This window comes from Myxocyprinus asiaticus, chromosome 13 (assembly GCF_019703515.2).
Source record: "Myxocyprinus asiaticus isolate MX2 ecotype Aquarium Trade chromosome 13, UBuf_Myxa_2, whole genome shotgun sequence".
Taxonomy (NCBI): domain Eukaryota; kingdom Metazoa; phylum Chordata; class Actinopteri; order Cypriniformes; family Catostomidae; genus Myxocyprinus; species Myxocyprinus asiaticus.
Window position 1 is genome coordinate 37,114,829 of NC_059356.1, and position 144,179 is coordinate 37,259,007.

Genomic DNA, 144,179 nt, shown 5'->3' on the forward strand with positions numbered 1-144,179 from the left:
CTTCAGTAAGGGGCGGGACATTTCCAGTATCTGATGCACAAGTATATCTGGAGTAACCATAATTTGCACTGTAAATGTATTTTCCTGCTAAATGTGTATATATATATATATATATATATATATATATATATATATATATATATATATATATATATATATATATATATACATTTAAATTTAACTTATGCAATTAAACTTTGTGAAAATACTGTATGTTATTGCAGCTGTGCTAGTTTTTGATGCTATTCGCATATGCTAACTGAGTTATCCCGTAATTATATAAAATGTTATTTTTTCCTGACTTTTACTGCTGTCGGTGGTGCCTTTTTCTTGTGGTATCAAATCATTTTAATTTATACTTCTAAGTTGGAAAACAATTTCACTATACACAGAAAAGCACATTATAGTATACAAACAAAACAAATAACCATTTATTTTTATGTAGGCTATATATGGTAATACAAGATAATGTGTTAATGTGAACATTACTACACTCATATTAGCTATACAATGCTTAAAAGTTTATTGCGTATTATGTATGTATTAGTTTATTAATTAGAGTAATTATAAAGTATTAACATTTTCCATAGTAGCCTTATGAATGCAACATTAATGACATCTCTAACCAATGTAACTCGATGGAACATCAATTTATCCAGACAGATTTAATTTTGTCCTGACTGGATTAATTATCCAGGCTGAATTAATTTAATTGGTAGAAAAAAAAGAGGCTGATCTTTCCTGACTACTCGCCTGTTATCCATCTATCATGAAGCTCTTTCTGGTATGCCTTAATTTCAGGGAGTGAGTTAATTCAAGACTGTGTATGCAAGTTGAGGGGGAGTGTCACCTTTGAGAATGTAGGATATGGGCTTATTGATAGACGAATGGATCAATGAAGATCAGCTTCCGACTGGCTATATGATCCCAGACCTAATGTAACACACACCTTAAGATTTCAGTACACTCACTATCTACAGCCTGACAGATGCTAAAATACAGCAGAGCTGCTGATTGGCACTATAAGGAAGAAGTCTTAATGCATTCCAATTGGATTGGAATAAAAACCACTTGGCTATAGAGTGCAACAATGCAGCCCATTTGTTACAGTCCATTTGTTCATAGGGATTTAAAAAGATTCTTCAATAAAAAGCTGGTTAGTAATCAGAACCAACCAGCTCCGAGATGGCTTACAAGACTAAGAAAATTAATTTGAAGCAAAAGTGCATGCATATCAGATAAAAGACCAAGGTACAAGACAGTGTACTTTTTTTTATTTTTATAAAGGAATTAACTACTCTTCCCATGAATCAATGTGAATGCCACAATCAACTTCTGACTACTGACATATAGTCACTGATTTTAAGTGTAGCCAAGTGGAGAAATTTCATGTAATTTATCTCTAGTCATAAATTGGACGTGACCTCTTTAAGAGTTTTGCGATACCCACTTTCCGGCACTCTCTACACATGTGCTGGTTAGAACGTGAGAACATACATTGTGCAAGAGAGCTCCCGGTTTTGTTCATCGGTTGAGAATTATTTTGGTAAATATACAATTCTACACAAAATGCTGTTAAATTGCATTAAATATGTGTTCACAAGAGTCATATGTTAAAATTGAGTGTTTGTTATAGGTTATTTTTGAAAGATGCATATGGAGTTTGACCACAGTTTGGTGCAGATGCGAGAACTGGCCTCTACCGTATTTCGGTGTACCATATTTCATTTCCGTATTTCATTTTTTGTAATTATAATTTTTTTTAAATACAATATGGCCCCATCGACTGCTGTTTTTTAGTTGTTTTTTTTGTTTTTGTTTTTGTAAACAGCCATAAGAATAAAAACCCCAAAATATATTTTTGTATCCTGTGTTGTTTCTTTGCAACCACCGGCTACATAAGTATAAAACCAACACATTTTAAGTTTATTGGAAAATATTCAGATGAACTCTATCAGCAGTTCTTTTGCGTTTTGTGTTTTATTAAAAATGAAGCTGAAATCACACTTTTAGACTTGTGGTGTCTACAGAAGCATATATAATTTTTATTGCTGGAACCCTGCTTTCGCTCTTTAGACACTCGTCACATGCAACTTATCATATTTTGCATTGCCTCAGTAGTTGTCTCCATTACTAACAGGTGTTTAAGGGATTGTTCACCCAAAAAATGAAAATTCTGTCATAATTTACCCACCTGCATTTTGTTCCAAATCTGTGTGACTTTCTTTTTTTTCTTTCTGTGGAACACAAGATATGCTTCTTTCACACTTTCACTGAAAAAAAAAAAAAAAAAGATGCATGAAATTTGAATGCAGCCACGTCCCGTACATTTTAAGTCTAGGCCTTCAGTGCGATTCATGCCATTAAGAAAAAACAGTTTCACAATAAATAAGACACTGTATGCCTATCATACATTACGTGGCAGTCAACTAATAATACCAATTTACATTTTAAAAACACGTTCACGCACGAAAACCAGATTTTCTCGGTCTAATACCAAGAAAAAGCTCTCTAATAATAATTTGCAATTTAAATTTTGCTTGCAATAAATTTTGTTTCATCAGGGTACACAGTTACTTTTCAAAACTTGATCCGACACTGAATGCTCAAGCAGCCTAATTTACACTTAGAAAACTCATGATGTTGCTATAACAATGCAAAAAGCACTTACCAATTTGCTTGGTGAAAATCAGCCATCCTTTCCTGTTTAATTAATCAATCACACGATCATGCAGAACATCTCAGGTTTGTAAATCCATAAGGATCTCTTTCTCAACGGCAATAACAGCAGTGATGACAGCCATCTCGTCAGCAAGATCTCGCGCTCTTCGCTTTCAGATTACGTACATCACTTAAAGCGTGATTGCATCACTCAAGGCCAGCTAGAAGGCCTGGACTGGGACATATCATAAAGATCACATCCACCAAGAACAAATAAATCAATCTGATTGGCTGATGTATCTGACAGTCTGACTTTAGATGCTTATTCACTGCAGTGTTGAGGGATTCTGTGGAAATTCTGAAGGCCTGATGGGCTGGAGCTCAAACTCATGCGCTGCTTTGGCTAAGGAGCATGGCTTCGGTACGCGATTTGTGAAACAGTTGTCACACTTCGTTTGTAAGTATCGAGGAATAAATTCTGATTGGATAAACTTTTTGTTTTTTGCTGTTTGTTTGTAGATGAATTAGGAGTGGAAAACGATTGAAAATACATAGGCAAAAAGGTCAATGAGAATGAAAGGATGAAAAAATATTTATTTATTAGGCATGTTACACCAGCAGGGCTTTGCTGGCCCTGAGAAATCGCCACTGGTTGAATGGTGACCGACACTAACATTTTGCCTAACATCTCCTTTGTGATCCACAGCAGACAAAGTCATACAGGTTTGTAACAACATTAGGGTGTGCAAATGATGACAGAATTGTCATTCAACTCTCAACTATCCCTTTAATATTTGATTTAGAGATATTTGGAATCCTTAGAATTTTCTTAAATTCTCATCAGTGAAATAGATCATCAGTTCCAAAAGCCCTATTCCAGTGTCATTTGATCTTAAGATGTCAGTTGATACCAGTCAGCAGTCTTTGTGAGTCTTACTATTGGCAGACCACTTTAAGAAATGTCCTGCACTGCTTTAATGGATTGGTGAGCTGATGTTACCCTATAAGCTTATATCAGCACAAAAGATCATCGCTTCTCATCCTCAACACTTTGTCAGAAATGTAAAACTTCACAGACTAACATTATTTATGCATAAATACATGCACAGTTCTCAAGCTACAGTACGTTCACACGGTCGAAGAACACAGTTGTCCTGTTTAGATAGCTAAATACAGTGAAAACCAATTTTCAAGAGTCACAACCGAATTTTAAGAGAGAGTTGGGTTGATATGTGCTGAGTGAACAGAACTGAGCTGTACAGAACATAAAGAGAAGGGTCAGTGTTTATCCCTGGCCTGCACACACACCTACGTGCTTCTTTATAAACACTCATGTACACACATGGCATTTCAAATGCCAAATGCATTTTTCAGAAACACAGACCAGGTTGAAAGAATATGGGAAGAATGGAAGTGAAAAGGAAAAAATCGTAAAAACCCCTCATCCCTGGCACTTCACCGTCTATGGCATTATCACGCCTCATTTCTCACACGCGCGCAGCGGTGACTCACCAGCTGCAGTCGCCCTCCTGTGGAGTCTGTTTGATTACACCAGTCCCGTGACGTCATCACATTACACTCGTTCACTCAAATGATTTATTTCCTTATTTATATTTAAAATCATTTTAAAAGGGCTTTACGGTCAAATTTGCTTTACTATTTCATTTAATATTTAATCATGAAAATACAATGTGTTAGGGGTAGTGTGCCATTGCATATATGCTGCCATATTGCAGACAAAAAAAAAAAAAAAAAAATAAAAAATAAAAAATAAAAAAAAAAAAAGAAAAGGAAAGAAAAGAAAAAAGAAAGAAAAAAAAATTAAATCAAACCAGCCTGTTTAATCTACTGCCTGGATATCCTCTTGGAGATAAAGACAGAGAGAGAGAGAGAGAGAGAGAGAGAGAGAGAGAGAGAGTTGCTGATGGGGGGAGTTGGTAAGCATTCGTGCCCCCTCATCTCTGCGTGCACGACTCTCTCCTCCGCAGTGCATTACCGGACAGCGCTGAGTGCGGAGTGAAAGAAAGTAAACAGGACAGTCCAGGCGCGCATCAGCGAGCACCGGCCGAGTCCTAAGGTCCCAAACATCAGCTATGAACGAAAGGAGCACCCACATGGACTTACTATGAACTGTCGGGGGGCTGATCTTCACTTCATGACTTAAACTTACACATTTACACTTTAAGAGGGAAGGAAAATATCAGACATGGACACCTTGGTGTGGATCTTGATTTGTGGAGCGGTAAGTCTTGATGAGATCTTTGCATTCCAGTTCAGATTAGACCTCTTAAGTGATCAATCACTGTTCTCTCTGGATTTCTGTGAGTATGCAGGTGAATACACATCAGGTGAACCGGTTCAGTGTGCGTGATGCTTCGTTAATCGTAATGCGGATCTGTGGTGCGCCTGCGGATACAACTGAACTTGTTTTCAGTTTTCGGTCGGGTGGTAGTGATGACTAATCTCAGCTGCCCGGTTTGTGGAGAACAGGTGTCAGGCTCATTTTGCGTTACTCTTACTTTTTTGTCTATTGCAATTTTATTTACATTAATCTATTACTCTTATAAATCAATACACATACTTCGCATCAATGCACAGAATTGTGAGCACAATTATAATCAACTTTTGTGCCCCAGGTTATGCGAGTTGCCATAGCTGAACATACGATTTTCAAGCTTGTTGAATTCCAGTTAGACAGGCTTAATTCAAAGAATGTTTGGCACATTGCAGTTTAGTTATGGCATTTTGTGAGTGTAAACAGACTATATCATGTCATGGTCAATGTGCAAGATTCATCATTATTCCTTACCAAATTTTACCGTGCAATATAGTATATGAATTACTAAATTACTTTTTAGTATATATTTAGTATTTACTATATATGCCTATTATTAATAAGTCTACTAAAGTATTCACAGTAAGTTTAAGCAGTTCACAAAATAATTACATATTAGTTAGTTAATTAGAATAAGTAGCTAGTAATTTGTAATTTATACACAGTCACAGTCACATGAACACTACACTAAAATTACCATTTTTGGTCAAAATACCATTATTGTTAGGCTTCTAATGCAAAACCATAATACATCTGTTTCAAACTTTTTAAGAAGCTTTCAGAATCTTTCTGTAATTTTTTTTGTAGTCTATTTATTTGTTCATTTATTGATGACAGTGGTTGCCAATATTAAATTACTACATATTGTTGAAATTAACTATGGTATTTCGCTGGAAACTTGCCATGATGTGCCTCATGCTGAGGGAGAAGCACTGAAAGTGTGCGAGGATGTGACCCTCAGGGTCCCCTGCACCCTGAGCCCTTCGTGACCCGCCCCACCTCCAGTCTCGTGTAACATGGACCAAATCAATTTAAACATGCAGACGCTCTTGACTAAACACAATTACGCCGTGACCTCTTTTCAGTGATCTGATTTGCAAAATGGCAAACGGCATTGGCAATTGAATTTGATCCAGGTGCACAGAGTCTGTGAAGAATCTCCATCGACACATGAGCCAGCAGTGCTCCGTCTGGAGCCGTGAACTGACAGCTGCGTGATGGCACTGTGATACCCAGTGCTCACTGTGATCTGAAGGGGCCAGAAATGGCTTAATTGGTGGTTAAATAGGTGAAGGCTTGTAGAGGCTTCATCTTTCCTGGTATTCAAGCTCAGCAGTGTCTGTGTGTCCTGGTGAATTTGTGTGCTGTTAGAGTTTGTACTGCATTTGATAACTTCTCGACCGTTAATAAAGTACATTCACAGACATACATGTACTTCATAAGGGAACGTGGGCATCGTCCCCTGACCTGAATATATTATTATTAACAACAACAATAGCGGAAATGATTTACTTTGGTTTTGATAAACAAGTACAATTTAACCACAAGGAACAACTTTCTTGGTGTATTTTTAGCACTTACAGTTAAAAAGAGCCACCCAACTTACAGTTCTCCACCATTTTTTTTTAATTCAGCATTATGAATATGACATTTCATCCTGTGTCTCAGCTCCTGTGAGACCTTTTTCCTGAATGCAAAAGTTTTCCACAATTCACAACGGAAGGCTGTTTTCATTTTCCAGTCTGCAGTGTTTTCACTCACATTGGTGTATGTTTTTAGTGGATAATGTGATGTTTAGTGTACATTTGTAAAAACTGCCCAATAAAAAGTATAGTGCAATACTTTACACAGTCTTTTGATAGTGCCTCACACCTGTGTGTAGATGAAGCAAAGGATCGATATAAGTTACGTTGATACCATTAACAACCTTGATATGTCATGACAACCAACAACTGCACAAGTTGAGTCTAAACACATTTTTACTCCAAATAACACTTAATATGGTTGTTGTTCTCCATCTGGATTGCTCATTTCGGTAGTTTTTACATTACTTCTTATGGAGACCGGAACCAGAAAACAGTTCAGCAGCAATCAGAATCATCACTGCGCTGCCCAGTGGTTGGTCAGGAAAACTGTGGATTGTGGTTACGCACTTCAAATCTTGGCGGATGTACAGTAGAAGGTCATCTGAGTATTTCTTGCCTACTGTTTAATGAGTACTGAGGATTCAGAGACTTCTTAATTGACGTACTGCTTTTGCCACACTTTGTATTAGGGAAGTATGCATATTTGGATGTCTGGTGAGCTATAGAGAGGAGAGCTGTTAATTTGATTGTCAACTGGATAGGGTGCATAACAGTGTTTTACGGATAGGTGCACATCACTCAACAGCACACAGTAATAAGGCCTTGTTGCAAAGCTTACACTTAATTGAACACACACACACACACACACACACACACACACACTCAGATGTGTTAAGCATTGGGTATCTATACTAGCGAGTCCATTAAAGCCTGCCAAGTTAACTCAGCGGCACGCTTACTCAAGCGAATGCAAATTGAGAGAGGAAAAAAGAGAAAGGAAGACAGCCAGGGTTTGAAGAAGAAGAAGAAGAAGAGAGAGAGAGAGAGAGAGAGAGAGAGAGAGAGAGAGAGATAGAGAGAGTAAATGAGGGGGCGAGTTGGCCGCTGTACCAGTGCATCTGTTTCTGAATGAAAACGAGAGAGGATGTGGATGAGGGGAGGAGGAGGGTGGAAAGGGCACAGAGACAAGAGAGAGGAATGAGCGAGGAAGATGTATAAAATGTGGATTGTGAGGTGAAAATGTGGATGTGATCAGTGGGGTTTTCTCTCATTACTTTGTATATGGCAAGTTAAGATGGTGTCGACCTGCCTAAATTGTGTGTCATTGTTTCATATCTAAAAACAAAACCTTGTAACGTAAGCCTACTATGATTTCTATTAAAGGATGTGTGTGTGAAAGAGAGAGGGAGAGAGAGGGAGAGGGAAATAGAGAGAGAGAGAGAGAGAGAGATTGAGAGAGTATGTTAATTCATTAATGAATGCAATGAGAAAAATGTGCAGAGAGTTTAATTACCGTGTGTGTGTGCATGCTTGTTTGTGAATGTCTTTTGAAACACTCTGGAATCCACCTAGGTTAAATAATGAATCTGTGCTTCTATTCACAGCTATATTAAGCCCGCTATACACTGTAGGATTTTTACAGTCCTTTAAGATTGTTGCTTGTCAGACTGTACGATATGAACGCATTGATATCGCCATAGCACACTGTGCGACATTATGTCAGACTGTACGATACACATCGTAGCCGACTGTGGTCCCAATCGTCCCGATCAGTGAACATGACTCACGTTACGGGTGCTTTGCGGAATAGAAGTGAAACGGTGAGATTTGCCCTCCACGGAGGAGCATTTATTTTCTCTGAAAGTCAGGACATCAGCGTTTCCGTTGCTCCAATACCCCTTCATCGCGAGCATAGGCTAACATATAAAAGAAAGATGGATTTTGTCAAATAGGCCTATAATAAGACAGCCTGATCACAAATACAAAAAATAACAGATGTTGAGAATGAACGTGATTGTGGGAGGTAGCCTACGTAATAATTAGCTACCACAAGCAAATATTCATTGTGGAAATAAATAGAATTGTGGCCCGAAAAATAACAAACTTCTCCGTTCACATTGGGGAAAACAAAAAGGGTGGGATATAGTACGTCTTTCTCCTCTTAGTAACCTATCAGCCACACAAAATTGTGAAAATTCTTATAGGCTGATAATATATTGCGCTTGCAAATCCCCTATGGATAATGCACAAACGTGACATAGATTTCTATAATTGTATCCAACTGTATCTGCTGATTTGGATTAAGACGTCCCATAAATACTTACCAATATAAAAATATTGTTCAAACTTTTTATTTTTTTTATTTTTATAAAATTGGGGTGGTGTGAATCTTAACTAAAGAAGTAAATTTATTAAAAGTAAAATAGTAATTCAAATAAAGTTATAAAGAAAATGTTGTTAAACGTGTTATTTATTTTCGTTTTGTAAGCTCTGTATTTATTTAATTCAGGGAATAGTGCTTTTATATTGCTGAAGTTTTACACTTTTCTACAAGTATTTTCTGCTTATTTATTTATTAAAACTTTTTATATAAAATGACAAGAAGAAAAAACATTGAAAGAGCTTGAACGGAGTAATAACTGGGCACAAATGTTGCTATGGTGGTGCAGACGCAGCAGGTTTCTTTCCAAGTGAATTGGGGTGCGAGAGAGGAGTGGAATATCTCATCTGGCCATCGTAACAGCAGTCACAATATACGAATGCGATTCTAAATTTCTGACACTGTCAGAACTTCGTCGGATGCTAAAGCTCATTGCAAAGGCTATTAATCGGCCATCAGTGAACTTGTCTCACTGAACGTTGTAAGATTGCTGATTTTTCCCTACAACGACAGAAATCCTTTAGGATTCCTGAAATTTGTCTCAGACGGCAGAATCGTGGCCAAAATTACTTTTGGGTGGGCCTCAACAAAAAAGAACGGGCCAAGTTTTCACCCGGATTTTTATTTTATTTATTATCTTCCTCGAGACCTGGGAGGGAGACAAGGAGAGGGAAAAGGGGAGAGGGAAAGAGCAAGGCGGAGCGACAGTGAGAGAGAGAGAGAGAGAGATGCTCCTCCCCGGGCGGACAGCAGCAAGTCCTCCGACCCCTGGCGGAAGGAATGCCCCTCCGCGTTCTGGTGGCCGGTAGCGAGCTCCTACCCCCCTGGCAGCGGCTCCACCGCTCAAGGCGGCCGGCACCGAGCCCCTCCTCCCCTCGCGGAAGGTGGCCATTCCTCCATGTCCAGGTGTCCGGCAGCGACACCTCCGTCCCCCGGCGGACGGCCGCGGCTGCTCCATTGGGCGGACGGCAGTGGCGAGGACTCCACGACAGTGCATCCCTCCTCCTTCAGGGGTTTCAGCACCAATGTAACAGGGAGGTTAAAATGGGAAAGGAGGAGGTGGGAACCGGATGAACCATCTAAGTAATATTTCATTTAAACAAAAAGACACAAACATAAACACACACACGGCAGCTGTGTGTGGCTCTCTCTCTGCCGAACTGCCGCATCCAGCTCATCTTTATCCCTCTCCTCGGCTGATTAGCCTGATTGGGGGCCGGGAATGCGCACTCACGGCCCGGCCCCATCCTCCTCATTGTCACATATGCATTCTTAAATTTTTTTTTAATAAACATATATTTGAAGTCAAAGAATAATCTCTAATATTCTGTGTGGTGTGTGGGCCTGAGTCTAATTTGGGTAGGCCCAGGCTCACCCCGGCCCACCCTTGGCTACGCCACTGCCCAGACCTGAAAGCTAGACATTGCCCCCCCTCCACCAATATTCATATTAGTGTTTGATTAGTGTTTTTCTTTTTTTTTTTCAACATTTTCATTTGCTCTCCTACAATCTTGAACATTTGGTTGCATACTTGCAATCACCAAAAACCAAGTCTCCCACTCTGCCAGAGATGAAAGGAGAATGAGACACTCCACAGCAGTAAATTAACACAAAGTGAAGGCTGTGTCCTCACTAATGAGCCTCCAAGTCCTCTTAAACACACCGTGCACACACACTTGATGTTTGTGACAAATAAGCCTAGAAATTACCATTAACACATCTCTTACAGTGCCTGTGTGTGCACATGTATGTACTGTGTGCTCGGATGTTTATGATCCCTTGGGTTTTTGTAAAATCTCAACAAACAGAACAAGTCCTGTGTAAGAGGCAGCACATATGGTAAGTGGACGAGTTTGTATGTGTGTGTGTGTGTGTGTGTGTGTGTGTATATAGTCAGGGTAAGGCTAATAACTGTCTTGGGTAGAGAGGGTTTGTATGTAAGACCACGCTTTGTGAGACCTCAGTGTGAGAAGTATGTGTAATCGTACCATTGACAGTACGAGAGATGCAGCTGGACATACTATCGACATATGTAGAACTCCAACCACCCGTCTCATCTTGCTAAACACAGCCCAGCGTTTGGACACACCAGTGCAGTGCAATCAGCACAATATACAGATGCAGCTGTTACCAAACTGTGGTCACCATGTGCATCAAACATGGAAAGAATGAGCTCAAGGACTACGCAAAAGGAGGCTAAGCGGAGCAATTAAGATGTAACTTGTCTAACATGATTTATCTTTGTGCAATCTTTCCATATTTATGCAAAAGAAAGATTTTAGTTCCTGTTGCTCAAGCAGCAGAGCATGGCACTAGCACGGCAAGGTCATGGGATCGATTCCTAAGGAATACACATACTAATGAACGCACAAAATTATTTTTTGGATAAAAGCATCTGCCAAATGCACAGATGTAAATAACTGTACTTTGATTTGTTTAGGGTAAGCCAGACTGATCGCAGTGTTAATTTGTCAACAGTAGTTTCAAAGTTCTTTGGCTGAAATTGGTCTGTGCTTACCAAAATTCTAACCACTGCCCCCAGTGGCCAAAGCTGGAAGTGTTTTTGAACATATTGGCACTTGTCAGCTGCGGGATGAAATATCCATAGTGAGACAACAAAAGCAGGGCCATTTCCAGAAAAAGGTGAACTAGGCAGTCACCGAGGGTGCCACCAGCTGGGATGTAGTTATTAATAATAACAATAATAACAACAGCAATAAAAATAATAATAAATATTAGAATTTTATTATACATTAGTAATGTATTTCAGTCGTAATTTCTTAACTTTAAAACCCTGGGCTTTTATTTTGACAATCCAAGAAGATGGTGACCTAAGTGTGTCTGTGTGTGGGCTAGTTTACAGAAGTTTAATATGCTTTTGATTCAAGATCTGGTGAATCGCACCTCTGGCTCCATTCTCAATGCATGTTACAGCATAAGCGAACTGAACTATCGAGCATCTACATCAGATGTACACTACCGGTCAAAAGTTTTGAAACACTTGACTGAAATGTTTCTCATGAGCTTAAAAATCTTTTGATCTGAAGTCGTATGCTTAAATGTTCGAAATTAGTTTTGTAGACAGAAATATAATTGTGCCACCATATTAATTTATTTCATTATAAAGCTAAAATTTTATTTAAATAAAAAAAGTTTTTGAAATTGATAACTTGGACCAAATAATAAAGAAAAGCAGCCAATAAGTGCCCAACATAGATGGGAACTCCTTCAATACTGTTTAAAAATCATCCCAGGGTGATACCTCAAGAAGTTGGTTGAGAAAATGTCAAGAGTACATTTCTGCAAATTCTAGGCAAAGTGTGACTACTTTGAAGATGCTAAAATATAACACAGTTTTGATTTATTTAGGATTTTTTTAGTCACAACATAATTTCTATAGTTCCATATATGTTATTCCATAGTTTTGATGACTTTACTATTATTCTAAAATGTGAAAAAAAAAATTATAATAAAGAATGAGTGTGTTTCAAAACTTTTGACTGGTAGTGTAGTTCGTGTGGAACGCTCACATATTGTGAGCCACTCTGAGAGCATAAAACAGTAGCGTGTCACAACAGAGTGACACAACAGAGCACTGTTAATTTACTGCAGCACACTGTGCATGCAGACTATGTATCTATTAATTAAACGCAGCCTTTTGAGATTCACTAGGCTATCGTATGTCGTCAAGAGACTTTAAATAAAATGCACGAGTCATATGAACTATTTTAATGGTGCTTTTATGGTTCTTTTATGCCATTTTTAAGCTTGAATTGGATTTGGATCGGGCTCGTCGGACCGATACCCAGTTCAGTTAAAATGTTTAGTATCGGAGCCAATACCGATCCAGGTATAGATTGATGCATCCCTACCCTGTAACCCAACCCTAAACCTAACTGTCAGTGGAGTAAAAATATAATTTTAGAATGAAAATGCAACCTCTGAAACATGCTCACCATTGTTTAACTAAACGTGATTACTTCCTGGTTCAGTAATTCACCTGAATGAGGTTGATTTCAGGGTATATGAACTTTTGGAAACAACATGTCGATTTTCCTTGTGGTCATGTTGGGTAAGCTTAGGTTTTAGGCTTTGGTTCTATGCCAATAAAATGCCTCATCAGAGCTGCATTTCTGTTGTCATGACACTCAGCGCACGTCTTGTTTTCTGTAGGCTCTGCTTTTAACATGATTTTTAGAGATTTTTTTACTTTATTCTTACATTTCTTTAAAATAGTATAGATTTTATATTGACCTAAAATAGCACACCTTAGACATTCATCTAAGACACCTAAGAAATTATCAAAAAAATGTATACAAGAGCTTAAAATCTTTATAAATAGAATTCAAACTGAATATGTCATGCAGTTCAAGCTGAATTAACTGCAGCACACATTGTGGAGAAGTAAAAGAAGAATTAAGAGAAATTTCAATACAGTGTTGCCTTGCAAGTACTGTAATTAAAGTATTAACATCAAAATATCGCTTAAGGGTCATAGAAGACTCTCTGTGGGCCCCAAGAGAGATGCCATAAACAAATAATGATGTCTTGTAATATTCTTTCTTTCTTTCTTTCTTTCTATCTTAGCTGGGTCTGGTGTTTAGCTCTAAACTGGAGCGGGCCGTAGAGGAGGAGTGTGAATCGGGCCAGTACACGTACAGTGGGGAATGCTGTATGCAGTGTCCACCAGGAGAGGGAGTGGTCAAGGAGTGCGGGGCCACCCAGACCGAATGCAGTCAATGCTTAGACAGTAAGTTCAGCCTCTAAAAGACATGCACATAAGAACACACACGCACACATACACATGCAAACCTACAGACTCATAGCCTCCCACATGTATGAAGGTCCAGACATACAGTATACAGAATTGCACAAGCACACTCAAATCTTCACACCATCAAAAACACCAACTTTCACACATTTACTTATTAACACAATTATACTCTTTCCCTCTCTCTCTCTTTCTCTCAAACACAAACATAAACAAAGAGCAGCCTGAAACCTGTGAGTAATTTAGCAATTATCTGGTTATGGTATAGGAGCTCCTGTTTGTGTGTTTTATGCTTTAATTTGAGCCAAATGTTCTCATATCAGCTTCATAAGAAGTTATACTGAAAACCAGAAATAGCAAGAGAGAGAGAGAGAAATAAAAAGGATGAATGAAAAAAAAAAAAACATTGACAGACACACAAATACTTATTCACAAATGTCCTCTTTACCACAACCAGGTGTGCGGCAACTGGGGGGTGGGTTTAGGGTGGGGCATATCCCGCCACTTTTTTTTTACATTTGTTCCTTCTATTTTTTGGGCAATGATCAAGATATTTTACGAGCTTTGTTTTGCTTGGCCACTTTCAAAAATAAAAAGCTGAAGCTGGCCACGAAAAATGACAGCTTTAAGACCAAGCAAAAGTCTGAGCAAAATGTAAAATTGGCAAGTGAACATCCTAAAATGGCTAGTAGTGCCCACTTACTTGCCATTCAGCAAATCAGTTATGACTACTGGGTAAACATAAAGTCATCTAATTAATATTCAAGAGCCAGGCTGATAAGGTTTATAATGTGTCCTCTCCCACGCACTTTTCAAATCATTCTTATACCCCTGACCACAACCATTAAAAACAAAACATCAGAACTACAGTATAAAAAATAAAGAACACTTTCCATTTACCACAACACATTTAGAAACTGTGCACTGACCCATTAGAAAATGACAAGAGAGATTTTTCACTTGTTCTATAGCAGTTCTTGCTTTTTGTTGCGAGTGTTTCCGAAAGGGGCTCTCTATCCTACATTTGGCTTACAGTAAGTGAAATGACTGGTCCTTGTCAGCTCTCAGAAGCTCTTAGGATGACATGCCTGAAATAGAGGATGTCTTATATTTCAGGACAGGACACTTTACATCAATAACCCAACTGGGTGCGTTTTGTTTTTTCAATGGGTAAGGGATAAAAATAAAGAGGGTGAATCGTGTATTAGAAAAGTTGTCCGCATGAATTTTTTAGTGTCAAAAACAACAACAGAATCAACAAAAACTGAGCTTCCTGTTTACTCACAAAAACACATTTTGTGACCTTTGTGCTTGTCTTCTGTCCCCTTTTATCATGCGGCATAGACACACACGCCTCTTTCATGCATCATCGCCCCCTCATCCCTTACCCAGTCTAGACACAAGCATACATCAGCAACCAATGTAATATTTAGCTGTCTGTTTTTATCACTTCTCCCTGACTTTCATCCTCACACACACACTTTCATGGCAAACTGAGTCAAACCTCTCACCATCTCAGCTACTGTTCTACCCGCCATTTCATCACAAGTCAGGCCAACGTCTTTTTTTACAGACACACATACGCGTACAGAACACACATACACTGACTGACACTACTTTCCATTGGGTCACACTTAATATCAGGTGTCTTGAAATAATTTGTACTAACATTAAAATACATACAATGCAATGTATTTATTATGTAACTACATGTTGTTCTGCAAAATTCTCATAAGATTCACATTGGCTGGTACTGAGGTTGAGGTACAGGTAGGTTTAGGAGAAGGGGTTAGGGTAAGGGGTTAGAGTTAGGTTTTAGGGTAAGGGTTGGGTTAAGGGTAAGGTTAACATTGTAACTACAAATGTAATTAAATTCAGGTACTTTAAAAGTAAGTTAAATGCAACAACACATTGTATCACAGTGTTTTTAGTGTAATATAATAAAAACAATACTGTATTATTACTGTAATATGTATCTAATGTGAATCACCATTGAAAATAATGTGAAATACATAAAAAAGAATAAAACATTCTAATGGTTTCTTTATGTAAAATATAATTTCTTATTTTAATTCTTTTGATTTTGTGGTCAAATGTGCCCTGGATAGTTTATCATGAAATAAATAAATAATAAAATACAATAATAATAAATAAACAAATAATATATATAATATATATATATATATAATAAAAATAATAATATATAATTATATAATAATAATAATAATAATAATTATATATATATATATATATATATATATATATATATATATATATATATATATATATATATAATTATAATAAAAAACGTGTTTTTTTTTTTTTTGAGAAACAAGGTAAATCTGTGCAATGTACATATTGTGGTAGTAATATATATGTATTGTAGGAGCAGCGCTGAACTAGGAGTCAGAGTGCTGTTTTAGACAGAGCTGACAAATGACTGATGGGGATTTGGGAAATAACAGCGTTAGATAATGATGCATTTAAGCACAAGCAACATCAGATACTCTAACTTATCCAGACGGTCTAATACAGCTTTTAGTCACCCACGAGAGAATGGTTAATGCAACTGAACATTTAAGCAGAATTCAGAACTGGAGCCATCACTGTTTTTATTAGTCTTTGCAGCCGTTCTAACATTCCAAGCAGCTTTGATTTATTACTTTAACTGTATTAAAAAAAGAAGCAGCCGTTACTTATAAAGAACAACTGAATTGTGAAAACAGAACACTGATACACTGATATGGTTGTGATTATAGGTGAATACATGCATTACGCAATAAACATTTTCCTCCATCCATTCTGTATTAAGTTGCTTTACAAAATCTTTTAAAATGTGCCAGCAAAAAATAGGCAAACATAGTTACAATTCTCCTTCAGCAAGTGACAGCCAGGCAGAAAACCAGATTAGAAATAAAGTATAAAAGATTTTGTGCACCTGGTTGATTTGTTGGAAATTTCGAAGGGATAAAAAGGCACAGACTTTGGCTGATGACATCACAATAAGACACACTGCATGAGGCAGCTTGAGACTTTTTCCCATTTAACCTCCTGACTATGCCAACCATCGTGTGTTATCAAATTAAAATAAGCTATTTATTATACGTGTAAACAAACACACACTCAGCAGAGTATGTGTGTGTGTGGGTGGGCGCTTGCAGTTGTTTTTGTTGTGTTGTGTAATATATGTGTATATAATCAATCAGGTGTATCCATGTGATCACCCGCCTGGCATTCACTCCATCTCTTTTAAACACAGACAATGCACAAGCTAAGTACAAACGTCATAACAGTTTTTTGATCACTACAAAGAGGAAATGTTTGAAATAAACTCAAACAAGGGAAAAACAAAACAAAACCCTAAAGATCGCACTGTAAAGAAAGGGAGAGAAGGTTAAAACAGAGCTCAGATTGCAGGTGGCCCACTCAGGGATGAGGATATTACAGTAAACACAAAACAGAAACACTGTCAAACATTGTTCTTATCGTAATCAGCGAAGGGCAGCAACCTACCTCATGATCTTCAACATATTCATGAATCTGGCAAATCTCATGGAACCTGTCAAGATGTGTCCAGGTCATATTTCATCCCAAAATCAAAAGAAAGAAATAAGAAATTACATACATTATAAAATAAAATGGAACCTATTTTAGGACAAGTAAAGATTTTTTGCATTGTGAAAATATTTTCATTACAATTAGCCTCTTTCTCATAAAGTATGTATACACTATTGTAGTGTTTGTTTTAATGCCTTTAAATTTATGCTGATGTAGCTGAAGTTTTAAAATGTATTACAGTAAAAATGTTTTGTATTAGAGCAATTAGAATCTAATTAGAATCACCATTGAAAATATTTGGATTGCAAAAAACTTCATAAGTAAAATGTCCAGACCTATTGCGGTAATGTTAAATATGGTTAACTGTCATAAAAATAATGTCACACTAGAAAAAACTGAATGGTCCTAACACAGGCTTCATTTTCTTTATGCAAAATATAGTTTTTGATGATATTTCTGATTATCTAATTCTAATTAATTATAAGTGACCCACTCCATCATTTTGAGTCTCAGAGGAAAAAAAAATGTCTCCCCTTTTCTCCCCAATTTGGCATGCCCAATTCCCAATGCGCTCTTGGTCCTTGTGGTGGCGTGGTAACTCGGCTCAATCTGGGTGGTGGAGGACGAATCTCAGTTGCTTCCGCGTCTGAGACCGTCAGTCCACGCATCTTATCACGTGGCTTGTTGAGCGCGTTACCGCGGAGACCTAGCACGTGTGGAGGCACACGCTATTCTCCACGGCATCCACGCACAACTCACCATGCGCCCCACCGAGTGCGAGAACCACATTATAGCGACCATGAGGAGGTTAACCCAACGTGACTCTACCCACCCTAGCAATCCAATTGGTTGCTTAGGAAGCCTGACTAGATTCACTCAGCACGCCATGGATTCAAACTTGCGATTCCAGGTGTGGTAATTCAGAGGCACATTTTGAATTTTATGCACTAAAGTAAAAAGGAAACATTTTAATGATTATATCAGCCAGTATTTCTTTCCAGCTAATTGTAGTGCATACAATGTTTTTAATTTGGTTTGTTCTGTGCAGAAACAGCATTTTTTCATTCCTGTATTTCACGGCCTCCTTTCCAAATAGTAACTGGTGAGAGTGAAATTAAAGAAAGGTTAATAACGTTCTTTTTTAAATAAAAGTACTCTGTGCTAAGGGTGGGTGATACATCAGTTGCAATGTTGCCAGATTTTGCAAGAGAAACAAGTGACCTGGTCTGAAAAAACAAGCTCAAAATAAGCGACTTGCCTCACCAAAATAAGTGAAAATACAACGTGATCACAAGGATGGCTGACATGTTGTTTCCAAGAGTTGCAGTACCAACTTATGGCGACTCACTGACAAGTGGTATCTACTTTCAGACATTTTTTGCAATGGCTCCAGTATAATTACCTTCCTTTTGACTGGACCCACGTTGCGTCAGCAGCGTTATTGGCCCAGGTTTGGATCCCACAATAAAACCAGGAACCAGGAATCGCATTCACATAATCATTGATGAGTGCGATTCAGAGGTTGCATTTTCTCCTCTAACATTACATTTTACTCCACAGATGGTTAGGTTTAGGTTTGGGGTTTGGTATAGGGGGTTAAGTTTATAAAATATGCATTCCTCTTCACTGTATAACACCCTGTAAAGCTGGAAACAACTCGCTTTTGGTGCCCCTTCGTGGACAATGCACCCAGAAAATGGAGCTCACACTTACTGCTTTGGCCACTGGGGGCAGTGTTTAAAATTTCGGTAATCACAGACCGAGTTTACATAAAGAAAAATCAACCTACTGTTTCGGATTTCACTGTGAGATCGGTCTGGAAAATAAGATAATTCTGAAAAAATCATTTTTCTCTCGTGTGGGGGGATCAGCATAAAATCATAACAAGCATAGTATAGTAGCCTATATAAAGGAACTTCTTTTCAATAAATGTATCCTTAATTTCAAATATACAGCTGGTTATCTAAAATCAATTAATAAATCTCTGTGCATTTTTATGTAGTAACTATAGGCAATGTAGCTGCCAAAAAGGTCTTCAACATATCACGAAGGCTACATCCATATTGTAATTACTGATTTTTGGGGAGAATTTTGACCGCAGCGTTTTCGTGAGTTTCATCCACATCATTATTCTCTTTTCTGACCATCTAATCTATATTTGGATTGTTCATTTTTGGAAGTATATATACAGTAGAATTATTCCATAGATAAATGTAACCCTGGAAGTTGGAAGAAATTGAATGTTTCTTACAGTTGGGCGACAAATGGACTGATCTTTGAAATCTCCGCCACAGAACGAGGTCATATCTTTTCATTAATAATTAATGAAGGAGAAAGGGAAGAGAGAGACAGAAAGAGAGTAATAGAGAGTTAACAAACAGATGAGTTGAAAGGGTTGTTTGGGGAAATTGACTCTTTCACAGCACACCCTGGCATGAAAGCCAGGGTGAGCTGTGAAAGTGTCAATTCACATGTCAACACATGATCCATATGTTTACCCTGTCATCCCATAGACCATCAGAGACCAGTCTATGCTTAGCTCTTAGAATAAACATAATTTACAGAGCATGTAAGTTCAAAAAATTTAGCTTAATCTGACAAAATCTCCCTTTGGCCATAAATGAAGTAAATATACAGTGTTAATTGTTAAAAAATTGGTTAGGGTTAGGATGTGGGTAAGGTTAGTTTAGCTTTATATAAAAACTAAAGAAGTCTATGGGATGTCCCTATTTAGAAGCAAACGTGTGTGTGTGTGTGTGTGTGTGTGTGTAAAGGAAGGTTTTACAGGGTGGTATTACATTAAATTCAAGGCGTTTAGGAGCATTTTGTACCCACAGCATTAAAACACTTTAATTGACAAAGATTAATTTATCATTTATCATTAACAGTGACCATTCAAACAGGAGTTTAATAAAAAGTAGCGGTATCTTTGTTATTGCTGACTGGTTTGTGGAAAGATAGATGGATCAGCATGTTTGAGAAGTTGTTTTGTACATCTCAAATGCCATGAATCAGGTAACCAAGTCATTAGCTTTCACATTACCTGCGAAACAAGAGCAAACATGACAAGAGCAGAACGTCAAGTGTTATTCACTGTTAATTAGACATCAGGGAGAGCTTCTGTCCAAAGTTAGGCATAAGGTGAACACCTCACCCCTAGGCCAACTATAGGCGTGAACAGATATGCCTGCCCAGCTTCAAATCTTTTCACATCTGGCTGAAAATGTGACCTGATATGTTGATAAAACAACATATTAATATGCACCAGATCAGTGTCAACATTCTGCTGTGATGCAGTTTCCTCTTCTTCATTATTCAGATCCTACTTATGGGTCACATGCAGATTTGTGTCTCCCTGTAGGAAAGAGAAATCACAAATGAGATAACTTTAATATCTCAATTGTATCTCCAACTTTGAGTTCCCTATCTGTCACTCACGTTGTGTCGATGTAGTGACACTAGGGGTCACTCTTGGGAGCCCGAGACACCTCTGGTCTTTGATAAAAGGCCAATGAAAATTGGCGAGTGGTATTTGCATACCACTCCCCCGGACATACGGGTATAAAAGGAGCTGGTATGCAACCACTCATTCAGATTTTCTCTTTGGAGCCGAACGGTCATGCTCACTGAGCTGAATTCCCATGACTGTTCATTCACCTCTGCTGGATCTGACGGCGCATTTCAGCGGCTTCTCCCCCCTCTGCACTGGTGCACTGCAGAGAATGCCCCTGGGCACTTCGGCAGAAATAAAAGAGTATATTTCTTTTAAAGAGTATATTTCTCTAAAAGAGTATATATCTCTAAAAGAGCAGCACACACAGAATGTCTTTTTAAAGACGCGTCTTTTTAAAGATGCCTTTCCTTTGTGTGTTATTCCTGGTTGCGCTCGTTATCGCTCGCCTTCTGACGGTCACGATCACTATCTTTCGTGTCTGGGCACTGCTCACGTGGAGACAGCTTTCGTGGATGGGTCATGTACTCATTGCGAGAACATGTCCATGGCAACGATGCGGTCACGGCTTACCTTCGTAAGAAAGCAAGCCCACCCCAGAGGCTCCCCGCCTCGGTCCTTTTAACCACGGGTATGAGGCCAGCGCGGCTAGCACTGGCCCCCAGATTTGGGGACCCCAATGGGACCACCTCTGCCGGGTATCCCCCCACGGACCTCCCATTCCCCAGCATGCTCGTCTGCCCCGATCAGGCTTCCGGATGAGTCCGCTGGCTCGTCTCACGGCAAGTTCCACCTCTTATTCGGAAGGTGCGAAGGTGATGAGCTCTCGAGCGCAGCATCGGAGAACGGGCTCATCCAATCGGACACAGAAGCCTCAGCTGGGCTCCTCCCTTCGGGTGCGTTCAAACAGAAAACAGCGGTTCCACTGAAATTTTTTCAGAGGCTCCTGGGGCATATGGCATCCTCAGCGGTAGCCACTCTGCTCGGGTTGATGCATATGAGATCGCTTCAGCACTGGCTTCAGACTCGAGTCCCGAGATGGGCATGGCGCCGCGGGACACATCGCGTGGCCATCACGCCGATCTTTCACTGTCTCTTCAGCCCTTGGACCGACCTCACGTTTCTACAGACAGACATTCCCCTAGAGAATGTCTCCAGGTGTGTCAGGGTCACGACAGATGCCTCCAAAATGGGCTGGGGCGCTGTCTGCAACGGGAACGCAGCCGCTGGCTTATGGATGGGCTCGCGACTGCGTTGGCACATCAACTGCCTCGAGTTGCTGGCAATTCTGCTCGCTCTGCGGAGGTTCCGGCCGTTGATCCAGGGCAAGCACGTGTTAGTTCGGACAGACAACACGGCAACGGTAGCATATATCAACTGTCAAGGCAGTCTGTGCTCCCGTTGTATGTCACAACTCGTCCGCCATCTCCTCCTCTGGAGTCAGCAGCACCTCAAGTCGCTGCGAACCACTCACATCCCGGGCGACCTCAACACTGCAGCGGAAGCGCTGTCACAGCAGGTTACCCTCAGGAGAGAGTGGAGACTCCACCCTCAGGTGGTCCAGCTGATCTGGAGTCGATTCGGACAGGCACAGGTAGACCTGTTCGCCTCCCAGGAATCCTCCCACTGCCCGCTCTGGTACGCCCTGACCCCAGTGAGCCTACTTGCACAGACCCTGTGCAAGGGAAGGAGGTTACGCAAGTAACCAGGACGTTTTTCCATCACAAGTGTCTCACGAGTTTAATGTCTCATGTTGTGCTCAGATTAGCCAAGATTCCAAAGTCTCATTTAGCAATCAAAAGAGCTTTCAATACAAACTCAAACACATCACATCAAATTCTTCAAGACCAATGTATCTGGGCCACAATTTTTTTAAGCTCTATGCTTATGTGTCAACAAACTTTTCATTTGTATCCATTTTTATTTCTTCCAAGAAATTTAGCAGAAACATCCATGGAACACATAAGGAAGATTTCTGAAGAATCTTCATGTGACTCTTTTCCATAAAAAGACAGACCACATCTGTTAAGCTCAAAAAAAAAAAGCACCATAAAAATGCACAATAATATCCCATTTTAGCCCATGACCCACACTTTATATTTCGAGTCTTCTGAAGCCATACAATAGCTTTGTGCTAGGAACAAACAATTACTGATGTCATTATTCACTGAAAATCTTCCCCTCCACTGCAGCTCAAAAACCTCATTCTTCATTCCGCATTTTCTAGCTGGCGCGTCATGTTCAGTTACAACACACACGAGAACCAGTGGCATTTGGGCATCAATTACTATTTTCATGGTGCTTTTAGGGTGTTTTTTTTTGTCCTCTTAGGAGCTTGATAGCTGAGGCAACTGAAAACTACACAACTGAGTACTCCATGATGTCTCCTGAGCAGTGCTGGGTAGTAACGGATTACATTAGTAGTGTAGTCTAGGGCATACGCAGGCATCTTTCTTAGGATTTTGTGTATGCCCACCTAAAATGAGTGATGATACATATGGCCGACAGAACAACGAGTAGGCTTTTGACCTGGAATTTTTTCAATCTACTAATGCAATGCCGCAGCACCGTTTAGTGATTATTATTTTTTTAAGTAGAGAGATTCTTTCTAAATGCGCACGGAGCAGTGGGAGGTGGGAGCACAACTGATGGTACAGGCAAGACAGACAGTCCAACTAAGCTGATCCACTAATCAGAACGTTCATTTCAGACGTGACTGGATATTTGCTAACCAATCATATTTTCCGTTTCAGTAAGGGGCGGGACATTTCCAGCGTCTAATGCTGATGCACAAGCATCCATGGAGTAACCATAATTTGTGCTGTAAATTTATTTCCCTGCTAAACGTAAATATAAATATAGGCTATACATTTAAATTTAACTTATGCAATTAAACTTTGTGAAAATACATCATGTTATTGCACCCGTAGTAGTTTTTGATGCTCTTCGCAGATGCTGGACAACTATTTCCCATAATTATTTCAAATGTCTTTTTTTGTGCCTTTTACTGCTGTCAGTGGTGCCTTTTTTCATGATATCAAATCATTTCAATTTATATTTCTAAGTAGGAAAACAATTTCACTTTACACAGAAAAGCACATTATAGTACACAAATAAAACAAATAAAACAAATAACCATTAATTTTTATGTAGGCTATACACTATATGGCCAAAAGTTTGTGGACACCATATGTGCTTGATGAACATTTGATTTCAAAACCTTAGGCATCAATTTCCCCCTTTGCTGTAATAACAGCTCCCACTCTTTTGGGAAGGTTTTCCACTATACTGTATGTAGTAACATGGCTGCAGGGATTTTCTCTCATTCAGACACAAGGCTATCAGTGAGGTCAGGAACTGATGTTGGTCGATGGGGCCTGACTTACATTTGCTGTTCCAGTTCACCCCAAAAGTGATCAGTGGGGTTCAGTTCTGGGCTTTGTGCAGGCCAGTTAATTTCTTCCACGCCAGGCACAGTAAACCATTTCTTTATGGACCTCACTTTGTTCACAGGGGCATTGTCATGCTGGAACAGAAAAGGGCTATCCCCAAACAGTTGCCACAAATTTGGAAGCACACAAAGCCCAAGCCATTACATAAAGAAACATTACGATTTTTCTTTACTGGATTTAATGGAGTAATCAAATTCGTTAATTAGAAGGGGGTGTCCACAAACTTTTGGCCATATAGTGTATATGGTAATACAAGAGGGGCTCAGGTAGCTCCTCCACACACACAGAGCGGACAGTGACAGGTGAAGATAACATGTTACTCGAGGCTAATAGGTGTTTTATTAGGTGTTTTTCATGATGACTACATAATTCCAACCAGAAAGTTTGGAAGAATAAGTCCAATTGGACTTGGTTTCAAAGCCGCATTCCACAGCTTCGGTGTGGGAAAATTTTGGCTTTAAGCCGAATGAGAGAGGAGAGCCCATTAACGTGAATGAGCCGGTATGTCGACTTTGTTTAAAAACAGTGGTAATGAAATTGGCAATACAACTAACCTAAAAGCTAATCTAAAACATAACCATCCCATCCAGTTTTCTGAGCTGGGACCAAAAACCACATTTGGAGATGGAGAGGGTTCTTCCCGACTTAATTTTTTTTTTGACATTCCAATTCCAATGTCTGAATATTCTTAAGAATTAAAGTTGGAATGGCTCTTTGAAAGGGTGTACTTGCATTATTATGCTATTATATTATCATTATATCAGTGGCATAAAATGGTCTTAAAATGACAATAATATCGAAAATGATTTGTGGGACAATATATCGTTCAACAAAAGTAGTTATAGTGACAGACCTATTTCCATGGAGCTCTTACAGTGTCCTGCTGTTCTGCTTTTATTCATCAGCTGTTTTCCACAGAGTCCTGTGTTTCTCTCTCTCTCTCTCTCTCTCTCTCTGTCTGCTTGTTTGTTTGTTTATTTAGCACAATGAGAATGACAACAATAGAACACACAAATAGAAGTGCAAGGAAGAGAGATTTACAGCCTGATCTCATGAAAATTGTGACTGTGGCAAGATTAAAAATAAATAAATAAATTAAAAAAATTATAATATTTTATGTGGTTTCTTACATATATTGCAGCAGTTCTATCAGGAAGACTCGCAGACTTGAGTGAAATTTAAGAAGACATTTATTTGATGAATATAAAACAGAAATGTAATGTCTCTCTTTGGCATAAGCCCCATATGGCGGTCCGAAGAAGTTGTACTCGGAACCGTCATATCCTGCCGGAGATAGGAGGCAGGGGCGAGGAGCCTACCCCTGTGCAGAACGGGACTCAACTGGTGGTGGTGGGGTGGTGGAGGTTGCCGCGTTAGCACACTGAAAGAGCAATGTGATAGATTGTGAGCAGACTTATAAAGCAATTGCTTACATGTGATTGGCTAGGAGTTACCTAGCTAATGATGCGATGATGTACAGCTGTTAGTCTTCCCGCTAGAACTACGCTGTGCTTACATTTCTGTGGTGAAATGTCCACTGTGTGGTGCTACAAGCAAGTTCAATTTTCTTCTAGACAGATGAGATTTTTAAGGTTAACGCTCTATCGAATGTTACTGTAAATCAACAAAACCTACTTCCCTACCCTAAACATAAACCTTGGTGTGTCATATAAAGCAAATGTGAGATGAAAAACACAATAGCTGAAGCAACCACATCATTTTGTGGTGCTTCTATGACATTTTTAGCTCATGTGTTGCTCCTCAGGACTTGTACTCTAGTCCTTTGCATCAAAAGCGCAATGCTTGATCATTTGAGCTTCGAACAAGCTTGTAAATGTAGTTGGTTATGTAATGCAGACGTTAAAATGTATCGCCTTACAAGTCATGCTCTAGGAAAAGTGTTTTGATATCATAAGATAGCATTGTGTGAGAAACAGGTTGAAAAGTAAGTGTTTATGAACTGATAATCAGCCTTTTTACTTAATTTATGTGAAAGGGAATAAAAGTCGTTGTTGCTGTGTTGGCCTAGCGCTTCTAGTATTCATTTCACCAGGAAACTGCTAAAATGCATACAACGAGCCACATTAAAAGCATTTTGCAAACAATGTAGGTATAGTAACGTGATTCTATGAGACTAGGTTGGAGATTTAAAAACCAAAATGGGATTTTGTTCCACAGGAAAAAAGTCAAAGAAGTTTTGCATGACATGAGAGGTGTGTAGATGAGAATTGTCAGTTTAAAGCAAATTATAATTATAATTATTATTAATTATCAGATTATAAATTGCGACTCGATTGGACTAACCAAAAAAATCTGTGAATACATGATTTCTGCTGCAGCGTTTTATACAAACACCTTTTCACTTTCCTAATTATGCTACTTAATTTTTGTATTTAAAATCCACTTGGCTCATACATTATATTTGATAATATTGTATGTTTACTGCACATTGGAGCAGTCTCAAAAGAAAAAGAAAAAAAGCACTCTCGCTCAGTGGTGACATTTGGTCTAAATGTGCGGATGTGTATCTGTGATTTAAGCAGGACTTGCCATTTTGGAGTGCTCTTCTAAGGGATTGTGTTTTGTGAAGGTTATCCTCAGACAGATCTGGTTAGTTTACATTACTTGTAGAATCCATCTTTAAGTGTTTATGTGGAAAATGGATTCATTCTTGCTATACTAAAACAAAAATTACGTTTTTTGTCTTTTTTAACATTAATGTCCTGTTCACATCCTGTTCCCATTCCTTTGCTATCTGTTCTAAGAACTTGACACTAATATAAAAGAGGAGGTGTAACGGTTCAATTTAATAGTTCAGATTTATCTGTCAGATCTTATTATTGTAATGATGGATCATCTGCAGGATATACATTGGTCTGAACAGGCTTCAAATGTAATTTCTGAGGGCAACGCAGGGAATGAATATTTCACCTTCTGACATACAACCCCAAAGGACAAACATTATTGCTCAGTGGTTGCTCCTTCACAGCTCAGGAGACCTTATTGAGTTATGTCAGTTATGTTTCCTTTAACAGGGTTCCAATGAATTTCCATGACTTTTCCAGTCATTCGTGATTACTGGATAATGATTTTAAAAATAATTTCATAGTGAGCCCTCACAAAGAGCAATTTCCAATTAATTAAATATTTTAGAGCTGTGCAGAACTAGAACCAACATAGTCTCATAGAATGAACATTACCATAACTACATTTTTGCAAAGTGAAATGAACACTAGAGGTGCTACAACAACTGTGCGTTTCATTCATTTTCACACAAATTATGAGTACGACTTACTATGACTTTATAAACACTTATTTCTCGCTCTGTTACTCACACACTGCTGTCATGATATCGAAACACTTTTACTCTAACACAACATTTGAAAAACGATACATTTTAACACTTGTATTACAGACTCACCTACATACACACACTTATTCCAATGTGAATACCTTGCACTTTAGCTCACCTCATAGAGTGTTGGACTTGGAACTCAGAAGACCAAGAGCACACAAGCTGACATGTGAGACAAAAGAAGCTTCAGAAAATGTGCTTTTCATATAACATTTGCTTTTAGGACACTATTGGTTAGGTTTAGGTGTTGGTTAAGGGTAAGGAGGTCTGTTTTGTTTACCTCTCATTTGCTTTTAGAACACTATTGTTAGGTTTATGTTGAAGTCTTTGGTTAGGCAAGTACATTTTAGTCATTAAAATCTCTATCTTACATTCACCTTTAAAACTTAGTCTGATTCTGACACCGTTTTGCTCACTTTTGCCGCCTCCCCACTGGACGTTTTACTGGGAAAACATATAATGAAGCACGTAATTTTGTTTGGTAAAAATTTTGCCAAGGTAGCATAATTTTCATGAGATCAGGCTGACAAAAACATTTACATATTCATTAACTACGTACAAAGCTTTGAATGGTCTAGCTCCACAGTACTTCACTAATGCAATTTCCATAACGTTCTAAGATTTTATTTACTTGACTTTTCCAGGCTTTGAAATCACAATTAAAAAATTCCTTTATATTTCCAGGTTTTCTATGATTGTGAAAACTCCAATTTATCTATCAGCTTTTTTCTACTAAAATTCCTTAGAAAAAATAATAATAGACCCAAATGGGACAATTGACAGTGACATACTCAAAGAGTAGATAGAGATCTGTAAAATTAGTGTGGATAGATTAGCCCTGATATTTTGGCCTGAAGACTGTGAATGTGATTTTAAGCTTTGACTATCTTAGCGAATATGAGCACAGTTTGAGACATTGTTGAGATCTCTTCTGAAACTCTTGAGGAAATACATGTGAGATTACTGGAGTCTGTTTATCAGGAGAACAATCTGAGAACCAGGGGAGTTTTGAAAAGTGTTGATTATTAGACTGAAAAAGTTCCAGGTCAAAAGCCTACTCGTTGTTCTGGCGGCCATATGTATAATCACTTATTTAAAGTGGGCACACACAAAATCCTAAGAAAGATAGGTGGGCATACGGCGTATGCCTGCATATGCCCTAGACTACACTACTGCTTGCTACCTCCTCTTCTGTTATCAGAGTGACAAAAAAAAAAAAAAATACAAAATAAAATAAAATCGAGGGAGGGATATTTAAACCCTTCATCTGCTGGGATTAAATTCCAAACCCTTCAAACTTCATGTTATCAAAATGCCTGTCTAACACATTCTGTGTCCCAAACCCGAGTTCACCGGAACTCACACCACAAACAAACCTACTGAATAATTTATAGCTTTCTATATAATATTCCATATCTATTCTAAAATACATGTGAAATTAATGTTTTATTTTCATATGGCAGCTCAAACTCTCTCAAAGGACAACACTCCACTTGAGAGAAGATCTACTGTAAACCCAAACTGAGCATTTTTATTTATTAAGAGATACATTTTCAAGAGCTAAGTCAAAGTAACATACTACCATATAGCTGCAGTATATAGAATGTATCCTGTGCACAGCATGCACATTTTCTGTATACACAGAATACCTGGATTACCTACTTCATTAACCAACGTGAACAATGCTGGAATACTGTATCCGACAAAGCAGTTGAATAACCTTTGCATTTCTTGTTTGACTGATGATCCGGAAGTAATACCAGCCACAAATTTTAACATCTCTTTTTAATCACTATACGACTTATTACTTGACTGCCAAAAGTTTCACAGAAAATTACCATTTTTATTTCTGAGAAGCTATTTGGATGACACTCGTTGAATTAAACATGCAACGTCATGGGATAAACATACTGAGATCACATGTTAACAGAATAGCATACTGTTTGAAACATTGTCACATTACCATGGTAAACTACCATACTACTCATACTATTTCTGCCATAGCTATATCCGGCAGAAATAGTATGATTACTATGGTATTATGCCATTCCGAACTCAGCCATTATTGATGATTATTGTTTAATGTTGCAATTGCTATTTTTTTTTACAATAATAATAATAATAATAACAATAATAATAAAATACTATACAATATTGCAAAGTATTCAGTATTTAGAAAGCAGTAGGCCTATTCCATTCCAAACATAGAAAAAGTTCTTGGAAGGAAAGAAAAAGACAAATCAGAGAGAAAAATCAAAGACATTACAAAAGTTCTATTAAATTCACTATAAAATAACGAGTTGGAGCCATGACTAGAGGAGCATATGCTCAGAGACTTTGAGCTGTAGAGTTCATAACAGCAATGCAAATTCGAATCTGGCTTATGCCATTTGCTGATCCTGTTCCCTCCTCTTCTCTCCATCATTTCTTGTCCTGTCTCGACTTTCCATACAGTCTATATACTACAGGTGAAAAAAAGGCCAATTTTAAGAGCTATCCCTTAGCATTCCTACCTCATTCAATGGTAGCCCAGAAAGTACATGACAAGTCCTGACAACACTGGGCAGCAGACAGGGGAAAATATAAGTCCATTATATGCTTTTAAGAGCCCTACAAAACAACAGGTACTGGCACAACATCTACTGCAATATAATGAAAATGTAGCTAGTTATGTGTTGCTTGCCAAATTTTTATTTTACCAGGATTCATGAACACTTTTAATGGCCATCAATGGAGAAACAGTCTTTTGCCCATATAATGGCACAGTTATGGTATCTACTAGCAGGGGCTAACTGCCCATGTCAACCAGCCAAACCTTGTCCCATTTACATCAATGTATTTGGTAGATGCTTTAATCCAAAGCAATTTACAGTGCATACAAATTATACATTTTTATCAGTTTGTGTGTTCCCTGGGAATTGAACCCATGACCTTGGTGTTGCTAGTACCATACTCTACTATTTAAGTTACAGGAACCACTGTCCCATTGGCTCTCGAGTCACAACACACATTGTTTCAAAGCAGCTTTACAGAAAATCATGCTTTAACAGAAAATGAAGTTATAATATCTATAAAGTCTTAGAGTGATCATCGTGCATTTGTGTAAATAGTGTTTAAATGTAAATAATTCAATAAGTAAATAATAATTGTATATAGAACCCCTGTGAGCAAGCCGAAGGCGACTCTGGCATGGAACACAAAACTCCATAAGATGTTGGTAAATGGAGAAAAATAACCTTGGTAGAAACCAGGCTCACTGTGGGGGGCAGTTCCCCTCTGGCTAAACAGCATGAATATAATGCCAATATTAGTTATTTATTTGCAGTGCAAGTCATGGTTTAAAATTAGTAAACTAAGTAAGTGTGAAGGGCCAATGTTTAAACAACAATATTTTGTACAAACTGTAAGATTAATGACTAATGTCTTTGAGGTCCATCCTGGATTAACTGCAGAAGTTCACATAGATGTATTGTCCTTTGTTAGTTGGCTGATGTAGGCTTTTGTTGGCAATTCATTGATTGTCTATTATGTATTACATTTCAACCTTTTCATGAGTAGGGTCTAATTTCCCTTTCAGTACCCCCTGGAGTGAGTTATTTTTGCCTGTGACACTGCATAGAAGGTAGAGGTGGGCAAAGTGTAGAGGAGTATTTATTTATTTGTTTTACTTTTTATTTCTTGCCATGAAAAAAAAATACTGTATATAATATAGTAAACATGTGAACAAATGGGTTATGTCTGCTGTACTGTATTTGTTTTATTTATTTCATTTTTATAGCTGTAAAAAACAAATGAACAATTAATATCAGCAGTCCGGTTTGCCTATATGCACTGTTTGACTTCTCAGACATTGTGTGTGTGTGTGTGTGTGTGTGTGTGTGTGTGTGTGTGTGTGACAAGCGTTAATGTAAACAGACTTGGCTGTATGCATCAGATAAAATCACGCTCGATCAGCATGTTTTAACTGTAAGTATACGAGTTTTAAACTGTTACCATGGTGCTTTTGTGATGGTTTGGCTGTCTGTTGAGACTTTGTGATGGTTTGGCTGTCTGTTGAGTTGCTGTTTGTGTGAATGAAAACCGCATCTGCACCTAATGAGTAGACATGGCTGTGTGCATGGGAAGATCGCATTTAGTTATGATGGATGTGCATATACAAGCTGTGAACTTGTATATGAGATAGTGGTACTTTGGTGACAATTAGACTTTTTGTTACATAAAATAAACATATTATGTGCTTTAAAAGACTCTTTGAGTAGCTGTTTGTCTGACGAATGACAACCGTTACTAATGTAAACAAATGGCAGCACGCATCGGAGGAAGATTGCGTTTGATGTATTGACTGTGCGTATAAGAGATGTAAACTTTTTATTGTGGTACTTTGGTGACGAGTTGGATGTACAGTATGTATATAAAATAAACATATTCTGTGGTTTAAAAGACTATATGAGTAACTAACTGAGCCAATATAATTTACAGACGCTTGACCAGCACAGCCTGTGCTGGTGCGAAAGCCTATTTGCAGCCTATTTGGCTGTTGCAGAAACACATATGTGTGACGCTACTCTGCGGGGCCCAGTTATTAACCATCATATGTGTGACGGTACGTATGAAAGGGTTAAGAGTGTAGTCCATCATTAGACCAAGGCAGTGATCAGTGAGGTGCATCGTAATTCAGCTGGCAGGTCATTTCTGTACGGTTCATTCTAAGTCAAAGGTTCAGGCAGTGGCACATGCAGTATCCCATGTCTTATGGTTGGAGTTGGCATCAGATCATCCTCTGCGAAGTCCATAGCCATAGACTGTAGTGTATCTGGCTGGCACAGGCTGCAGTTAGTCGTCATCACTCAACGACATGTAGCAATGGTAGTCGGACACCAAGCAGGAACGGAGCTGGATCTGGCAGGCTGTATGATTTGGCAGATATGAATCCCGAGATTGAGACAGGGAAACAAATAGAGCAATATTAGCGTAGATGCCAGTCAATTTATTGCAGAGTTATAAAATATGAGAAGTGTTTCCGGTTCCGGCAGACCTATATGCATAACTATGCAAAACTATGAGTTGATGGATAAATTAGGTGTATGCCTGGCTGAATAGATTAGTCTTTAGTCTAGACTTAAACTGAGAGAGTGTGTCTGAGTCCCAAACAGTGTTAGAGAGACTATTCCATAGTTTAGGAGCCAAATAGGAAAATGATCTACCTCCTTTTGTGGATTTTGATATTTTAGGTACTATTAACAGGCCAGAATTTTGCGATTGTAATGAACGTGACGGAATATAGCGTGGAAGAAGGTCACTTAAGTACCGTGGAGCTAGACCATTCAAAGCTTTGTACGTAGTTAACAGAATTTTAAAACGAATACGAAATTTAAAAGGTAGCCAATGTAGGGACAATAAAAAGGGCTAATATGATCATATTTCTTGGTTCTAGTCAGCACTCTGGCTGCTGCATTTTGAACCAATTGAAGTTTATTTACTGAACTTGAAGGACCTCCTGCCTGTGGACTGCAAATTTTTTATAAAATCTGGAAGGTTTTAAGCATCAGTTTTGAGCCGAGAGCAATTAAAATTAGATTCAGATTCAGTGTGTATACAGTAATCCCTGCAATGACTTGTTTTGACTGCACACCGGAATCAATGCCATATAGAGATAAATAAAAGTGCACACACACAAACACAGACCTCTATAACACAATCCAGTCAATGTCGTTAACCTTTTTTACTGATGTCTAAAGCACAGCCCTCCTATACCCCTGCTGAAAAACACAGCTTAAACCAAACTAAGCGTAGCTGGTTCTAGCTGGTCTAGCTGGTAAACCTGCCCAATAAGCTAACAAGATCCAATAACCCCTCTTAAACCAGCAAACCAGGCCAGCCTAAAAAAGCTGAGAGATCAGCAAAGACCTCCAAAAACCAGCTTAAGCTGGCTTTAAGATGTTATTTTAATTGAAACCATTTTTCTTTTCTTTTTGTCTTCTTCTCTCTGTGTTTGTCTCTTTTTTCGTTCCTTTCCTTGATTAGTAATTTTTGTCCTCTTTATTTTAACTAGTCCCCTCCTTACCATTTTTCAGTTTCTCCCTGTGCTGTCCTATTATCATTATCTTCACTGATTAATTATAATTAAAGCAGTAATTAAAGGCATAGTCATGCTTATTAAAAGCATAGTTCACTCAAAAATGTAGATTCTGTCATCATTTACTCAACCTCTTGTTTTCTCAAAGCCTTATGACTTTTTTAAGCAGGTTACAATTATTTTGCCATTCTGATTATTTCTTTGTTTCTCCAGGTGAGACATTCTCTGAGATCTACAGTCACACAGAGAGGTGCCAGACATGCAGTGAATGCACAGGTCTCATGCGTATGCAGACACCCTGTACTGACTCTAATGACGCTGTGTGCGTGTGCAACTACGGCTATTTCCAGGACGCTCTGTCGGGCCAGTGCGAGCCCTGCACTGTGTGTCCGCGTGGTCAGGGGGTGCTGATGCGCTGTGACTATGACCACGACACGATCTGTGAGGAGTGTATGGATGAAACCTTCTCTGATCAGGAGAGCTCGCTGGACCCCTGCCTACCCTGCACCATCTGCGAGGTGCAGACAGAGACTCTGATCAGAAATTGCACACCCTTTGTAGACGCACTCTGTCATGGTGAGAGAATCACACAAACACACACATCTACCCAAAAATGCCAAACATACATTCTAAGTGTCTGTTCACACAGAACATGTTGAAAAAACCTAGACACAGAACAACGAATAAAACAGAATGCAGGCGTTTCCATGAGAGGTCTGACCATGAATATTTTAGCACAAGGACCGTAGGGATGCTCCCGTAAACAGCAACGGGGGCAAACTTTTATTAGAATAGTAAGAAATGTTCTTCAATGAAAAATAGTCATATAGACAGACAAAATATTGCACACAAGTGTGTAATTTCTGTGCCACTAGCATCACCAAACGTAATTACTCGCTTTTAAACATAAAGCTATCCCCATTTTTCATTGGTTGTACAAACATATAGTCCCACCCCAACCTTACACCATTGGTTGAGCTAATGTTTCTGTGTCAGACTGGAAGGGCCACTCAAACAGTGTTTTGATAGCGGCACAAAGCCACAGTGTTGCACTTTTAGGTGAAATCAACCAACAAATGGCTTAGTTGACTGCATTTTAAAGCTGAACTACGTAACTTTGTGCTCTCTAGCGACATCTGTGGTTGAAATTTAAAAATGCAAGAAATTTGTGGAAAAACACATTACCTCAGTCGTGTTCTGGCACTGCTCTTCTGGCGGATGAATCTCCCAATTTGAGCCACCTGAACATCGACTGTGTGTGATCATGACTGGAGCTGGAGTCATAACGTGCTATTTTCATGTTGATATTATGTTATACGATTAAACATTTGAAACGGATATATTATTTGCTTTGATGAAGATAAACTACAGTCTTATTTACATATTTGAATGAATTTTACACTTAAATCGCTTTTCTGACAGTACACCCAAAGCACTTTTAAATAGTAGATCTGAATATGATTATTCAAGTGTTTTATCTATTTTAAATGTTTGAACTGTATTACAATTTTCAATTTAAGAGGTTCAACTCATAATATGGCTGATACAAGTTCAACAGAAGTCTTTATTATTTTTATACTATATTTTCCAGCCTCAGTTACTACAATAGCATGTCTATGCAATGCACACAATAACACCGTAAACTAAAAACATAAAATGAGGATTCAGTAATGATGGGGATAAAATATACTTTATTAAACATAAAAATAATATGCTTAAATATGCAGTATAACAATTACAAGAAGTCAATTTCAGAAGTCATACATATTATACATGTCACAGTAACTTCACCAGACAACATAGATACATCACGATCGGTTAACACACGAGTAATGTTCAATTCGTAAAAGCATGACAAGCAATATTAGCTTCAACAACCCTACCAGAAAACATATCCAAGCATTATAGCAGGTAAACAACTTCGCCAAATGGATAAAATAAACATCCATCTAGACTGCAGCAATGCTGTCCTGAACTGTGTGAGTGCTACTGAACTGAGTTAAACAGTGTAGTTATTTTCTCCAGCAGGAACATGAGACAGCCGGCACTTCTTTCCTTTGTGAGTGGACGTGACGTAATGACACAAGGATGAACATCAAAAGCCAGCGATTTCATGCCAAATCGATCCTGACAGCTCAAAATACAAATCAATTTTATAGACTTACCGTTGTGAATCTGGGTAAAGTAAGGACATTGTTTTGAACACTGATTGTTTATGTACTCAATCAATAATGGCAATTTGTTAATTTTTAACCAAAAAAATCTTACATAATCTAGCTTTAAGATGGGATACAAGATTTTTGTTTTACTTTGACAAAAGTACACACATCATCTTTATGGAAATCATTCCTTTAGACCCCATTTACATCTGGTATTAAGATGCATTTCAGGTGATCTGATCAAATGTGGTCAGCGCTAAATACAGGTCCAAACGGGGTCTAAAATGTTTTGTGATCGGATCTCAAAAACCACATACGAATGTGGTCAAAAACGCATGTGACCATATCACATTTGAGTTGTAAATGTTAATTCGTCCTGAATGGACGGACAGCAGGGAAGCACCACCCCCCTCACCAGTCAATCAACCGCTGCGCTAAAGCAAGAGTTTAAACTTTGCAGATTACAAGCGCCTTTAAAAGAAAATAACTGTCCGATAGAAAAATAATTAAAAATAGCGGATAAATACACAATCATCAACAATCATTGACACACGCAAAAACACACGCTTAACACATACACACAATTTGGTTTACATGATTTATTCTAGATTTAGTGTTACTCTCTCCATCAAAATCTATTCTTTTCATTCACCCCCACTTAAAAAAAAAAAAAAAAGATTCCCCTACATTTGAGAAACAGATCTCTGTTAGAACTTGGTTAAAGGTGCTGTATGCTATGTTTGCTAACTTTGCTAACTTCCACCAGACTTTGCCACTGAATTTGAATGCCCCCTCTCTTCAAATCTAATGTCAGTAAAACCAAATACTCAAAATGACTGACAGGCAGAGAGCGACTCAAAAGCCTTTGAAGAAAACCTTTTGCTAAATAACAGTTCATTATGGTCAGATTCTTTTTTGAGCCCAGAGCTGTCACAGAGGGACATTTTGCTGTGTGCTATTCTAATAAAATCACTTACAGGACTTTAAAGGGATAGTTCACCCAAAAATGCAAATTCTGTCATAATTTACTCACCCTCATGTCGTTCCAAACCTGTGTAACTTGGTTTCTTATGCAGAACACTAAAGAAAATGTTTTACTGAAAATGTTTGTCTGTGTTTTCAATACCCTGACAGTGCATAGTGCCTCACTTTAAATCGTTTTTTTTTTTTAATCCCCTTTTTCTCCCCAAATTGGAATGCCCAATTCCCACTACTTAGTAGGTTCTCGTGGTGGCGCGGTTACTCACCTCAATCCGGGCGGCGGTGGACAAGTCTTGGTTGCCTCCTCTTCTGAGACAGTCAATCCGCGTATCTTATCACGTGGCAAGCTGTGCATGACACCGCGGAGACTCACAGCATGCTACTCTCCGTGATCCACGCACAACTTACCACGCACCCCATTGAGAGCAAGAACCACTAATCGCGACCACGTGGAGGTTACCCCATGTGACTCTACCCTCCCTAGCAACCAGGCCAATTTGGTTGCTTAGGAGACCTGGCTGGAGTCACTCAGCACGCCCTGGATCCAAAGTCGCGACTCCAGGGGTGGTAGTCAGCATCAATATTTGCTCACTTTAAATCTTAAAAAGGAACCAAAAGTATCATAAAAGTAGTTGATGCAACCAAGTCTACTGATGGCTTACGTCATTTATCAGTGAAAATCTTGATGTCTGTTGCACGGTCATGAGTGTATGAGAGAGGCTAGTTCACGGTGGTTTGCATGTCCATGTTAGAACTCGTGGTGTTTAGCACTAAAAACACAACAAGTGCTCGTGTGAATGCATGCTTTCATGTTCTTAATAAGAAAGAAAGTCATAAGGGTTTGGGAAGAGTGAGTAAATTATCACAAAATTTTCATTTTTGGTGAACTATCTCTTTAAAACACCAACAAGCTTAGACAACATTGATCTAATAAAACCCAACAACTGCTCAACAACCGTGTTGGTGTTTGTTGAGGCAGTGAGAACTAGCCTTAACAGTTGAATCCTATCAGTGGTTAGCTAAGGAACGCTGTGCCCTCAGTGGAAAGCAAGTGAAATTATAGCCCTTTTTTGTACCTAATTAACACACACACACACACACACACACACACACACACACACACACACACACGCACAGAGGAAGCACTGTTTCCATGGCTGGAGAGGGCATGTAATGTGGCGTGTCATTGGATTAGTGTGCTACCGCTTGAGCGGTGGGTCTGTCTGATGTCTAAAGCCTCGGGCTGTGTGTGTGTGTGTGTGTGTGTGTGTGTGTGTGTGTGTGTGTGTGTGTGTGTGTGCATGTGTGAGGGCCATTATGCCTTCTGCTGCTGTGGAAGCTTTTGTGGATGTGTTAGTTTGGGTTTTGGTGTCAGCACATTTTGTGTGTGTTTGAGATTGTGAGAAAGAGTGTGTCTGGAGTGTGTCTCAATCACTAGACAGTGAAGGGCAGTTTTTATTTCAGTCAGTAATGTGCATTTGTCATGTGAGAGACTGTAATTCTCTGAAGTACACTCTACAAAGAGTTCAATATATTTTATCTTATACATAGATCTTATATTTCAGATTCTTTAAAGTAGCCACCCTTTGTCTGGATTACAGGTCTACAGTCTTGGCATTTTCTCAACCAGCTTCATGAGGTATCCACCTGGGATGCTTAAAAAGTTCACATGTATGCTGGCCCCTTATTGTCTGCTTTCCTCCATCTCATCCATTTCAAAATAAAATTGTAGTTTTTTTTTTTGAAAGTTCATACCAAGGCACAATTTATTTCATTCATGTAAGCAGGATCATGAGAAACATAACTTCAGAATGTCTAAACCTTTGATTGGTAGTTATAGCCTCGCCACTGTGTTCGGAGATTTGTGAAGTATGTTAACACAGACAAAAGACAAACTTAACCGTTAAGGACTTTTAGCTGAATTTTGGTTGGGCCATCACTGACAAGGTCGCCAGTGTTTTGAGGGAATATTGGTTATAGTGTACAGTGTAGGTACATTTTGCTTATCCATGTCCTGAAAATGGGTGTGTGAACAGCAGTTTATTGACCCGCTGTGTGCCTAGTGTAGTGTGTGTGCCACAAGAAGATGAGAGATATATGTGCAGATGGAACCCTTAAATCATAAAGCATCTGCAAGTGTTGTCACTTACACACACTTTCACACACATTCGTTCAGCTTCATTGGCAGCAGCTCCAGCACTCATATGCCTTTGATCTCATCAACTTCTGTCCTGAGAGGAAAGGAGAGAAGAGCGGAGTAGAGACAAAATATCTCAAGAGTACAGATAAAGGAGACAAAATGGGAAAAGAGCTAAGATCTACTGGCAGCGTTGGAGAGTAACTAACTAAAAGTAGTGATGATACTAATGTAAAGGTGCAGTGTATAATTTGTGCCACTAGCGTCACCAAAAAAAATAAAAAAATAAAAATAATGAAGAATGTTTTCGAACATGTTTCCTGAACACTCTCCCCTATGCCTTTGGTCAGACAAACAGATCCTCCGGACTCAAACAGATGCTATTTGTTGAGCCAGTGTTGCTCTGTCAGGCTGGCTGGATTGCTTTGGATCAAATAGAGCCATGTTTTGATAGTGCCACAAATGTTTGATTTATTTTATTAATCATTGGGCCTATTATATGCCAGGTGAGCAAGTGTAAGGACAGTGAAACTGTTGCACTGTCAATTTGATAGCAACTGCTTATGAAGCTAAGCAGCACTCAAATCAAACATCACTTAATAGTGAAAGTCCTTCCTCAACATAAGCACAAGAGTCATTCTTCACCACAATGGTATCCCCCAAAACTCCAAAGCTTAACAGACTCTCTGTGATGAGGAGGGCAGGGCCAGGACATGACTATGCACGCCCGGCCCCCAATCGGGCTAATCAGCCGAGGAGAGGGATAAGTTCAACGCAGCTGCCGTGTGTGCGTTTGTGTTGTGTGTCATTTTGTTTCATCAAATATGATTTTGTCCGTTCAGCCGGTTCCCGTCTCCTCCTTTCCCATTTTTAACCTTGTTACATTGGTGGAGGAAGGAGGGATCCGCTGTCATGGAGTCCTCGCCACTGCCGTCCACCCAAAGGAGCAGCCGTGGCTGTCCGCCGGGGGACAGAGGAGTCGCTGCTGGCGGCCTGGACGCGGAGGAATGGCCGCCATCCGTGAGGGGAGGAGGGGCTCGCTGCCGGCTGCCTGAAGCGGTGGAGCCGCTGCCAGGGGCGGAGGGGCTTCCTACCAGCCGCCAGAACACGGAGGGGCGTTCCATCTGCCAGGGGTCGGAGGACTTGCTCTGGTCCACCCGGGGAGGAGCGGCTGTTGTCCGCCAGAGTGTGAAGGAGTGATCGAGGACCAGGCTCCGCCTTACCCTTTCCCTTTCCTCTCCTCTCCTCTCCTCTTTTTTTTTTTTCCTCCCCTTGTCCCCCTCCCCAGCTCTAGAGAGGTGGGGAAATGCCTGCTGGCAGGCGGGGCCAGAAGAGCAGCGTGCTGCTAGCTTTAGCGTGTTAGCCAACCTCAGTTCAACACTTGTACCTTATACAATGTACATATTCACTCAGTGTGGGGTGATGGTAAAGCACTCATCTCACATTTGTACGTTTTGCTAACTGCTACATTCTTCATTATTTACAATTGTTTTGTTAGACCAGCAGCGCAGTCAGGTAACTCCGCCCCTTCCGCTATGTACAGAGTGCATGAAGTGTCCAACATTCCACACTCTATTTTGACGGTTGAAAAAGTGCATCATCCGGGTACTTAAAACACACTTCTATTTGCTGCATTTTCAGTGTTAACACTACTCGCACTACTTACACTACAAAATGGCGTAGAATAGTGTAGAAGTGTACGGTTTGGGAAGCATCTTATATTTCAACATTTGTTCACCCCATCCAGTCCCATGCAAAGCAAGTTTGGAAATAGAAATCCCATGCCCAGTTTCATCAATGCTACAAAAAGTATTCATGTAGTCCTGACTCAAATAGAGTAAGTAAACTTAAATTTTACACATTTAATTGGATAGAATGCAATGAAATCAAGTTTTAGCATTGTGCTGCTTTAGTTCATTTTAGTTAAGTAAACTTAACAACCTGCAAAAATAATTTTTTTAATGCATAGTGTTCTGGCTGTTGTTTGCTATTATAACAAGTAGATCCGCATACTGTTATATTATTCCCTTTTATTGATTAAAAATAACAGCAATGATCTTCATCAGGCCTGATGAAAATCATTTAGATTGAAATGTTGCTGTTGTTTTTAATCAATAAAAGGGAATACTATAACAGTGTGCGGATGTACTTTATTCAGTTATATTTTAATGCTTTTTGCCTTGATCCGACACCTGTTGAAGAAGTGTTGGATGTGCGTACATTTCTCTATCTGTCACTCACTCAATGTTGTATCGATGTAGTGACACTAGGGGTCACTCTTGGGAGCCCCAAACACCTCTGATCTTTGAGAAAAGGCCAATGGGAATTGGCGAGTGGAATTTGCATGCCACTCCCCCGGACATACGGCATAAAAGGAGTTGGCTTGCAACCACTCATTCAGATTTTCTTTTCGGAGCCGAGCGGTTCTATTCATTGAGCTGAATTCTTCTGCCGAGTTCATTCACCTCATCTGCTGGATTTACGGCGCATTTCAGTGGCTTCTTCCCCTCTGCACCGCTGCAGTGCAGAGAACGCCCCTGGGCACTTCGGCAGACTGAAAGAGTATATTCTTCCTACTGAAAGAGTATATTTTCTCCTTCTAAAAGAGTGGCACTTACGGCTGCGTCTTTTTAAAGATTCCTTTCTGTTTGTGTATAATTTCTGGTTGCGGTCATTACCTCTCTGCTTCTGATGGCCACGATCGTTGTCTTACGTGTCTGGGTGCTGCCCACGCGGAGACATCGTTCATGGATGGGTCATGTCCCCATTGCAAGAACATGACTATGGCAACGTTGCGGTTGCGGCATTCTTTCGTAAGAAGGGAAGCCACCCCAGCGGCTCCCCGCCTCAGTCCTTCTACCTATGGGTATGAGGCTGCATCGGTTAGCACTGGGGGCGATTTGGGGACTTCAATGGGACTACCTCCGCTGGGAAACCCCCCACGGACCTCCCATTCCCCAGCACGCTCACCCCATTCAGGTTCTGGGATGAGACCGCCGGGTCGTCTCAGGGCGAGTTTGCTCTCTCATTAGGAGCTCGCGAAGAGGATGAATTGTCAATGGCAGCATCGGAGAGCGGGCTCGTCCAGTCCGATGCTGAGGCCTCGGCTGAGCTCCCACCTTCGGGTGCGGTCGCCCAGTCACAGGCCGGCGCCGAGCTGATGGCCATGCTTGCCCGGGTGGCCGCGAGCATCGGGCTAGAGTGGAATCCTCCACTCTCCCCTGAACCCTCGCGGCTCGATGATTTGTTCCTGGGCCGTGCTCCGCCCCGGTCCCTTTCTTCCCGGAGGTGCATGAGGAGCTGACGAGGTCGTGGAGGGCACCTTTTACTGTCCGATCCCGGTCTTTCAGCTCTCACTACCCTCGATGGTGGGGCTGCCAGTGGGTATTCGGCGATTCACCAAGTGGATAAAGCGGTTACGGTGCATCTATGCCCGCAGAGTGCCGCCACCTGGCATGCAAATTCCACTCGCCAATTCCCATTGGCCTTTTCTCAAAGATCAGAGGTGTTCGGGGCTCCCAAGAGTGACCCCTAGTGTCACTACATCGACACAACATCTCGTTCCCTCCATCAGGGAACGGAGGTTACAAAAGTAATCAGGACATTTTCCCCTCTCACTATAACATTCAATAACATTTTTGTATGCTTAGTTAGCACAGAGAATCCTTGTTCTGCAGCATCTCACACACACACACACACACACACACACACACACACACACACATGTTGGAGCGGCTATCCTTATGAGGACTCTCCATAGACATAATGATTTTTATACTGTACGGACTATAGATTATATCCCCTAACCCTACCCCTAAACCTAACCCTCACAAAAAACTTTCTGCATTTTTACATTTGAAAAAAAAAACAACAAAAAAAAACAAAAACAAATAAACAACACAGTGTTTAATATGTTTTTTAAGCAATTTGAATTATGGGGACACTAGAAATGTCCTCATAAACCACATTTATAGCATAATATCCTTGTAATTACCAGTTTGTAACCTAAAAAAATTTCCTCGTAAACCACCCAAACCCGCACACACACACACACCAGACAAAGACCACCCTCTGTGAGTGCCACATCATCATCCTTAAAATGACCTTATACGTGACCTTTACAGCCTCTTTCTTGCCATCTCGCTCTCTGTCTGTGTATTTCTGACCCTTTCATGTCTATCTCTCTGTGGGCCAGTCGTCTACGTGCCCTTTGATGAGAGGGACTTATTAAAAGCAAGCTCTTTCATAAAAATGACCACAGTTGTAGTCACTGGCACACATGACAGGATGACTAGTCTCTCTATGCTGGTGGTCCATGCTGCATGGTGATTCACTTCCTGCAGCCACATACAGATTTAAGTGGCATGTGTCTGTGTGTGTGACAGAGAGAGAGAGAGAGAGAGAGAGAGAGAGAGAGAGAGAGAGAGAGAGTTGTGCTGAGCTCTTTCCTTTGTTGGATCAATAAGACTGCTGGAGTTTCTTACACTCGGGTTTCAATTTGTGACCTCTATCACAGCTATCACATCACACACACTCACTGATACACACAGATGCACAGCAGAGTGGGTGAGTGGAGTGAAACGACAGCAATTTCCCCTCCCCGCTCAAAGCATTCTGTAAACACTCCACTCCAGGTTTTCAATTGCCCGCTCCCTAAAGAAAGAAACCCCACTCCAGGTTCACTCAAAAGCAAAATCTGCGTCATTACCGCTCCACTGTAAATTTTTTCAATGTGTTTATTACACTCGATCACTTTAGGTACACCTGTACACCTGCTTATTCATGTGATTATCTAATCAGCCAATCGTGTGGCAGCAGTGCAGTGCATAAAGTCATGCAGATACGGGTCTCTAGCTTCAGTTGATGTTCACATCAACCATCAGAATGGGGAATAATGTGATCTCAGTGATTTAAACCATGGCATGATTTTTGGTGCCAGTTGTGCATTTTGAGATGTTATTCTGCTCACTGCAATTGTACAGAGGGGTTATCTGAGTTACTGTAGCCTTTCTGTCAAACCAGTCAGGCCATTCTTCATTTACCTCTCTCATCAACAAGGCATTTCTGTCCGCAAAATTGATTTTTTTTTGTTTTTGGCACCATTCTGAGTAAACTCTAGAGACTGTTGTGCATGAAAATCCCAGTAGATTAGCAGTTACAAAAATACTCAAACCAGCCCATCTGGTACCAACAATCATGTCACGGTCGAAATTACTGAGATCAATTTTTTTCCCCCATTCTGATGGTTGATGTAAATATTAACTGAAGCTTCTGACCCATATCTGCATGATTTTATGCATTGCACTGCTGCCACATGATTGGCTGATTACTGTAGATAATTGCATGAATAAATAGGTGTACAGGTGTGCCTAATAAAATGGTCCGTGAGTGTATATTATGAACATCTGGGCACAAAATCTATTAATTAGGGACAAAGTTAATGTGTTTCATTTGGTTCTTTGTGATTTCTTAACCGTAATCAGAACATTCAGAATTTTTGTCATCTTTAGTCCCCTTGTTTGCAGTATAGACATCTTCATTGATTATAATGGGAACATTCTAGTTTCGTAGAGTTGCTTATTCGCTGTGTGGATGGCTTTGTTGACTATAACGGACACATTCTTGTTTTGTCGAGTCACTCTTTCGCTGTGTGGACGGCTTTGTTGATTAATGGGAACACTGTAGTGTGTAGACAGCTCTGTTGATTAAACTGGGAATGTTGTAGTTGTGTCAAACTGCTCATTCACAGTTTAGAAAGCTCATTGATAATACCAGAAATGATGTAGTTTGTCGAGTCGCTCGTTTACAGTGTATACAACTTTGTTGATTACAACGGGAACGTTCTAGTTTTGTCGAGTCACTCGTTCGCAGTGTGGATGGCATTTTTTGTATCATATATCATATCATATCAGGAACATTCAAGTATTCTAGAGTTGCTCATTTACTGTGTGGACAGCTTTGTTAATTATAGCGGGAATGTTCTAGTTTTTTCACATTACGTACAGGGACAGCTTTGTTGATTAAAATGGAGATGCTCTAATTTTGTTGCATTGTTCGCTTATGATGTAAACATGACATCACAGATGTGCATACGCAGACACACATATACATAAACACATCCATGTATATACACAGCACGGGACTAATCAAATGGCCTCAAATTTAAGAACTTCAAAGTATTTTTATATCTCGATTAAAACACACATCCCTGTTTAAGACAGAGTAATAATGTGTATGCTTGTGTTTACAGTTTATGTGTATTCATGTTTTAATGCCTCCTGTTAGTGTAATTAATGCAGATAATCAGAGCACTTAACAGCAAAGCCTCTGTTCATTCATCCGTTCACACATACACACACATGCATACACACACACACACACACACACACACACACACACACACACACAAACACACACCCATCAGGCTCTTATCGCTCCCCCTCCTGTCTGTCTATCGCACACTCCAACACACACACTCATACGAGGAGAGAATAAGGGTTGCTGTGTGTGTGACACATGCAGTCTTTCAAGAGAGTGTTTTCAGTTAGATAAAGAGAACTATTATAATAAACTTTAAATGGGTTGCCATATCAGCATTTAAATCCATTCCAAAAAAACGGAACTGTGAGAGGATGAGAATAAAGACTCCTCATTAATGAAGGTGCCCTGCTGAGGGTTAACAAGCACTTTACACTTGGCATGTCATCCTGAAACACACAGTTAAGAAGGAAAATGGCTGAAATAAAAGAGAAGAATTTAAAATTGTTAACCTATGGCTTGGCTGCATTTTACCGTCTCAGCCCAATAAAAGTGAGGACTCATTTACACTCAGGTTTTAAGTTCAGTCAGGCTGAAAACACATCCATATATCTCAATTTCACATACCCTTTCTCTCATCCAAAGAGACAGAGAAAGAAAAAGAGTCTGCTTTCAGAAATCTTTTAACTGTTGTTGCACACTCAATCAGAATATATAAAATAAACCAGAAATTGAGAGTGAATGTTTCCTTCAAGAAAGAGGGAAGAGTGAGGAGCAGGGGGGTCTTGAAAAGACTGACGTCTACTAAGGGAGAGACGGTAAGTGAAAGATACTGATAAAGAAAGAAAAAATAAAGAGGACTGCCCGCACAAGTCTTCAGATGCCCACATGTTTGAAAGCTGTTCCAAAGATAAGGAGCTATTTTGTGTGTGTGTGTTAGCTATAGTTTGGGTACAAAATTGTCCACAAAAGTGAGCTAAATCCAACAAAACCTCTTTTTAGGTACATTTGAAAATGTCCTCATTTGTTTCAACGATTCATAAATAAAGTAAATATAATTTTTTTGTTTTATTCTAAAAAAAAATTCCTTTTAGAGTTAGGGTAAGGGTTTGAATTAGGGATAATCTATCATAATAAAAATAACAAATAAAGTCTATGGTATTGTATTTAGATAATTTAGATACATTTAGGTAAAAGTGTATTTGCACAGTTACCCAACCCTGTCTTCAAACCAAGTTAGGAAACAATCTCCCTTAATTAGCTGTTAAATAGCCCATGCCTAAGTTACTTTCATTATGACTTGATTATTCAAACATGACACATATTTTACAGCCACATCAGAGACTATAAACAGAAGCAAAAGCAACACATTTTTCAACACTGGTTCACATACACCAAATCAAAGGTGAGCTTCCTGTTTCCAAAGCAGTTTTTAAATCCTGATCATGTCATCCGTGTAAATCAGGACTATTTTTATAAACAGCACCTTCAGCTGTAGTTCCTCCTATGGCTGTAGCTTCTTTTACATTATGTATAGTGAAACTCTCAAACCGAAGCTTTTGGTTTCAGTGTTACTCAATCAGTCATGCATACTGACATTCTGAAATAGTTTAGATGAGGATACAAAATATTCTAGATATTCATGGTAAAATCAAGACCTCCTGTCCTGTTGATTTAACCCTGTCGTCACCAATTTTACAGTCATGAAAGAAATTATTCATAATGAGCTCCACAACATTCTTGAAACTTTTCTTGAGAAAGAACCACACTAATGCATTTTTTTCTAACAGATATTTTGAAAATGCTCTCTGTCTCTGTATAATTTATGCATCAAATCAGTACAGAGAGGAAGACAGATAAAAAGACAAATAGTGCTGTAAGTGGGTGCAAAGGGCATTATATCATATAACACCATCCAGACAGCTATTGGTCAGTTTCACAGATTCCAGTGACTGTCCCATAAGGTTCACTTCATTATTCCATTATCATTGAACTACTGTGTATACATATAAATAGAATGAGGATTCTATTTAGACACAGCAATAGACTGCAGCAGTTTTTTTTGTGACTTTGGAGGTTCTCGGTCATCCAGATCACCACAGAAAGACATGGATCTAATTCATACGCACAGAGTGACAGTCTATCTGGAACACAGGCAAGCAGAGTGATACAAACTGTGAAGTGACCCAGAGCTGTTATACTAAATATCAGTACTCTTGGAACACTCCATATCTAATCAGATAAGAGGGCCAGAACTAACTGTTGTATAAGAGTTGCTCAGTGTACTTGAACCTTATGTACATGCTGTCTTTCTCTTTCTTTATTCTAGATCCATTTGCACCCACCTATCCTTCCACCACTGCCTCTCCGAGCGATTCTAATCCCCCTTTCAGTGATCTGGATGGTTTGTGGAGCCCCAGCCCTGGAGGGGACGCCACCACACCCAAACCCAGCTCCCCTCACTTCATCAGCAGTGGGCTCAACGAGAACCTGATCCCAATCTACTGCTCCATCCTGGCAGCAGTTGTGGTTGGCCTTTTGGCATATATCATCTTTAAGAGGTGAGAGAATAATGCAAAAGATTGAAAAATGTAAGGGCAAAACTTGACAAACACAAGACTCTGTTCTTAAGTTACTTTATTTAATTGTAAAGGATGGTACAATGTAAAGCTACGGACTGAAAGTCATTCGTTATAAGTATACAATTCAATATATTTGAAGTTAATTGCTTAACGTTAAGATTTACGCAAATAAATAAGTAGTTTGAGAGTGTAGGGAGACCATTCAAAAGGTGAGTAAAAAAAAAAAAAAAAAAAACAGCTTTCTGAATACACCCCCTGTCTGCCATTGGTCAAATAAAGAGATAGTCCTGCCCATCAACTCTAGCCATTGGTTGAGTAACGTTGTTGGGGCGGGTCTAAGCGGGCCGCTCAAAACAAACAGAGCAATTTTCATAGTGCAACAGAAACAGTGTTTACAGTTTTTGAGATAATGAACCTATGAATGGTTTACTTATAGTTGTCTCTGCATATCAAGTTGGGATAGGAGAAAGTATTTTAACACAGAAAAAGTTACATACTTTAGCTTTAAATGTTCACTCAGTACATTTTTTCCTCATTTAAAATGTTTTACTTCTAAAGAAATGAATAGTAATTTAAAGAAATTGTGAGTTCAGTTTTATCAGTAACCTTATAAAAGCTCTTTTAATCTACATGGGGAAGGGGCGCCTCATGGGGGCAGCCATGTTAGAATCACATGACCAGCTGAATACTACTTGCTTAATCTCAGTAACTGCCCTGTTATTGGACACTTTCATTCATGGATTAAATTAATCCTGGTTTACTGTGCATAGTGAAATTCTACAATGGCATTGGTAACTAAAAACTACTGTTAAAATGATGCAGCATCCAGGCCACTTGGTGTCTCTGTAAGCCAATGTAAGCCAATTTGACATACTTCAAAAAATGAATGAGTGCACCTTTAAAGGTGTCCTTGAAGATTTCAGCCGTTTTTCTTGCTTCGCCATTTTACAAATTTCAACCAAAAGGCATCTCTTCAAAATCCTGCCCATAAAATAAAGTCAGCCAGTCCAATGTCTGAAATCCTGAATGTGCAAAATGATTCACCTGCAAAGATAATTTCTTATTGATTAACAGTAACGCACACGCACGCACGCACGCGCGCGCGCGCACACACACACACACACTCAGTTTGGATTTATCGTAAACTTCTGTTAGATTAAGTTATTTACTACAGACTAACCCTAACTCTACACCTAAACAAAAATTTTGTTCACTTTGCAAAACAAACAAATGTGTTTGTTGTTAAAATTGAAAACTACTAATACTTTAATAAAATGCAATCATTAATTTTATTTGTACTGCATGCATTTCTGTGTGTGTCTCTTAGGTTGAACAGCTACAAGCAGAATAAACAGGCAGCTAATAATCGAGCAGCGACGGCCAATCAGACGCCGTCTCCCGAGGGAGAGAAGCTGCACAGTGACAGTGGTATCTCAGTGGACAGCCAGAGTCTGCAGGAGCAGCAAGCGCAGTCGCAGACACAGATACAGGCACAGGCCCACACGCAGCTGCATGCGGCAGAGCAGATCGGTAAGCTCATAGGTTAAAGACTCATCTGGGAAAATTATTAAGTTGAATTGAACAATTCCTGCACCACTACTGGCACCAAACTGAACTGCAAAAATAAGAAATTCTGAGTATTGTGTTTGACAAGTTTCTTGGACATTGCTTGGACAAACAGGTAGCCTCGTCCCAAGCTTACACCATTGGTTGAACCAATGTTGTTATGTCCAGCCTAGTTAGGTCACTCAGACACTTGATCTTTAAACTAACTGTAACTGAATGTAACAATCAAACACTCTCTACTAAAATGTCCACTCTCTCTCTCTCATAAGAATCATTGGCATGTTTTTATAGTATTATACAGTATTATAGTGAAATTGTACGTTCAGACGCTTCAATAAACAAAGTCTCATTTTACATCTTATTTTTGTTTCAATGCACAAAATAATTTTTCTAAATTTGAATATATTGTTTATAAAATATATTGTGTAAATTTGAATATTCTGGGAATTCGAGGGTTCTTCAACCATAGTCCACAAGTTATTTTATTAAATATAATTAAATATATAAATTGAAATATACATTTTCTTAGGTGGCATTTAAAATATTGATTTTTAATATAAACTAATGATGATATGGTGTTCCTACCAGTGTTCTTTTAGCTCAACAGGTAGAGCATGGTGCTAGCAATGCCATGGTCATGGGTTTGATTTCCATGGAACACACAAACTGATAAAACTGTATACCTTGAAGGTAATGTAAGTCGCTTTGGATATATGCATCTCCGAAATGCATAAGTGTAAATGGTTGGGCATATTAAACATTTTTTTCAATAATCAATAATAACTACTGTAATATTTCTGGAAATACCCCATATATTATTAAAAACTACACTTACAGCAGTTACACGAATTTCTGTGAATTACATTCCACTTTAATTCTACTTCCTTAAATTAAAATTAGAATGACAACTCTGCATACTGTTTCCTACCACAGTTTGACTTCAATTCAAATTTAGGAAGTTATTGGAATCTAAAAAGCATTCTAAATTCAATTCTGAATGGCGCTCAACCCAGGATGAAACATCAGCGAGGCTGGTCACTAACACTGCAGTCCTCCATTACTTCTCTCTCCTCATATGTAGATCTTTTGTATCCATCTCTCTCTCTCTCTCTCTCTCTCTCTCTCTCTCTCTTCCTTTCCCATCCCCCCATTCACTCTCCTATCCAGTGATCACTGTAAGACATTATAGATATTACAGTTTCATTTTTTATTTTTTTGTTAATGCATGATTTCCTGTAAAGCTGCTTTGTGTTGTGAAAAGCGCTATACAAATAAAAATGACTTGACTTGACTTGACTCTCATATCTTCCTTTTACACCTCACTATCTTAAACACTTGCCATTTCCATGTAAGGCTTGGTGTAGACATGACTGACCTGTTTTATCATTCAGATCTTGAAAGGAACACACAAGTCGAGAACACGCGCACACACACACCCATAGACACACACTCACACAAACTTTGAAAATAAACCAAAGAAGTGCTTTCATACATTCCTGAGAAATCTGTGAGTCGCCAGTGTGCTGTTCAATAATATTTAAAAGGCCATGAAACAGAGATTACAGTTCTGTAGTACCCTCACAAGTGACTGACGCCATTGGGGCAGGATATGAAACAGTGCTTTTGCATATGCAGTCAAGGGAAAGTCATCAATCGATTTAGCACAAAGAATGCATTTAAAGGTACAGTATGTTATGACTTTGCCATTAATGGCACCAAACAGAAATGTAAAAATCGATATTGTTTCCAAACAGATTGACCAAACACTCCTCCTTTGTTCGGAAAACAGATAGTCCCGCCTTATTTTGAGCCAATGTTGCTGTGTCGGGCAACACGTGGCAACAAAACAAGTAGATTGTAATTTTGTTTCTTGCCACTAGAGGTGCAGAAATTACACATTGCACCTTGAAATTGGAAATAAAGTTAGAGCCTAAATAATGGGGAGAAATCTATAGTTGTATTGTAAAATTGTGTGTGATGAGTTGTCTTTACGCAGTCAGAAGCAGCACATTAATTGTTATCCAGTAAGAGAGTGCTTGGTATAACCTTTTGAATGACCAACCACTTATGAGCTATACAAGCATTTTCAAAGTTCATACGCAATATACAATTATTAAATTAAGTAAATGTTCAATGAACCACCTGATGCATATACTGTAAATGCACACAAAACTGGAAAGCCAATGCCAAAATCAGAAAAGCTCCAATCAGAAAATCGCAAGCTGAGCTTTAGATAAAAGGATCTATAGGATGGCAAATTATATCATACATTATTAAATAACTTTTTTTAAGAAAAGAAGCTAAGACCGTTTATGGAGTTTGGTTTGAGGCACTTAGTAGCCACTGAACTAGATATACATAACTGTACTGTATATCATTGTCTGAAATAGTCAGACATTTTTACTTCTGGATAGACAAAAATTCTACACATTTTATTTTAGTTTCATCTGAACAACTGTTTGTGGAGACTGGGGAGCCATTATTGGGATTAGTTTTTTTGGACGGTGGTCTATTATTGCAGTATATCGATTTCATTTATACCTGTCCCTAAATGACACATTTACAAAAAACAAAGCAATGTAGTTGTTTGTTTTACAAGTGGGTCAAGCAGTCTCTTCCTGTGTAAGTGGGTGGTGGTCAGAATTCGGACTCAATTTGCAAATATCACCGGTCAGAGAACTGAATGATAAAAATAAAGCTAAAAAGAGCAAAACAGTTTATCAAATATAAAAATGCCAAATATTAAATGTTTCGCCCTTAATATTATTCCTGTGTTCAGTGTGTGTGTGTGTGTGTGTGTGTGTGTGTGTGTGTGTGTGTGATTTGCGAGAGAGAGAATGAGTACTGGCCTGAGTGAATCACTCAGGATAAAAGCACCTTCTTAATGAATAAATAAATAGCAGCATTTTCATTTGCATTTATTGTAAATGGTTCTTTGGGCCAAGGGCATTATGTTAACTTCACTTTGGATCTTTTTCATGGACACAGAGTAAAGCTGCTGTAAGCGATGTTTTTGTAATACCATGCTGAATATGTCCTGAGAAATCACACCTGTCACTGTGACAGTTTAAGGCTCTAAACAGCCAAAAACAATCTGACCTCTCTGCCTGTCAATCATTTTGTGGGTTTGCTGCTGACAACGGATTTGCTGACTTGTCCTAGGAGAGGAGGGTGTTTTTATTTGTATAATCTTTATATAAAGAGAAGTATAAAGAATTTGCAAGTAAATAAATCAACAAATCAACCTATAGGCATATAAGCACACAGTGTTTGAGTAATGGCTAGACTACTGAGTTCAAGTCACCATTTGGACTAGGGAGAAGAACAGGCAGTCTTGGGGTTTGGAAATGAGGCTTATCACGTGCTTGAGAGGGAAAAGCAATGCATTATAGAAGTTAGGTGGTGAATGTTGATGGGTGGGGGGAGATGCAACCTTTGTAAAAGAAACATAAAAACAAAGAGTGTCAGGAATGTGAAGCAGACCCTCAACTCAACACCTCACAGAGGCCCAGGCCAGGATACATGGGTGAATCTCACAAAAAACAAGTCCAGGCCACATTACACCCCAAAATCAAAAGAAAGAAATAAGAAATATTTTGCATCAAGTTACATGTAAAACATACAGCTTAATGCTTTCAGGTGTTTTACTTTTGAGTTTCTGGTAATCCCCATTATTCTCAATAGGGATTTTCATTTGATTCTTATTACTTTAAATTTAAATCAGCATAAATTGACGGCAGTCCAACAAATACAACTGTTATTTACAGCCTGGTCTCATGAAATTTACGTGAGCTTTGCAACATTTTTGCAAAACTGAAATTACATGCTTCATTACACGTTTGGCTGCAGTTTTGGAGTGAAATGTCCAGCAGGGGGCGCCAAAACCGAGTGAAATAAAGGTTTTTAAGGTACATTGTAGATGGAGGTTTTAATAAGTGAAATGTACCTCCCTAACCTAAAACTTTACCCTAAACTTATCCAATAGTGTTTGAAAATATAAATGAGAGTTTAAAAAAAGAGACATCCTTACCCTTACCCTTAACCAACACCTAACCCTAACCGACAGTGTTTTAAAATGCAAATTCGAAATAAAAATAGGAAAACATTATTTGAAGCAACCACGTCATTTTGTGTCACTTCTATGCCACCTTCACTATTGTGCATCTTTGGCTGGACTCCAACTGAGGCCGTCAAGTCCAAAGTCCATCAATCTATCAGGTGAGCTACCAAACATATGTGTACATTGTGAGCAATTGTACTTGTGATTTGTGTGACATTGATTAAACCACACAGTTGTTGTAGCGCCTCTAGTGTTCATTTCACCAGGAAACTGCTGCGAAACTTAGAAAGCGGCACGTACAAGTCAGTTTGCAAAAATGTATATAGAGTAATGTTCATTCTATGAGACCAGGTTGGTTATTTCCGTGAAGTAATAAGAATGAAACTTTTTGGTAATGGGAATTTGGGTGGGGCAATGTGCCAACTTGTCTTGAAAACCATGTCACAATGCAAAAAAATATTAATGATCTTACAAAAAAGGCTTCATTTTCTTTAGTTAAATTCTGTAATTTCTATTTTCCTTCTTTTGATTTTGCGGTGAAATGCGACCCAGAAGTTATCTTGACCATTTTTGTGAGATTCATCCATATGCCCTTTCTCTCTCCCTGTTTCTTTCCATTTTTATGCTACACAAACATATCTTCACACCAACATTCACTTGCTCTTCTTCAAGATTTCCGTTTACTCCACTGTCTGCCTCAAGTCCCACAGGATAACAGCAGCAGATGCTTTCAGTCCAAACACACACACATAATGCTGCAATGTCAATCTGAACAGGTGTGATTGTTCCATCGGGTCTTTCTGGCAAAGACTTTCCTCCTCTGTCTCTCACACATGGCTATTGTAAACACAAAGTCACCAGTTCTAAATGCATCAGAGACAAGAGCCTCTCTTTCTTTAGCTTCAACTGTTGTCTCAGATTCAGTCCTCACTGCCCACACATACCAAGCTTTGCACTCGGGTCTTTCATTAAGGTCTGTCTACTAATAAATAACACAAAATTCTATTTTTAATTTACCATTTTAAAGTCAACATGAAATGTGTCCACAACCCATTTTACTTCTGTAAACTGACATTTTTCGCCCGTTATACAAAGGTGCCTCAGTTTGTTCCTGCCAGGTAGCAGATGCCCTAACCCTGCCCCCACCCTAATCCTAACCATATGGAGCCTGTAAGGCTGAGTAGCCTGCCAGAAACAACGTATGGCATCTTTCACCCATCGCAAAATATTTTTGACAGAAACAGGACATTCTACGATTTAATTATGAAAAGTGGGTGTTATATAATAGAAAGGAGCCAAGTGGTTGGAGGAGAGGGGTTAAGAAGTAAGAGAGAATTGTGATGTCAGCCCAGAAAGTAAAGTAATTGTAGAGGCAGAGCAAGTTGTTACAGTACATTTTGGACTAAAGATTATGAGGACAAACATTTTTCTTTGTGACAACGTGAACCGATTAATCATGCACAGTAAGACCATGAACGTGTATTAAGAAAGTAAATGGGGCCATTTCATGTTGACCTCAATTTTAAAAGTATTGGTAATTGATGTATCAGTGCACTTTTTAGATAAAAGCATCAACGGGATGGCAAACTACCAAATTATAAGAGCAAAAGCTAAAATTAGAAAATGGATTTTAGAAAAATATTTTGATTTTAGGTTCTGTTATCACAAGTTTGCCTTTCATAGGCAAAGATTTCAAAAACCGCCTTTTTTGCTAGAAAAACCTGCATTGGCCATATAGAGTCTGGCAGTATAACTAGCTCATTAGCAGGTGTTGTATGATAAATCGCAGAATAAGTACAGACCTACTGGTGCGTCAGTGGCTGCTTTTTCTGATGCACCAACAAGCTGCTAATAAGCTTCAACTACAATGTTTGCTGCTGCTACTGCAGAAGCCTTTAAAACTTTCAGAAAACCCACATGGTGTGTTCAAAAAGTTGTGTGTTTGTGTATTTTTAGGAGGGAATAGCTGGATGGCTAATGGGGCAAACTTGTTAAAGCACCCAAGAGACCAGTGAATATGTTCAATATTAAAGCTGTAAAATCAGCAGTTCTTGTCTGTACATACTGTATTTGCTTCTTGTTTTTATTTGGAGTCATTGGTCTCACTTGTCCGTTGCTGTCAGTTAGGAGTGACAAATATCCACTGTCTGTTGTTTAGGAGGCGTTCCCAATGAAAATCCCATTGCAGAACGTCAGCTTAATTTTTTTCTCTTTTTCTTGCTTATGCTCTCTTTTCTCTCTTTTCCATTCTCTCTATTGCTCTCTGGTATCTCTCTATCTCAAGCTTTCACTAGACTCTAGGGAATGGGTGGATGGATGAGTGGATATCAGAGAGGTGGATGGAGGTTCTGTCTTCTTTGGATCTAGGGCTTGTGACCTCACAGATTCAATCTTTGGTCTATGTGAAGAACTGTCATGCTATCTGCCAATCTCTCTTTTTTCCTTCTGTCCATCCATCTAAATCACTTTTCTATTACTCTTTCTCTAAATCAGGTTTTTCTTTACATTTCTGCCATTGTTATGTTGGGCATTTTCATCCTTATTACACTGTAAATTTGGCAACAGTAGGTCAAAAGTTTTGCTGCTGAAATCAGTCCGTGCTTATCGAAATTGTAATCAATGCCCACAGTGGCCAAAGCTGGAAGTGTTGTTAAAGGGTCAGCTCACCAAAAAATTTTAATTCTCTCATAATTTACTCACCCTCATGCCATCTAAGATGTGTTTGACTTTCTTTCTTTTACAGAACACAAATAAAGATTTTTTGTCACAAATAAAGTCATACAGATCTGGGATGGTATGAGGGTGAGTCAATGATGAGAGAATTTTCATTTTTGGGTGAACTATCCCTTTAAACATGTGAGCATGTGTGAACTCCAGATTATGAATGAATTGTCCACAGAGTGGCACAAAAAACGAGTTGTAATTTTAGTAAGGCTGTCAATCGATTAAAATTTGTAATCGCATTAATTACATGACATGCCAATTAATTAATCCAATTATTTTGAAATTAATCTCATATATCATTTTTTGCTGAGAAAGGCCCCCAAATAAAGATACTTCATAAACATAATGCATAATAATTCAAATATTTATAAATATAATATGTAGGGCCTATAATAAATCTATTATACATGTTGAAATTCAGTTTGAAATAAATTGCATTATTGTGGATGAATAAAGCCTTGATTAGACAATACAAAAATGGCTTAGGAACTGAGCATTTTGTTTCTTTTATTCTCATATCATTGAACAAGCCTACAGTTGACAGCAATCTGTTTTGCATTAAGTTCATAAATGTGTCCAGATCTCACAGTATGCGTTCTTGCGTTCAATCTGCACTATTTTTAATTGTCTCTCTATGTACATGTGAGTGCCTCATACGGATGCATTTGGCGCATCAGCTGGTATTTAGCATCATAAATGCCACATTTTTAGGATGCTGTGCCAAGTTAAAAGTTGTGGAAACTTTGAAAATCACATCTCAAAAATCCTGTTGTGCTTCCTCCTAAGTGAGCAGTTCTCATTCTTAGGCTGCACTGCTTGTGAGATTTGATGACATGGCTTGTAAAAACAGATGTACTTCAAGCTTGAACTGATCGTATGGTAGGAAAATCTGTGCTTATATTGCGGAATTTACATACGCACCAGGGGACATGATTAATTGCGTAAATGTTTTTAACATTTTATTTGTTTATAATTAATCGCACTAAATTTACACATTAAATCGACAGTCCTATTTTTTTGTTGTAAATGTTGTTATATAGTCAACAAGTATGCACACTTTATTAATTATATGCCCTAACCCAAACTCCAACCCTAAACCTAACCATCAGTGGAGTATAAATGTAATTTCAGAGTGAAAATGTAACCTCCAAATCGCACTGTCCAATGTTTACGTGAACAACTTCATGGTTCCCATGGGACCAAGACCCATGTCTCGGAGGTTACTCACGCAAGAAGGAAAAGAGATCATACTTGAAACAAAAAACAAACAAACAAAAAATTCTGATGGGGCTTGGCACTTGTCAGTAATTCGGCTTAACAGGGATGATTTTAGGGTACATGAACTTTCGGAAGCAATATGTCGATTTCCTGTGTAATCATGTTGTTCTCTCCAAGAAAGCAAGGGAGGCAGTGCCTCCACAAAAATCGTGATGTCAAATTAACCGACAGAACAAATATAAAATAAGGCACATAAAATTAAATATGAGATCCAATAGAGTGCAAACTATTTATTTACTCAAGGAACACTGTCCAACAGCGACACCACAAATGTTTAGAATGAGGCAGTGAAATACATGCGAAAAGTCATATAAGAGGAGGCAATGCCTCAGTGTCACTATGATTGGTTGATTACCATCAGTGTGATAATGCCCACATGATGTTAGCACCTGTTCTGCAAATCGGCCTGAATAGGTCAAACTTATGCAAACTGCTGGACTAATAACAGATTTAACATCTCACCCACTCTGTCACTTTTGCTTTATTTTCTCTGCCCTTCTTACTATTCACGTTTGGTACAATTAAAGTTTTTTCCCATATGTGGGAGTTTTTTCATTATAAAAAGTGAAAGTGACAGAGACATTGTCAATTGTTTATGTGCCTTTTCCATATTGTGTCCAGTTATTGCTGAACCGTAACCATAGTAGGAGGAGATATGACATTTTCTCATACTGCATCCCCCGCTGAGGATACATAAAAATGTAGGACACCCCCCAAGGGATGAAGAGTGTAATATTTTCATCCATGGTATGATAGAAAGTGTGCACTCCTCCCCAATAAAGGTCAATAAGGACCTTCTCATGAGACAAACTCTTTTTTGAGAGAACGTTTCTGTTCTGCTTAATCCAAGTTAAGTGCCATCAACACGATCTGAGGCATGCTGTCAGTTACCACTAACAATAATTTAACTTGTCTCTGAAAAATATTTGCATTTACAGTAACATACTTATTGGTACTTCAATGTGGCAAATAATTTTAGAGGGTTTAAAAGCAGAAATGTGCAGCTTACCATTTTTAAAGCACTTAATCCTATTTTAAATGCTTTATATTAATTGTTCAGTTAAATGTATTATCTGAGCTGTAAAGTTGTTGTTTGTTGTCCTTTTAGTGGTGGTACTATAGCAGATGCACTTGTGGTTATGCATTACTGACATGATTCCTATGGGTAGATTTCACTCTAGGTCAACAGTACTTTACGGATAGTTCCAACACGTCTCTTTCTGGTATCCATGCATGCATCATCCGAAAATTTTACAGGCTTTAAATATCCATGATAGGAGCAATCTAACAAACATGGTTGGTTAGCAATTTATTCACTTTGGTATCATATGAACAAGTGTAATATTTAAATATTGTAGCTCTACTTTCAAAATTTTTGATACTTATTCCAGTGGGATGCCTCACCCCATAGACTTCCATTGTAAAATGCATTACTATAAACACAGTTTCTGCTTGTTTTTACAATCTGAGAGGCAAGAATTTTTTCTCTGGTAATCAACAGCATGCCACAGAAAGCTTGAGTTGCATTTAACCCGGAAAATTCCTTTAAAAATGCATTTAAAAGCAAAAACTCTACCAAGCACATGTTAATGTTTTTAAAACAAATTCCTAAATGAAAATTTGGCATGATTAAGAGCTTGCTAACTAAAACATGTTTTAAAGGACTTCTAAGTAGCCTGTTTTAAATGTATTTTAATGCTATGTATGCATAGTCTACTTCATTTGGTTCAAATCCCAGCTTTTCCATTGACTGGCCTTGGCACCTCTCAACTGTACAAGTGAATACACTAAATTTGGACCTAAACATTGCTGTCTAATTATGCAGTACACTTTTGTTTTATCCAGTGGGTGGGTGTGGCTAGAATCATCTCTGCAGGCAGCTATGATGTCATGACGAAATTTTTTTACATTTTTTTATTATTTTATTTTTTTATTGCACAAAATGGCACAGCTCTGAATTGGTCCAGACACACAGTGGTACCTCAGAACTAAAAGCCTACTTGCAGCATTCCGGAACTGTTTCCATGGCAGCCTACAATTGACAACAGATTGAAGAGTTAGTGGGAAAATGAGGCATTTGTGTCTCAGGCTGAATGTAGTAGTGATTGCAGTTAAATGGTTAGGGCTGGCAGAGGGGATCAGGGTGCTCAGAGCTCCAGGGGGGCCTGTTTGCCTTTGAGCGGATAAAATGGAAGCTGCATGTTACTTAGAGAAAAACTTTGCTTTAGTTTTTTTTTTTTTTTTTTTTTTTTGTCCCAAATGACTTTTTTAATACAATTATATTTATTAATTAATAATAAATCTCTTGAAACAATCAATTTAGTGCACAGAAAAACTATTTTACCTTTTTAATTTTATATTTGCTATAAGAAATCACTGCAAGACTTATGAGAATTTGTATGTGCAGTAGGTAGGATGAACAGATGACCATGATAAAAATTTGGGACATGGATGTGACCTGGTGGGCAGTATGCATGCTCGGACATGGGGCTAGAATTGTGGGCGAATATGGCCTAGTTTGATTTAAGTTAATATTTATGTTTTAATTCACAGCAGTCTGTAAAGAACGGAAAATCAATTCAAGAAACATTGTTTATTGAAAATGGCATGGAGACATCTGATCTTTGGACACGCTTAGTAAGTCAAACATAAACTCTACACAAATCAAAAGTGATTTCTCCTTTTTTAAGTTCGCAAAGTTCATGCCATCGTTCCATAATAATTAGCACAAACCACAAAAGGCCAGAGTTTGTGTTTTAAAGCCAACAAATTCAACAAGCTTAAATGTATATTCTGAGTTATTGATGTGAAATAATTGGTACTTATTACTTTTGGATGAAGGGAAACTTTGAGCACGATGTAAATAAACAGATTAAATGTTTTCAGTGTTGTCTTCAGAACAGAACACTGTCGCAGAAAAAGCTACAATATGCCAATATTGCAATAATAACATTGAATAACTTTGTCCGATAATCAAAAGTCTGGCATGCATGACTCTGAAGTATAGAACATAACAGAAGCTCTTATTGGGTTTAAAAGTGACAACAATTACCAGGCATGAAAATGTATTAGTGAACACAAAATAAAATCAGGGCATGTAACACTTGAGCCAAGGTCATTCTGCGCCGTCTTCGTAATGCCTGTTGGTCTACATTACAACCAAATAGCAGATTTCAGCAATAAAGTAAAAAAAACAAAAAAACAATAGATTCCACATTGGAAACTAGACTACAGTACATGTGTTTTTGACTAAACATACATGTGATTGATTCTTGTAAAGTAAGGCGGGACTTTCATTCCTTTCACAGCTGCCATATCGAGTAATGTTATGCCTCTATCAAAAATCTGAATGGTTCTTTTATCTTTAAGGTGAGACAATAGCCACCATATTTACCATTGCGAATTCTCCCATTCATATGTATACGAGTGGACAGTCTCATCCCCTAATAATATCTCTGTTTAAAGGGATAGTTCACCCAAAAATGAAAATTTTCTCAATATTTACTCACCCTCATGATATCCCAGGCATGTATGACTTTCTTTCTTCACCAGAACACATTTGAAGAAAAATAGAAAAATACCGTAGCTCAGTAGGTCTTTAAAATGCAAGTGAATGGAGATTACTCTTTTGAAGCTCCAAAAATCACAGACAGTCAGCATAAACGTCATCGATACGACTCCAGCAGTTAAATTAATGTCTTCTAAAGTGACAAGATCACTTTTGGTGCAAAAAAGATCAATATTTAAGTACTAACTTCACTGTCACTGTCTGTGATTTTTGGAGCTTCAAAAGAGGAATCTCCATTCACTTGCATTTTAAGGACCAGCTGAGCTAAGATATTTTTCAATTTTTCTTCAAATGTGTTCTGGTGATCATATCACTTTAGAAGACATTAATTTAACTGCTGATGTCGTATGGATGACGTTTATGGTGACTGTCTGTGATTTTTGGAGCTTCAAAAGAGAAATCTCCATTCACTTGCATTTTAAGGACCTACTGACCTAAGATATATTTCTATTTTTCTTCAAATATTTTCTGGTGAAGAAAGAAAGTCATACACACCTGGGATATCATGAGGGTGAGTAAATAATGAGAGAATTTTTATTTTTGGGTGAACTATCCCTTTAAGACCCACAAGCCCACTTCTTGTCCTGTACTTTTGAAAACCTATTCAGATGGTACACCCTGGTATGGTGGAATGTAAATAGGAAGAGAGACTCTGCTACCAAACAATACTTCAAACATGAAATACTAATGTCTTCTTTCTCTTTTTTTCTCTAGTGGTGAGAGTGGACGGGGGGGCTCAGCCTGACTCCCCCCCACCTCAGGCCTAATGAGTGAGGAGCAGCACGTTACGTCATCATTATGATGATGAAAGAGGAGTGAAAAGTTGGAGTAAAGGGAACAAAGGGTGCAGAAGATCACGTAGGAGAATGGAGGAGTGAAGCCATGATGGGCGTTTAGCAAGGGAGGCTGAGACTTTGAACACTTTTGAACGCAGCATGAACAGTTCGCTGATGTGCTGGGTCATCAGCGTGAATGGACCTGTCTTAACAGATCAACATCAACAATCAGACTATGGCCTAAAGTAGCTACTTTAAATAAACGTAAGCCCATTAGCCCAAAGCGAGTTTGCAGCATCATGTATACCGAAAACCCAGTACAAACCTCAACAAACTGTGAATGTTTCAAACTGGGTTTCTCAAATGTATTGACATAACCTCATGACACAAACTTTTAATCTCTTCACGACTGGACGTAGAGACGGCGGACACGGGTTTCACGGTTATCAAGCAAATTAGCAAACGCACCATGGTTCCTCTTTTTGGGGCCTTCTGCCTGATTCAATATGGATTTCTTTTTTGCCTTATCTTTGAAGTATTAATAGATTTTGTCTCTAACATCAATGCTCTTTTTTCATCTGAATTTGACCCGGTTGTTGCCGTTTATAGGCAACAACTCACAACTGTGACATTTGCTGACCTTTACTAATATAATGACTCAGATCTAAACATAGCTCTCCTTTCCTTTCTTCTCTTTAACACTCTCTGTGACAGCCCTTTCTCTATTAAACCTCACAAACACACACATAGCGTGTCATATTCCCTGGCTTCCTCTGCTCATTGCAGGTAAGGTTTCTTTTCCTAGATGTTCTATTTTTAAAAACCTGATTAAAAATGCAAAGAGGACCCAAAACTGAAATACTGAGATAGACTGGGATCTTTAAAATTCAGATTCTAAACACAAACAGACAAAACCTTAAATAACCTGAAAGATTTAAATAACTATTTTAAAGCTGTCATGTACTCCTAGATGTAACCACCATGTTTTACTAATTCAGCCATTTGGTTTGTTCTGATTCAATGGTCTTTCAGAACTATATTCTGAACAAAAGTACTAATCATATACTAAACAATAGTATTTTTGTAGCAAATCTTAACGGTATATTATATTAAATCTGAATCTATCTTTAATTATACACTGTCATTTGACAAACCAGTCAGTATTTATGCTGATTTAAGTCTCAGAAGCCTGAAGTACACAAACCAATAGTCATGAGTTTCATTTAAAAGAACCAGCTCATAAAAGTCATTTATTCGTGAATTAGACTTCACTGGGCATGCTTTATGTTTGTTATTGTTCGCAATCAGTGAGGAAAACAGAATAGATGTCTTTGTATTATTTTGCGGCACACAGTCTTTCTCTCTCATCGCATTAAATTCAGCCCACAAGCTCACAACTCACAACTATTATTATATACTATTTATTTTGCCATAATGTAGGTTTAGAATACAGTTGCAGGAAACCCTGCCAGAGTATTTTAGTACAGTGTTCAAGACGGGATCTTATGCAGAACCAGTTCTTGTTTTCCAACCTTAGTCACAAAAACATCAGGAAGAACTAATAGGCAAGTCCTGATATTTGATCAATACTGGGATTTACCCATTATATTTGTAACTTCTTTTTTTAATTTTTTATTCAGAAATCTTTATCTCGCTCTCATCACCACCACTGGGATTATCAAAGTCCATCGACTTCTCTGGTTCTTGATGAGTCATCCTCTCTTGGTTTTCCTTTTTTTTTTTTTTTTATCACCAACTCTTTCAGTCTCTATTCAGTTCAGTCTTGGCTAAATGATTCATTCCATGAAAGCTAAGGGCCGGATATGTGGTGTACATTATGTGCATCAGATGCCATAATTTGGTTTGAATTACATCACCATCTCAGCTGTCAAATGCTGGAAGTGGTCATGTTCACTGCGTGCTGAATGTTATGAGAATCTGCAGAGTAGAGTGAGCCGTGCCATCAGATTATGTCACTGACTCGAACTGGACAAATTACAGGGCAGACTTGTCATCATCTTAACAGAAGAAAGGAGTGTTAGTGAGATTTGCATTGAAGTAAATTTGTCTAATCATACTAACGGGGTCCAAAATTAACTTTTTGTAACAACTGCCAATGTAGAGTGAATAGAGAAAATGTACCATCCATAAAACATTTCTTAATGGCAATTAAACTGCAATTTTGTATTATGAAATATAGATATCATTTGTTCTCATGACAGCTGGATTATTTAGCTGTTTTTCCCCTTGCGTATTAGTGACAACAGCGCTGGTCATTATGTCACTCGCAGCATCCTATACAAGCTAGTCTCCATCTCTCTGAGAAACTACACTGTTGCAATCGTTATTTTGTTGCAATCGCGTAAATTTGTTTCGGTGGCTTTATGCGAGGAATATTCAACATAGGTGTTGCCACATGGGCTTTATGAGAACCCCCCCCCCCCAAAAAAAACCTTTGGGACGGTAAATTTTCCATTAAAGTAAAAAAAAAAAAGAGTTGGGACCCACTTTATATGTGGTGTTTTAACTACTAGCCTGTGTTCTTAAGCATTTGATACAATGTACTTATTATATACATACTTGTTGTTGCATTGTACTAACATTTAAAGTACCTGAATTTAATTACATCTGTTGTTACACTGACCACGTTTACATGGACACCAGAAAACTGTTTATTGAGAAAGCTGCTTAAGACTCGAAATCGGTTTATGCATTTAGATGAGCTGTTTTAGCAGCTTTCTCTTTACCTTCATAGACATGCGGCTTGAAGCAGCTTTCTTTACAGTAACATAATTTCCTTACGATGCTTGTGTAAATAATAAACATGGCATCCGAGGAAGACTTCACTATTTTATTGTCCGTTGCTTTGCTTCATTTCCAGATATTCCAAAGTGGTTGCTGTGTTTGTTTCCTTTACTTTTTATCGCAACCTATAGGGGAATTGCACTGCAATAGTGGGGTTTCCTTCTGGGATTCCCCCAATGTATAAGCGCACATACGCAAGTGTTAGGGACAGCCCATATTTTACATTGGTGTGTATAATTGTGTATAGTTTACAGTGTATGTGCCTTTTCCACTTTACTCCAAGAAATTTTGAATTCATTCCACTGTGTTGATTTTTGTTGGGCTCCATCCTATAACGTTTGTTATGACAGTCTGTTCATGCACGTTACAATGCCGCTTATGTGTTTACATGGCCACAATAAGTTGCGTTCTCCGGGAGAAACCCAGGTGTGTTACGGGATATGTGTAAGGGATAAAGAAAGCGGTTTCTGCAAAAACCCTGGAATAAACAATTTTTTTAAATGCATGTATACATGGTCACTGTTAACCTTACCCCTAACCCAGTCTTTACCCTAAACCCTACCCCTACTCCTAAACTTACCTGCATCTCAACCTCAGTAACAGAAAATGTGAATCTTGTGAGAATTTAGCAAAAAAAAAACAAAACATGTAGTTACACAATAAATACACTGCCTGGCCAAAAAAAAAAAAGTTTCATATCTAATATTTCGTTGGACTGCCTTTATCTTTGATTACAGTGCACATTCGTCATGGCATTGTTTCGACAACCACATGCAACGTCACAACATTTATTTCCGTCCAGAGTTGCATTAATTTTTGGCCGAGATTTTGTATTGATGGCGGGAGAGTCGAAGCACTCTGTAAAGTCGTCTCTAGCACATCCCAAAGACTTTCAGTGCAGTTAAGGTCAGGACTTTGTGGTGGCCAATTTATGTGTGAAAATGATTCCTCATGCTTCCTGAACCACTCTTTCACAATTTGAGCCAGATGAATCTTGGCATTGTCATCCTAGAATATGCCCGTGCCGTCAGGGAACAAAAAATCCATTGATGGGATAACCTGGTCATTCAGTACATTCAGGTAGTCAGCTGACTTAATTTTATTGCTGCATAACATTGCTGAGCCTAGACTTTACCAATTGAAGCAACCCCAGATCATAACACTGCTTTAAATCCAAATGGTGAGGCAGTGTAAATTGTATTGTGTGTACATTAATGTTAGCAAATTGTAGTTAAACACACCTAATTTAGTGGGACCATAAGAAGAAGAGACAGAAGTCGTAACAGATTTCCTTTAGTAAATGTTTGTATGTCTTTCATTTGAATCGCTTCAGTCACTTAGATCAGCAAGGGTCAGACAATCATTCTTTCAGACATAAGATATTATGTTGCAGTTGCTTATAAATCTACCGGCCTCTGGTGATTTACTTGCCAAAGCCAATTTTACCCACATTTGGCACTTTCCAAATGTTTAATTTGGACTCTGCACACAAACATGTCAACTAAAAGCCAGAGCCACTAAAATAGTTAATTACTTCCTGTTTTCTGTCCATTCACTAGGATATTACGCTAGTAAACAGACACTAGGGACCGAACACGGAGGGATTTCACAGTGTGCACATGCAAACACACACACACACACACACACACACACACACACACACACACACACACACACACACAAACACACACACACACACACACACACACACACACAAACAGCAACTAATGGACTGTCTTTCTTTGCATTCCTAATGTGCTTACTGCCAGGCTCTGGAATAAACATGAGAGGCATTAGTGAGACATTCCTGTCAGGCAGGTCGTAATTACCCCTGAAGCTTTCAGTTTCTCTTCCCCATGCTCAGTTCACTCTCCTGGGGTGCTGTTCTGATCAGCTTTCTTTCCCTAGAGCTCTGCATCTCCATTCTGGGACTCACCGTCCAACCTTACTGGGTTCACTTTTTCATCTGACAACTCTTTCATTTAAGAATAAAAATATGATTTTGCACCATTATTCCTGTCCACAGACCTGTTTAAAGCTTAAGCCACTATTATAGTTCCTACAAGAAGTCATGCATTAGCTTCAGGTTTGATGTATGGTATGTGGAATAAGTTTGCCTCCGGCTTCTTGGAAGAAAGGTTGTCGGCTTCATCACCTTTTATAACAATTTAGTAGCGTGCATCTCCTCTGGCACTTTGCTTTCCATTAAACCATGCTGTGAAGCATATCATTGGCTTCTGGAGTTGCTTGCATGCTAGTGTGTAATGTGCTTTATGGGTTCGACGTTTCTCGTGGGGCACCTCACTGATGTTTGCTCTGAGATTAGACTACTTGAGAGAACCTGATGAGATCAAGATAAGATCTCTTTCACTTTCTCACTCTATATTTGTGGGAATGCGCCTAGAAAAGATTGGGTTGTCTCTATCCCATGCTTGTTTCTTAACACAGAGCAGATAAGTTGGCAAACGTCCAATAGAGAGGGGTTGTGACGGCAATACGAAAGAAATCACAGTGATTGATGCTTCTTAGGGGGTGGGGTGGTGTACTGATATATAATATATATAGAAAATATGACTATATTTTCATAGAATGCTCAAATGATTGGTTGTTCTAATGTTTTCTGCTAAATTGAGGATATAAGTATAAGGGAGAGCCATTTGTCATATAACCCCCACGATTTGTGATTGGCATCTATGGGGCATCAAAGAATCAATAAGTAAGCATCAGTTCAAAAAGAGAAAGGAAACAAGGATTGATTCTTGATTCAGTTCCCTGGAATGTGCCAAAGTCTCCATAAATAACAGCAGCTTTACTCCATAATAAATCTCCATTTGTCAGCCAGAAAATTAAATTAAAACAAAAATCTTGTTCGCAATATAGTCACATGCTAAATAAATTCTCCACTCTTTCCTCCCCATCTTTCTTCCTTTCTCTTTAGTAAAAATTTTTTTTTAACAAAAAGTATTTTTTTCCTTCTAATTTCAAATAGATTTATTCTTTGACGGCAGTATTTTATAGAGACCACTTACTTTCGTAGCTCTTAAAAATGATTGAATTTTAACACTCAAAGAGTGTTGATCACCAGAAAGTGCCTGTGGACTATATCAGGTGTCTTTGAGTTATGTTTAAAAAGTTTGATTTCATGTATTATGTTTGTGTATAAATTTTTCCTGTGTGTTCTGTGTTAATTGTATGTGATAGTTGTTTTTTTTAATTAATTTTCATCTTGTTATTCTATCTTTGTGAGAAAATGTTGATGTTATGGTTACAATACATCATTATCCATATATACAGGTGAATATTACCAATCGCTCTGTGTTTTCGAGAACTGCCTAAAATTTAAATAGACACATACAGTATATTACACCAGTACCATTAGGGGAATATAATATGACCCCCCCCCCCCCCCAAAAAAAAACACAAAATATATCATATAATGTCACTTTTAATGCACATCGGATCATTCTATGTATTTAACTCCGTCTAATTTACAAAACTATTAGCCTAAAAAGTGGCAATATTTGATAGATGTGTTTTACACATGTTGATATGGATGGAAAGTGATTGTACATTACTATTAGTCATGATAGAGACAATATCACATTTAAGAGATGTTGGGAAGAACATCCAAGTACGTGCTTTTGAAAATCGACTTCCCTTCTTCAGCCAATCCCTTCTATAGAGCTGAATGTTGTCTGTATATAATCCATGCTGTACAATGCATTGTGTAAATTGTTTCCTGAATTTATGTCAGTACAATTAATGTAAACAAGGACTGAAAGCATTTAGAATTCTGTTAAATAAAAACCAAATATGACTGCTAAGATATGACTGCTTTCCATCATTTAAAGCTGAAGTGCATCATTTCTGTGTCGCTACCAACAAAAAATGGAATTGCAAAAATAATAAATGCCCTGCTGAAAATAAATAGATAAAAAATAAAGCTTAAACCAGCCTGGTTTGTTGGTCTTGGCTGGTTTAAGATGATTAAACTGGTCTTCCAGCCTGACCAGCTGACAAGTGCCCAAACTTTGTTTCTCATCTTAATTCTGATGGTTCCAGAAGGGTCATACTAGTGAAGCAGAACCTTATAACATCCAATGTTCTGACTACAGGGTGAGCATGACTGTTTCTCAAGGAAAAATATCTATAATGAAATTTTAAGACTTTGTTTTGATTTGTCATGTGAATACCCTGGGAAACATGAATCAGGCAGACATGATTAACGTTTAGTGGTTCAACCTCTATATGGCCCTAAGAGGCTTCTCGGCCAATATTAGCCCCAAATCCAGACCTAGCCTTTATAAATGAACCAAAACAAAGCCCTTAAGATCTGCATCCCAGTAACAACACGGGCAGCGCATCAGATTCCTTAGGTAAAACAATATGAAATTTTCTGTGCAGTGAATGTTAGCAAGCATGAAGAATTGCACTGCAGCACTGTATTGGCTTTTGGCAGCGTATATTGGAATTTCAATCTTGTGTTTTTCTTTTAGTGTGCAGGCAGCAAATAAATAGAAACAATGCCAGATGCACAGCCATTAAATAATTGCCTAGCCTGTCACATTTCCAAATCTATATCACTTCATGTCTATGAGATGTGAGACATTTTTAAACTGTCAAAAATGTAGAAAAAATAAAATAAAAAATGAAAACTTAAAGATTGGGCAGAAAAGCACAGACCACAAAATATGTTTGGAACAAGTATTCGCCAAACCACAGCGTTAAGCACATCCATATGCTTCATTAGAACCAGTCTTTGACCCACTGCAATAGTAACGCTGCACAAATTTACTCTGAAAACCAATGAAACACACTTTTGTTACGAGGATTTTAAAAAACAACTGTTCCTTTTGTAAATAAAATAAATAAATAAAATAAAAATAAAAACTTTTCTAATGCAACCACATCATTTTGTGCTGCATTTATGACTCTGCTGTGTCACATGTCAGCTTGAGTTCATGGCTGGATTTGAACCACAGTCCTCCAACTCTGAGCCCAAAGCTCTGTCAGGTGAGCTACCACACAAGCTATTTATGTTAGTGTCCGTGCGGTGCCTCATGCCCCCCCCCACCCCCGCAAGATGCCGCCCTGGGCAACCGTACATGTCGCCCATGCCTAAATCCGCTACTGGCATTATCAGATATCACTTTAGAGAAAAACTTAGCTTTTGCTTCTTTCACTATTCTTTGATAGTTTGTTAAAGACACCTTTAATATGTCAAAAGAGACCTGAAGCTTGTCTCTTTTCCACTTGTGCTCCGCTTTTCTACACTATTGTCTGAGAGTGTGGGTGATGTCATTTAGCCAAGGCTGTGAAACACGCTTAATAGTGAAATAGCTTTCCTATTAAGAAATAAAAATTAAGATGATTTGATATCATGAGAAAAAAAGGGACCACTGATAGCAGTAAAAGACATTTGATACAATTACGGGACAACTCATCATCTGCGAAGAGCATAAAAAACTAGCACAGGTGCAGTGACACTCAGTATTTTCCCCAAAGTTTAATAGCATAAGTTTTTATTTAAATGCATTAATATTTTCACTTTTAACAGTGAGGTAAATATACAGCGCAAAATAATTATGGTGACTCCAGTGCTGCAGGCAGATCTCACTGTAGACGCTAGAAATGTCCCGCCCCTTACTGAAACGGAAAATATGATTGGTTAGAAAATATCAAATTGCATTTAAAATTACTGTTCTGATTGGTAGCTCAGCTAAGTCGAACTGTCTTATTTTGCCCATTCCTTCAGTTGCAGTCTCCACCACCCCCCCCCCCCCACTTCGTGAAGAGAATCTCTGTACACTTATTTAAAAAAAATGATAATGATAATCACAATTCACTCAATGCTGCAGCATCACCTCAGTATAATTAAAAGTTATGGGTCAAAAGGCTCCTCACTGTTCTTGCGGCCATATATCATAACTCATTTTAGGTGGGCATACTCAAAATCCTTTGAAAGATAGGTGGGCATTCGGCATACGTATGCCTGCATATACCCTAGACTACACTACTGATTTAGACTAGGGCTGTAAATCGATTAACAAATTTTAACTAATTAATCACACAGTTTTCTGTGATTAATCGCGATTAATAGTGATTAAATTATGGTACATGACACATTACAACAAACAAAAAAAAAATCATAAATTATTTACTTTATAGTTTGTCTCAAAGAACTTGCAAGAAATTGGTTAGTTATCATTTATTTTAATTATTTAAATATGTACATATTAAAAGTGCACTCAGTAATTTTTTTCTCACATGAGCTCTAGTCATTTCAGTAACCTTATAAAAGCTGTTTCATTCTATATGGGGCAGGGGCGCCCTCATGGGGGCTGCCATTTTAGAATCACATGACCAGCTGAATACTAGTCGTTTAATCTCAGTAACCGTCTTGTTATTGGACACTTTCACTCTTGGATTAAATTAATCATGGCTGATGTGAATAGTTAATTTCTACAATGGCATCTGTGACTGAAAGCTTTTGATTTTGAATGATACTGCCTCCACACCACTAGGTGTCACTGTAAATCCAAGATAACAAGAGCAAAAAGTTACTGAGTGCACCTTTAAAATGTTTTTTTTTTTTTTTTTTTTTTAATTAGACACATTTTTACAGGTATTATTCTTTGATACAAGTATATGTAAACATGCCATAAAATCAGTGGATATAATGAAATTACAGTTTTGTAAAATTTTCTTGTGTTTTCCAGTGGACTTTTTAATAATAGGTTCAAATGGGCAGATTCAATTCATATCAAACTTTCTTGGCAAGATAAACTTAAGTGTACTTTGCCAATACATTATTAGACACTACACATACAGATACCTGTACAAAACATATTGAATGCTAATGTTTAATTTGCTTAAGTATAAAATCTCAAAACTATTATTTTCTCTGGCTGCCTTGCAGTCTCTGCTGTGGCTTGCTGAACATCCAGGACCTTCTCATCGCGCACACGCTGAGACTCACTTGCGCGGTTTCAATTTTGACAGTGGTCAGATGACAGTAGTTGCCCATTTATAGGCAATGCGAATAGATATTACAGTAACAAACAGTAAATGATCTCCTGTGTTTATTATGCCTGGGACATATGTCGAGTGTAATGAATAAGCGTGCACTGCTCTGTTCAGTTATGTGTGTACCTACTGACAATTTATAAATGCCAATTTTAGCAACAGAAAATGGGGAAAAACATCAGTGAAGTTTCGCCAAATGCACAAAGGTGTTGGGGACAACTCGGGACACCTTTCTCCTATCTCCTGACATTAAGGAAGAAAAGCATACTGCATTAATAGCATTAATTTAGCAAAAAATATTAATCGCAGAAATTAACACGTTAAATTTCCCAGCCCTAATTTCCACATACACTATATACACACCCACATCACCACTGCTTGTGATAATCGCTTGACAGTACAATGCTTGTATGAGAATGAGGCCTTTACAAAGACTCTACATCAGAGGCTTTACCCACTGATGGTTGTCAGCAGGCTTATAGACAGTGAAGAGCAGCAGGTTGTAAGAGATAAGCTACACTGTCACTGCATTCACTTTTAATTAGTTTAGCCAAGCAAACCCTCTACGACAGCAAAATGTAGTCACTATTCAAATAATTAATCCCATTCTTGTCCTTAACCCTCATAAATGTAATAGGCACCATGAGTCAGCAAAAATTACAGGAGACAAAGAGATTAAAAGATTAAATGTTGTCATAAAAAGGGACGTTACTGATGTTGAATTACTTTCATTTTGACAAGCAAAGAATGTCATCATTGAATTTTGAGCGCTAGGGCTCATAGACAAGATATATGTCACAGACAAGGGCACAGACACACACAGACAAACTATTGCCATTATCAATGAGGGGAAAAGTGTGTAAGAGAAGAAGAAATGCAGAGATAAAAATAGGTAACACTTTACATTAAGGTTCCCTTAGTAAAGGGTTTGTAAAGGGGTTTATTAATGACTAATAACTCATCTACAAATGCATTATAAACTATTTATGTGCAGTTATAACAACATGAATAAAAAGGGTGAAGTTCATGCAATACCTGCCAAATAACCTATTCATAATTATTTTAATCAATATCTTGAAATGTCATAATTCATTATTTATGTCATGATACAGCAAAAATAGACTATAATTGAGAGAATAAAAGGTGATGTTAATATATTCATAACTCTAATGTCTTGACTTATGTCACTTTGCTTGTCAAGATGGTGATAAAACAATGCCGCTACTCAGAGTGGTAACCTACATATCAAAGCTGGAATGTCTCAGCCAAACACCTTTCAGGTATTCATGCTCATCCACAGCAATACCTGTAACTTTGATTTCTCTAATTTATCAAAAGTATATCTATATTATTTACTTATCTTCATTTTAAGGGTCATTTATTAATTAAGTAACAATATCTGCACTTTCTAGTACAAGCCTTAATAAAGGTGGATTTACAAACTTATTTAGCAACCTCAAAAACATGTATACAAGCTGAACGACCATGGCTAATTTACTGAATTATCCATGAACCATTCACTGTATTAATGACTTACCAAAATTTGTAAGCTAGGGAAAATGTACCTTCATGTAATGTGGACACCAGTGAACCATTTATTAATGACTTATCAACATTAATAATAATGTTGAGTTCAAGTCCACCTTAGTCAAGTCTGAGTCAAGTCCGAATCTTTAAAGAATCGAGTCCGAGTTGAATCCAAGTCCATAAGGGGCCGAGTCGGACTCAAGACCGAGTCCATAACAGGCAGAGTCCGAGTCAAGTCCGAATTAATCTGTTCATGAATCTGAATTAAAATTGTAACCTTAAACTCAGCATCAGTGTTTTAAACTTATTTTAACCTTCACAACTAAGAAAAACAGCTTGTCAATATAAATTTAACAAAAATGCCTCATGTTGCATTTAATATTCACATGCTATGATTAGCATCCTGCTGAACAAACTTCAAATTGTTTTCAGAGTGAAAGCATATGCTTTAGGTGTATGAAGACAAAACTGTCCTTATTGCGTTCTGTTGACATTTCAGTTATTTGTTGCTTTTCCCCTCCACTCAAACATACACCAAAGAAAGTGAAAGCTGTGTTAGTCATTACAACCAGAGTTATTATTATTTCAAATTTTCATTTAGTTTTTATTTCCACTTCATTTTCAATTTGTCCATTCAATTTAATTTAGTTTTATCTAAATTATGGGTAAAATACATGTAATGTAATGAATTAAATACATTTAATATGTTTAATGCATTTAATAAATGGTAATATTAAAACATTTGATAATGCCCATGAAATTAAACAGAAAATAAAAACAGAAGAGATCAGATACCATTAGAAATGTATTTTTATTCTACTACACTTCACACTTTTCAGTCCTCCTGCTGTGTCCAGGTATAGCCTACTTCCCTAAAGTTAAGATACATTTTTTTTATGACAAACTCACCTTGGACTGACGTTTTGTTCTTTTCACATTATATTTAGTATGGATAATAGGTGAAAAGAGACTTCTCCCCTCACCTGTGTTCTTCATTGTATTTTCAGACTTTTTTGCCATTGAAACGCAAGTGCCAGCTTTACAGGTAACACACAGATGTTGCACTACAAATATGTAACGGACTGAGTTGTACTATTTCCATCATGGTCTAAAAGTCCCTAATACGTTGCATGTTTGATTTTGTCTCGATATAGTCAACATTTTCAGTTAGAAATGGCTTTGCGTAGTAACGTGAGTCTGATAAAACATTTGTTCTATTTAATAATTTGGGGAACGTACTTTTAAAAGTGTATTTACTTTATTGTTGTTTCCGGATGAGAGTGGCAGAGCATGTCTGGCAATCTCTTTCCCGCACACACATAGAGCACGGGCACGCTGTGTGCGAAGTGAGCTAAAAAAGTACTTTGAAAGAGGGCGCGCTACTGCTCTCACCCAGAATAATCACACGTAAGGACATATACGCACGAAAACTGGTGTTCAGTATCAAATACACAGTATTTATGATATTACTAACTGTAGAGAGCACATCATTATGAAGACAAAGCCAAATCCCAGACATTTAGAGACAGTTTTGAAATCCCAGCTGGACGCTTTTTTCAGGTCTGAAAAAGAGGACATGTCTGGGGAAAAGAAGATGTATGGTTATTTTTAACATAGCATAGCATTAGAGTCCAAACTCATGTACCCCAACTCTAATTAATAAGCTTACTAACATTAATAAGCTATAAACGTGTACCTTAATGTAAAGTGAACACCTGTGAACCCTTTATTAATGACTTACCAACATTATTTAGCTATAAAAGTGTGCCTTAATGTAAAGTATACACATGTGAACCATTCATTAATGACTAACAAAAATTAATAAACTATGAAAGTGTACCTTAATGAAAAGTGAACACCTCTGAACCCTTTATTAATGACTTACTAACATTAATAAGCTATAAACGTGTACCTTAATGTAAAGTGAACACCTGTGAACAATTTATTAATGACTTACTAACATTAATAAGCTATGAAAGTGTACCTTAATGTAAAGTGAACACCTGTGAACCATTTATCAATGACTTACCAACATGAAAGTGTACCTTAATGTAAAGTGGACAACTGTGAACCATTTATTAATGACTTACCAACATTATTTAGCTATAAAAGTGTGCCTTAATGTAAAGTATACACATGTGAACCATTCATTAATGACTAACAAAAATTAATAAGCTATGAAAGTGTACCTTAATGTAAAGCGAACACCTGTGAACCCTTTATTAATGACTTACTAACATTAATAAGCTACAAAAGTGTACCTTAATGTAAAGTGAACACCTGTGAACCCTTTATTAATGATTACTAACATTAATAAGCTATAAACGTGTACCTTAATGTAAAGTGAACACATGTGAACCCTTTATTAATGACTTACTAACATTAATAAGCTACAAAAGTATACCTTAATGTAAAGTGAACACCTCTGAACCCTTTATTAATGACTTACTAACATTAATAAGCTATAAATGTGTACCTTAATGTAAAGTGAACACCTGTGAACAATTTATTAATGACTTACTAACATTAATAAGCTATGAAAGTGTACCTTAATGTAAAGCGAACACCTGTGAACCCTTTATTAATGACTTACTAACATTAATAAGCTACAAAAGTGTACCTTAATGTAAAGTGAACACCTGTGAACCCTTTATTAATGATTACTAACATTAATAAGCTATAAACGTGTACCTTAATGTAAAGTGAACACCTGTGAACCCTTTATTAATGACTTACTAACATTAATAAGCTACAAAAGTATACCTTAATGTAAAGTGAACACCTGTGAACCCTTTATTAATGACTTACTAACATTAATAAGCTATAAATGTGTACCTTAATGTAAAGTGAACACCTGTGAACAATTTATTAATGACTTACTAACATTAATAAGCTACAAAAGTGTACCTTAATGTAAAGTGAACACCTGTGAACCATTTACCAATGACTTACTAACATTAATAAGCTATGAAAGTGTACCTTAATGTAAAGTGAACACCTGTGAACCATTTATCAATGACTTACTAACAGGAAAGTGTACCTTAATGTAAAGTGGACAATTGTGAACAATTTTGTAATGAGCTACCAACATTAGCAACCTATAAATTGTATCTTAAAGTAGTCAATTTTGAAGCATTTATTAAAGAGTTTCCTACTTCTTTATGTCATTTATTAATGAGCACCTAACACTTCAGTATTACATCATATATCATGTACATAAATGAACATCATGTAATATAGTCTGATGACCATTTACTGAACTTTATGTACAGTAAATAAACATTACCTTCATAAAACATAAGTATTTTTCTTACACTTTAATGTAATTAATATAAAATGTACATGTGCAATTTATTAATAAAGCACATAAACATTATATTTACTTACATAAAAACTTAAACTAGCTTAAACTTGCTTAGCAACACATACCAAAAACTTCTGACATTCACAGTCTCTTACTGTCACAATGTGAGCACTGACATATAAAAAATAAAATTTATGTAAAGTATGAAAGTACATCCAGTTCGTGAACATTGCCTGTCTTTCGCAGAAATCCATCTTTTCTCCCCCACCTCAATCCATCCGTTCCAAGAATCTCTGCTCCGATCTCCCGGATAACCTGGTGTCCTGCCTCCCAGACAATCACCGCTTTGAAAATTAAGAGGAAGTCTAACCAATCAGCTCCACATTTAAGTAACTTAAACAAAATAAAACATAATAATCCATTATTAAAATCATAACAAAATAAAATATACATTTTTATAAAAGAAGTATTTAAAATAAACGCATATATATATATGTTTAGATTGTATAAATCAAACTGCTGGGAGCTCATTGGCTACGTTGGCTACTACCAATCTTGCTTGAAAAAAATTGTACAGGGAACATGACTGGTTACTGGAGGGTCACTTGACTTTTCAAAGCTTTGATTGGCTAGGAGGCGGGACAAAGGTAAGGGAAATTAGTCTGGAGCTGCAGTGTGAAGCATGAAAAAAATCGGGAAAGACACACTGTATGCATGGACGAACTTGTTAAAATGTAATACTTTGCAGAATGTTTATTTTAATATGGCAGTGCTCAGACAGTGAAAAAGTTTGAAAATGCAATGATGTGTGCAAATGGAACTGCTGCACTGGAAAAAGCAATGCTAATGCTACAGTATAGTAGTTTGAAACTCTTTTAATAAATGTTTCTTAACTGTCTACTTTACATTAAGGTACACTTTAGGTTACTAATTTTGGAAAAGTAAGTCATTATTAAATGGCTCACAGGTGGTCACTTTACATTAAGGTACACTTTTATACCTTACTAACATTCATAACTCATTAATAAATTGTTCACAGGTGATCACTTTACATTAAGGCACACTTTTATAGCTTACTAACATTTGTAACTCATTAATAAATGGTTCACAGGTGTTCACTTTACATTAAGGTACTGTTTCATAGCTTATTAATGTTAGTAAGTCATTAATAAATTGTTCACAGGTGTTCACTTTACATTAAGGTACACTTTTATAGCTTATTAATGTTGGTAACTCAATAATGGGTTCACAGGCATCCACTTTAAGGTACATTTTCATAGATTGATAATGTGGATAATAAATTGTTTATGGTTAACTCATGATTAAACAACATGGGTGTCCATTTTGCATTAAGGTACCCATTTTTAGGTTACAAAGGTTGTTTAATCGTACATTATAAAGCTTTAAGATAAATTCAAGTTTAAATATCCCATAAAATTAATGTTTTTGTGAACAATCTTTTGATAAACAATAGAGAAATCAGAACTATCAAACAATGCACTGGGTGAGCATGAAGACCCGCAGAAGACTGGGTAAGACATCACTCGGAGTAGCACCATTCTTTTTACATTAAAATGATCAGAAAAATGACATAAGGCATTACAGTAATGAATATAGACACAACACCTTTTAATCTCTATACTAGTACATTTTTGCTGTATCATGACATTTATTAAGCATTTATAACGTGAGTTAAAATTGGCTCAATGGCGTTGCATGAAATTGGGGTTGCATGAAATTCACCCTTTTTGAATGTTATACAGTAACTGCACATAAATGATTAATAATGCATTTGTTGATGAGTTATTAGTCATTAACGAATCCCTTTATAAACCCTTTGCAAAGGGAACCTAAATGTAAAGTCTTACCGAAAAATAAATGGGAAGAGGTGATTTTTTTTTTTTCTTTTACACAGAGTGTCTAATGCATACAGTATGGAACACAAAACTTGAAAGAGCTTGTGAAAAATCAAAATATCCAATCATACTGCCCAACTGCTATGCAACTTCCAGGTGTCTGGATGGTTTTTATCAGGGGAAATGTATTTAAAAGATATCAGGTGGATATTATGAGCAGCTGTGTGGAAGCCACAAAGAGGAAAATAAAAACATTTACCTGAACCAGGAAATCTACTTCTCGCCTCCTCCTTCCACTGAGAAGTATTACATTTACATTTATATATCTTAGTAGGAAAATTATTACACTATACACATGAGCATATTACAGTACACTAATAAAACAAATAACCATTAATTCTTGTATGTATTAGTTTATTATTTAGAGTAATTATAACGTTTTACTCATTTTAATAATAAAAAGATAGGTTAATCATTAACTTATACATTTAAATAGATATATAACATCAAGTTTTAGTAGTGTACTGTACACCATGCCAGCAAGAAAATATCTTACCCTGACATATATTTTGTAAGTTCAAATGATGACCATGATGACAACAGACCAGGGGACCTTGATAAATTTACAGTATGCCTACCTCTTCAGTCACTACCACACCACTGGAGTACAGTAGCATATAGATGGCCTGTAACAGACATGTTAGCCACAAAATTAAGCCACAAAATTCCCAATTTTAATTTCACTGGGTCTTTAAGAACTGTACTTTTCATGTTGTGTTAGGACAATCAAAGATGCCTTGCTGTAATCCCAACTGGAAGATGGAACACACAGACCCCACACTACATACCACCTGGTGCCCCTCAAGAGAAATGGGCCAGGACCACCAACTGAAGAAAGAGAAGACAAGAGTGGAAAAAAGAAAGAACAAGGAGAGAGTGTGTGGAAAAAGGAGACAGATGGAGGGAAAGCACAACTTCCAAATACATACAGTGCATCACTGTCCCTCTATTTGTAACACACTTGTGCATACAGCATGTTAGCAGAGTCACATACAGAAATTCAGAACCTGCACGCTAACACAGTCTCTGCCCACCCACACTCAGATGGCCACACACACACAGCAGGCTATTACTCTGTCATTGTCTCAGTCATAGCATTCCACTGGCGGACTTTTAAAAAGCGATTGCTATGACACGATTCCACCATCTGTTCATGAGTAAGCACCACCTAGCACATGATGAACACACTCAAACACACTGTCTCTTGGCTTCTCTTCATCTCTGTACAGACACAGAGGAATATATGTATAACAACAAATGTATAATTATGAATCATGAATCATCGATATATTCATCAACTAGATATAGACATAGATATAGAAATATATGATATGGATATACTGTAGATATGAATGTATTATCAATATTGATTTGCCATGGTCATGGGCTCCATTCCTAGGGAAAACACAATGAGAAAATGTAAAACTTGAATACACTGTAAGTTGCTTTGGATAAAATAATCTACCAAATCAATCAAATTAAATGTAGATAAACAGCAGCCCCAAAAGGTATTTGGAAACTTAAAGGAATATTCAGAGTTTAATACAAGTTAAGCTCAACTGACAGAATTTGTGGTACAATGATAAACTACAACAAAAATAAATGAATAAATAATTTTGACTCGTCCCTCCTTTCCTTTAAAAAGGCACAAATCAAAGTTACATTGAGGCACTTGCAAAGGAAATAAGGCAAATTTGGTAGGTTTAAAGGCATAAATGTGAAGCTTATAATTTTATACAAATCACTGACATAAAGGTTTTTGTTAAAACTTATGCTATACATTTGAGTATTTTAATGTTTATGGATTGGCCCCATTCACTTCCATTGTAAGTGCCTCTCTGTAACTCATATTTTTCCTTTTTTAAAGAAAAGGAGGAAATAGTCTAATTTAATTTTTGTGGTAATCAAAATACCAGAATATACAGTATAAATTATATACTGTATAACAGACCTGGGCAACTTACGGCCCACAGGCCGGATCTGGCCCTCCACATGGTTTAATGTGGCCCGCGGCTCATTTATCCTAAAAGCCTTTTTTTTTTCATTGGATATTTCAGTTATCTTGCATTGGGACCTAACATGTCTCCACAAGTGTTTAACATGCTTGCGCAAATTGGAAAGCTGGGCTGTACGGTCTCATAGCCTGCCAACTTTGAAAACAAATGTTTAATAGATGCTTGAATATGTGGGCCCCACAGCTTATACAAGGCCCCCTCAAAAGGGCCCTGAGACTATGAGGGCTCCCAGCACTGTTATAGGACCCTTTTGAAACAGCATTACTGTTTCAAATTACATTTTTTTGAGCCACTCTTTAACCCTATGATGCATATCATATTTGATACATGACTTTCTAAAGCCTCTACATCATCAACATGATCAAAACTTTGCTGAAAAACCTGTTGTATGCAATGCGGTAGATTTCTACTGCCTCCTGGTGAAAGTTTCCATGTTCTTGGAAGTAGAAGACCTTGTATATAACTTCCTAAATGTCTATCTTCTTTGTGATGCACTAATCTTTTCTGATTTTGATCAAATAAACTTAACAATAATGCTTATATTGTTACTGATATTTCAAAATGAGTGTTTACTGAATTGAAGCAACGTGCTTACTTAAGATGTCATTATTTTATAGAAAAATAATTTTAAAAAGGTTTTAAAAAATAAAATTTTCTGACTATAATTTCATATGTTAGGCTTTATAGGATTAAGCTTTATGCTTTGTATGAAAAGTGCTGTAGAACAAAAACATTTATTATACTATTAATTGCTACAACTGAAAGCCTGCCCTATATTACAAAAAATAACTTAATAGTTAAGTGGCTTGGGAAAAAGAAGATATTTATATTTTATTTTGTGTGGTACAAAAGTACTGATTAAACTAGTTTCGTAAAGTTTGTTGAGACAAACTGTAATGTTGGTTTGACAAAACCTTGTCTGAAAATTTAAAATACTTCTAAATGCTTAAAGTTAGAAAGTTTTACAGGTCTTACAGTAAGACAAAGAAAGAAAGAAAAAAAGAAAGAAAGAAAGAGAAGAGAGCATCTTAAAGCAGATTAAAGGGCTTATGTGTAAGTTTTGACAGTTGGAGTTTGAAATCACGAACATGTAGTGTAGTCTAGGAGATTTTGGCATAAAGTATGACTTCACAGAGCTTTTTAAATGGGAGAATAATAATGGTAGCCAAGCTGTAGGGTCATTGAAAACGGAATTTACAATAAAATGACCAAAAGACCACTATTTTTGAGCCCCACACCTTTCAACCCTTCAAAGCTCTCACAATGGTCTTTGAAGGAAATAGGGTGTAGGGATGATCACTTCTGAATGTAAAGCACCCCAACTATCATGAAATATTCTGTGTTTCCCCCTGTCTTCTTCTAGATAATCTTATGTTGAAATCACCTTCTTCACTACAATTCCCAAGATGTACTGTTATCATCCTCACCTGTCCTCCATCATCATTGTGTTCAGATGTTTTGTGTTTAACCATCATTTGTACCTCTATTTATATGTTAAGATATTGGTTGTCTAGTCTCGTCTATTGTGCCTTGAGCAAAAGCCATTCTTTTGTCATCATCTTCAGGATTCCTCGTGCTATTTCTGTTTGTATATTTGTCTGGAAGCAGAGGAATTCCTTTCCAATCTCCCCATTGATAAGGTCTGATCTTGGCAGACCTGTTCTGCCTTAAATTCAATGTGCATGGTCGGCTTTGCTTAAACTGTTCTATTCAGCTGGAGTTGCATTGTCCCTGCTGACATAATCAATAATTATATGAGATATGAAAATTTATGGCAAGTTATTATTCATCTCATAATACTTTTAGTTGTGCCTATCATTGGCTGTAGCTGTTTGAAGGAGAGGCCTATTAACGTGAAACGAAATAATATGGATGGGTTCAAATCATCTATTCTTGAGGTATGTTTATTTGACTGATTTTAAAGGTGCTATATGTAATATTTTTACTGTACTAAATCATAAAATGACCATAATATGTCATTAGAGAATTAGGAAACATGCTAAGTTGAAATACTGGCTTCTCCGATAACAATGCTATAGCCAGTATATTCTACTTAGAAGTTTCCATTCCAGGCAGGAATTTCTGTTTATGTTTTGGCCTGTGTGATCCCGCCCACTGCCCACTCACCAATAGTATTTCGACACCGCTGGGTTGCCAGATTTGAACAAGTTTGCAGACAAACAACACTGTATGCTGCAGCCATGGAAGCCAGCAAACGAACTGGATCAGAGATAACAGATTCCACCTGACCTAAAAAGCCTCGCCATCCATTTTAAAATCACCATGACCAGAGGCGTAGTAAAACAAGGATAAATATTGGAGATATCGACTGAAGTCGATCCCCGTCAGCTTTTTTCGGCCGATTGAGCATGTTGAATCGGCGGCGGAGCTCGTCGGTGAATTGGATCATTCTGATTGGCTGTTCAGCTTAGCAAACCAGGGCACAATGAAACGGAAGTGACGAAGCAAGCAAATGACGAAATCAAGAGGGAACACACAGAATGCTCTTCTCATTTCTTCGCATTTCTCATTCCAATACACGAATATTTTCAAAAGACATGGCTGTCTGGAACGAGGCAAGTGAAGATGAATTAATCAGCATGCTTAATTATTAATTGTAATTATTATGAGTTACAATCCCGGTAGTTCGTGTTTTGCCTCTGGATGATTGGACTGATAAGCTCCTTCAGCATGTGGAACTGAACAGGAAAAAGCCGAGCGAAATTTTTAAAATCGGAGGTTTCAGTTAACTCCAGCTCTCAGTATCGGAAATTCTGAGGAAGCCAAAGAATGCTAGGATGAACATGGTGTCTAGCATTCTTGCGGTGTCGGGGGTAATTGTCCAGAATGAAGGAAAGTCAGGCATTTTGCAAGGATCTCGATTGTTATGGGCTGTCTCGAGTCAGGGTGAGCTGGTTTAGTTTTTTGAATTCCTTTGATTAGGAAGGAGATCTGCGGATTTACTATAGCAGGGCATTGCTAGCCAAAAATCAATTTGAAGAAAAATTGGATGCCACAAATGTAAACTCTGATGGTACCAGTTTGGATAGATTTTACTTGGCTTAAGTAAGTGATGAATGAGGATATTGAGAGTAAGGAAAATTCAGGAAAAGGCTGATTGTAAGCCAGGTGGAATTGCTTAAATGCTCCCCATGCAGTCAAGTATGATTTGTGGATCCTAGGGGAAACAGCATTAATGTTGGAGTCTAAGGTTAGGGAATGCAGAAGTTTAAAAGGGTGTGTGGCAGGGCGGAGGGTGGGACCGGGTCGTGATTCCGCACACCCAGCCCCTAATTGGGCTGATTAGCCCAAGAGGGATAAAGGTCGACTGGAGACGGCAGTGCGACAGAGAGAGAGTTACGGACAGCTGTCCAACACCTGTTTGTGTGTGTCTTTTTGTTCAGATTATTATTAAAACCTTTATTTATATTATCAAGCTGGTTCTCACCTCCTCCTTTCCATTTACCTTGTTACACTGGTGCCGAAACCCAGGAAGGAGGAGGGATTCACCATAGTGATGACCGCTGCCATCCACCCCAAAAGAGCAGCAACGGCCATCCACCGGAGGACGGAGGAGCCCAGCCGCCTGGAAGCGGAGGAATGGCCGCTGACCGCGAGGGGAGGAGGGGCTCCCAACCAACCACCTGGAGCAGTTTCCGCTGCTAGGGGCGGGGGAGACCCCTATCGTCCACTAAAAACGTGGCGGGGCATTCCATCCACCAGGGGCCGGAGGACTGCCTCCGATCCACCCGGAGAGGTGCGGCTGTCATCCACTAGAGGGTGGAGGAGTGGCCGAGGACCGGACTATGGCGTATCGGAGAACCGGCAAGTAAATTATTATTTTTCTCTCTCTCCTCTCTCTCTCTGCTGCCGCTCCGTGTTGGCCTTTTCCCTCTCTTTTTAAATGTTTTGTTAATTTGGCACGATCACTGTTATGGTGTGTAGGTGCCACCTTTTTTTTTGTTTCCCTCCCCTTGTCCCCTCCCCTGATCCAGGTAGACGGGGATGACCTGCCGGCAGAAGGGGTGCAAGGCATGCCACTGTTGAAGAAAGTCAGCCCATTCCATTGTTGGAGAAACATGATCCAAAGATTCAGATCAGCATGGCTGGAGGAGCTTAGGGACAGATGATCGTCAAGGCCTGGGATGAGAGAGGTGAGAGACAGTAAGTGGGATATAAAAGGGTGTCCTTCGGGCACTATGTGCATGGAAAAGTTTAAGTGGCCCAGCAGGGAGAGTATCAAATCAAATCTAATCAATTTTATTGTCACACAACCATATACACAAGTGCAATAGTGTGTGAAATTCTTGGGTGCAGTTCCGAGCAACATAGTAGTCGTGACAGTGATGAGACTTATACCAATTTACAATAACATCAGATTTACACAACACAATTTAAAATCTAATATACACATAATTACACACAACACAATATACAAATAATAACATACAATGTACAGTATACAATACACACAATATAGAATACACATTATACAATAAAAATAGTATATATAGTATATATAAAATATTCAGTAGGTTGTATTGTACTGTATTGACATTCAGGCTGTCAATTGATAGTAAGTTGCCAGTGTGTTGTTAAGAGAGATATAATTTATGACAGACTGGTGTGAGATAATAAGAGTAATAAAGTGCAGTTCTGATGTATTTGATCGTGAGAGATCAAGAGTTCAAAAGTCTGATTGCTTGGGGGAAGAAGCTGTCATGTAGTCGGCTGGTGCGGGTCCTGATGCTGCGATACCGCCTGCCTGATGGTAGCAGTGAGAACAGCCCATGGCTCGGGTGGCTGGAGTCTCTGATGATCCTCCGAGCTTTTTTCACACACTGCCTGGTATATATGTCCTGGAGGGAGGGAAGCTCACCTCCAATGATGTGTCTGGCAGTTCGCACCACCCTTTGCAGGGCTTTGCGGTTGTGGGCGTTGCTATTGCCGTACCAGGCAGAGATACAGCCAGTTAGGATGCTCTCTACAGTGCAGGTGTAGAACCGTGTGAGGATGTGGCGTTTCATTCCAAACTTCCTCAGCCGTCTCAGGAAGAAGAGGCGCTGATGAGCCTTCTTCACAATGGCCTCAGTGTGGACCGACCATGTGAGTTCCTCAGTGATGTGGACACCCAGGAACTTGAAGCTGCTGACTCTCTCCACTGGTGCTCCATTGATGGTGATGGGGCTGTGTTCTCTTTCTCTTCTCCTGAAGTCCACCACAAGCTCCTTTGTCTTACTGACATTGAGGGAGAGGTTGTGCTCCTGACACCAGCATGTCAGAGTGTGCACCTCCTCTCTGCAGGCTGTTTCATCATTGTCAGTGATCAGACCTACCACCGTCGTATCATCAGCAAACTTAATGATGGCATTGGAGCTGTGTGTTGCCACACAGTCATGTGTGTACAGAGAATACAGGAGTGGGCTGAGAACACAGCCCTGTGGGGCTCCAGAGTTGAGGGTCAGTGATGAGGAGATGTTGCTGCCCATTCTAACCACCTGGTGTCTGCTTGACAGGAAGTCCAGGATCCAGCTGCACAGTGAGCTGTTTAAGCCCAGAGCCCAGAGTTTCACATAAAGCTTGGAGGGCACTATGGTGTTGAATGCTGAGCTGTAATCTACAAATAACATTTTCAGATAAGTGTTCTTTTTTTCCAGGTGGGAGAGAGCAGTGTGTATTGTGGATGCAATGGCATCATCAGTGGAGCGGTTGTTGCGGTAAGCAAACTGCAATGGGTCCAGTGATGGAGGCAGCACAGAGCAGATGTAATCTCTGGTTAATCTCTCAAAGTATTTGCTGATGATGGGGGTCAGAGCAACAGGACGCCAGTCATTTAAGCAAGTGATTTTGGATTGCTTTGGAACAGGCACAATGGTGGACGTTTTAAAGCATGTGGGGACCACAGACAAGGAGAGGGAAAGGTTAAAAATGTTCGTAAAAACACCAGCCAGTTGGTTCGCACACGCTCTGATGATGTGGCCCAGAATGCTGTCTGGATATTCACCCGTCGGAAGGATCGGGTTACATCCGCTACAGAGACGGAGAGTGAACTAACCTCTGTAGCTTCGGCCGCTAGAGCTCTCTCCGTGAGGGTGGTGTTATTTCCCTCGAAACGAGCATAAAAAGTATTTAGCTTATCCGGGAGTGAGGCAGCGGTGTTCACGCCAGAGTTTTTATTCCCTTTAAAGTCCGTGATGCTGTTAATTCCCTGCCACATACTTCTAGAGTTGGTGGTGTTGAACTGTCCTTCAATCTTGTTCCTGTACTGACGTTTTGCTGTTCTGATAGTTTTTCGGAGAGCATAACTGGCTTGTTTATGCTCCTCCGCGTTTCTGGAATTAAAAGCAGAGGTCCGCGCATCAAGTGCCACGTGAACATCGCTATTAATCCAAGGTTTCTGGTTCGGGTAGATCCGTATTGTTTTAGTCGGAACAATGTCCTCTGCGTACTTTCTGATGAAACACGTTACGCTATCAGCGTAAAGCTCGATGTCATCATCAGAGGCGGACCGGAACACCTCCCAGTCCGCGTGATCAAAACAGACTTGTAGCGTAGAGTCTGATTGGTCCGACCAGCACTGGATCATTCTGAGGGTGGGTGCTTCCTGTTTCAGTTTCTGCCTGTAAGCGGGCAGAAGCAGAATGGAAGAGTGGTCCGATTTGCCAAATGGTGGGTGGGGCAGGGATTTGTAGCCATCCCGGAAAGGAGAGTAGCAATGGTCCAAAACCCAGTCCCCTCATGTGTTAAAACTAATGTGTTGGTGGTATTTTGGTGCGACTGATTTGATATTGGCTTTGTTAAAGTCCCCGGTCACAATGAACGTGGCCTCTGTGTGCACGGTTTCCTGCTTGCTTATAATCCCGTACAGTTCCTTGAGTGCCCGGTCTGTGTCGTCTTGTGGGGGGATGTACACAGCAGTGATAATGACTGCTGTGAATTCCCTCGGTAGCCAGAATGGTCAACACAGAAGCATGAGAAATTCGAGATCAGGAGAGCAGAAAGACTTGATAGAATGTACATTCCTCTGATCACACCATGATTTGTTGATCATAAAACATACACCACCACCTCTGCTTTTACCTGAGAGGTCTTTCACTCTGTCCGCTCGGTGCACGGAGAAACCCGCGGGTTCAATGGCTGAGTCTGGAAGCTCCACAGCCATCCAAATTTCTGTAAGGCAGATAATGCAGCAGTCCCTCGACTCTCGTTGGAAAGAGATCCGAGCTCTCAGCTCGCAGAGCTTGTTGTCCAGAGACTGAACATTTGCCAGTAGAATACTGGGTAGTGGGGGTCGATTTGATGAGAACGGCGGCTCTGTTTCCCCTTTTCCTTTTGCGTTTCCACGGCAGGGCTGCCCAGACAAAGGGCTCCGGCGTGTTTGTAAACAGAGGGTCAGCATCGAGGAATTTGAAGTCCGGTTTATGGTGTGTAATTGCAGAACCAATGTCCAAAAGTGTTTGTCTGTCGTAGACAATAAGGCAGACAACATCCAAGACAAAAAACATAAGAATTGTAAACAAAACAAACAAAAAACTACAATATTGTGTCGGAGCTCGTAACGCAGCAGCCATACTCAGCACCATCTTGAGTCACCTTTGTTACAATGGGTTGATTCCAGCAGTTGTGAAGAGATAGCAATTATCCTATCTATTTTGTCTTTGGGAAGGGAAGCTTGGAATTTTGAGGAGTCAAGGATAATGCAGAGGAACTCTAGAGATGTAGAAGGGCCTGCTGTTTTTTTCCGAGGACAGATGGACTCCTAGCTTTCTGAAGATTTTTGGACAGTTGATAAGTGAGCTGCTGGGGGGAAATAGCTTGGGGATATGGTGAGAAAATCATCAAGGAGATGGACGAGGTAAGGGACCGCATAGTTGTTTTGCTAAATCCAGCAAAGTGCTGCAGATTGTAAATTGAAAATTTGGGGGCTGCATTTGTAGCCAAAGGTCAAGTGGACTGCAGAATTCCGAGCAGAAGGCAAAAATCTGGGTGAATGGGCATGATTTTAAAGGCTGAGGTTATGTCCACTTTTGCTGGCCACCGTTTTTAATGAGGTGGATCATTTGATCTATGTCGTGGTAGTGAAGGGAAAATTAATCTAGAGGAATGAGTCTGTTAATGCTCGGATGAGGGCTACTGTGGGGGCGGAGAGATCTATGATGAGATCTTTCTTCCCAGAAACTTTTCTTGTAGCTATTCCAATTGGGCTGATGCAAAAAAGTTCACTTCTATTTAAGGTTTTTAAGGTTAATAGTAATAGTTCCACAGTCCAGGGAGTGATAGGATTCCTTTGTAGGAACAGAAGAGAGAAGGGAAGAAAGATCAATGTCCACACCTGCTAGGATCTGAGCACGGAGGTGATTTGAAACTGGTGGGGGATCCATGGCAATTGCATGGGGAGGTGCTGGAAGGGGAGTGGCAGATGAGAGTGTAGGGAGACGAGTTGATGCTATCGGAGCTCAGATAGGATTGAACGTGGGAGGGTACCATTTGCTGAGGAAGCCTCATGGTAAGGTCAGCTCATAGATGTTTTGGTTAGCAGTAACAGAGGGAAAAGAATGAGGTGGGAAAGAAGGGGGCGGGACCATTTGCCGAGGCAGCCTCACACTCTGGTCCGCTCCGTGGATGGTTTGGTTAGCATTAACAGATGGGACAGAAAGAGGGGGAAAAGAAGGAGGCGGGATCGATTGCGGAGGCAGCCTCTCGCTTTGTCCTTCTCTGTTGTGCTGGGATGGTATACAAAGAGTTAGTTGTCCTGTATGTTTGGCTGGTGAATGTGATCCTGGAATGAAGGAGGGAGAAACCGTTCTGGTTTGCGATGAATGCATAGGCGTCTCTGGCGGATTCGATAGTTCTCATCCGAAGGAAAGAGCTGGATTTCCAATACGTCATATATGGCATGATATGGTGCCGTTGCGGAAAGGTCCTGCTGGGAGAACTGATGTTATAACGAGGTAAGGGGATGCTTTATATATACTGGAAATTAACTGGAAGATTAGATGGGCGTGCTCCTCCCAAACTTATGTTTATGAACTTCATTTGCATAGCATGTAAACACCTGTAACGGCTTATACAATGTGTGATAGTGTTGTGTGCATCCCTGTTACCGCTTTGACATTAAAAGCAGAGAACAACCCTATAATTTCAAGTCTCATGTAAATTGTTTTCATGTGTTTCAGATTTCTTTAAAAAAGCTGATTCTTGGTAGTTATCAGCATATTGGTGAGGATGTAAACGCACTCAATTGAAGATAATAACTTTAATTTTGATTTTCATTAAAATATTAACGTTTTTAAAATACAAAAATTACACTAATAGAAATGATCAACAAAATATGTTTTTTTAATGGGTCTGTACTTTAAAGGGATAGTTCACCCAAACATGAAATTTCACTCATTTACTCACTAAAATGCAAGTTGATGGTGATAAGACAGACAGTCAGCATAAACATCATCCATATGACTCCAGCAGTTAAATTAATGTCTTCTAAAGTGATACGATCGCTTTTGGTTTGAATAATAAATAATAATAAAGAACTTTTTTAACTATAAACCATTGCTTCCGGTCAGCAGCAGTATACGCATTCATTAGATTGCTGAGTTCACATGGTCTCTCGTATGACGCATTCGTGTTGCCATGTTAAGGACGTAATCTCACGTTCTCCACTCAGTTGAGCCATCCAAGATAAGCACACAAATGCACCATTGTGAGTAAAGAAACAGATACAAATACAGATCTAAACCAAAACCAACTAAGCTTCTGTACAGCGTTCCTCCTTCTCACTTGTAAACAGAGCTGCTCTTCCAGCTGTGACGCACGTGCGTCAGTTCTCGTGTGAACATGCCAACACGATTATGTCACACGCATACTGCTGCTGACCAGAAGCAATGGATTATAGTTAAAAAGTACTTAAATATTGATCTTTTTCACACCAAAAGTGATCATGTTGCTTTAGAAGACATTAATTTAACAGCTGATGTCGTACCGATGACGTTTATGATTTTTGGTGCTTCAAAAGTCTGATCACCATCCACTTGCATTTTAAGGACCTACTGAGCTAAGATATTTTTCAGTTTTTCTTCAAATGTGTTTTGGTGAAGATAGAAAGTCATACACACCTGAGATTTCATGAGGGTGAGTAAATAATAAAACAATTTTAACTGTTGGGTGAACTAACCCTTTAAGTGGTTAAAGCTGAATAAATTGTGGAAAACTGTGAAAAGATTTCAATGCTGTGCTCACCTTTGAAGCACTATATTATTATATATACTGTAATAAACATATTAATTGCTTTGTATTTAAAGGAGTAGTTCACTAACAAATGAAAAATCTGTCATCATTTACTCACCCTGATATCATTCCAAAACTATATGACTTTCTTTTTTTTCTGTTGAACACAGGGTAGAGAAGACTATCAGATTATATCAATAGCTTCAAAAGAATTAAATAAGTGATACGGACAAGTCATAGCCCCTGTTCACTTTAATTATGTGGAAAAGAGCAACCTGATTATTATTTTTTAAAAATCACCTGTTGTGTTCCATTACAAAAAGAATGCCAAACAGGTTTAGAAAAACGTGAGAGTGAGTAAATAATGACATAGATGTCATTTTCATTTTTAGGTGAATTATTCCTTTAACAGAACCACCACTTTCTAACGATGATTCTACTCAATTTGTTGTCTGAAAGTGATCTGTACCTAAAATGAATTATCCATTATGTAAATATAAATGTGATAGGGTTTCTCTTCAATCGATCACAAAACCCTCTGAGTCTCTACTGAGTGCTGATTTTTTGTAGATGAACGCTCATATCACAAGTAGGAGAGCACAGGGAACACAGCATAACCACAATGCTGTCGAAATTAAAATAATGGTGTACTTATGATGATGCACCTTCATTTAAATGTCTGCATTATTTATAGATGACATTTAAAAGAAAAATGAAACACAATAAACAGAGTACCCATCTGATTTGTTCTCTTTAGAGTGAGTCCATGACCCTGTAAGTGCTCTTGAAGTCTATTAAGTGCTTTCTAATTGCTATAGACTCAGCGTGTATTGTTTTATGAATAGTTAAAAATTAGCTCCCACAGGTCCTTGAGCTCTCACAGAAGACAGAAGACACAGAAGACACCTCCTTCACCGTCTGTGACACAGGGCCCATACAAGAGCAGCGACATTTACAAGTGCCATTAAACAAATTTAAAACCAACATATTGGTGGCACTTCACATAATCCACAAGGGCAGCTGAATAGCAATAGGGCGTTTGGAATAAAGTGCATTAGATAATTCACTAAATGCCACTATCAGAGCCTAATTTAGGAAAACCATGATTGTGATGTTTCAGTTTCATGCATTTATTATAGTTTATTTCCATTTATCTAACAGAACACAGAAACCTTTTATTTAATTTATGTTTTTTTTTTTATTTTTTTTTTATGCATTTATACGACAGGACAGTAAAGGGAAACAAGAATTGCACAAAACAGAATTGCAGTCTGTTTAATTTGAGTGGCCCGACTGTGCCAAACATAACAGCACTGGTTCAACCAATGGCATGAGTTTGTGGTGGACGAGCCCAATTTAGTGGCACTTCATAAGATCCAAAAGGACGGCTGGATATCAATAGGGCCAAGATCAGAGCTTAATTCAGAAGAAATTAATTCAGTTTGTGGTGTTTCACTTTTATGCTTGTATTAAAGTGTATTTCCATTTACCTATACTTTAACAGCACAGAAGGCATTTAATTCATTTATGGGCTGTTTAATGCAATTATATGACAGGACAGAAAAGAGAGAGGAATTGCACAAAACCCAATAGCAATCTTTTTTATTTATTTATTTATTTATTTTTAGTGGCCTGATTGGGCTGGAAATAACAGAATGTGCTCAACCAATGGTGTGAGTTTGGGGTGGGACTAAACAAGTCAATGTCACACTTTAAAAGCCCTCCAGAAAACTCAGGCTTTGGTGAAATATCTACTAGAATATAATGAAATATTTAGGATTTATGGATTTATATGTTGCCTGCAAAAAAAATTATAAAAAATAAATGGTGTCAATGGAGAAAGATGCTTTTTTTTCATCTGTGTAATATTGTTGTTACTGCAGCTACCAGGAGAGACTAACTGCTGAAGCTAACCAGCCAAACCCTGGTGCCCTGGCTGTGACAGTATTCACTATTTTGCAACTCAGAATGCATCGTGTTAACAGTACACTATAGCTTTCATGAAACCCCATAGCTCACACTCCTCCCTAATTGTCATCAGCGAGTCTCTATCAAAAAGCCCTGCATCATCATCAGCACAACCCAGTGAGGTCTGCAGCCAATTAAACCCACATATGTTTACAGCATAATTCTGCCTATAGCTCAGAATGACACGGTAACCACAACAAGCTTTTATTGTTTGGAAAAAGACACTGTACAGCAGCAATTTCACAAGATGTTGGCTCATTAACAAGTTGTGTTATAAAAGAAATGTTAAGGCAATTTAGCTTAGGTTTAAATGAACTACATTCAAACAGTATATATTTTAAACAGAGAAATTTCTCAACAGTCATGTTATATACAATCACTTTACTAGGAAAGGAAATATGCAACCATTCTGTTTCCCTTAACATTGTATGACTGATGAGATAAAATAAATGTTTCTAATGGGAGGAACATCAATACCCTGCAACATAATTGGAGTAGATAAAAAGAAAACCTTTCATGCTCTTTGGTAGAGCTCAGAGAAATCATTGCATCACAACCTCAACCTCACATCATCTGCCTTTTATACTGCATGTAGTCTCGCACAGCCACACCTTTGACTTTCTACCTAAAGTCTGGTCCCCAATGCATCTTATTCTGGCCATGAACCGCCTACTACAGTATAGGAAGGGTCAGCCTGACTGAATAACCACAGTTTGTTTTGCTTTTACTTGCCATTTAGGGAAGGGTTTAAGTAAAATAATAAAATAATTATAATATTTGCAGATTATTTTTTTTATTCAAATAAAAAGACTTTGTGATCAAAATGTATGTTCATAGAAAAGTAATAAAAATACCAATTGTTTCATACATGAAGAAATCAAAGTGTAATATGCATTTCTTCTCTAGACCAGTCCTGCATCATGCAACAAATGAAAGATTCTAAAAAAATTAATAAAGGTTAGTGTCCATCTATGTAATTCAAATCTTAATCTCAACTGTTGAATTTAGTGACTCTAAGTCCTGTTGTTGCTGGATAAGATAATTTTGGGCTAATAATTATTACTGGAAAAAGGAGTTAATACAGTGAATCCACACTTGTCTATTAAATGTGAAGGTCAAAGGTCAGAAGTCAAGTTACACCATCTTTTATTATACTTAGTACTTTATTTTACTCTTATATTCATCTGAGATGGTACACACAATCTGCCCACCACATGTGCTTGTGTGTGTATGGGAAAGAGAGAGTGAATATAAAGAAAGACATGTGTTAGAAAATAAAATATGGTGGGAAAAGGAACTAATCTTGGACACAAGTAGATCCATTGGAATGAACAAAGAAGAGTAACCTCATAAACTTTCATCCAGAGTTCCTATAATTACCTATATATACTGTATATAAAGCATAATATAGCCTATTTTACACTTGCAAATTGCATCAAATGGCATCAATGCATTTTTGTAGTATTTACGACTTTTGTAGTCTATTTCTGAGCTCTGGCAGATGGGAAGAGAATCAGTTAATAATGAATTACTTAAATGGACTACTTTTACGTTTTTGGAACTCGACAGCCTGAAACCCTGTTCACTAGGCCTGACGTGATTATTAAATAATCGTCTGATCGCGGTTATTTGATCTAACTGCGGTTATTTGAGATAACGTCCTGGTTACTTGCGTAACCTCCGTTCCCTGATGGAGGGAACGAGACGTTGTGTCGATGTAGTGACACTAGGGGTCACTCTTGGGATCCCGAGACACCTCTGGTCTTTGATAAAAGGCCAATGAAAATTGGCGAGTGGTATTTGCATGCCACTCCCCCGGACATACGGGTATAAAAGGAGCTGGTATGCAACCACTCATTCAGGTTTTATTCTGAGGAGCCGAGACAGGGTCCGGCCATTTCAGCGGGTAGTTCAGCATTGTGGCAGGAGGGACACAACGTCTCGTTCCCTCCATCAGGGAACGGAGGTTACGCAAGTAACCAGGACATTCCCTATCTGTCACTCACTCGATGTTGTGTCGATGTAGTGACACTAGGGGGCCTATACGAAACGCCACAACTGGCTGAACTGTGTTACGTGAACTGGCGGTGTGTGACAGGCAGACCACTGTGTGCCTCGTAGCCAGCACACTAGGCTGACACGTAACCTCCCCCAACATAGTTATGAGTGTCGAACGCCCTTTGGGGACAAGTCAACTATCCAAGAGATAGAGACAGTCTAACCCAGTTGTGGCCTCTTTTCCCCTTCTTTTTTCCACTCCCTAAAAAAGAAGGAGGATTATCTGACTGGGCTGCCAGGTCTAGTCTTGGGGTGTCCCTCCCAAGGGGAGGACACCGCGGAGACCACACCTCGCCCAAAGAGAGGGGGGGATATTTAAGTGGAAAAAAATACGTCACGTGGTCTTGATGACCATGTGGAGAGTCTCAAGGTAGATCCTACCCAACGGGGGAGGAGTTACTACAAACATGGAGACTGTGGCAGAGGGGGCTCTGCCCAAGGAAGACGCAGTTTGCCAACAGGGAAACGAATTAGCAGAAGATATACATCGCATGGGGTTACCTTACAGGTAACCGACACATGCTGAGCACCAACCCCAGAACAGGGCTCTTAGTTAGCACATGTACTGGGCCGGCAGTGAGTCTCTCTGAAAACTCGACTGCCACAGGGCTCAGAGGAAGTCAACCAGGGAATATAGTTTGTGAACACTACTGGGAATTAATGGTGCACATCTTCAGCTCTAAAGAGGTGGAAAGCGCTATGTGCAAGCGATACACCCAGCCGGCTATCCCGGGCTTATCCTCTTGTATTGCGTGCCACTACCTGGGATGACCGGTTCCACCCGGAGGTTGTAGAACCTTGCAAAGGTGTTGGGTGTTGCCCAGCCTGCTGCTCTGCAAATCTCTGTTAGAGAGGCACCCCTGGCCAGGGCCCAGGAGGCCGCTACACCCCTGGTAGAATGGGCTTGTAGCCCTACCGGGGGCGGCATGTCCTGGGCGTGATATGCCATAGCTATGGCATCAATGAGCCAGTGGGCAATCCTCTGCTTGGAGACAGCGCTTCCTTTCCGCTGTGCACCAAAGCAGACAAAGAGCTGCTCAGAGATCCTAAAGCTCTGCGTGCGATCCAAATAGATGCGTAAAATGCGCACCGGACACAGCAATGACAGGGCTGGGTCTGCCTCCTCCTGGGGCAGCGCTCGCGGGTTCAAAACCTGATCCCTAAAAGGGGTAGTGGGAACCTTGGGCACATAGCCCGGTCGGGGTCTCAGGATCACGTGAGAGTAGCCCGGACTGAACTCCAGGCATGTTTCACTGACAGAGAACGCTTGCAGTTCTCCTACCCTCTTGATGGAAGTGAGTGCAGTCAGGATGGCAGTCTTCAAGGAGAGTGCCTTAAGCTGACTGTAAAGGCTCAAAGGGGGCTCTCTGTAGACCCTGAAGAACTACAGAGAGGTCCCATGAGGGAACAAGGCATGGTCTGGAGGGATTCAGCCTCCTGGAGCCTCTCAGGAACCTGATGATCAGGACATGCTTCCCTAAGGACTTACCGTCGACTGTGTCGTGGTGTGCTGCTATGGCGGCAACGTACACCTTCAAGGTGGAAGGGGACAGCCAGCCTTCCAACCTCTCCTGCAGGAAGGAAAGCACTGATCTGACTGCGCATCTCTGGGGGTCTTCCTGTTGGGAAGAATACCACTTAGCAAACAGACACCACTTAAAGGCATAGAGGCGCCTCGTAGAGGGGGCCCTAGCCTGAGTGATCGTGTCTACCACCGTGGGTGGTAGACCGCTTAGGTCTTCCACGTCCCGTCCAGGGGCCAGGCATGGAGATTCCAGAGGTCTGGTCGTGGGTGCCAGATGGTGCCCCGTCCCTGAGAAAGAAGGTCCTTCCTCAGGGTAATTCACCGGGGGGGGGGGCTGTCGTGAGGAGCGTGAGGTCTGAGAACCACGTCTGGGTGGGCCAGTAGGGTGCTACCAGGACGACCTGCTCCTCATCCTCCCTGACCTTGCACAGGGTCTGTGCAAGTAGGCTCACTGGGGGAAACACATATTTGCGCAGGCCAGGGGGCCAGCTGTGTGCCAGTGTGTCTATGCAGAGGGGGGCCTCGGTCAGGGCGTACCAGAGCGGGCAGTGGGAGGATTCTTGGGAGGCGAACTGTGCCTGTCTGAATCGACTCCAAATCAGCTGGACCACCTAAGGGTGGAGCCTCCACTCTCCCCTGAGGGTAACCTGCCATGACAGCACGTCCACTGTAGTGTTGAGGTTGCCCAGGATGTGAGTAGCTCGCAGCGACTTGAAGTGCTACTGGCTCCAGAGGAGGAGACGGCGGGCGAGTTGTGACATACAACGAGAGCGCAGACCGCCTTGGCGGTTGACATATGCTACCATTGCCGTGTTGTCTGTCCGAACTAACATTTACCTGGCTCCTTGTGACCACCCCCGGAACAGCCTGGGACGGGGGAGGAAGAGGCCTGTCCTCGTAACCCGTGGAGACTGTCACAACAGGGGCGGATGTGTGCCACAGCTGTGCAAGGAAATCCTGCAAGGAAAAACCCATGGATGGTAGTCATGATGACGACCGTGCACACTGGGTATATGACCCAGGGAAGAAGGAAACCGCTCTTTTGCTGAACTGTTGGGTACCGCAGCCACTTGGGCATGAAATCAAACAAGTGGTCTTCTTACCAGCTCCAGGTGAGTGGGTTTCTTCGACCCTGGGTCGCCCATCTCAGGGGCGCTTTGACGACCTCTGTGGGTTCTTAGCGGCCGACTGTGAGACGGGTGGTGTCTGCTTCCTGCGGTGGGCTCCACGGCAGGGCCGGGCTGAAGGGGCGGGCTGCGGCGGAGCCAGTGCAGTCACCACAGGGGGACGCCCTTGGTGACGAGCAGCCGGGGTGCATGATCTTGAGCTGCACCGGGGCAGGATATGCCGGATAGCCTCTGTCTGCTGCTTCACTGTCGAGAACTGCTGAGCAAAGTCCTTGACGGTGTCGCCGAATAGGCCAGCCTGGGAAATGGGGGCAGCAAGGAACTGTGTCTTTTCGGCCTCACCCATCTCGACCAGGTTGAGCCAAAGGTGGCACTCCTGGACCACTAATGTGGACATCGTCCACCCGAGAGACCGCGCCGTGACCTTCGTCGCTCGGAGAGCGAGGTCGGTCGCCGAGTGCAGTTCCTGCATCAGATCTGGGGCGGAACTACCCTCGTGCAGTTCTTTCAGCGCCTTGGCTTGGTGGACCTGCAGGAGAGCCATGGCATGCAGGGCAGAGGCGGCTTGTCCAGCAGCACTGTAGGCTTTAGCCGTCAGGGATGACGTGAACCTACAGGGCTTGGATGGGAGCTTTGGGCATCTGCGCTTGGTGGCGGCACTCTGTGGGCATAGGTGCACCGTGAGCGCCTTATCCACTGGGGGAATCACCGTATAGCCCCTGGCCGCCCTGCCATCAAGGGTAGTGAGGGCAGGGGAACTGAGGAATTGGGACTGGGCAGTAAAAAGTGCCCCCCACGATTTCGTCAGCTCCTCATGCACTTCCTGGAAGAAAGGCACTGGAGCAAGGCGTGGCTGCTTTGAGCGGCACCGCGAGCCCAGGAACCAATCATTGAGCCACGAGGGTTCAGGGGAGAGCGGATGGTTCCACTCTAGCCTGACGCTCACGGCCGCCCAGGAAAGCATGTCTGTCATCTCTGCAGCAGCCTGTGACTGTGCAGTCGTCCCCGAGGGGGGGAGCCCATCTGAGGCTTCTGCGTCCGACTGGACAAGCCCGCTCTCCAATGCTGCGCTCGAGAGCTCATCATCTTCGCGGGCTCTGAACAAGAGGCCAGACTCGCCATGAGACGAGCCGGTGGACTCATCCGGAAGCCCGACTGGGGCAGATGAGCGTGCTGGGGAATGGGAGGTCCACGTGGGGATACCCGGCGGAGGCGATCCCATTTGGGTCCCCAGATCGCCCCCAGTGCTAGCCACATACCCGTAGGTAGAAGGACCGAGGCAGGGAGCCGCTGGGGTGACTTGCTTTCTTATGAAAGCAAGCCGCAAATGCAACGTTGCCATGGTCATGTTCTCGCAGTGAGAACATGAACCATCCATGAACGCTGCCTCCGTGTGGGTCGCACCCAGACACGAAAGACAGCGATCATGACCATCCGAAGTTGAGAGATAACGACCGCAACAAGGAATAACACACAATCGGAAAGTCATCTTTAAAAAGACGCGTCTTTAAAAAGACGTTCCGTGTGTGCCGCTCTTTTAGAGAAATATACTTTTTTAGAGAATTAAACTCTTTCAGAAAATATACTCTCTTTTTTCTGCCGAAGCGCACAGGGGTGTTCTCTGCAGTGCACCAGTACAGAGGAGGGAGAAGCCGCTGAAATGCGCCGTCAGATCCAGCAGAGGTGAATGCTCAATAGAAATTCAGCTCAATGAGCATGACTGTTCATCTCCGAAGAGAAAATCTGAATGGGTGGTTGCATACCAGCTCCTTTTATACCCGTATGTCCAGGGAAGTGGCATGCAAATACCACTCGTCAATTTTCATTGGCCTTTTATCAAAGATCAGAGGTGTCTCGGGCTCCCAAGAGTGACCCCTAGTGTCACTACATTGACACAACGTCGAGTGAGTGACAGATAGGGAACCGCGATTATAGTGCACTTCTAATTCCAAACACATTTTAATGCCCAAATAAGGGAATTTTAAGCAAATATTTAAATGCCATCAACGCGTTTGTGTGTTGAACTCCAAGCATCACTCAACTGCACCACGGATCTCAACCAGAGCAGCTCTTGTCTGGAAGAGCGCGTGAAGTGCTTCTCAAGTGATCTGATGCACACGCAGTCAGCAGAGGCTTGCGGCAAACTCCTGTGAAAATATAAATGAACAAATATAAGCTTTGATAGTGATAGCAAATTGTTCCAGCTTCACTTTAAATGATCGTGTTATGGCAAATGTTTCTGGTCATAGAGTGCTCATACACACGCAGACTTATTTTATTTATGTGGAGTGATAAAATGATGAAACAAATTCTCAAAGGTTTTGCTTCCTTAGAAATTGCTTGTGGGTTTAATAAAAGAGCATTAAAATACTGTAATGTGTGAAAGTGAAGAAATTAGGACAGAAATATTTTACTACTCAGATGCACAGGTAGATGTCTAAACCTGCTGGGCATTACTGCCTGTCCCACCTCCGCTGGTGCCATCAATTGACCGGCTACAGCATCATCAGCCGGTAGCCACCTATCACGGATGTTTGCCCCATTAATCCTGGAACATCTCCTTGTGGTGGGGTGGCGGTCAAGGATGTCAACCTGCCACCCCCCACAGCTGGACACCGGATCATTTTGAGCGCCTTTTATTCTTGCTTTCCCATCAAGACATTCCTCCTTTCTCGTTGAGACATACCATACAACCGGGGTTCAGTACACAACCCCCACCCCATGAGCAGAGCTATCCTACGTCCAAGGCCTCTTCTCTGTTAGAAAAAACACAAGCTATCAATCTCTGCCTACCACCTGTCCAGTGCCTATCCTTAAACCAATCCTATAACAGATTAAGTAGGAGAGCGATGTGAGAGGTGAGCCGCAAGACTGCGTCAGCTGCCCCTCCAATGCCTAGCTTGGCCTGGTTTCGCTCCCCCTCTCAATCCCTCTCCAGAAACCAACGGATAAGAACCGAGTGTGTCAGTGGAAATAATTCCTCCCCACCCCTTTCATCTTCTACATGCTACCTCACCACATATCACAATTGTTCCCTATTCCTACTTTCTCACTTCTGCACACCCCACTTTTCATCCTTCCTTTTTAACCATAGCCAGAAGCTCCCTTTTTCCTCCTTCTTCTGCCATTTCCTTCAGAGAATTCTTCAATGCTGATCCAAAGATACCAATGTTTTTCAACAGGTACTGCATTGATGTTCCAATAAACCCTCGACACCCGACCTCCACAGGGTAAGTGGCAGCCCTCCATCCATGTTTCCTGCACTCTGCGGCCAGATCAGCATATTTTAGCTTCTTCCTCTCATAGGCTGCCTCCAGTCCCTCTTCCCATGGGATAGTAAGTTCAATCTTTATGACTTTCCTAGCTGATGCGGACCAAGGAGGTAATGGCGATCACAGAAAGTAATTTTAGCTGCTGCTGGCCAAGGTCAACCACCATTGACCAATCAATTCCATGTGCCAGTATTGACCTTTAAAAAAAAAAAATACACATTTCCTCCCTCCGTGCGGTGCACAAGGCACAGCACAGAGGGAGGAAATGTGTGTGTGTGTGTTTTTTTAAACTCCCTTTTTAACAAACACAATGTATTTCCTCTGAGGAGCATCATGGCCTTTGTTGGCCTTTCTTCTACATGCCTCAAGGATCTCTGCCAGCTTTCGCAGAACCTGATCATGCTGCCACCTATACCGTCCTTGTGCCAATGCGGTCTTGCATCCAGCCAAAATGTGCTGCAGATTTGCTTTTGGGGCCTTGCAGAGGGGACAAATCTCCTCTTTATCATACCACAAAGACAAAGTTCCAGGGCTTGGAAGAGTGTCATAGGTAGATCTTATTAGAAAACTTAGCCTGGCCTGCGGTATCTTCCACAGGTCAGCCCATCCTAAAACTCTATTATATGCACCTTGCCATAATGTCCAATAGAGGCTGCTGACCACAGCTTGAGAGCCATCCCCAATCCAAGGCCTGCTCTTCCTGATTGGGTCCTTCCAACAATCTCTTGTGGCTTCAGTCTTGAAACCACCCTGTTTACAACCTCCTCTGCCTTCTAGGCATGACCTGTTTGGACCTCGGCTTGACAAGCCCTCACTGACTGGTCTGTTGATTCCCTTAGTTCTAAGAACTGGTCTTCTCCTACTTTTAACCCAGGGTGTTGGACTTTAATGGTTGTAAGGTTTTTCTTCCAAATAATGCTATGTCTGAAAGACAACGCGGCAAGCCTTGCCACTTCCTTACCACTGCCACTGCAGTGATCTCACACATCTTTAGCGGCCAAATCAGACGATGATACAATGTAAATTGGTAACGCCAGATCTTGTATTTGCCTGGGAGATGACAACTGCCTATCTTATCCAAGCCCTCATTTAACTGCTTCAGATCCAACACTGCCATGTGTTTATCTGACAGATTTGCTGTGTATTCTCTCCTTAAACTTCGAATGCACTGCTCTGCCAGCACTGGGATTCTTTCACCATCCACCTCAAATGACATCTGTTCGATTCTAATACCCTTACGAATAGAAAGGCTAAATGAATTTGCTGGCTTGATCTTCATCCTGGCCCATGCCAAAAGCTCTTCCAGCTTTTTTCAGAGTATGTTCATACATGTAGCAGTCTGGAGGATACTTGTAACATCATCCATATAGAAGTGCAGTGCTGGCAATCTCACCCCAGATAGTGCACGGTTTCCTCTGGACACCTGTCTGGCAGTGTTGTAGTACTCGAGATCGGTCTTGGTCTCGAGACTGGTCTCGAGACCACTTTTTGAAGGTATTGGTCTCGTCTCAAAATTGACCACATTTTTACTCGGTCTTGTCTCGGTCTCAGATAAAGAGGACTTGGGATTTTATTTCAAGACCAGTCAAGACCACAACTGCAGAGATATCACTTAATTGCCTGAGCATTGTTTGATTTATATGTTAACATCACTGCTGTGATTGGATGTAAAACTTCCTGCTTCAAATGCAAGCAATAACTTGACTCATTTCTAATTTGAAATTTTTGTTACTGTTAACAGCTGTCAAACCCTTCCCCACCCCCTTCACATGCACTCCAAGAAAGTGAATGACAGGAGAAGAAATTGTGCCTGTCTGAGAGATGTCAGACAAATCTTCTGTAATACAATTTGGCTACCTAAACCAGTGTTTCCAAACCACTGTGACCACTAGTGTGCCGTGAAAGATTGTCAGGTGTGCCATGGAAAAGTTTTATATTCCTAAAATTAAATAAATACTGCTTTTTTATTTCAGTGAAGGCATAGAGATGGTAGAAGAGTTTTAAAGTTGCCAATTCAGTCTGTTTTCCACTACAAAGTATTTTATGCAACCAGTTTAAATATTTTGTCCATCATAACATTATTGTTCTAACAAACTCTAGTCCGCTGTCAAACGCAACTCCTCACATGCCCACAAAATTATGCTTCATCATCACACTTGTAGTAAAAACATTCAGTCAGTGAACGGAAATGAATGAATAGAATTAAACAGGTGTATTGTTTTACTCAAAGACTAAAAGGTGTTTATTTGTACTCAGCATAGAGTTACAGATGTTATGAACAGATGTGGCTTACTTGTCGTGTTTCTCTCATGAAACATAAAGAGAATATGAGAAACTGTTACATATGATTACTAAAAGCAAATTCCCCCGTTTTAAACAAGTCCAAAAAACACTGTGATACAATGTGTAGATTCTGAAGTACTGTAATCTTCACTGAGCACGTTTGACATCTGAACCGGTGAATGGAGGTCGGAATGCAATATGCTTTTTTTTTGTATATGTGTGTGTTTTTTATCAACAATGTGATTTTGACCCAGTGTGACTTACAGTCAGGTGCGACTTTATATCTGGAAAATACAGTAAATAAATAAATAAATAAATAAATAAATAAATGTATTTGCTGTGCCGTTGCAAGAATTAATTTGCAAGAACAAATCTACAAACTTTCCATTTGGCATCTGTGACCTCATTATACAGCGTACCTATGTTACTTGCGTTTTTTGCATAGCTGAATTTAAAACATTACGAGTTCACGCTACTAAGACAGACAGGAAACATGGACAAGTTCTAGAAAAGGAAAACTATTGACGATGGTTATGTGGAATAGTGGTGTGCCGTGGGATTTTTTAATCATAAAAAGTGTGCCATAGCAGAAAACAAATTGGGAAACACTGACCTAAACCACAAAGAGTTAATCTGCAAAAAAGCGTCCAAAAGAAAACACACAGCAGTATGTAAATTCTGGAATGCAATGCTTACCGAGATGGCTGGGACCACGTCAAACTTTTATCGGCACTTACAAAGGAAGCATAATGAAAGGTAAGCTAAGTGTAAGTGATGCTAGCTAGCTAACATTAGCAATCTGCCTCTTGCTGCATTCCATTCAACCCAGAAAGTTGGATTTTCCAACTTCCTACTGGGAAAAGTGCAATGGAATGCCATTGGAAAGTCGTGCGGAAATGTTAAACTCCGATTTCCCCAAGAGGTGCGTGACGTCACAAAATCATGTTGGCACCCAGGAAGATGTACAAAATAAGTGTTAAACATTCACTTTAATTAAATAATATTGATAAATTAGTCAAAGTTCCTACATTACATGATAGTAAAGATTGTTTAACAAACGTTTGCAGAGTAGCAGGTGTTCAAAACATGGTAAATTATACTCTCTTTTGGTAATTGTACACCTGTAACACAAATGCTTCTTCAAATTGGGTTCTTAGGAGATATCTCTGGTGACAGGAAAAATTTGCTAAGCTAACGGGAGCATTGTAGTTTTGTTTCCTTTAATGTCAGCATCTGGCAATGGAATGCATTTAGTCGGAGATCAGAGATCTACACATCTGATTTGAATGGAATGCAGCACCTGTACCTAAACTCATCTTCACCCCTCACCCAAAGAGATTTAGCAGGTATTAGCTATCTATGTATTAACTGTTTTTTAGTGCGCTAGTTTCAGTTGCTTGCCAGCTATTTGCCACCTAGCTAGGTGGTGGTGTAGTGGACTAAAGCACTGAACTGGTAAGCAGAAGGTTGTTGGTTTGATCCCCACAGCCACCACCATTGTGTCCTTGAGCAAGGCACTTAGCTCCAGGGGATTGTCCCTGTAATAATGGCACTGTAAGTCACTTTGGATAAAAGCATCTGCCAAATGCATAAATGTACACTAATACACAAATATATGGCAATAAAAGAGGTGAATGAAGATGAATCTTCATTTGATTTCTGTGGGTGTTTTTATGGGAATATGGATCTTTCAGATCAATTTGACGAGCTGAAGTATTTCCTTTTCTCTCCTGCACATCACCCTGCGACCACGCTTTTTCACTGATGCTTCCAGAGATCAACCTACACATTCTTCATAAACAATGTCACTAAACATATTAAGCTTGGCCTCCACTCTTCTGTTGAGTGCATTCTCCAAGGTGGAGCACAGGTCTTGGTCTAGTCTGCTCCAGGCTTCATTATCATTAGATCTTGGCCAGTTAATTAGTTTCCTTCTCCCTGGCTCCTTTTCATTGTCTTGCCTTCCGTCTCTTGTCTGTGGGTTAACAGTTGCATCCTCCTGTGGCTCACCTCACAGGCATGACTTGTCCTGCTGGTGGTACTGGTCTTCTTGGTGACCCTCCACAACAGTGGATTCAGTAGCGCTGTGGTGCTCAACCGGGCTCTGTACCCTTCTTGTCTGACCTGATGCTGCAGTGCAAGATTGTGTCTGGCTGTTCCCGCCACATTCATCCTTCCTTGATGAATTCACAGGCCTTTGTAAGTTGTTACCCTCGTCCACCTGCAGCTGAATTTCCTAAGGATCCTTTGCTCACTATCCATGGCCATTCCAATCGTGTCCGTAGAGTCCGTCCTAATTGGTCCATCTTCCATCCCACCTCTCGGAGGACCACTAGGCTGTTTTTCTTGTAAAGTGCTCATAGTTAGTTAGGGTGTACCCTGTATGAGGACCTGTGGGTAAGGTTACTAGCCTGCCCACCCCCTGTGAAGACTTTCCTGCAGTCAGTCAGTCTTTCCAGACAATCTTCCAGTCTTCCCTGGACTCCAACTTCCCTATTCACAGTATTCACTTGTCTCCCAGAATATTACACAGATGCACAGGTAGATGTCTAAACCTGCTGGGCATTACTGCCTGCCGCACCTCTGCCAGTGCCTTGTCCAGCTATGGGGTCATCAGCCAGGAGCCACCTATCACAGATGATTCGGGCCATTAATCCCAGAACATCTCCTGGTGGTGGGGCGGTGGTCAGGAACATCTCCCTGCCACCCCCGGAGCTAGACAATGGATCATTTTGATTGCCTTTCTTTCTTGCTTTCCCATCAAGACATTCCTCCTTTCTCGTCGAGACATACCATGCAATACGTAAAAATATAATATAATATAATATAATATAATATAATATAATATAATATAATATAATATATTGTTGTTTTCATTAATAAATATAATATAAAATATTTACAAAAGTGTAAATGCAAAATTGACCAAAACTTAAGTTGACCAAAAAGAGAGACATATTTTAAGTATTTAGAAATATTTTGATATTAAAAACATTATTTTCATGTCACTCATATGTTTTTAAAGCCTTAAAAGGAAATAATATATCCCTATTTTATTATTTGATTGACATATTTGAAGTTAAATACTGTATGTAAAAAATACATCTTAAGGTGTATGAAGCACATATGCACCTTAAGAAATATGACAATTTATATCACAATTAATCGTGAAAGCCCTAAAAGAGACAACTGACCCTTCACAAAGCTCCCCCCCCCCCCCCCCCATTGGGAATGAGGGCTGACACAGTTTAATCAATAACATGTCCTTTCTTTAGATTTATTTTAAGATTATTTAAAAAAACGAAAGAAAAACACTGCGGGATCCTCTCTGGTTTACTTGAGTCACTATTACAAATGACCAGCAACAATGTGTCTTACATTTTGATTATTTTGATAAAATCCCACTTAAATGTACTCAAACACACATTACTTCCAAAGGCTGTCACTGGAAAATAGCAAACGTGTGTCAGAGTAATGGCAGCAGGGCAACAGTTTGCTAAGACAGTATTGGTCAGAAGCGCTTTTAAGGCGGGTTTAGAAGGGTCAATTAATCGTCATAGCTCCAAAACTGACAATTAATTGTCATAATCGCAATTATTTGTTTGACAATTAATTATCATCTAAATTTCATAATTGTGAATCCCCTACTGTTCACTTTTCTTATATGTAAAAGAGTGGCCAGCACATCTAAACATTTCTCCTTTTGTGTTCCAAGGCAGAAAGTCCATATTTGGAATGACATTAGGGTGAATAAATGACAACAGAATTTGGGTCAACTATTCCTTTAACATATTTGTTACAGTAATTAAAAATTATGCCGATTACGTGTATATACCTTAAATCTTAAAATGGTTATAAAATCTTTAAAAACAATGCAAATGTAGGATAATGAATTACATTATGGAATAAAAGACAGTGACTAAAATTGAATACTATAATACTATATGGAAAAATATTTTTTCTTAAAATAAATGGTTGAGACAACATTTAAAGGGTTAACATTTTTATAAAATCTGTAAAAACAATGCAAATGTAGGATAATGAATGACATTATGGGATAAAAAACAGTGACTAAAATATCAACAGAGCACTATTGTAATACTGTAGTGGTAGAGAGTGTGGTTAAAAGATAGTAGGTGACATGGGAGGTAAGGAAAAGGAAAGAGATGGGAGAAAGATTAAACAAGGAGACGTGGGGCCTGTCTGAAATACAAGGGCTATAAGTTTGGCACAGTTTGAAAACTTCACACTGAGTGTGTCATGTTAATTCCCTCATGAGGTCATCAATCAGCACCAGTCTGGGAAAGAGTCTGACAGCTAGTAATATGCAAGGTGTGGGAAAGAGGAAGAAGGGAGAGACTCAGTGTAATCTATATTATTGTGTGCTATTTCCACCCTGCAATGTTTGGTTGTCCTATTTAAGCTTTCCTTTGCTGTGATTATTTCCCAGTCTATCTCTGTAAGAGATTTTTATTTTCAACCGATACATATAATAATTATTTTTATGTTGAAGTATCTAGTATATATAATGCAGAAACTAATTTTAATTATTGCTTTATTTAATAATAATAATTATAGTAATAATTATTATCATCTTAAAAAGGGACTTGAGCATGAATGTAATAAAAATAAATAGCATGAATAAATAATGAATTAAATAAAGAAATATTTATGCTTAAAACATTTGATGTTAAACCAATTATCAGTCTATACTTCTCATATGATCTTTCTCTTCTGTCTCTGTCAATTTTACAACCACTGGTTTAGTTTTCTTGCCATTCCTCTCTCTGTCTCTTGTGAGATGTTTCCCTTTAGCTGGCTATCGTCACATCTGTGAGAGTTATAGGTCTCAACTATTTTCAGCTGCTGTTTTGCTAACACGTTACTGGAGCTTAGTGCTTCCACCCCTGTGCCCCCTGGGCTGCTCCTACAACACAGTCCTGTGAAACCTAAAATTCACCATCTGGACATAACGTCAGACCTACCATTCAAGGCGCTAAACACAACTGCGGACCAAACCCATACATTTATGAACTACATTAACTAAGCGTGAAAGTTAATGAACTGTAAAATGTTAACAAGGTTTGACAGTGCAGCCAAGAGGTGATGTTCAAGGCTGTAACAAGTGGCCGTGGTACTGCAGTAAAGTTATGTGTAATCTCAATAGCCATGTTTCAACGGTGTTCCAAATCTTAATGAGCTGCCTGTCTACAACAGGATCCGAACTCAGATTTAGGCTCGTAAGTAACTGATTTGGACAGCTCTACATAGGCAGCAACAATGTGCCTCTTACAGTACATAAAGATCTCCTCGAACAGATGCTGCCTTCAACTGCACCTAGGAAACTCCTATGGCCAAGTTGGGCATTCATTATTATGACATGTCAGGCATACAAGTCGGAATCAAAAAACAGAAGAATTCAAACACCAGTGGATTAGCCAATACATACCCTATATAGTTTATTAATGCATGGAATATAAAAAAATATTTATTCATTTGCATTAAATAAACAACGAAGCGTGAGTGGTTAATTTTACATTAGCTGATTATAAGCATTTAATTATCAGCATTCATTTAATCCATTTATATTATTGAAATAAATCACTGATATTTTAATAATTTAGCAAAATCATTGTTTTACATCATCTTTCATGACGACACGCCCTTTTCAAAGTCACAACTCGGGTCTCATCTAGAATTCCTAGTTTCCTAATTGTAAATATGTATTCGCTTGATCATTCATGTGCTTGGAACACATATTTATGGTATTTCCCACTTCACCTAAAGGCCACAAAATAGCATGAGACTTGAGTAGCAGTTGATTTCAATAGAGTTTGCTGCTATCATGCTGCTAAGCTAACATTGTGATAATTTAGTCCAAGCATAGCAATACATGGAGCAGAAATAATTGGTAAAGTAATCCATTTTTAATTAGATTAGAATTTTTGTTTTCCTAATTTTGATACCGAGTACATTTTAAATGCTGCATCTGCCATTTTGGATGGATTTTACTGCAGTGCATTCTGGGATTGCCTTCTCTGCAAAGGACACATGCAATGCTCCCTTTTGGAACAGTCTTTGTGTCGGGAGGACGCCAATGATGCCTCAAAATTCTGCAAGCATATGCAACTCATAAGTTTTGAAACAGATCCAACAAATGCTTTTGCATTCCTAATGCAAAATCCATTATTTGCAATGATTTACAGTAGTTTCACATAAGTAAATTAGCTAACAGACTAAAACTGAGTGTATAATTTGTGCAGAATATGTGGTCACAATCTAAATCTAAACTACCTCAAATTAAATTTGATTTAATACATGGTCGGTGATGGATTAGAACAGTTGTTTTCCATAAAAATTATCGCTTGTATTACAGCATCACTATGGCCTGACTAAAACCATTCTGTTTCACTTTAATAAAACATGTGTTTGTGAATTTGCCAGAGGAAACTGTAAAATTAGACATCAGCCAAAGCCACTAAGCCAAGATAAGAATCTCTTCACCTCAGATCAGCCTTCCATCCAAACCTCACAGTAATCCTCATACTGTATTGTGCTAACTTATCATTAACCTACAGCCTGCTCATTATTTATCATGCCTTCCTGCTGCTAGCTGATGATAGCAAGAGCAGGACATTATTCAATTATTCCAGAAAGAGAGAGAGAGAGAGAGAGAGAGAGAGAGAGAGAGAGAGAGAACTCTTATATGCTTTTGTATGTTTATCTCTTTAGCTAAAAGATGCTTGAAAGTACTTACTGTAGATTTGTATGCAACAAAATTACAGAAAATGCAATAAATAAATAAATAAATAAATAAATAAACAAATAAATAAATAAATAAATAAACTTTATTTCCTTCTAATTGTTAGTATTATCATCATTATTTACCCTTTTACGCATGATCTCCACCACAGCCACAGTCCACAAAAAGCCATTTTTATTCATTCAGGGTAAGACATCCAAACCACCATAGGCAATTACCTCTGACACTTACTCATAAATGCAGATTTATCAGATTTACCTGATTTATTGTGCATGCAACTGTCCAAAAAATTTAACAATGCGTGGAGTTGACTCAGACCACAACTCTATGATTGGTCCTCTTTGTATGCAGAGACCATCCCCCAGCATGAAAAAAAAGAAAAATCACACCCACCAAGAACAAATAAATCAATCTGATTGGCTAATGAATCTAACAATCTGACTTTAGTTGCTCATTCATTTGCACTGTTGAGGGATTCTATGGAAATTCTGAAGGCCTGACGGGGTGGAGCTCAGATTCACGTGCTGCTTCTGCTAACCAGCATGGCTTCGAGCATGCGATTTGTGAAACAGTTGTCACACTTTGCTTGTAAGCATCAAGAATAAATTCTGACTGGATAAACTTTTAGTTTTTCTCTATTTGTTTGTCGGGAACATCTGCTGTTTTTATATTCTGTTATGTTTCATGAAGTTACAAGCAGTGCTCGAATTGATCCGGGACCTCCCATAAGAAATTCAAAGTAGACTTTGGGGGCTCCCCAAATACTTTTAATTCAGTAAAGATAATAATGGCAAGTAAAATGTATACGCCCCTACGTTACAAGACCGCTAAGTACACGCAACGATCTGTGTGATGTTTTGAACGTACTGTATGTTTGACAGTATGGTGTTCAGTAAAATAATCATATTTCATAAGTTATGAAAACGGAACACTTCTTATTTGTCAGCGAATTAAAAAGCACCTGTTCTGAGTTGGTTATATTGCCTATATGCATTATCAAGTCCAGTGCCTAAGCTTTAAAACAACACCCATTTTGTGCTGGTCAAGTAGTTATTAATTAATTTGATGATTTTTTTTTTTCAGCACAGAGCATCAAAAGTATGCCAACATATTTAATATTATTGACCGACTCTTATTTTCTCTCTACTTGGCAGACAACATGCACGATAAATAATATGTACCTACAGTAAATCTCAACATAAAATATACTTTGATCAGCTCTGCTATAACTGAATACTTTTGAATCCACAAATTACATTGCTTTTGTTTATTTTTGAAATGTATAATTATTTCAGAAATGAAGGCAATTTCTCTCAATACACTAGCATTTTGGCTGTGTACTCACAGAACGCCGACACACTCACACAGAACTATAAATGCAAACCACCGCGTTGGCCACTACGTGGAGCCTGCCCTACACTGTAGCTTTGACACAGAAGTATAAACCGGCCTTCATTCTATACGACTGTCCTTGGTATGTCATTAATGACAACATCAATTCAAAAAGCTGCTACAAGTACAAGTACATGTGGAATACTTACTACTGTTTTTTATTGCTGTGATCAGATGTGTAACTCATGATTTGAAAATTAAAAAAGACTGGGAATTATATTCTTGAGACATTAAGGTTGTATTTTCCTTTGCAATTGAATACTTTCATCAAGGGGTTAAACATAAAAAGGAAAGAAAAAATATCCAACAAAATATAATTAAATAATTATAATACTGATATTATAACTTAATTGCACCATATAAATCTCTATGGGGGTATTTACTTGGTCACTTCATGCATTTTTACTGATCGTATTGCTATTCGATTGAATAAGCACATTCCATTTACACTTGGCCACATGTGTCCGCCAAAAGGATATAAATCCGATCTTCAATTCTCTACCATATGCAAATAAAACAGAGTTTACTTCCGTGATTATGTTATTGCAGGGCAGGGAATTTAAAAGATGTGCTTTATTACTTGGTTCCGAGTGACTTTGCCTCACGTGTGGGTATCCGTGTTCCCTGTATTTTTCCCTTCGGGACTTCTTGTAGTTAAGATGTGTCATGCATGTCAGCTGTGCTCATTTTCAGTGTTTAGTTTCAGTTTTTTGTCAGCGATCTGCATCAAATAAATGAAGAAAAAATTAATTTGTTATTATGAATTGCGCGACGCGAGCCCTATGCAAGTACTCAGTTAGGTTCTGCTTTGTGGAGGTGGTTTGAGTGATCAGATTTATATTCGTCTCAAATCCATCTTGGAGGGCATTTAAACTTGGTCTTTTTGTAATAGGATAGTTATCCAATCATTGAAAACGCATGAAGTGGCCAAGTGTAAACAGGCCCGGGGTATTTACACTTGGCCACTTCATGCGTTTTCAATGATTGGATAGCTATCCTATTATGAAAAGACCAAGTTTAAATGCCCTCCAAGATGGATTTGAGACGAATATAAATCTGATCATTCAAACCACCTCCACAAAGCAGGTGTAAATGCCCTCCAAAATGCATTTGAGACAGATTGCAATCCGATCTCTCAAACCACTTCAGGAGGTGGTTCGAGACGCATTCCAGATGAAACTCGCATGTAAATGCATGAAAGTGTAAATGCATCTGGCTGTTTAAGCCACATATGTAAACTTTGCTCCACCCAAACAGTGCTGCATCAGCATAGGAAAAATGTGAAACATAACAGCTGTCACTGAATATATGCATAGGGCTAGGTCAAGCAGTAAATAATAATAAAGAAAGAAATTAATGTGTTGTAGGAGAGACAGTACTTTTTTCCGAATTTATGTGATGCAGATCGCTGATGAAACTGAAACTAAACACTGACAATGAGCACAGCTGATGTGCATGACGTGTCTTACCTACGACAAGTCCAGAGGGGAAAAACACACAACATGCCCATACACAGAGTCCCATGGGAGTCACTTGGAATCAAATAATATAGTACATCTTTTAAATTCACTGCCCAGAAGTAGCATAATCATGGAAGTGAACTCTGTTTTATTTGCATATAGCATGGGAATTCAAGATCAGATTTCTATCGATTTGGCAGAGACACAATGATACGGCCAAGGGTAAATGGAATGAGGTTTTTTGATCGGATAGCAATCCGATCAGTAAAAACACATGAAGTGGCCAAGTGTAAATAGGCCCTAAGAGTCTTTATTGGTAGGTGACTGGAACGATCTTCCCTTCGAATTCTAAATTGTTTTCAGACAAGAAAAATATGTGCTGAAATGAAAATCTGTGATGTGGATCACCGGATATTATGACTTGACAGAGGCATAGAGACATAGACAGAGACATATATGACATCTGAGTGACATTTGTATGTTTGAGGAAAAAAAAGGGTTGAGAGAGTCAAAGCTTCCTCTGTACAGTAGATGAGTTTGTCTCTGTGTTTAGTTACTGAGAATCAGAACCAGGTTGCCAGAAAGAAAGACCAGCACTCTAGCACTAATAAAAACCTCTTAAAACCAGACACACACACATACACACACACACACACACACACACACACACACAAAATGTTGTTAACACTCCACACATCACTGTCACTCACATGCACACATTTTACCACATGCCTCTCAACCTAATTACATGTTATTCTTACTCTACCAAACATCATTATAGTACCACTGTATCGCACAGACACTGGCATGCAGACAACAAATCACCACTAAGGTAATGGACATAATGACAATGTGAGTTTGATTTATGCTGTGTTACAATAAATGATTCCAATATAAAAACCACAAACATCACAAATGTATGTGTGTATATGAGTTTGTGTGTATATTTGCAGTATAATCGCCATCTCCAGAGTTTTATATGTAACAATAATCTGAACATTTCTAAACTCAAAGCAATGAACCACAGTTCCATTAGAGACCACCAGGCAATCAGTAACGAATACCTAGATGACCCTTGTGCTGCCAAACCCAAGAATAATAATAATAATAATAATAATAAAGCTTTTTCAATTATAGATCACCTTTGATACAAGATTGTAGCTCAAAGTGCATTACAAATAAGCAGAACGTTTTTTTTTTAACAACAATAATTTTATTGTCCTATTTGAAAGCTGAAGTGTTTTTATGTATTTCAAAATTTCAGCTTGACTGCCTAATAAAGTGGGAAGTTTCAAAGTTTCGAACAGCAGGTCAATGCTGACAGCCTCCCAGTTTTTGGTCATTTTTAGGTACAGTACTGTGCAAAAGTTTTAGGCACTTGGGAAAAATGTTGCATAGTGAGGATGTCTTCAAAAATAATGCCATAAATTGTACATTTATCAATTAATGTCATACAAAGTCCAGTAAACATAAAAAAGCTAAATCAATATTTGGTGTGGCCACCTTTGCCTTCAAAACAGCACCAATTCTCCTAGGTCACCTGGACACAGTTTTTCTTGGTTGTTGGCAGATAGGATGTTCCAAGCTTCTTGGACAATTTGCCACAGTTCTTCTATCTATTTAGGCTGTTTCAGTTGCTTCTGTCTCTTTATGTAATCCCAGACTGACTCAATATTCAGTGGGGGGCTCTGTGGGGATAATGCCATCTGTTGCAGGACTCCCTGTTCTTCTGTTCTATTCTATTCTATTTGCAAAAGAATGTTTGGGAGTCTAAAATTTCCTATTGACACACTGATGCTGAAAATTTAAATAACCATCTTAAGTCAAATGTTTTTGTGAAGCATCTTATGTGCCTAAAACCTTTGCACAGTACTGTATGTCAGTGGCATACATTCTGTTTAAGTGTGTAGTTTTTAAATGTTAGCTTATAAAATATTGCTCTGCCTCAAAGTACTCTGGTGACTTTTCAGATCCAAGTCAAGTCCAACATAATTTAAACATCAAATAATGTTGAGGCAAAGCTTAGATTTGCTGTGCAAGACGTGCTCCTGGATCTATTTCCTTGTTGGTTACGGAACAACATTCCTTTCCAGATTTAGGTATATAGGACTAGTATTGGGACTTCAACATGATAATTTCCCCCTGATTTTAGAGGTTAATAACTGTTAGTGTTGGGCAACATTATCACACGGAAACCGATTCTGGTCCCATTGAAGCCAGGAATTAATCACATTCATATAATAATGAGCATGATTCAGAGGTTGCATTCTCCCCCTAAGATGACATTTTTACTCCACTGACGGTTAGGTTATTATGTGTAAGGTTAATAAAAACTGCATTCCTGTTAACTGTATTACATCATTCACTCAAAACAACTCGCTTTTGGCACCCCTCTGTGGATATTTTACTCAGTAACTGGAACTCACACGTGCCCATAAGTTCAACAACACTTCCAGCCTTGGCCACTCTGGTAGCAAGCTTTTGGGTATGTGTTTCTCTTCCCATCCCTCTCATCTCAATTATATAGCCAGTGATTGTAAAGAAACAACACAGGATACAAAAATATATTTTGTGGGTTTTATTTTGACGGCTGGAAAAAAAAGAGAAAAGAAAACAGCAGTCAATATATATATATATATATGTATATTCTTAAAAAATAAAGAAAATTCAGAAACTGAAATATAATGAAATATGAAAATGTGACACGGGAATTAAATACAGTAGAGACCAGTTCCTTGCATGTATGCCAAACATGGTCAAACTTCACACATGCAATCCATATGCATCCCAGAGGATTATCAGCCGATGAACAAAACTAAGAGCTCTCTTGTACAATGTTTGTTTTCACGTCTCTACACGAGAGAGTACTGGAAAGCGGGTGTTGCAAAACTCTTAAAGGGGCCACATCCAATTTATGACTAGAGTTAAATTACATGAAATTTCCTGAACACATTCAAGGACCTGTTCTCTCAAAATCAAAGATGGCTTTTCAGAGATAGCCCACTTCAGGGCCAGTAGCTCAAGCTTCATGCTACTGTAATTTCTGTCATTCCTTTCTGCTTTATGAAGTGCTGGTATAAGACAGCACCCAGGCCTTCACTGTTTGCATCAGTCTCCAATGTGAAAGGAAGATTGACTCTGTATACCCTAACACAGAAGCAGAAGTAAACTTCTTAAGCAGCTCAAACGCTGATTGGCACTCTGATGACCACAAAGCATTAAACTCTCTCTTTATGGCGCCAAACTGCTTCATACATATATCCCAACATCATAATGGCTTGACTTGACAAAGTTACATTCAATACTTGACAACTAGACAATGCAAACATGAGGGCTTAAATACAAGACATGGGAGAACATAAACCAAACATAACTCATAACAAGCTAATTAAACAATAAACCAATGAAAACATGACACATGAACATGGAGGGAAAACAGGAATCACATGAAAAGGGAAACAGGAACTAATATATCGATATATATAGGGAAGGAGGTCCCCGGTGGAGCTGACAGATCGTAGGGACGAGGCACAGCCAGAGGATCGGAGAGCCAAAGCGGAGCCAGGTGACCGACAGACAAAGGAGGAGCCGGAGGGACGAGGGACCCTGGCAAATCCGACAGGCTGAAGGACCACAGAGGAGCCGAGGGAACGCTGGCTCAGCGGCGGCCATGTCGTGGAACTCTGGCTCGGCGGCGGCCATGTCGTGGAACTCTGGCTCGGCGGCGGCCATGTCGTGGAACTCTGGCTCGGCATCCACCTCCCCCACAGCGACCGTGGAACTAATGATCTGTAGGGCGAGGTCGATATATTGAGCCAGGCTGAGGGAACTGCGACTGCCAGGCATCAAGGAGGAGATCGGCTCACTTAACCCCACTCTAAAAATGTCCTTGTGGGTGACCACATTAAAATCCACCTGGCTGGCCAGAGCGCAAAAGTCCTCTACCTACTCCTCCAGGGAACGATTCCCCTGATGTAGCCATATGAGCTTAATTGCTGGATTCATAGTTGGTGAAGTATTCTGTAACGATGCTGGCACTGGCAATGATGATGACGATGACGTGAAGATGAAGAACCCAAGTGCAGTTTATTTACAAAATGAGAACCAATAATCCTGACTACAAAAACCTGGACTGGACTGGACTGGACTGGACTGGACTGGACTGGACTGGACTGGACTGGACTGGACTGGACTGGACTGGACTGGAAAGTTACATTCAATACTTGACATCTAGACAATGCAAACATGAGGGCTTAAATATAAGACATGGGAGAACATAAACCAATGAACAAACAGAACTCATAACAAGCTAATTAAACAATAAACCAATGAAAACATGACACATGAACATGGAGGGAAAACAGGAATCACATGACAAGGGAAACAGGAACTAAACATTTCAAAATAAAAGACATGAATCAACAAAATACACATGACACCCTGCTGCACTGACGATGTAGCATTCTCTGTGACAGTCTGTTTGTTTTTCTTCACACACCTTTTAGCTATGTGTCCTACACCATTACCCCGGAAACATATTTTTTGGGTTTTTTATTTTGACGGCTGTTTGAAAAAAAAAAAAAAAAAAACAGAGAGAAAAAAAAAACAGAAAATTAAGAAACTGAAATATGATAATGAAATACAAAAATGTAACATGGGAATGAAATATGTTAGAGGCCAGTTCCTTGCATGTATGCCAAATGTGGTCAAACTCCACACATGCAATCCATATGCATCCCAAAGAATTATTAACTGATGAACAAAACCGGGAGTTCTCTTGCACATTGTTTATTTTCATGTCTCTACACAAGAGTACTGGAAAGCAGGTGTTGTAAAACTCTTAAAGGGACCACGTCCAATTTATGAATAGAGTTAAATTACATTAAATTTCTCCACTTGCCTACATTTAAATATCTTATTTTTCTTTATATATCCATTACTCTTTCTTCTAAATCTTGCAAAGTAAGGGTTTTGTTTCTGAGTTTAGCTAAAGACTCTAATCATTCTGGTTTGGCATTTTATTGAGTCTGTGTTCTACTTTTAGGTCTCCTCGGCTATGTTGTTTCAATGCTTCAAAGCTTATTTCCTGTAAACAGCTGTCAGACTCAATAACATAAGACAGTCATCATATATGCAGTAAATATTTGCAATGCATTACACTAGCGCTGACCTCGAGAGACGAGAGTAAATGGATCAACAGTAAATGAATTGACAACGAAGCAGACCATCGATTCATTTGTCCAATCAAGGAGTTTGTTTCTAGTCTGAAGTGGCTTGTGTAATTGCGGAAACTAATAGACTATTGGAGACTGTTTCTCATAATGTCAGCTCCCTCAATACAGTATTTAATTGGATCAAGGGTAATGATGATCCCTTCTTCAAGCAACAATATTTATTTTGCCTAACAGCATTTCAGTCAAGAAATAACAAACTTGAAGAGCACTACAGATCTTCAGGGGATGGATTTTCTACATTTTCCACAATCAAAATGATCTGTTGTACTCTGATGATTAAGAATTAAGACCCAATGTTTATAAAATTGCTCTAATTAGGAAATGAAAGGCAAAACGGATCCAATACCAGTACTCCTGTTCTGACAGGCATTGTACACACAGTGGAAATCAATACTGCAGTTACTGAGGGATAAAATTAAATTGCAGATTTTTCACATTTGTCACCATAGAGGTAAAACAAGCTTATTTTAATCAAGCTTATTCTTTTTTTTTCTTTCTTTTATATATATATATATATATATATATATATAGAGTACTGTGCAAAAGTTTTAGGCACATAAGATGCTTCACAAAAACATTTGTCTTAAGATGGTTATTTATATTTTTAGCTTTAGTGTGTCAATAGGGAATACACATTTTAGACTCCCAAACATTTATTTTGCAAATAGAATAGAATAGAAGAACAGGGAGCCCTGCAACAGATGGCATGGTCTCCACAGAGCCCCCCACTGAATATTGAGTCAGTCTGGGATTACATGAAGAGACAGAAGCAATTGAGACAGCCAAAATAGATAGAAGAACTGTGGCGAATTCTCCAAGAAGCTTGGAACATCCTATCTGCCAACAACCAAGAAAAACTGTGTCTAGCTGCACCTAGGAGAATTGGTGCTGTTTTGAAGGCAAAGGTGGCCACACCAAATATTGATTTTAGCTTTTTTTATGTTTACTGGACTTTGTATGACGTTAATTGATAAATGAAAACAATTTATGGCATTATTTTTGAAGACATCCTCACTATGCAACATTTTTCCCAAGTGCCTAAAACTTTTGCACAGTACTGTGTATATATATATATATAATTTACGTGACAATTTGGAATGCAGTTCACAATATAATATCATAATGTACTTTTATGAAGAATTTTTAAAGACAAAACATGTATTTCTCTTTGATGTTTACATGCTTCTCCAATCATAGTTTAATTAACAAAATCAACTATAAGTAAGCCATTTGCTGAATTTCCTGAAACGTGTAAACTGTGGCTCTGTGGCGATTTCAAAACATTGCTCTGTTTGTTTAAGCACCCTGACCAGCCTAAAGGCAAAATCTACTCTAGTCTACCCAATTAAGTGAACGCAGACACTTCTAGCTACACAAACTCGATTTTGTGTTTTGTTGAGTTCTGAAATTTGTCAGACCTCAACTGACCCTTCGCTAAGCTCCGCCCCCCTTGATTTCAGTCGCTCGCTCTGACAAGTTCTGCAGAACTCCTCATAGGAATGGGAGATTGCTGTGGATGACACATTTTTTGGCAAAATATTCTCATAAACAGAATGGATAATATTAAGTGGGCTGGAATGAAGAGTGACATTGTAAAGCAAAGACTTTTTTTGTAAAATAAATTGTTCAATTACACAGTCATTTGATTGAAAACTGTGCAGGCTGTGAATCATAATTGGGTCAAACAATCATCACAGTAACATAAAAGGTGTAATTTGATAGCGATTACAAGCCTCATAACATTAGTGTAAGTGAAAAGAACTGCTTATAACGTCTCATAACTTACTCATTTTGATGCTGTGAAGTCTTTATTTACTATAACCTTTACTAAGACCTTAATCAATACGTAAATTATTTAATGTTAAGTTGTTAGCTTTAATTTACCTTGGAGGAAATGTAGGTGTCCTCAATGATGTTATACATGCTTATTTGGGAATGAGGAATAATACACTTTAATCCATAGCATGCTGTTTATTGAAAGATTTTTTTAAAAAGAAAGAAAAAACACTGCGTGCATCCTCTCTAGGTACATTGTGTCATTGTAACAAGTGGATCATTTCTATTAAATCCCGCTTAAAACGACTCAAACACACATTAATGCTGTAGGCTCTCATTGTAAAAAGGCAAACATTTGTCAGAGAAATGGCGGTGGGTAACAGTTGCTAAGACAGGACTGACCTTCTAATCAGTAACCCAGAGCCTTAACCACTGAGCCACCACTGCCAGTTTTAAAGCAGGCTTCAGTGAAGAGTCAGTTCATAACACAAGTATGCGTTGCATTCTCAACATTTCCACAAGGGGTGCTATTGACCTGTTTCAGTCATGTGACTTTTTCCTCACAGCACCTTATTTGTGACCAACAGCAGGAGGAAGCAATAGCGTTGAATGGAAAGACACCTATGAAATGATATTAAAAAATTTTTTTTTTGCTTTTGATCCATGGCAAGTCACAGGAAAAGTTCATACAGATCTGAAGATAGTACAAATACTGCCAAATTGTTCTTTCGCGGACATATCAATATATTTTATCCATAATCGACCAAAATCACTTGCATATGTGACCAAATGTGACTAAAATATGAATTTAGCCACTGGCGAGTAAACATTCAGACTTTACTCGCCAGAGCTTGAGTTGTGTAGTGGCGAAAAGAACTTGAGTACCGTGATCCTTTCACTATATAAGATGCCAGCGATTAAGAAGTCTCGTCTGTTACTGTGTGTTGTGTCTCGTGAACGCATGCACTGAAGAAAATTGACCTCATTTGGCAGCAGTGGGTCCGGATTTGTTTTGATCGTGCTGTCAGCCGTGAAATAGCATTGACATTGCATTTAACGATGTCAACTCTAACGTGCCTGCTGGATGCCTGTTAGAAGGTAAAAATGTTGCAAAACTCTAGAGCTTATAGATTTTAATTTGATAACATGTACAATAAATATTTGTACAAGCAAGTCATACCGATTATACAAGTAAAAGTTTCCTTTTGCTTCATTCCATGTATTTTGTATCCAAAGACGAGACCCGTGCACCCCAATTCTATTTCATGTCTCTTTTAATATCCTTTCGGTTATTTACCATCAGTTGGTGATGAAAAAGATAAAAAGAAACATTATTTATAATCATACATTGCACAGATGAGGGAAAAACACTTGCTCATGGAGCTTTTCCCTTAAAGAGACAGTACCAAATTAGCGCTTGTCATAAAAATCAATGTAAACTCAATGAAAAATGCACAAGTGCATATAACATGCTACAAAACGTAGTAATGTAGTAAGTGTAATACATGTGTAAATTCATAAATATTTAAAGGGCACAATGATATATTGTAAAATATTTTAACTTCAGAAAACACTGTAAATATGAAAGAATTTAACAAACAGGCTTGTGCTGCATTGGTTGGTCCTTTTTCTTTCTTTCTTTCTTTTTTTGCACAGTAGTTTTTACACAGTAGCACTTAAATTATTATTTTTATAATATAATTATTTATTCTATTTTCATTAGGTTCCTTGTGAATATGTACATTTTGTTTATGAAATTTCAAACAGTGACAAAAGCTTGTATAATTTTTAAAAATGCAATTAAGTGACATCATATATACTGATAGAATGTGCAATTTGTACATTTGTACAAAAGCTAAAATGTGTTTAAAAGTATCAAAAGTAAAATATGAAAATAAAATGTACAATCTTGCATAATATATTGCGTGAAACCATGTATGAAAACGAATATACAGTTGTGCTCAAAAGTTTGCATACCCTTGGAGAATTGGTAATATATGTACCATTTTTAAAGAAAACATGAGTAAGCAGGCAAAACACATTTCTTTTATTTCTTATGGGATTCATATTCAACTGTAGGTTATAACAGAATGAAACAATCATAAAACAAAACATGGCAACAAAGAAAAAAATTAAATGACCCCTGTTCAAAAGTCTGCATACTCTTAGTTCTTAATACTGTGTATTGCCCCCTTTAGCATCAATGACAGCGTGCAGTCTTTTGTAATAGTTGTCTATGAGGCCCCAAATTCTTGCAGGTGGTATAGCTGCCCATTCATCTTGGCAAAATGCCTCCAGGTCATGCAAAGTCTTTGGTCGTCTTGCATGAACCGCACGTTTGAGATCTCCCCAGAGTGGCTCATGATGGCCACTCCAGAACCTTCACCTTTTTCTGCTGTAACCACTGGAGGGTCAACTTGGCCTTGTGCTTAGGGTCAATGTCGTGCTGGAATGTCCAAGAGCGTCCCATGTGCAGCTTTCATGCAGAAGAATGCAAATTGTCTGCCAGTATTTTCTGATAACATGCTGCATTCATCTTGCCATCAATTTTCACAAGATTCCCCGTTCCTTTAGCACTCACACACCCTCAAAACATCAGTGAGCCACCACCATGCTTCACAGTGGGGATGGTATTCTTTTCACTATAGGCCTTGTTGACCCCTCTCCAAACATAGCGCTTATGGTTGTGACCATAAAGCTCTATTTTGGTCTCGTCACACCAAATTACATTGTGCCAGAAGCTGTGAGGTGTGTCAAGGTGTTGTCGGGCATATTGTAACCGGGTTTTTTTGTGGCACTGGCGTTGTAAAGGCTTCTTTCTGGCAACTCGACCATGCAGCTCATTTTTGTTCAAGAATCGTTGTATTGTGCTCCTTGAAACAACCACACTGTCTTTTTCCAGAGCAGCCTGTATTTCTCCTGAGGTTACCTGTGGGTTTTTCTTTGTATCCACAACAATTCTTCTGGCAGTTGTGGCTGAAATCTTTCTTGGTCTACCTGACCTTGGCTTGGTATCAAGAGATCCCAGAATTTTCCACTTCTTAATAAGTGATTGAACAGCACTGACTGGCATTTTCAAGGCTTTGAATATCTTTTTATACCCTTTTCCATGTTTATAAAGTTCCATTACCTTGTTATGCAGGTCTTTTGACAGTTGTTTTCTGCTCCCCATGGCTCAGTGTCTAGCCTGCTCAGTGCATCCACGTGAGAGCTAACAAACTCATTGACTATTTATACACAGACACTAATTGCAATTTAAAAAGCCACAGGTGTTGGAAATTAACCTTTGCCATTTAAATCTGTGTGTGTCACCTTGTGTGTCTGTAACAAGGCCAAACATTCAAGGGTATGTGAACTTTTGATCAGGGCCATTTGGGTGATTTCTGTTATCATTATGATTTACTATGTGATAATAAATGGCTTCATATGATCACTATTCTTAAATAAAAGACAAAATTTCACAATTTCTGCCAGGGTATGATTTCTTTTGAGCACAGCTGTATATACAGGTATATATATATATATATATATATATATATATATATATATATATATATATATCATACACACGTGTATGAAAAAGTGACATGAAACAGGTCAATAGTGAGATTAAATAGAACTGTCCTCTTCTATAGTGAGTTTTCTCTCACTGTAGAAGTCAATTGCTGTGATGGCACAGCAACAGTTTAAGAGAATATTTCTGAGCAAGTAAGTTAAGGTCAATACATTTATAGCAACTTACCAGAATAATAACACATCCACTTTAAAGGCACAGACATTTGAAGGTAACTCCATTGCCCCCTTGTGTACAGAGGTTTGTTACTGCTACGGTAACGCAAGAACACACATTAAGCATGGTCAAGACCGCACATTGGCAATGCGGTGGCAAAGTGTTCGCATCTGTGTTCACATACTTACAAAAGTGTTTCAGCCTTAACACAGCAACATTGCTTCAACCAATGGTATGAGTTTGGGGATGGGACTATCTGTTTGACCGACCAGTGAGAGACAAGTAGTGTGTTTGGGAAATCTGTTTCAAAACAGTATTTTTGCCATTTTCATTTTGTGCCAAAGAAATCACACAACTTTTTCATGTTGCTCTCATCTCACATTTAGAGGACACCCATCAGTGCTGCCATCCATTGTAATGTCATAATCAGTGGCTTATCCAGGACATTTTTACTGGGGTGGCCAAGATGGGGCACAGACCTGGTGTGGGGTGGCGATACCGGGAGAACCTTTATGAATGGTACATGATCAAAATGTGTAAATATCGCATTGCTTTGCTTCAACATCTACACATGTAGAATAAATGAATTCTTAAACTCATGTTAGCATTCACTGAATTGTTTGTATTCAATATCAGACTGTTGTTTTGACATTTGACAGTTTTCTATTCCTGTTCTATTTCAACCTGTTACAGTTTCTGGGAATCTCTGGTTATTTTAACATAACATCCATTTTTAAATCAGTAATTGTTTAGGAAAAGTCAGTTACACATTTTTAAGAGCTATTCTCATTGTAGAGAATTAATCTGCATATAACATCAGGTATAGTGTATAATCATAAAAAGATACAAGTACAGGTGATAACTGATTGAGGCGCAATTCAATCAATCATTCAATCAATTATTCAGTCATTTATCAGCTATAACTGCACTGTCCAGCAGAAATATTGTTAAATTGGGTACAAATCAGTGTGTGAAATTGGCTACGAGGGCTTATAGGTGTCTGTCTGGAAACCCCAAAATTGCAGATTGAGCTCTGAATACAGTAAAAAACAAAACTCTATTTACAGTGTCTACTCAGGTTTATTTTCCACATGTTCTGATAGCTTCAATTACTTTGAATATTACCAAATAAAATAGTTAGTCAAATCATTTGCGGCATTTAAGTGCAATTTGCCCTGCCTCTGCATATTTAAAATGTCAAATAAGGTATAAAAACTTTGAAGATTTTATTGGTCTGACTGACCAATAATACACACAAAGAGCTCATAAATAACTCATGTAAAGATTTAAAGTACAGTCACAGCACAAACCCTTCCATTTCACACACAGGTTAGCCATATATATAACTTTAGCTATTGAACATATACATCTGTAAAACGCTTTACACACCTCCGTCATTAAATCAGAAAACATGGCATTTCATATTTCATGTCAATATAAAGATAACATGCTGAATGTGGTGTAGGGTCTAGCTTACTCTTTAACCTAGCTACTGTAATAATGAAAAAAATATTTTCACATTCACATGAAAATTCGGGATAAATTAAATGATAGATTAGATGAACATACCTCGCAAATAACAGCTTTCTTTTTGACCACAAATCGACGTCGTCAACTCATTGGAAGTTGGAGGTAGATGCTAGCTCGTGTCAGCTTCGTGCTTCTGACCGACCGTTATACTCCAGATCTGGCGCCCGCTACCCGCGACCTGCGGCACCTGCCTGGCCACCCGTGGCCTGCCCATCCCCCCACTGATCAAAGATCAGCTCACACAGCTTCAGTCCCACCACTACTATAATGGTCAGAAATATAAAACTGACCCTGGGTCAGTATGGCTTTAAATCAACAAATGACCTGAGATGTCATCTTTGATTGACAGGTGTTTCTATTGGTTCTTCGTTCTTGTGTTGGTGAACATGATGAACTATCAACCAGTTCTGGGGTGGCCACAGAGTGGCCAATGAGATTTCAGGGGTGGCCCAGGCCACCACAGGCCACCCCCTAAAATCGCCACTGGTCATAATCCCGAAAATGCATACTGTAGCTGAAATGAATTCTTTGCTGTCAGCTCAGCTCTATTTTCTAACTTGACCCCACCACAAAAATGAAACAAGAAATGTATTTTTTTGCAATTCTGTAACTTAATTATTGTAACACTTTACGCCACATAATGACGACTGTGTGTCAAATAACCGGTTCGACCTGTTTTTGCCCCATGGGACCTTTAGGCTGTCTTTATCTTTTGCTGAGCAGCCTGAGAGTTATTTTGAAGTGTGCTGTGGTCTGTTCTGAAACCCCACACCTCACAGAGAGCACATCTCTCTCTTATTCTCTTGCTAAGCTCTTTTATACACCACATAAAGGAGTAGTCATCCATCTATAACTTAATGCACCGGATGGGCCTTGATGGATCAAAAAACAAAGCATAAAGCTTGCCTGGTCATCCAGATAAGTGCCTGACCTAATTATCACACACAAAGTCCTCAATCCAAGGCCACAGGAGCACTTAAACTCATGCCAGGCTGAATTATTAAAATATATACATAGAAATGTGCGTTAAAGTGTTAGGACAGTATATGATATATGGTCATGCAGCTGAAAGCAGTGTAATATCTGTGAGAGGGACTGTCTCTGTTATATTATCTCCTTTTAATGCAGGCAATACAGGTAAACATATCAATGAAAGGTACAGTCAGGCAATCTATGCTTTATCTGTTTCTGTAAATGCAGCCCTTCCCACACACAATATAGTCTGGATATTGCTTCAGAATGGCATTAGTGCTTTATCTGAATTTTTTTTAATTAATTAATTAATAGATTTTTCCAAACCCTGAATTTGCATTAGATGCAATGATGCTGCACTGATACTTGTGAATACTTGACAAATAGACTTATTATAGATTTTATCAAATAGATTTTGCTTCTTAATAAATGCATCTTGTTTTAAGGATGTTTCGTTGTTTTCATTGAAGAACAAGACAAAAACACTGATTTACAATATGACATTAAAAAACGTTGCCCGTCATGCCAAACAGTGCCCTTTAGCTGTGACTACATTCTGTGACAATGAAATAATTAGAAGTTTACAAATTTTAGAATTGCAGATAGTTCGTGACATCATGGGTCACAATTAGGAGTCTTGTTAGGACTCAGTTTGTGTGTGTGTCCATTTGTGTGTATCAGGGGTCAAGACCTTGCACCTGTTGCTTGATAGCTGAAGCCATTGATAACCATGACATTTCTCTTTGTGTGTGTTTGGGTGTGAGCATATATGCACAACAGGTGGGACACTGTAATGTGCATAGATTGGAAAGAAACCCATCTACCATCTGTCTATGAGCTCTGCTCTTTAGTCTTGGTCTTCCTCTTTGAACAATGCAAGAACCCTTGATCTCCTTTTAGGCTAGCAGGTGTTAGTGTAGAGTGTGTATTTCAATGTATAATTTATGGGATAGGGGCTGCTGATTTGCAGATGTGTTGAGTTAGAAATTGTCCCACTTATGTTTGTAGAGGTTTTTATCTCGTGTTCTTCATCTCAAGTCAGGTATGCTTGTCATTATTCACATACACATACATTATCGAAATGGGCCTTAGATTAACCATCATGGTTGCCTTTGGCTATATACTGTAATCATATCCAGATGAGTCCTTCTCCAACCACAGCCAAAAAATGTAACTCCCAGAACTAGACTAGGTGAAGGCAAACCCCTCCCTGTGAAAAAGACCTTCCCTTTCGGAAAACTCAAGCTGCGTATTATTGCTATGGGACACCGTCCGAGTGTCACGTGGTCTGAAGCCCTTATACAATCATGGCAATTTATTGGCTGATGGCGCTTAAGTGACACCCCCTAGGGAGCTACGTCACAGGCTTCATAAAGGCGCTTGCTTTCATGCCATCAAGTCTGATTTTCTGTTCTTCAGTGCACAAACTGTCCATGTTTGTTTCTAGCAACTCAAGTCGAAGCAAGGATTATTTTTCTTCATTCTGAGTGAAAAACACGTAAGGATGTCATTGACACAGTGTAAATTTCAGAGCAATTTCAATGTGTTTTTTTCCCCAAACATTACAAGGGACCGACAAGGACAACAGCACTTCGTCGAGGCTCGCAATATCTCAACACAAGGCGTTATCCCCACTTGTTCCAGTTCTATGGCCTCCAAATTTGCACCGTGTTCTAGAGCCATTTGAGATTTTGACTTTGTACCTGAGTAGATAGGAGTGCGAATGGACACCGGAATCCTCCTCGTGTTTGTCGCCCTCCCCCTGAGCGAAAGCGTGAGTCTCATCAGGCCTAGTTCGGTGGGCATTTTTTGATGAACAATGCATGCAAAAAACCATGCACGTCGTGAGCCATCGCCATTAAAAAAACGCTGTATGAGAGAAGTTGTTGTTAGAAGGTAAGGAAATAAAATGGGCCTCTTTGTCCCTATTGTATTTTTCTGTGTTATTCTTGGAGTGGTGGTTGGGTAGTGGGCTAAAGCACATAACTGGTAATCAGAAGCAAACTGCTTGCTGCGGAGTGGTCATGCATGGACCGGTGAGCCCGGCCACAGAACATGGGGGCTGGAATAAGAGAATATTCCCCAACTGAGTGATGGCAAACCAACACACGGAGTGCTTCTTCGGTGCCATTATTCTTTCAGGAGATGCAAGGTATTTTAACTCGTTTTTTTCTTTCACCTGTTTCATGGATCACACAGGCGTTCTGGCGAGAGAAGAGACACGCACTGCTATCTCTGATAGTTTTTTCGATGGCGGCATGGATGTCACTCTTTTCAGACAGCTGTTGAATATACACGATGGTTTTGCAGTTCAACCAAGCGCATCGCAAAAAGGCATGCCTTTGTGTTCACCAGCAACGTTTGGACTTTCCCTCGATTACCCTCCAACGGCTTGTGCTGGGAAACGAGTTGGTCAAGGCAATGCTTTTGTTTGCGAGTGTGATAGACAATGGACTTTGTGCCTCCTTCTGTGAATCGAGGTTAGCAAACGCTTCCCCCACGTTTCGTGAGAATAACGTAAAAAAATTATTATGTTGAGCATTCTCAACAAAATGTTCTATCCAGTGTGTAAAAGCAAGTAATACACGTTGTTTCCCAATAATATGCTGGGACTGAGTTAATGTCTAACTTGTTTTTCAGTACACCAATTTAGCTCAGTTTCCTCTGTAATTCGAGCTTGCGAACGAGCATGGACTATTTTCAGCTGGAGTTTTGCTTCTGCCTCCATGACCAAGGGTCTCGGGGCATGCGTAATATAACTCAATGTACAATAAAAATAGGTCTACACACAAGCCTGACGGACTTGCTGTGTAACGAAGGATGAGCCCCCATTCATTGAACGAAGTTAGACCATATAAACATATCTGTTTCTCCCCTGTTTTCCCTTCGGTCAGTATCAGGATGAGTTTGCCGTTGTACACGCCTCGAACGCCTGACAACCAGAATATGGTTCAGTTTTTGCCCACAGCTTGCTCTGGGGAGCAATCTAGGGGTGTGATGATTCACTCAGACAACAATTCGATTCGATTACGATTCTCTACCTAAAAATGATGCATCGTGAAATCTGAAACCAGTAATTACAGATGAAATGACATGTGCAGGCAGATACGATCCAGGTATTAATAGAGCAGGCTCAGCAGGGTCATAGACTGACAAACTGTCTATTAGTAGCATGTAAAGACCACAGTAAAGGTAGTTTGCGGTTTGAAATTCAGACTTCAATTGGCTATAAATTCGCTATGCGCTGTGGTAGACATGTAATTAATGCTGAATTTTATCTTAATGATTTGTGAATTTGGATGACATCATCCTCCTCTCCGCAATCGGTTATTTACATTTTCTAATCCAAATAGCTCCAAAAGTTGAACACCTAGAAAACTGAAACCACTCTCATTTTGAAAAGTCTGATTTGTGAATTTTTTTCACAGCAGTTTGTTTTCCTCTCAACCCTTCTTAAGTCCATGATTTGGTAGCGCTCTTCTCTTTTTCCAGCAAACACGCAGTCTGGGTTCATGCAAATTCACTTGTATTAGATACAGCCTGATTTGTGAAAACATGTAAAGGCGGTAACAAGGGATGTGGTAACCGTGACTTCCCTATTCATTTTGGGATAGGGAAAGAGGTGCCAAGTGGCTAAACAGAGACACCTCCATTTGTCAAGCCTGTTCACGAGAATTCAATTGCATTTTCATGCAGGTCTGTTTGTGGCACACACTGCGAAAGATAAAAATGTTTTTCGTGGCTGCCGCGTGTCATTGACCAGTCACAGGTGACTGTAATAAACTGGTTAGTTCCCTTCAGAACAGTCTGAAATTGCTCCCTATTGTATAGCATTCACTATAAAGAGAATGAATTAACAAGTGAGTGTTTTCCTTCAAAGCCAATGTGTGACCACCACTCACATTTATTTAAAGCAAGTTCTATTCATGGTTAAACTGTTTTATGGAGAAATTACACATTTTACAGAGATACAAAAGCAATATTAAAATATCGCAATTGGGGAAGAAGACAACAACAATGAACTTCCGTTGGTCAATGGATGCAAACAATTTTGAATAATGACACAGAAAGCTGAATTATCTGTCTATCTATATCCATCCATCTATCCATAATTTTTTTAAATCTTATATAGGTTCGCGGGGTGAACTCGGATGCATAAACTTTCTTTATTTCAAAGTGCACTTTCTTTCCCTTTAACCTCGCGTGCTTCACTCCGTGTCTGTTGAGAGAAGGTTCGCGTACTATGAGATGGACACATTGGGTATTAATTTTAATGATAATTGATTCTTATCGCATTCGATTCACATAGAAATTTCTTTAATAGATAGATGAACTGCGATGCATCAATGCATTTTTCCACCCCTAGAGCGAACATTAAAAAAATGCTTCCCCTACCACCCCTGGATTCATGAGTTCGAATCCAGGGCGTGCTGAGTGACTCCAGCCAGGTCTCCTAAGCAACCAAATTGGCCCAGTTGCTAGGGAGGGTAGAGTCACATGGGATAACCTCCTTGTGGTCTTGATTAGAGTTTCTCGCTCTCAATGGGGCGCGTGGTAAGTTGTGAGTGGATCGCGGAAAATAGCATGGCATAAGATGCATGGATTGACTGTCTCAGAAGCGGAGGCAACAGAGACTTGTCCTCCGCTACCCAGATTGAGGTGAGTAACCGCACCACCACGAGGACCTACTAAGTAGTGGGAATGGGGCATTCCAAATTGGAAGAAAAGGGGATAAAATAAAAATTAAAAAACGCTTCCTGAATTCAGCCTCTGTCTCCATGACCAAGGGTCTCGAGAAATGCATAACAGAATTCAATGTTCATCAAGCACTAAAGTACACAAAACACACAGTGAACATAAGCACCACACATTGTCCCCCCATAAAGAATGCTGGGGCAGTTGTGGCAAACCATATTTCCCAAATAAACATTCCCCCCCAACGTTCACACACTCTTCCCTTTAAAATACCAGGGAAAAGGTTTATTCTGTCAGCATCCTTGCTGTAAACGCATTTCAGGGTGCTCATCATTTATGCCTGAATACAATAAAGGCAGAAACATTATTAAATCCCATTCAACCATCCACAGTAGTAGAGGTGCAAAGGCCCTCCTCCGCTATGCCGCTGGTTGTGGGGCAGTCATCAAAAGTAAGCCAAGCGTGCCATCTTGTGGTGAAATATCGCGCTACAGGAGAGAGCCATACATTAATTCCTCTGTCGGTCCATCTACCGGCTTGGCAGCAGTTGCAGGCTGTTTCAAACTCGGTTATTCGAACGATAGAGCATGGTTATGTCATTCAATTCAGGCGGGCTCTGCCAGTATTCAATGGGGTTGTTCCGACAGACGTCTCTGTTTGGGAAACCCCATTTTTGATTTGGGAAATTCACTTTCTCTTAGAAAATGGGGCAGTAGAGGAGATGCCCCCTTCTCAGAGAGAATGCGGCTATTACAGCAATTATTTTCTGGTCCTGAAAAAAGATGGTGGCTTGCATCCGATTCTGGATTTTAGATGTTTGAATTTCAATGTAATGAAATGTCAGTTCATTATTTCATCAATTCAGAATGCTGATGCAGAAACAAATAATGTCACAAGTACAGCCAGGGGAATTGTTTGTGACAATAGATTTGAAGGATGCTTATTTCCATATTCAGATTGTGCCGAAAACAAAACAGGTGTTTTCTCCGATTCGCTATTGGGGGCAAAGCGTACCAATTTTGCGTCCTTCCGTTCGGACTTGCACTGACACCACACACTTTCACAAAATGCAGGGATGCAGCTCTGACGCCCTTGAGGTTTTAAGGCATCCGCATTTTTTTTTTTTCACCCAGTTTGGAATGCCCAATTCCTAGTGTGCTTTTAAGTCCTCGTGGTGGCGTAGTGATTCGCCTCAATCCAGGTGGCGGAGGATGAATCCCAGTTGCCTCCGCGTCTGAGACCATCAACCCATGCATCTTATCACGTGGCTTGTTGAGCGCATTGCCACGGAGACAGCGCGTGTGGAGGCTTCACGCCATCCACGGCGGCATCCACGCTCAACTCACCACACGCCCCACCGAGAACGAACCACATTACGGGCCCACGAGGAGGTTACCCCATGTGACTCTACCCACCCTAGCAACCGGGCCAATTTGGTTGCTTAGGAGACCTGGCTGGAGTCACTCAGCACACCCTGGGATTCGAACTAGCGAACTCCAGGGGTGGTAGCCAGTATCTTTTACCACTGAGCTTCCCAGACCCTGGCATCTACATTTTTAATTATCTCAGCGATTGTTTGGTGTTAGCTCATTCAGAGACTTTGGCTGCCCAACATCGAGATATCGTTCTTAGCCATTTGAGCAATCTAGGGCTGCGTGTAAACCTAGACAAGAGCATCCTGTTGCCAGGGCAACAGACTCTGTTTCTAGGTGTGGAGCTGGACTTGCAGGCAATGCAGGCGCGCCTGTCTTGAGCTCGCGTTCTGTCATTATGCCAATGTCTAGAGATGTTCAGTGTGGGACGTGTACTCCCTGTGAGAACATTTCACAGGCTTTTGGGGCTCATGATCGTGGCCTCCACTGTCATTCCCCTGGGCATGTTGCATGCAAGACCTTTTCAGTACTGGATGAACTCCACAAAGGGACTTCAACCACTGACACATGCCCTTTATCCCTTCAGAGTGATGCATGGGTGCTACCAAACTCTGCTGCCATGGAAACAGACCCGCCTTCTGATGTGGGGCATTCTTTTGGAACAGGTTTGTTGCTACAAGGTGATAACGACAGACGTCTCCTCCACGAGTTAGGGCGCTTTACGCAAAGGTCATCCAGCCTATGGAGTCTGGACAGGCCAGTGGCAATATTGGCACATAAACTGGCTGGAGATGCTAACAGTGCTGCTGGCGTTAAGGTTTTTCCTTCCGGAGATTCAGGACAGTCATGTCCTCATCTGGTTGGACAACAGGACGGTAGTGTCCTACATCAATCACCAGGGAGGGGTGCGCTCTCGTGCCATGCTAAGACTGGCACGTAGCATTCTTCTGTGGACATGGGACAATGTACTATCTCTACAAGACATATTCCAGGCCGGTTGAACTTGCCAGACAGGGTCTGACACTCAGAGAATGGACATTACATCCTCAGATTATGAATAAAATCTGTAGGAGGTTTGGCAGAGCGGAAGCAGACCTGTTCGCTTCGAGCAAGACGTCTCACTGTCCCCTCTGGTTTTCTCTCTCGCCCCCGGCACCTCTGGGCATCGATGCGCTGGTGCATCAGTGGCCGAGAATGCTTATTTACGCATTTCCACCGATCAGCCTGCTGCATGCAGTTCTGCAGAGGGTTTGGGAGGATCGGCTCAGCTTCTGTTAGTGGCACCGTATAGGCATATGATTATAAGTATGATTTTCGACTCTGGTCTCTCTCCTGGAAAAGACGCCTTGGGAGATTCCAGAACATGTTTTCTCAGGTGTGGGGCAGCATTTGTCACCCCTGGCTGGACTTGTGGAAGTTATGGGTGTGGCCCCTCTACGGGGTGCTCTTTTGAATGATGGGTTATCAACCGCTGGTGTTTGATACCATTCTAAATGCTAGAGCTCCATACCGAGGAGGCTTTATACATTTAAGTGCCATATTTTTGCTTCTTGGTGTACAGTGCGAAGTGAAAATCCAGTTCACTGCCCTGTCGGTACAGTGCTGGAATTTTTGCAGGAGCGTTTTGTGACCAGGGTTGCCCCGACAATGCTTATAGTCTATGTTGCTGCTATAACGGCTGAACATGTGTGTGGCAGCGGGGGCCTGTCTCTAATTTCAGTGAGCACGGGGAGAGCGGCATAAATAGGGCCACGCAGCACTCAGACGAGAGAGAGAGCCTGGGCATGGACGATGAAGTTATAAGTTGTTAAAGATGCAAAGCTGAGAGTTTATTGTATAAGCTAGTTTGTGGATATTTTTAGACTGTGTTTCCCAACAACATAAAGCCCTGAGAGTGTGTATGTGCTGCAGAAAGAAAAATAAAAACGCCTACCTGAACCAGGAAATCTGTTTCTCGCCTCCTCCTTCCACTGAGAAGTGCTACAATGTGCTTATCAATGGAGTATTTGTCGGCAGACATTCTTTGTCTCTCGCTTTATGCATGGGGTACGCAGGCTTAGACATTTTCGTCCCGTCCACATTCCTTTATGGGATTTATCTGTTGTTTTAGAGGCACTCTCGGGTGCTCCATTCAAGCCCTTAACAACAGTTACAGTTATTTAACTGAGGCGTTTTCCATACTGGTCCAGGATAGTTGATGGTTTGGTGCTGGCTCAGCTGGTGGATCTATAAAGCCATTATGTTCACCAGCAAAACTTCAAAGATAGCGAAGATAGTCGACCAGAATGGTCTTTCTAGTGAAGCTGGTTGACCAAGGATGTCTTGTTGGTTAAGCTAGTTAAAAAGGCTGATGGGGACACCAGCACCCAAAACACAACATATGCTCCTCACAGAAGCAGACTGAACCAGCTGAAAGCAAAACTCTGTTTGGATGCTGTGTCCTCACCAACTAGCTCACCCAGCAAAATTTCTTAGATGGATAAACTTCACCTGCTAAGTTCCCTATCTGTCACTCACTCGACGTTGTGTCGATGTAGTGACACTAGGGGTCACTCTTGGGAACCCGAGACACCTCTGGTCTTTGATAAAAGGCCAATGAAAATTGGCAAGTGGTATTTTCATGCAACTCCCCTGGACATACGGGTATAAAAGGAGCTGGTATGCAACCACTCATTCAGATTTTCTCTTCGGAGCCGAACGGTCATGCTCACTGAGCTGAATTCTCATGACTGTTCATTCGTGGATCTGATGGCGCATTTCAGCGGCTTCTCCCTCCTCTGCACTGGTGCACTACAGAGAACGCCCCTGGGCGCTTTGGCAGAAAAAAGAGAGTATATTTTCCTGAAAGAGTATATTTCTCTAAAATAGCGGCACACACGGAATGTCTTTTTAAAGACGTGTCTTTTTAAAGATGCCTTTCCGATTGTGTGTTATTCCTGGTTGTGGTGGTTACCTCTCAACTTCAGACGGTCACGATTGCTATCTTTCGTGTCTGGGCGCGACCCACACAGAGGCAGCGTTCGTGGATGGTTCATGTTCTCACTGCGAGAACATGACCATGGCAATGTTTGGGACCGAGGCGGGGAATGTGGCTCCCCACCTCGGTCCTTCTACCTATGGGTTTGAGGCCAGCGCGGCTAGCATTGGGGGCGATTTGGGAACCCCAATGGATCTGACGGCGCATTTCAGCGGCTTCTCCCTCCTCTGCACTGGTGCACTGCAGAGAACGCCCCTGGGCGCTTCGGCAGAAAAAAGAGAGTATGTTTTCCTGAAAGAGTATATTTCTCTAAAATAGCGGCACACACGGAATGTCTTTTTAAAGATGCCTTTCCGATTGTGTGTTATTCCTGGTTGCGGTCGTTACCTCTCAACTTCAGACGGTCACGATCGCTGTCTTTCGTGTCTGGGCGCGACCCACACAGAGGCAGCGTTCGTGGATGGTTCATGTTCTCACTGCGAGAACATGACCATGGCAACACTGCGGTCGTGGCTTGCTTTCGTAAGAAAGCAAGCCACCCCAGCGGCTCCCTGCCTCGGTCCTTCTACCTATGGGTTTGAGGCCAGCGCGGCTAGCATTGGGGGCGATTTGGGAACCCCAATGGACCGCCTCCGCCGGGTATCCCCCCGCGGACCTCCCACTCCCCAGCACGCTCGTCTTCCCCGATCGGGCTTCTGAATGAGTCCGCCGGCTCTTCTCACAGCGAGTTCGACCTCTTGTTCGGAGCCCACAAAGCTGATGAGCTCTCGAGCGCAGCATCGGAGAGTGGGCTTGTCCAGTCGGACGCAGAAGCCTCAGCTGGGCTCCCCCTTTGGGGACGATTGCCCAGTCACAGGCTGATGCAGAGATGACGGACATGCTTTCCTGGGCGGCCATGAGCATCAGGCTAGAGTGGAACCCTCCACTCTCCCCTGAACCCTCGCGGCTCAATGATTGGTTCCTGGGCTCACGGCGCCGCTCAAAGCAGCCGCGCCCCGCTCCAGTGCCTTTCTTCCCAGAAGTGCACGAGGAGCTGATAAAATCGTGGGAGGCACCTTTTACTGCCATCAAGAGGGTAGGAGAACTTCAAGCGTTCTCTGTCAGCGAAACGTGCCTGGAGTTCAGTCCGGGCTACTGTCACATGATCTTGAGACCCCAACCGGGCTATGTGCCCAAGGATCCCACGACCCCTTTTAGGGACCAGGTGGTGAACCTGAGGGCACTGCCCCAGGAGGAGGCAGACCCAGCCCTGTCATTGCTGTGTCCGGTGCGCGCTTTACGTATCTATTTGGATCACACGCAGAGCTTTAGGATCTCTGAGCAGCTCTTTGTCTGCTTTGGTGCACAGCGGAAAGGAAGTGCTGTCTCCAAGCAGAGGATCGCCCACTGGCTCATTGACACCATAGCTATGGCATATCACACCCAGGACGTGCTGCCCCCGGTAGGGCTACGAGCCCATTCTACCAGGGGTGTAGCGGCCTCCTGGGCCCTGGCCAGGGGTGCCTCTCTAACAGACATTTGCAGAGCAGTGGGCTTGGCAACACCCAACACATTTGCAAGGTTCTACAACCTTCGGGTGGAACCGGTTTCGTCCCAGGTAGAGGCACGCAATACAAGCGGATAAGCCTGGGATAGCTGGCCAGGTGTATCACTTGCACATAGCGCCTTTCACCTCCTCTGAGCTGAAGATGTGCGCCATTAATTCCCAGTAGTGTTCACAAACTATGTTCCCTGGTTGACTTCCTCCGAGCCCTGTGGCAGTCGAGTTTTCGGAGAGACTCACTGCCAGCCCAGTACATGTGCTAACTAAGAGCCCTGTTCTGGGATAGGTGCTCCGCATGTGGCGGTTCCCTGTAAGGTAACCCCATGTGATGTATATCTTCCGCTAATTAGTTTCCCTGTTGGCAAACTGTGTCTTCCTTGGGCAGAACCCCCTCTGCCACAGTCTCCATGTTTGTAGTAACTCCTCCCATGTTGGGTAGGATCTACCATGAGACTTCTCCACATGGTCGTTAAGACCATGTGATGTATTTTCCACTTAAATATCCCCCCTCTCTTTGGGAGAGGTGTGATCTCCACAGTGTCCTCCCCTTGGGAGGGACACCCCCCGACTAGACCTGGCGGCCCAGTTGGATAATCCCCCTTGTTTTTTTGGGAGTGGAAAAAAAGAAGGGGAAAAGAGGCCATGACTGGGTTAGCCTGTCTCTATCTTATGGGTAGTGGACTTGTTCCCAATGGGCCGTTCGACACTCATAACTATGTTGGGGGAGGTTATGTGTCGGCCTGGTGCGCTGGCTACGAGGCACACAGTTGTCTACCTGTCACACACCGCCAGTTCATGTAACACAGTTCAGCCAGTTGCGGCATTTCGTATAGGGACCCCTAGTGTCACTACATCGACACAACGTCGAGTGAGTGACAGATAGGGAACTTCCTGGTTACTTGCGTAACCTCCATTCCCTGATGGATGTGTCCCTCCTGCCACAACGCTGAACTACCCACTGAAATGGCCGGACCTTGTCTCGGCTCCTCAGCATAAAACCTGAATGAGTGGTTGCATACCAGCTCCTTTTATACCCGTATGTCCGGGGGAGTGGCATGCAAATACCACTTGCCAATTTTCATTGGCCTTTTATCAAGACCAGAGGTGTCTCGAGCTCCCAAGAGTGACCCCTAGTGTCACTACATCGACACAACATCTCGTTCCCTCCATCAGGGAACGGAGGTTTTGCAAGTAACCAGGACATTTTGCTGATTAACACAATTGCCATGCTTGTTCACAAGCTAGACTTCCAAACTAAACTGAACCATGGAAATTCATGTTGGTATAAAGCCTTACTAGGACAGGATAAGTTTCGTATGGGGACATGGGGTACTGTAATAATTACCAAAGCTTCTCCATGATTTTAAATGATTTTAATCTCATGTGAATCGGTCATATCAGTAATGATTCTGGACTTTTTCCAGACTGTCCGTTCCCACACCGGTAAACATTACAGCGTCCATTACCTTCTAACAAATGCTCAGAAAAAATACCCCCAGGTTAAAATAATTTCATGCAAATTGATAAAAGGGTACATTTTACCCCATCTCCTGTGAGATAGAGTTTCCCAAGTATTTTCACACTGTTGTAAGTTTGGAGATGCACCTGGACATTTTTAAATTTACCTTGTACCTGAAGTTCATCAGGAAATTGCTTTTCCTGTGCGAATTGACAGTAAATATTACAGATGTCCACAGTAACAATTACTGTAGAAACATATGTCCAGAAAATGAAACCCATCTGAATAGGGCTTTTTTCTGCATGGCACCCAGGTTCACAACAGTATGACATATTAAAAGTGCTGTACTTCTGTCCATTATAGCCTTGTTTTCATTTGTGTCAAATTAAATAAGTAGATGCTATTTGCACCTTGGTGCAAATAATGGTATATGCTATTTACATTCCAGTGCAAATAGTGGCAGATACTATTTGCACACATATTTAAATACTAACATACAGTATATGGGCATCACTGCAGTGTCTTTATTGTGCTTATTTAGAGTCCCACAGACACACTACGTTAACCCTTACCCCTAACCTTGTAGCGTGGCCACATATGGGAAAAAACAAATGTGTATATATGTTCAGTTTGTAATGGTATTACTGTTCATTCTGTTGTTACTTACCCTCGTTCTTCTACTTTACCCTTTATTTAGCGTCTGGCTATACCATCTTCTTGCTGTTGCTCACATAAGACTCCTCATCACAGGAGATCACGTGACCAGAAGAGGAAGTAAGGAGCATGGTTTACAGTGGCATAAAGAGGCACCGGTTGAGGTACACGAAAAAACTCTGTTCTTCCACACTTTTACTGGTATTGTTGTGCTATAGCCAACTGATACGGTATACCTTTTGCTACCTTTTGTTTTTTTGTTGATGCTTGCCACGTTGCGGAGTTATATGGGACTGAGCTTATTCAAGGATTACTCACCTCTGAGAAATGATGTGCCGTATCGGACTTTAAGTTGGATGTTTGCTCCTGGGAATACTCCAGAATCTGGTGAGAACGCTCCAATAAGACTTTCACTTGTACATAATACAGTTAGGACTTTGAAAGACTTTGCATACTCACACATAAACACACAAATGCTAACATAAATGGTATTGGAAGTTTTCTGTTTTCTGAGGCTGTTGTGAAAACCATCTTTCTTATTGTCTACTTTTGGCTATCAAGTACTCTATAATACACTATTGGGATTGGGAGTATTGAATCCCCTTGTTTGTGTAGCCTCGACTTAGGTCTGGTATGAGCGTTACAACCTTACCTTAGAAAAAATAACCTTGGTCTTACTACAGTAACCATAGTTTCACCATGGTATTTTGTTGTAAATTTACAGTAACCACAAAATTAACCATGGTTATTATATTACCACCATATTAGTAACATCATGGTTAACTGCATTAAAACTATGGTTTCTGCTAAACAAACATGATTACTACAATATTGCTATAGTAATACAGTGATGCAATCTACGCCGTGCCGCAGAATCGAGTGCGATCGACAGACCCCGCCTCCGGATCAAACACTTCTCTGCACTCCTCAACATTCACAGTGACCAAATCACTGCAAAGAAATCAACATTTATATTCATTTTTATCTATTATTTTAAGTAGTATTAAAGGAAATATGGAGAGTGGAAACAGGAACTCGGATTGGAAAAAGAGTTGGACAAAAGGTGGAATAAAACCAGGGTCGCTAGGACAACACTACACATATTCACACCGTCTTTACACCCCACGTCACTGCAGCGATACCTATTGTCTAGTTTGTTGTATATTTCTGTGGTTTCACCAGACTATTGGGGTGCAAATAGCTGCACTGTGTGGCAGATGCTATTTACACCGGGGCACAAATAGTCCCTCCGAATTAGATATGGCATCAAATGATATCAATATGATATCAATTCAAAGTCTATTCAACCCAACATCTCAACCCCAGGCCTTTCAAGACACTCTAGGATGGGAGCGCCTGCAGCAGAACCTGTGATGAACAACAGCACAGAAAGAGAAACTGAGTGGGAGACTGAAAGAGGTGTGTTTGTTGGCTGCAGTTAGCACTAAACATCCTCCTGTCTGCATTTATTATGTGTGAAATGCTGGTCATAATAGTCCTGCCCAGTTCAAAGAGGAATATTACACAAAAAAAATCAGTCTTTTAAAGGGCTGACATCGCCCAAAGGATTGGGGGCTATAAAAACCTCTGTTAAATTTACAATGGGCTGTAGAGCGTAAGAAGGAGTGTAGGTGTGTGTACTTTTTCTTTCTTTATATCGTTTTTTTCCCCCTTTGCCTACACCAGTGTTTCCCAACCATTTTTGTCTTTCTTATGTACCCCCACAGTCCCATCAGTAAGACACAAATCTGACGTGTTCCTTTTAATTCATATTACATTAGATATCACATAACATTATTATTAATAAAGTCACTTTCAATAATGTGGGTGAAAAACATACACACCAAGTAACAGATATTTTCTGCAATGAGTCTCATGCATACACATTTATAAAACTTACACACATTTTTGTTGTTTGCTCCCTTAAACATAATGTGGAGTCATTTTTTCCATGCTAAAACACTTTCTCCTATTCCTTTAAGATGCAGCAACAACAGTGAGTAATCCATTAGTTGGATGATTTCCTGAAAAAGTGTAAACACTATGGCCCTGTGGTATTATCAGTAAGTTTGGGGTGGGACTATCTGTTTTTGACAACCAATAGTAGATGGGGTATTGTTTGGGAAAACTGTTAAAAAAAGTAGTCACCATTTTTGCAACTCGAAATTTGGTGTCGTTAGAGGCAAAGAAATTACACACTTCAACTTAACCCTGTTTGGGAATCAGTAGCCTACACTATTCATCTCCCACCTCATATTTTCTTGATATTTCTCCCTTTTTGCCTTTCTTTCTTTATCTGTCTCTCCTAGCCACCTGGGCTCATCAAATACCAATAAGCTTTCTGTCTTGCATTATGGCATTGGGTTCTATGCTTCCAATCATCCTTCTGTTCATTCTTTCTCAACAGTGAAATGTCCAACTCGCTCCCTCACTCCTGACCTCACAAATTAAGGGGAATTTTCAGTGAAGAGAGGCACTGTCTGTTAAAGAGACTAATGCGGCATGTTTGCTAGACATGGAGGGTGGACACACACACACACACACACACACACACACACACACACACACACACACACACACACACACACACACACACACTCACTAAAAGCTGGTGAATAAAAGCTTTGACATTTCCCCTTGCCCTGAGCTCTGTGTTGTTGCGAAAGAGAGGGAAAACAGATGGAGGGGACGATATAGAGGCCTTAATGAAATTATGGCTGTTGCTGCAGTGGATGGCCATTTGTTGCCCCTTTATACTTTATATCTTGGATCCATTTTTGGTACCTCAGCTTTTATAGGTAAGGTCATGATTTAAGCTTTGAAAACTGATTGTTAACCATTTTGGAGGGACAAGTTTGTATCCAGTGTCTGAGCTTCATGGCAGAGGAGAGGCTTTTGGGATGTGAAGGTTATACACACACTTGAAGAATTAAACACCTTGGCTATGTTAGGAATAGCATTACTATTACATTACCATTACTATTTTCTGCAATATATAGTATGTATACTAGGAATACCATAAAATACCAGTACATAGATTATTGATCGGCACGTTATTTTCTCGCTATGTTTTTTGAGGCATTGATATTTTAACATTAGCTGACATTTAAATTAAATTAAAAGCCTAACTTGTGTGCTTTCCAATTCACTGTCAGTTGGTGTGTGTGCAGTTCTTTACTCGTATAGTGGCAGTTCCAAGGTAAAATGTTTACTGTGTGGCGCTAAAAGCAAGTAAAATTTTCTCCCAAACAGATGAGGTTAAAGCTCTATCAAGTTTAAAATCAACAAAACCTACCTACCTCCCTACCCAAAACCTAACCAAAAGTGTCTTAAAAAAATAAATGTGACATGAAAAATGCAATTGCTGAAGTAACCACTTCACTTTGTGGTGCACATTTCGACTTGCATGCTCATGGGTCATTAGTGTTGCAAGCACAGCACTCTTGTGCCAAAGTAAAAGTGATTTGATGTCATAAAATAGCATTGCCATAAGATAACACTGTCTGATAATCAGAGGTTGAAAGGGATCAATCTAGGTTATGTGTCCTCTTATTATAATATTATTATCATACTGTATATTAATATGAAGAATGTAGCAAGCTAGATAGCAAGCTAGGTAGATAGCTAATTTGAGCAAAAACTCAGCACAACCCAGCTTGCCATGATTCTCGTCTCCATGTTCATAGCAACATTTCTGATCCGAGGAGTCTTGCTATGGGATTGTGGGTAGTGTATACTTTACAGGGAATTTGGAAGTTAAACATGATTTCAGAGTGATCAAAGGTTTATATGTTATCACTAAAAATATATTTGGATTGGGATTTAGGGGGTAACAGTATCAATAACAGATAATGTTTAACTAAAGCATTCATGGGCTAAAACAGCATATCATGATTGGCAAACATTAAATTCAGAATAGACTGCATAAAAACCTCAGCTTCTACTTTCTCGATGTGAAACTGTGACAGCTGGTCGTAAACGAAGCCATGGTGTCCAATAAAAATGATCTGTTCCTCTCATGTAGCTCAGACAATAGCTCGACTATAAATGTTTACAGCTCTCTGGAATGCCATGCCAGACAGGAATTTTAAATAAGTTATTAGGGAATGCTTAATGAAAACTGAGAGGTGTGTTTAGTCTATGAGAGCTGTGCTAATGTTTTTCAGTGAGCCGGCAGGTGTGTCTTTTCATCACTACACAGAAACACCTTAGCTGGACTAATTAAATGCATGATTTTCAAAATGCTGCACCAGGAATTCCATTTTGTACTTGCATTCTGCCAAGGTGCAAAAAATATATGTTTTGATCTCTTGAACTTGCACTATAAATCAGACATATAATTAACTACAACTACCATGAGGCCATGGGGTCACTATTTTAGAGTGCATTTGAATGCGGCTCTGCTGTATTCATTCAATTTACAACAGTAAAGAAGAGGGAGGCGTCTTTAATCAGCTAAATGCTTGATGAAGTATGTGTGTGTGTCAGTGTAAGGAGTGTCTCAAAGGGTTTAACAAATGCTGAAGCTTTCATATATCACACATGTCCAGAAAGGCCTTCTGTATCCATAATTACATTACCATTCAGATCATCACTACAGGATTATCAAAAACACATACAAAAATTTGAAAAGTTTAAGTAAAACTGTATAAAAGTAAGTATGAAAGTGTAACCAAATTATGATCACAAATGTTTTGTTTTTGTTTTTTTGTTTTTGTTTTATTTTTATTTTTTTTCTTCTGGCATAATTATTATTATGGTAACAAAATTATTATTTACAAGTAACAGCGAACAAATTTGTGATAAACATGATTTTTAAAATAAAGAGTTAAAGCTGACTGCAATACATTAACTGTATTGCATTAATGGACCCTTTTTACATTGCCAGATTTTGAAAGCAGAAGTACAGGAAACTTCAGTGAGGTAAACTCATATAGCGGTAATGGGAAACCATAAAATATATACAGTATATACATTTCTGCATTCCCATTTGTATAACAAAGAAAGAAAAAAAAAACTTACAGCTCCACAACTATCCAAAAGAGGATTTAAGGGATGGATTGCAGTCAGAAGAGAGAAAGATGACAAATTTAGTGTTGCTCCCTCAGCATTTTTTAATGAATGCTAGGGTAAAATAAATTATGGAATAATGTTAGAAATTTACACTTAATGGTGCAATATGTAACAATTTTCATGTAATATTCGCCTTTTTTTGCCAATGAGTGAACGGCTTGTAACGCACCTAGGTTGCCTATTAAAGCCTGTAGACTGATTTTCATGCGAATGGTGCGGGTCGCTTTTGTCGGGAAAATCCAAAGGATGTGACATTTATGCACGCTCCCAAGAGCCTTGCCTCAGACAGTAATAGCTTCTCTTCCGCTACTGAACAGCAACAACAAACTGCAACACTAGGTAACGTTATCTTAGAGATGGAATTCAGCAAATGTCCGGCTCCCAGCACAACACCGACTCCTACACACACACACAAAAAAAAACCTTTATCTACTGAATCCAGTCTGGCTAAGTGGGAACGTGAGCGTGGTCGAGCGAAAACTAGAGTGAACATCGGCAGGGCATTTGATTCCTGGAGGGACCTTCGTTCGGTTTTGGGGATCAAAACCGACCCTGAATTGGCATTCTTCTTATTGGACAGGTACGCTTACATAACTGCAAAGCATGTGAAATATAGTGCCATAAGGACTGATCTGTGTAATTTTAGCTAACTTGATCTTGCCTGCAAACGCTGACGAATTGCAAGCTATCTTGCTTCGTAACTTTCAAATAATTTCAACGATCTCCTCTTTATACTAAAAGTCAGGTATACAGGATAAATTTAAGCAAATATGCTGGTTTC

General features: G+C 39.6%; 1 protein-coding gene across 1 annotated transcript; it reads left to right on the forward strand.

Annotated features, from left to right (window-relative positions):
- The first annotated feature begins 4,657 nt into the window (after positions 1-4,657).
- Positions 4,658-68,336, forward strand: ngfra (nerve growth factor receptor a (TNFR superfamily, member 16)). The gene is made up of 6 exons (XM_051714741.1): positions 4,658-4,903; positions 13,550-13,712; positions 33,839-34,201; positions 47,490-47,721; positions 49,070-49,272; positions 61,653-68,336. The coding sequence occupies exons 1-6, from the start codon at positions 4,868-4,870 to the stop codon at positions 61,703-61,705; spliced, it is 1,050 nt and encodes a 349-aa protein (XP_051570701.1). The 5' UTR covers positions 4,658-4,867; the 3' UTR covers positions 61,706-68,336.
- The last annotated feature ends 75,843 nt before the right edge of the window (positions 68,337-144,179 follow it).

Bases quoted from the DNA above. Each gene is read 5' to 3' on its own strand.
- ngfra (XM_051714741.1), top strand. From the start codon at position 4,868: ATGGACACCTTGGTGTGGATCTTGATTTGTGGAGCG. The intron at 34,202-47,489 runs GTGAGAGAATCA...TCTTTATTCTAG, and splicing joins TGTAGACGCACTCTGTCATG to ATCCATTTGCACCCACCTAT. The intron at 47,722-49,069 runs GTGAGAGAATAA...TGTGTCTCTTAG, and splicing joins GCATATATCATCTTTAAGAG to GTTGAACAGCTACAAGCAGA.